Below are 144,179 nucleotides of genomic sequence, written 5' to 3'. Positions count from 1 at the left end.
GATTACAGGACATTTTGGAGAATGAAAATGTCTCGATTACTATACTGCAAAATCGTCAAGAGTATGAAATTTATCCAGATAGGATAAATCCATTTTTCATACTATTCGAGCGAATTAGCTTCTCTTATTGCATTGTCATTATAAAAAAATATGTTTAAAATAAAACAAAGAATACTTTCTATGAATCGTTAATGAAAAAAATCTTTTCTCTATGGGCAAATCCTATCCAGAGATATAATTTATTAAAGAAACTGGGGTACACAGTTTTCACTAATTGTGCATGCTCTCACTCTTGTACATGGGGGATGGGACTTAATCATCTTACTGCAAGATTTGTAAACTGTTTGATCTCACCCATATGACTATCTAGTTTTTTGATCGGAATGAAGGAATCCCATTCACTTCTGTTTTTCCCTCTTTTTATTTCTACTAATAACTAAAAAGAGGGAAAAATGAATCTCATATTCCAACGAATCACATACTCTATGAGAATGAGTAAACATAATTTGAATGCATAAGAATGAATATCTTATATATGCAGATGGAATCATGTGGAAAGCCGTATTCGATGAAAGTCGTATGTACGGTTTGGAGGGAGATCTTTGATACCTTTAGAGATCCACCCTACAATATGGAGTTAAAAAGTCGAAATAAGTAATTATTAGTCTTTATGAAATAAATTTATGAACCTTTTTCACACTCATGTCACGCCAAATTACTGTAGAAAAGAAAATTGAGAAATTTGATCCGATTTATCATAATCGATTAGTTAACATGGTCGTTAACCATATTCTTAAACACGGAAAAAAATCATTAGCTTATCGAATTTTTTATCAATCTCTAAAAAAGATTCAACAAAAAACAGAGAAAAATCCACTAATAGTTCTATGTCAAGCAATACACAAATTAACTCCCAAATTGATAGTAAAATCAAGACGTGTAAGTGGATCCACTTATCAAGTTCCCAATGAAATAAAAAACAAAGAAGGAAAAATGCTTGCTATTCGTTGGTTATTAGAATCATCCAGAAAATGTTCTGGTCGAAATATGCATTTCAAATTGAGTTACGAAATAATGGATGCTGCCAGAGAGAAAGGCAATGCGTAGGTGGACTTGCACAAGTCGGTGCTACTACCCTTTTCACAAGACTACACCACACCTTGCTTTCCCAAATGTTTAGGGCTCTCAGTCAGGAAACGAGTTCTGTGAGATTTTAAGGGCATATGGAAACCATGACACTATCCCATTTTGAATAAATATTCATTGGTTCCTCATAAAGTCTATTGTGAATTCTGTAGTACTTCATCCCATATGATAGATAAAAGCAGGGCTATCAATGCCTTGGCTTACAGATTAGATATAACTACATTTAGAGTAGCCCACAATTCACAAGCTCGAGGAGGAGGAAGTCGAAGGGGTGGTGGTGGATACCAAGGTGGTAGGGTGGGAGGAAGCGTTGGACCAGTTAGATGCTATAATTGTGATGAGGTATGACATCTTGCCTGTGATTGTCCTTTAACTAGGAGACCTTGGTGTTCATATTGCAGGGTTAATACCCATGCCAGTGAAAAGTTCCTTGACTTGATTACCAAATGGGAAGATCAAAATAGATAGAGAGAAACAAACCTAATCAATTGAGAGTCTCAACTAGATATGGGTTAAACTAACCAGACTATCACTACTATTACTAGAGGAGGAGCTTGAACTGGTGCTAATATCTTTGAGTTGGGACATCCTTACATTAAAAAAGAAGTCCCTAATGCACCATCAGGACTTTCTGTTTCAGAAAGAAATCTCTTTATAAAATATTTTATATCGACAGAGGTTGTCAAAAAGCTCTAATCTGATGGATCTCAACCAATACTATTGTTTTTATGGCTACATAGATCATTGATGATACTTCCAAAACCGCACCAATACGAACTAGTATAGGAGATTATTTAAAACCACTTAATATAGAATCCGGTAAAGTTGCTCCCGGATGGGGAACTACTGCTTTTATGGGCATTGCAATGGCCCTATTTGTAGTATTCTTATGTATTATCTTGGAGATTTATAATTCTTCCATTTTATTAGACGGAATTCCAGTTAGTTGGGTCTAGAAAAACTAGAGAATCCACCCGGATCCCAAGTTCATCCAAAAGAAAAAGAACTAAGGAAGGCAGAATTTTGAATAGATTTCATTTTTAGGTTATTACGTTCTGGTAGTTTGATTGTGTAATTACTTTTATCTAAGGATTTTTGGAATTATGGGTGTGCGACTTGTTAAAATTGATCTCTATTCTAGTACAGAAAACTGATCTGTTGTCTTTATAAAATAAAGATGGTCCTCCTATCTCGTTAGATATTGCTCTAATAGTTAATATCCAGAGCACGAGGTATATAATATATTCAAGAAAATCTTAACTATGGTTTATGCCTGTTTTTAAGACCTCGTGACCAAGCTTCTCATCAATAATTTGAAAGAACTATACTGATGCTGACTAAAGAATGAGATAGTATTCCAGTTTTTATTTTTATTAGTTAGTATATTTCATTAAGTGAGTAACAATGAAATGGGAAGGTTATAACCCATAAAACCTTCTGAGTATTCAAAAAATCATCGAGGTGAAATGAAAATCTGAGGTTTAGATTTATTCATCTATTGAGATCTCAACAAGATAATTCCTATTGATCGTCCATACTAGTTGTTCTCTAGGTGATTTATACCACGAATAGGATAAAAGATCGTTCAAAAGGCCTATAGCGATTTATTTTGCATAAGAATGAGCCAACTTGAAATTTGAGCATTATCACTATGAAGTTTTTTTCCTTCTAATTGTAGGAAAGGATGGATTATTCTCAATCCTCTTCCTTCATACAAAGAAATGAAATTTTGTTACAAACAATGTACTTTCTTCAAAAAAGTATTTGGGTGTTCTTGTTTAAGCCGTATGAAAGGAAATTTCCATATACGGTTTTCAGAGGGGGAATTTGAGTTTACCTATCTCAATAAATTATACGATTGGTTCGAAGAGCGTCTCGAGATTCAGGCGATTGCGAATGATATCACTAGTAAATATGTTCCTCCTCATGTGAATATATTTTATTGCCTAGGGGGAATCACACTGACTTCTTTTTTGGTATAAGTAGCTACCGGTTTTGCTATGACTTTTTACTATCGTCCCACCGTTCTAGAAGCTTTTGCCTCTATTCAATACATAATGACTGAAGTTAACTTCGGTTGGCTAATCCAATCGGTCCATCGATGGTCGACAAGTATGATGGTTTTAATGATGATCTTACATGTATTTCGTGTTTATTTAACAGGTGGCTTCAAAAAACCTCGCAAATTAACTTGGGTTACGGGTGTAATTCTAGCCGTATTAATCGTATCTTTTAGTGTAACCGGTTATTATTTGCCCTGGGATCAAATTGGTTATTGGGCAGTCAAAATAGTGACCGGTGTGCCTGAGGTGATTCCGTTAATAGGAACTCCTTTGGTAGAGTTATTATGCGGGAGTGCTAGTGTGGGTCAATCTACCTTGACCCGTTTTTATAGTTTACACACTTTCATATTACCCCTTCTTACTGTTGTATTTATGTTAATGCACTTTCTAATGATCTGCAAGCAAGGTATTTCAGGTCCTTTATAAAAAGGAAATATACATTTTGAATAAGTATTCAAAGCCTATTATTATTACGATATATCATTGCCACGAAAAGCATGTTTCTCGGATTTCTCCTTTCAATTATTAAGTATTCTTTATTTAATAACAAAGAATTGAAGTAGTTGAATGGTACAATTTCTCCTTGCCAAGGAAAAGATGCGGGTTCGATTCCCACTACCCGCCCATCTATAGTATAGAATAGAATTATGAATTAGTTATTCGTTTAGTCATATTTTTATCTTCTTTATACATAAGGCCAAGATAAATGGGATGAACCATCCTTTTTGGATATAAAAACTTATTGTGTCTTTGCAGAGACGGGATTTGAACCCGTGACTTCAAGGTTATGAGCCTTGCAAGCTACAAAACTACTCTACTCCGCGCTATCCCCTCATATTACCTTTTTTATAATACCTCAAAATGGGTACATCAAGCAATCCCTTGGGCATGCTATTCTCCCTCCTATATAGGGAGGGAGGATAGCATAATAATAACTTTAAGCAATTTTTTTGAACCTACCAACTCAATTTGGTTACCCCAGCCAACAAACATGCGTGAGCCATTTCACAGATTATATATCCGAATAATTCAAAGTCTCTATAATTGGCTCTGGGTCTTGCAGTCTTCAAACAACGTCGACGAAGACGTGTAGGTGCACTATTACGCGGTAGAGATTGTAATTTTCTATAAATATCCAATTTATCATCTAGTGATGAGACTTCGCTCATCTCTTTTTTCAAAGATTGGCGAAGCAAATTATATTTCCTTTCCAATCTTTGTTTCTTTTTCTCTCTTTGAATGAGACTTTTTCTTGCCATAATGATTCAGCTAGTTTATATAAATAATATAGATCAAATTTGAGATGGAGAAGTATTACGTGGATTACTCTTTCTTTTTATGCATAGAGATTAGATAGAAAATCTAAATATTAGAATAAAATGAAAAAGAATTAACCGAATTTGCCTAATGTAGAGGCGATTAAGAAAGTTGCATAGGTGAATATATAGCCTATAGAAAAGTGAGCTAATCCAACTGATCGCGCTTGAACAATGGAAAGAGCTACCGGCTTATCCCTCCATCGAACTAAATTAGCCAAAGGTGTGCGTTCATGAGCCCATGCAAGAGTTTCAATCAGTTCTTGCCAATATCCATGCCAAGAAATAAGAAACATAAATCCAGTAGCCCAAACAAGATGCCCAAATAAGAACATCCACACCCATACAGATAAACTGTTCATACCAAAAGGATTGTATCCATTAATTAGTTGTGAAGAATTTAACCAAAGATAATCTCTTAACCATCCCATTAAATAAGTGGAAGACTCATTAAATTGAGCTACATTTCCCTGCCATAAGGTAAGATGATTCCAATGCCAATAGAAAGTAACCCATCCAATGGTATTCAACATCCAGAAAACTGCTAAATAAAAAGCATCCTAGGCGGAAATATCGCAAGTATCGCCCCGTCTCGGACCATCGCAAGGAAAACTATAACCAAAATCTTTCTTATCGGGCATTAGCTTAGAACCGCGCGCATCTAAAGCACCTTTTACTAAAATCAATGAAGTTGTATGCAAACCTAGAGCAATAGCATGATGAACCAAAAAGTCTCTGGGACCAATTGTTAAGAACAGTGAATTTTTATTATCGTTAATAGCACTCAACCAACCGGGTAACCATAAGCTTTTGCCAGCATTGAATGCTAGATCATTTGCTGAAGATAAGAGTACATCAAAACCATATAAGGTCTTACCATGAGCAGATTGTATCCATTGAGAAAATATGGGTTCAATCAAGATTTGCTTTTTTGGAGTACCAAAAGCGATCATAACATCGTTATGAACATAAAGTCCCAAGGTATGAAAACCTAGGAATAAACTAACCCAACTCAAATGAGAGATTATGGCTTCCTTATGCTCCAACATTCTCGCCAATACATTATCCTTATTCTGTTTTGGATTATAATCTCTAATGAGAAATGTAGCTTCATGAGCAAATGCCCCTGTCATAATGAATCCGGCAATGTATTGATGATGAGTATACAATGCAGCTTGGGTAGTAAAATCTTATGCTATGAATGCATAGGCTATAGATGGTACAGATACCTATGCTAGAGATGGAAATAGTCAGTCTACTCCAATGCACCTAACCTATACTTCTTCAGGAGAAGCTCACCATAACTATGGAACTGAAACATCCATTCAAGATGCTATTATTATTTACGGTGACAAATCCATCTATTCCCGGTCGTTGGCTTATGCCTACTAGCAGTTTACCTTTTTAGCTCTGCTAAAAAGACTATCTCTTTTCTTGCTTAAACAATTTCCTTTATCTATTCTCCCACAAGATGATCTATTGGCTTTGCTTCGGGGTCACCTGGCATAGGTTCATCAACTGGTTCTAGTTCAACCCAGTCTACTACCAAAGCCACCTCTATCTTTGTAGGTGAATCAATGGAGTTGGCAGGAGCAGAGGCAATTAGAGAGCCTATTCTTTCTCCATATGGCTATTCCGTGGATCGATACCAAGGCCCAGACACAGATCGATAGCGAGAAAGGTAGAAGGCACTACTAGCAGGGATGAAGGTAACTAGGATAAAGGACAGAGAGCCAACAATATCACAGTAAGAATCCCCAACGGCAGTGGAGACATTTGTTATTCATATACAGATCCAAAGAAAACAGTCGCAGAGGTGGGGTAGTGGTTATACCAAAGCTACTGGAATTGGATATGAAACGGATTATTAGGACTGGTATACCCACGTCAAAACTGTATTCACTTATAATGGGGCTATATACGGCGCATTAAAGGTTAGTTGGTAGGTATTAATTCACTGGTTGATTGGTCTACTACTACTACTAGTATTGGTATCTTTTCAATCCAAGCACGCGTTCCGTCTAGACCGATAGGAAAAGGAGCTTCAATTAATTGACATTTTTCGCGTCTTATCAAAGTTGTCACTGTCCGGCTCAAAAATGGGTTAACACCACAAACATAAACTCCATCACCCAATGATGGAAGATCGGTGTATTTTTGAGCAGGTAACCAACTTGATATCTTGATGGATTGACATTTTAATTCTAGATTTAGTTGAGAAGCCACATTGGACGGCAAAGATCCAAAAAGAACTAAGGAGGGGTGATTTGCATATTCAACCAATTCCTCTTTTTTTCTAGAATGAGAAATGAAATTTTTTTGTATAGTTTCTTTTCGTTCACGAACAGAGAATTCCGGTTCTGGACAACGATGTGCCATCGTAGCTAACACAGTATCTTCTCCTTGAGTAAAAGCATAATCGAGTCCATTCGCTCTTGCCACTAGAATTGGGATTCCAATTTCCCATTCTAGCTTGTGTGTCATACCTTCCAAATCCATTTTGATTATCTCTGAATGCTGGTTCAACTTATCAAAGAGCCATGACAACAATCTTCCATGACATGATGCATACTTTCATGGAGGATTATGTGGATGATTTTCTAGCTAAATCATTCATCAGAGCAGAACACTTGGGCATCCTAGATAAAATATTTCAATGATTGGAGCAATTCAATATCAGATTAAGCCCTAAGAAGTGTGTCTTCGGGGTCACATCCGACAAACTGTTGGGCTACATTGTATCAGAAAAGGGCATCGAAGTAGATCCAACAAAGGTTCAGGCTATCATGGAGATGCCACCTCCTAAAACCATTAGCCAATTACGATCTCTATAGGATAGGCTACAATCCATCAGACGATTCATCACTCAGTTAGCAAATAAATGTCTTCCTTTCAATCATTTGCTTCATAAGAATATACCTTTCAGATGGGAAGAGAAATGTGCAAAATCATTCCACCAACTCAAACAATATCTGATGAATCCACCAATTTTGGTACCCCCAATAGCGAGCAAGCTACTCATTCTCTATATATCAACAACAAAAGTATCATTGGAGGCACTTCTAGCACAAGAAGATCCAGCAGGCAAAGAAAGGGCTATCTATTACATCAGAAGGACTTTAAACGTATATGAACTCAATTAAACATTCATTGAAAAGACTTTCTTAGTACTGGTGTTTGCTTCTCAAAAGTTCCACCACTATATGCTATCCCTCACAATCAAGCTAGTAGCTAAGATCGATCCTCTCAAGTATCTACTCAGCAAAGAGGCTCTCACAGGAAGATTAACTAAATGGGTCATGATTCTAAGTGAGTTCGACATTCAATACACAAAACGACGGGCTATCAAAGGACAGGTAATTGCAAATCAACTAGCAGAAGCACCATTACTAGACCAACACCCACTACAAGTGGTCAGACATGAATGTACTCACTATCACCCCCAAGCAATGGATCTTATACACAACATGGATCGAGTGTCAGCATCCTATTCATCACTCCAGAGGGGCACACAATTCCAAGATCTTACAGACTAATGTTTCCATGCACCAACAACATTGCTGAATATGAAGCCCTGGTAACAGGAATAAAAGTGGCTGTAGAATGGAGAATCACAGAATTAAGAGTCTATGGGGATTCTCAATTAGTTATCAACCAAACCAACGATGACTATTAGACGAAAGATGATAAGCTAATGCCTTACAAGAGAATGGTGGATGACTTCAAAAAGTACTTTGTGCACATCACCTTTGAGCAAATTCCAAGATTAGACAACAGAGTTGTCGATGCAATGGCCACTATCGCCTCACTTCTACAAATTATAGATAAAAATTAATAGTTACGAATTCCTGGTTGAGCAATTATTTTTTTTAGCCTATAACAATTCCTCATCCCAAGTCATAAATGCCTTGACCGGTTCAGATTCACCTCTATATAGGGAGATCTATGATTATCTCAAAAACAATACTCTCCATCCTGACCTATCTCGCAACCAAAAATGAAACTTCATCTGACAGGCCACCTGCTATACCTTAACCGTTGACACACTTTACCGCAGAGGTCTAGATGGTACTCTTCTTCGATGCTTTCTAGTCAATTATTCAAGGCTCCCATAAACACCGTTTTCCTGGACTGTGACAAACAAAAGAATCACTCCCAAGTGCTTTGGTTTTATAACAGATGATTATAAGATGCTACAATCTTGTCTTATGTATTTTAATAGCCACAAGTTTTAGAGTTCTGTACTTGACAGGTAATGGATAAACGGTGTTAGGAGGAGAAAATATTGAAGGCCAAGTGTAGATTGTGATAATACTAGATCAATGAATCCTGTTATTTATTGAGTATTTCTTGTTTTCCATGTTGTGTGATGTACCATAAGCAAACTAGAAGTCTAAATTCAATAAGATGCTTTGTTCAATGATGATTATTTCTATTTTCTTGCATGTGAAGAAAGACCATGTCAGACAATATCAACGAACAATTAAATAAGGAGACAATTACTAGATTGTGGTCTAACTTGAAAAGAAAAGGTGATGGAAAATGTTATTGTCCGTGCAAAATTTGTAAGGGGTTAAAGACTAGAGGACTTCTAATCAAAACAGCGAAGAAACATTGTAGGCTACATGGTCACATTGAAGGTGGACATGATTATCATCCATTGGTAAGTTTCTCATTATACCGTTTTGACAATTTATATACATAATAAATCACGTGATGATGAGATCATGATCACGGTTTATTTATGTTTATCAATTTTATATAGCTTGAGCACCCTTGAGCACATGGTATGGATCAACACAACCCTGAGAATATGGTTTTTGAAGTGGATGAACATGGAGGTGTGAATATCGAAGATAAAGATAATGATCCCATGGAAGATGACGATCATGAGCCAGAAAACACAATTGAAGATGATGGTACAAATACATTGATCCATGACTCATTTAGTACTCGTGCAGCTGATCATGATGATGAAGATGACCTTCATGTTGTTCATGATGTCCCTCTACTTGAGAAGGCATCTGAGGCCCTTTACGAAGGCTCGCATGAAACTCTTCTCTTCGTTGTATTGTTGTTGGTGAACTTGAAGGTTATGAATGGTTTATCCAACATAACAATGTCATGTTTAAGGTATGTCATATATGTCATAATAAACTATGAATCATGTTGTACCATTAATATTCTTTATTATAACAAATTATATTTTTTCGTTGTAGATTGATAGGTGAGTTTTTGTTACCACCATCGAATATTCTACCTCGCTCATACCGAGAATTATTTGCCGTTATGAAAGATATTGGAATGGAGTATCAAGCAATAGATGCTTGTCCCAATGATCATATTATATATCACAAACAACATGAATTTTGAACTGAATGCCCTGAATGTCATATTAGTAGATATCGAACAGATCAAATAACAAAAAGGGTTCCTCACAAGATTCTTCGCTATATTCTCATTATTCCGCGTATGCAACGATTATTCAAGTGCACTAGCTTGGCACAATTTATGGATTACCATGCACGCAATAGAAGTCGAGATGACATTATTCGAATGCCTGCAGATGGTTCAGCATTTATGGACATAGAGGAAAAGTGGCCACACTTTAAAGAAGAACCTCGTAATCTCAGGCTTTCATTGGCAGCGGATGGTGTCAATCCATTTGGAGAGATGAGATCTGTTTACTCAGTGTGGCATGTTTTTGTTATCACCAATAACATTCCTCTATGGATGTCAATAAAGAGGGAGCACATAATGTTGGCAATGATTGTTCCAGGTATTTTATCATTTAAATATAGTCATCTAAATTTAATTATAAATATTGCAGTAAAATGGTCATAATAATTATATAATGTTTTTGTTCATTCGATTAGGTAAGTACCAATTTAAAGATATGAATGTATATATCAAGCCTCTTATCGACGAGTTGCTAGAGTTATGGAATGGTGTCACTATGTATGACATCTCTAGACCAATAGGACAAAGACAATTTCAATTCTATACGATGCTTCTATGGACAATACACCATGCCTCGGTGCTAACACATTTTTGTGGTATGTTATAGTGTTTAAGTTGTGCATGAACATTATAATTCAAAAAATTATCATATTTAATCCAATTATACATTATCTTGTAGGTCTTCAAACAAAGGGAAAATTTGCATGTCCTGTTTGTGGTCCAAAGATGAAATCTCATCATTCAAAAAGTTTAGGAAAGCAAGTGTTTGATGAGTATAGGCACTTTCTCCACAAAAATCATAAGTATCGAAATACTAAAAAACATATTTTCAATGGGAAGGAAGAGAATACATCAAAGCCACGAAGAATGACACCTCACCTGTGGAAGTTGGAATATAATAGAATTAATCGTCAAGGTAATGGCATTCCATCTATTGGTTTGTCATAAAACATCTTTTCTATTTTGTTTTGTTTATTGATGATTTGATTGATGATCATGAAGGTCGTGAAGGCATAAATGACCACCTTCCTAAGGGAATAAAAAGTTGTCCCAACAATTTAGTAGGTTGCCCTACTACGAGAAGTTACAAATTGTTCATTTGTTTGATAGTATGCATATTGGAAAGAATATAATAGAGACAGTATGGAAACTATTGGATGGAAGGCGTGACAAAGAAAAAAATGTCAAAATATGTAGTGACATTCAGGATTCCAATCATGCAATGATAAATGTCATTCAATCAAATAGCCATGGAGACCATATTAATATAAGTGAGCTTCCTTGGTTATTAACGAACCAGCAAAGCAATGTTATAAAAGAAGTCATACGAAAAATTCAATTTCCCACAGGATTTGCTGTGAACATAAACAATCTCATATCAAAGAAAAGTGAATTTGGGCCAAGGATGAAAATGCATGATTGGCATACCTTCATTAAGGTAATTCATGTTCTTGTGTTTTTAGTATGTATTTAAGTATTGCGCGTACGTGTACTTTTCATTATGTTACAAAAAATGAAAAGATAATTTTATAATTGTTGCAGTACGTTCTACCTCTATCTCTCCCAGACGACTTCGATAATAATGTCAAGCAAGTCATATATGATCTTGGAAAATACATGAGGTAAGTAGTGATATTTGTTTAGTTCATTGTATAGATATCATATTTGCGATTTGTTTTACGTCTTATGTAATATATTTTTTTGCATCTTGAATACCTTGTAGGTGGTTGTCATGTAAATAAATCCATAAAGATGATATAATATATTGGAAGAGAAAAATTCCTCATTTAATGTGTGAAATGTAAAAGTGCCTACCTCCAACTTTTTTCAATGCACAAGAACACTACCTCATACACCAAGTTGAGGAGATTGAATTGTGTGGAGGTACCTGTACACACTAGGTCAATGTGGATGGTTGAGAGGCACTTGAAATTTTTGAAGGCTTTGGTTCGACAAAGAGCACATCCTGAGGGTTCTATGGTGTACATTTATGAATATCTTCCTAAGTTTGCGGCAAAGATCCACGTGGATCGTATTTTGGATCCCAACACCATTAAAAAATTCGAAGGGGAGTGCTTGACGGGGAAAGGTAGATTGAGGAAAGTGAGAGGTAATTATAAGATGTTATTGTAGTTAATTAATTCTTAATCTTCAAAATAAATCAATTGTAAGATGTCTATTTATTTTTTGTATAGTTGGTTGAGAGTGGGATGCACTACATTTGTATATTGCAAACAATCTTGATTGGATGATGGTATGGATTGAACATTGTCAACATTCTGGATGCACATTAACATGGGAAGGTGTGGCTTCATTGGTTAAAGAAGCACATCGTAATGGAGATTCCATTGTTACACAAAGGGAAATTGATTTAGCATATGGTTTAAGAGATAAACAAGTACGTATAAATTTATTAATCACCCATATGTTTATCAACTCACAATGCAATAAATTTTACATGTTTGACATATCGCAGGTCAAACACCACAACACTATGTGCTGCAATGGTCATAAATTTCGCATAAAAAGTTGGATGACACAAAGAAAACTTGTGATTCTGACATCACTGCAGTCTTTGAGGTGACAAATATTTCATCGAGAAATGATATTCATCCTCAACAGTCTCAAAATAGATACTATGGCATTTTGGATGATATACTTGAGTGTGACTTTAATTCCTTCAAATTAGTTTTGTTCGTCGCCAAATGGTACAGGCTACGATTGAATAAAAATGATCCTGATAGAACTGTTATTGAACATGATAATGGTTTTATAATGCTAAATACAAGGTAATTTGAACCAGTTGGGGATGAGCCCTATGTTCTTCCAAGCCAATGTGAACAAGTATTTTACTCAGAGGTTCCACATAAACCGGGTTGGTCATTTGTTGTTAGACATGATCCAAGAGGAAGGCCGATAAAGTATAATGTGATGGAAGAAGAAGATACCAAAGAAGTAGAATATGAAGTGGATGATGATCATGATCGACAGTTTCTCAATGACGATGAAGAAGAACAAGAAGAAGAAGATGATGATGATGGTGATGGTGATGGTGATGGTGATGGTGATGGTGATGGTGATGGTGATGGTGCGAAGACGTTGATGATGATGATGATGACGATGACGACGACGACAATGATGATGATGATGACGATGATGATGGTGATGATGACCTTGATGTTCATGATGATGAAGAATGAAATGTATGAGGTATGTGATTAGTATATTATCTATTTAATATTGACTTCTTGATAGAAATTTTTTTACATAATTAATTCATTATGTTTTGAATTCTAATGCCATTACATAATTAATTCATGATGCACCTTTTAATATGGAGATGGAGATAGGGAGAGTGACTATTTATGTGATAATTTTTAAACTGTGTTTATTTATGGAAATTGGATTTTTATTAGCTATGTGATGGATGTTGATTTAAAATACATATACGATGGATCACATGTTTATGATGCATGTGACATTTTTTGAACTTTGGGTTTATTTATAGAACGTGGATTGTTTATTACCTATGTGATGGATGGTGATTTATGATACATATGTGATGGATTACATGTTTATGATGACACATGATATGTGATACTAATTGTGATGCTCAATTACATATATGATGACACATCATGTGATGCTTATGATGCTTATGATATGTATGTATTTATTGTTTATCAACTTACAAATGTAGTAATGCTTATGATGCTCAATTGATGGTATTGATTTTAGGTATAGTCCCTGTGTGATGTTGTCACCCTTGGGGGGATAGGTCGTTGACTACAGACATCGTCAACCATTTAGTTGAGGATCCTACATAGTCTACATAAAGTAAAGGTAAGGAATTAAAAAATTTACAATGATTTTGATGACAACATCTTTTTATTATTTAATACTCTTTTTGTCTACAAAGTTCATGTTGTTCATGTTGTGTACTATGTAATTTTGCTAATGTTTTTAATATTTTTTCTTTGTCACAGGCCAACATGGATCCATCACATATTGCAGACAGATATGTAGCTTGCAACACCTCTACCGAGCAGGTAAACCTCATTGCAATTGTACAAATTAGATAGAAGCAAACTGTTACATTATTATGTTCTTTTTTTTACTGATTTATACTAATTTTGTAATTATTAATGATATTCTTGATACATGCGGATGTTTGGGGAAAGGGAAAGGGAGTTGCAGTACCTTAGCACCTTTCTATGGATGTGGAATCATTAGGGTTAAGCAATGATGACCCTGAAGATCCCACAGACCTTGTGAAATTCTTTAAAATGCCTCTTATAAAAATTAGAAAAGAGATTGTTTCTTTGGCAGTCATGCATCCTACCACTGATGAGATATGACAGAGGGTGGAATTATTGTTTAAGACAACAGAAAACTTGCAAGTAAACAGTAATGAAAGCTTTAATTATAACAAAAGTTCAATAATGGTTTATATTTTATTCTCTTTTATGCCATTAACTAAAATATGTACGTATTGTTTTTACAACGATTTATTCACCCTCATGAAAGTCATTCCCATGATCAGGGTGTTGCAGGATCTTCAGGTGATGATGATTTTCTTGTATTATCACTTGCTTGGCTTATCACTCCGAGTACCCAAAACACATCATACTTGATACTGTCAATTTTCAAAATAAAGGTTCATCCTTGTTTACAATTCTTGCACTTTTCATATATTTAATGTATTATTCTTTAGGTGATGTCAATGTTACTGTGCAAATATCGTCGCCGCCTCATCAGAGGTCACCCTCACCTGTATTGCCGACTGCAATGTTGGCAACACGTAGCATGAAGACATCCTCTAGTGCACGTCATATTGGCTCGCTCACTGTTGATAGATCCCTCTTTTTCTCTATCTTCTGTCATGTGTTTATTTCCCTTCAAGCGTTCTTTCTTGAATTCTAATTCCATTTCATAGTGGATTCATTTTTTGCAGGAGGAGATGCACATGAGGATGTGCCAGAGGCGACTACTGTTGATAACATACCATCATTTCCTGTATCTTCTTGTATTGCTAGTACGGGAACATTGCAGGCCACATTAGTGGTGAGCGACGAAGAAATGCTTCCCTTAAAGATACAAAAGGTTCCAGGTACTTTAAAATTATTATTATATATACTCTAATTGTAATTTACTTTATGATCACTTGTTTTGGACTAATGATCCCATGAATTTTTTGCAGGCAATGATATTTTCTATAAACATCTTAGTGACATTGCATTGAAGATATTTGGGCCCACCATACGTAAAAGGTGGTACATCATATGTGAACTAACCCTTATCCACTTTTGATTTCATATCATTGCTAGAATAGTTTTCCTTTGATCCATTTCTTGAAGTGTAATAAATGTAGCTTCAGTTCATTTCTAAATCTAACAAGTTTGTTTTTGCTTTAAAAGGTGGAATGACCAAGAAAAAAGGTTAAAAGATGAATTGACAAACCAAATGGTTAAGTGGTTTGGAAATGACACCTTTGCAAAATCAAGCTCCTTGAAAAAGATGGCACATATCTAAAGTATGTGAGGGACCAATACAGGACCCATTTGGAGAGGAACCTAAAGTACGAGCACCCCCCCATGATTCCAGAGAGGGAGTGGAAGGACCTGATTTTGGATGCCAAGGAGAGAATTGAAAGGGAAAAGGAAATACACCACTACATGCCAGAAGAAGGTACGGGATACTATTAAGAATGTAATTATGTACTAATTAATTACTCTTTATATTTATATAATCTAACATATTTCAAACTTTTTATAGACTGAGTGACACGTCAAAGGCAACCAAGGCAAGGCAAGAAAAGCATGGGCAACACAAACTCGGCTCTAGTGGTTACAAGAAACGTGTTGCATGAATTGTAAGTATCTCATGTAAATGAAATATTGCATCAAAATATTAATAAATTGCAAACAATTTTTTTTATCAAACAATGCAAGCAAAATTCATGGTACCAAGCAAAAATGCAAGGCTTTGAATTCAATAGAGCACCCACGGAAGATGACAAGAGAATTGCCTACTAGCAAGGCTTTTTAGTCGTGGTTGATCGGCTACGAGAATTGAGTGGGCATACACAACATTCGAGTGCATCCGTCACACAGGTAAATATGCTAAATGGAAGTTGTTTCAAATTGAATACTTTACCAATAATCTAATTGATGTTGAGTTCCAACATAAAGTGACTATATTTGTTTTAAAGAAGCAAGCAATGATAACAATGTGCATGTCATTGGAATGCAGCCTGCTAATTGTGAAACACCGCCTGCACATGAAGGTCCGGATGTGCATCCCAGTAGTGGAGGTATTCATTTGTTATTCAAATTTATTTATTTAGCTATTAATACAATTAAACATCTCAATTTGTAATTAGAGTAGTAATTAATGTAACCTTTTTTGTTAATATTTTAGAGCATGTAGTCGGTGGTGAGCAAGTGGAGCATGATCTAGGTACACAACCTCAAGAACATGATGTTCTCCACTCAGGTAAAGAGGACCATTGTTATTGCTTTAAACAAATATAATGGCAATTGGTGTTCAACATTAATGTAACCTTTAGTATTTCAACTCTAGATGATCTAGAGGGTGTTCGGCATGTTGAGGTTGAGGCTACACAAAATGATGTGGCCCCATCAGGTAAAGAGCACAACAATTATGTTCTCTAAATTAATGAAATACTTGTAACAATAATTTTTTATTTTTTTTGAATTTAACCCATTTCTTTGTTATTGCAGAGGACCCCCCTTCGCTTCAGTGTCCTCATCCTCAGTATAGGACTAGGCATACATTGAGATCACGAGCAGTTGGCGGAATATCTGCAGAGGGGGGAAAGGATGAATAAACCGATGTTCCACTTAGTCTTTTCATAGCTTCAAAGAAAAAACAAAGAAAGAAATGATTGTAATCTAACTTATTTGATAATGACTGATTTTTATGTCTTAGTGAATGTAATTATGTGCTAATTAATGGTTATGGATTATATGTGTTAATTAATATTGATGAATGTTGCATGTTAATTAATGTTAATCAATGTTATGTGTTAATGAACGTTATGTGATATTAATGAATGAATGCTATATTTTATTAATGGTAGAAAGAATTAATGAATGAATGTTATAAGATGTTAACGGGGAATTTAGAGTGATGTTAGGGGGGGGGGAGGGGCCAAATGAGCTTCCACCTTCATGTGGTTGGCCCCGTTAAGTAGAGAATATTAAACTATTCTCGAAACCAAGTGAAGCTCAACAAGGTAACGAACTTTTCAATATTTCATTATGTTGCACAGTTAATCTTATTGAATAATGTATATTGAATCTTAATTGTAGGGTCCAACAGAGCCAACACGAACAACAACACCCCAAGTTGCTAGGTATAATGAACTCCCATATTGTCTTGTCTGTACACAAACAATATGAGTTGCTTCTAGTGTTGATATCCAACGTAGGACTACAAAAGTTATGAATATGCCTCATCCTTGTAAGTTTTTTTATTACTTGTAAGTAATGAATATGCCTCATCCTTGTAAGTTTTTTTATTACTTGTAAGTCATGAATATTTCTCTTTAGTTGATTAAAATTAAATGAAAATCTTTAATGAATACTGTAAGTTTTTTTATTACTTCTCATGTCATTTGTTGCACTTCTTCACTATTTTGGACTGAGTTTCAACTATGAATTTGCCTTGACTTATGACTATACCTAGCTTTGTCCTATCTTTGTAAGCTTCCTCTTTGAATTGTAGTTGTAGCTTTGATAATACCTTTTTAATGTTGCACTATTTGTAAGGAGGACAATTCCTAATGCATGTTGCAAATTGTGTTCTAGTGACTAAGACTAACCTAATGCATCTCAGAATGGCATAAATTGCCAGGATGAAGATATAGCAGATGAGTTCAAGATTGTTGTTGTAGAAATTATTTGATTTTTGTGCTTGAAATTTATGTATATACACTATTTATAGTCTACTCTATATTTCCTTCTCAGCTACTCCTATTGCTTTAAAATGAAATGTGAACTGATGAATTGTATTCTATAGATGATCAGTGCCTTTCTTCGTTGTTTGGGCTACAAAGTCTTTATATTTCTTTAGAACTTATTGTGTAAACTTATGAGACAATTTTGAAACCCACAACCTCACGATGAGTCTGTCAGTTACTGTTTCTTATGAGCTCTACTTCAATTTCTATATTGTAAACCGCTTGAATGAATTTAACCCTAGCTTTTAAGAGACCTTCCAAGGAAGAAATACCAGGAACAATTACAATTCTCTAGTAAATCCTTTTGATCCAAATCTACAATATGAAACACAGAATTTCACTGGAAGAACACGAATAACCTTATCTCCTTTAGATAATATCATAAGCAACTGCCTGTAGGAAATGCAATAATCCATAACATAAACGCAAAGGAAAATGACTGATTCTATTATGTATATTTGCCAAAACAGTACAATGGTAAGCCTGAGGCTATAATCTATTCCTTCTCTAATTCTCTTTCATGTTACAAAAGCTCCCCCCTTTATATGAGAGTATACATTATTACCAAGCGTTGTGGCTTTTCGACATATAACCGGTAACCAACATTTTTTGTTTAACAAACTGGAAGATAAACAAATTGAGTATTGTCATCTCCTCACCGATACCTATCTGGTATCCATCAGTCCCTTTTTATGTCGAAAAAACCCTAGGCTTCGGTGACTTCCTTTAGTTTTCCATCAAAATGCTTTTTCCATCGATATCACTATGCTCCTTTGATGAATGGGTGTGTTGTCTCATCGAAGCCCCTTTTATCCTCTCTTTGTCATCTTCCACCAATAAAGTTGTATTGATGAAACCATGTGTATCGGAGACATGCCTTTTAGTCTCCTCGAAACTCATATTCTCATCGAAATCTTTTTGCTATCTGTCAGGTTTCATGTCGAAGAGACTTTGGACTTCGGTGACTTATTTTGTCCTCCCATCGAAACTCATATCCTTATCGATATCATTCATCGATGTAGTTTTCTTTTTTTTTTTATCGATCACTTTTTCGATGAGAATGCTTCTTTCGGTGAATCTTCTTTATCTTGCATCGATGATATTGTTTCTTCGAAAGCCTTTTCTCATCGGTGGGGGCCACCTCTGCTTTCTTTGATACCTTTTATTGGTGGGACCATCTCTTTCGATGAGTCTTTTTGTACCAATAGTGTTATATCCTCAAAGACCTTTTCTTGTCGATGAGAACCATCTCCACTTTCCTTGATATCTTTTATCATCAATTAGATGCATACTTTTGGGAATATAGAAAGACAAAAAAATATATTAGAACCTTATTTTTTGTTGAGTCGTAATATGATGTGTTAATTTAGCTAAATAAGGGAACCAATGTTGTATTAGGTTTAATTCCATGATGACAGTTGAAGCTTGTTAGAGATAGGGGATTTGTAGCAGTTGGCTTGTTAGGTTATGTCACAATCCCATGAAGGTCCTTGTAAACCATTAATGTTAGTAGACATGAGACTGTTATGTAACGAATTGGATCAGCTAAACCTAGAAGTTCTGTAACCAATGAATCAACTGACTCAAGTGTATGTTAATTATCTTATGATGGTCATTTATGATCGTTATTCATAGTAGACATTAAGCAGTTCACTAGATAGTTGGTTAGTAAACCAGTGAGTTAGTTGGCTCAAGTGTATGCTATTTATCATATGATGGTCATTAATAACCATTATTGTTAGTACACATTAAGCAGATGGCTTGTTTAGATGGTTGGTAACTAGTGAGTTTGTACAAGTCGAGCACTATTATTAGTACACATTATTGTTAGTACCTTATCTCCTTTAGATAATATCACAAGCAACTGCCTACAGAAAGATGCAGTAATCCACAACATATACACAAAGGAAAGACAACCGATTATATTATGTATGTTCGCAAAATGGTACAATAGTAAGCCTGAGGCTATATTCTACTTCTTCTCTAATGATCCTTATTGTTACAAAAGTTCCCTCATTTATATGAGGGTATACATTGTCACCAAGCATCGTGGCTTTTCAGCACATAACTATAAATTAGCACTTTTGTTAACAAATTGGAAGATAAACAAGTTCAACATTCCTATGTGTTGAATGTACTTATCATCTTTATACATTAGAACGTCATTGTTTAGTGTCCTCATGTTGCTTTCTGTCTAGAAATGATTGGATAGAATATGGTTAACACAAAGTGACAATTCTTTGTCTCGATCCAACTCTGCTACTGCTCAATTCTTCACATCAATGAACTCTTGTTTCCATTGTTCGAATGATACTAACTCACCATTACTATAAAAAGAGGGCACCCTAGGGGTATTCCCATCGTCTAGCCTCTGAAGCTCTTTCCTTAATTGATTTGCCAATTCATCATGGGACTTCAAGTAAGCCTCAACTTCAATTTTCTCACCTGAGTTAATCAGACTATTGTCATTCATCATTTCTTCCAACTGAGACCTGAGCCTTTCATGCTCTTTCAAATCTCTCATTGTTGCAGTGTATGTTTTCCAATAGATTTCTGCAACTTGCATCATACTTTTGAACCTATGTTCAATGATCTCCCTAATCAACTTATCCATCTTTTGTTGTACCTTTTCTACTTGCCGAGATGTCTTTTTGGCCCTGTTCCTCCAATACATAGCGTCTGTCAAGGCATCCATGGCATCTCTGTCAACACCGTATGTCCTCCCTATTTGACTGGTACCTGTATCAATCTGAAGCAATCTTGCTTGTAGCCTCTGTTTGTCTTCATCGGTTTTATCATATAGGCTTTTGTATGTAGAATTTTCTTGGACCAAAAACTCTATCTGATCTTGGTTCAGTTTAGCAACATCCAAATTTAGTTTGGCAGTTGTTCTAGGGTCAATCTTTCCAACCTGTTGCACCATCAAATGTCCAAAATCTTCTTCTGTATCAACCAATACAGGTCTTTTATCTTTGGGATAGATAGCCCACTATAGAAGAGCCTTCTAATCTGGATCATATCCTGATCCTCTAAAGAGTTTATCAATCTCTTTTGGCATCATTTGCTTACTTGGGTCCTATTTCTTGAGGAATCCATCATACAACAAGGCAGAGTTCATGTCCCATCCATAGTATAATAGCACACCATCTTCCTTAAGCAACTGTCTTCCCTTCTCAGGTGTCATTTCTCTTATCACAAGATCCATCTCCTCTTGTAGCTTTTGAAGCTGCTGCTCTTCTTCACTATTTCTCATGTTAATCCTAATTTGATATCCTTTATGTTGATAGAGGAATGCGGTGAACTCCTTGGAAGCAATGAAATCACTATCAGCAATGAAATCCTCATGCTCCAGGAATCTAATGTCAGCCACTTCTCGGACATTCAGTTGTCCTGTTGCCAAGTCTATTAGTGTATCCTCTGCATAACCAGGGGGTAATCCTCTCGAGGAGTGAATGGAACGATGCCAGATGTGGAAGCAGGAGACATATGAGCCAAAGGCTTTGTATTCCTAATAGTATCAATGTAATCCCTAAAAACATGAGGCAGGACCCCCTCAAGTATTTCCAATTCATGCTCCATAAGTTTGTTGGCCAACTCCAAGGGGTCTTTAATCTTTTGTAGCACATTCTCATCCATTTTCCTTCTAAAAAGATTCCATTTAAAAGCCTGCATTGCTTTCTCAAACTTTATTCGCTTCACTCTGGCCTCTTCTCTACTAATGTTCTTAATGAGGTCATCTCGTAGGTAAGATTTATGCTCTCCAGCCTTCAGCTTTTGTGATGACCGAGCTATCCTTATGTATCCTTCAGGATCGAAATTGGGCCTTGGATCCCCCATATCCATGCCATAATAATCCAATTTTGTCTGCAGCAGGCCATAACTCTTTGAACTTTTCACAATAAAATTTGAAAATACTAACAACCTAGGTACAATTGATTGTTTCCCATGGCTTGTCAGATGTTCTATACTCACTATTGACAGTTGCCTCACAATTTCTAGACAAGCCACTCTATTAGGGACTGTAAGTGGTAGTAATTATGGTCTCCCTTCGAACTCGTATACCCTGACTTGTGTGTAGTCTGAAAAACAATACCAATCTCCCCAATTGTGTTCAATTGAGGGATCTTCAGCGAAATCTTTTGGTCTTAGGAATCTTTGAACCTCTGGTGCAAGGGCATGATTGCACGAGAATCCCAACAGTCTATATAATGGCTTGACAAAGAACTCCTCAAAACGCCAATATTGATTATTCACATACCTCTGGTCCCATGAAGAAACCCATAGTTGCACTGGTTTTCTCATCCCAGCATTGTCATATGTCCTGACACATAACTCTTCTGGCCATAACCCTTCATCTTGGCCCACATACAATAGAATATGCATAAGTAAGGAATAATGCTTGAAATGAACATTGATGACATCCCCCTTTAACTTTTCTAACCCATGATTCAAAACCTCAACCAAATAAGCAGAAAAATCAAAGAAGCGAGGGTCCTTAGACTGCAAATCGGCACAAATGACCATGGCTGCAATATCCATCAAAGGATGGGCTTTTATCCCTAGCACTTGGGAAACACAGTAATAGGTATACTTGAAATATGGATGGAAAGAGTTGACATCATAGGGAGCTTTGTTATCCTAACCTAGTGGCACTAAGGACCCTACATTCCTAGGTCTATGTATAGGGAGTCTCCACGTTTTGTAAATGTGCTCTAGGTTAAAATATTCACTTGTTAACTTCTTGAGGTCAATCAATTCTTTAAATCCCCAATCCAACTCAAACACGGTGTCAATAACCTCCTTTCTAATTGCAAGAATTGGCTCACCCATGTAGTTATATATGGTCCTAGTTTTAGGATCATAATTGTTTGCCAATGCCTTCCACATTCATGAATACATTAGCCACAACTAACCTTCCTAAGTTCAATCGCCATAAATTGTTGATAGGTTGAGGGGCAACTCTTCTGTTGTACCCGTATATGAATAATTCATACCCTCTCAATTATGTCCATATGTCTCCAAGATCCTCAGATTGGTCTTCCAAGTCTTCCTCATCAGCTCTAATCTTCTTGGACCTCAAACTGGATGATGGGCACTGGTCAATCAGGTCCTGGGCCAAAGAATGCCCTTCCCTTTTCTGTCTTTTAGGTTTTTATTCTCAGCAATAGGTTCTTTTCCCTTTCTGGTCTTATTAGTTTTAGATGATGATTCCATTTGAATTTTAAAAAAGAGGTCTGTGTGCAAACAACTTACTTGGAATTACTGAGCTTTATCTGTGAATTCGCCCAATTCCTACTTTCAGTTCGTCGCCTATGAATTCCTTAATGTTGTGTCCTTTGATGTTGATCCACTACTTATGGCATATATAATCGGTTAGTAATGGCCGTTTTGGACAACAGTCACTCGGGCACACTTTCAAATTTAATGGCGATGTGACCTTTCGTGGGATTTGTTTCTGATTTTCGCAGCAATCAATAATCATTTCAATGAGGATATGTCTTTCGATCATTTGTTTCTTTAGTCCATCGATCTCTTTGTTTCTATCAACAATACTTTTGTTTCGAATATTACTTCGATCAAGTATTTTTTCCCTTCATCAAAATACTGTATTCAGTCAGTATGGTTGTCTCCTCATCGAAACATATCTGATATCCATTGGGTCTTATGTCGAAGAAACCTTGGGCTTCCATGTCCTCCTTTATTTTTCCATCGAAATACTACTTTCATCGATATCACTATGCCCCGTTGATGAATGAGTCTATTATCTCACCGAAGCTTTTCTTTATTTTCCCTTATCATTCTTCATTGATAAAGTTACATCGACAAAACCACTCATATCGAGAACATGCCTTTTAACCTCCTCGAAACCTATATCCTCATAGATATCTTTTATCGACGTAGCTTCCTTTTGTCTAATCGATATTATTCTTTCGATGAAAACACTCCTTTCGGCGGGTCCTTTTTATGTTGCATCGATAGTATTATTTCCTCAAGAACTTTTCCCGTCGATAAAGACCCTCTCTGCTTTCTTCGATATCTTTTGTTGATGAAGTTATTATCTTCAATGAGTCCTTTATGGAATTTATTGGTGTTTCCTTTCTTCAATGGCTCTTTTATATCGATGAGACATCGCTGGGTCTCATCGATACCTTTTATCGATGTAGCTTCCTTTTGTCTGATCGATATTATTCTTTCGATGAAAACGCTCCTTTCGGTGGGTCCTTTTTATGTTGCACCGATAGTATTATTTCCTCAAGAACTTTTCCTGTCGATGAAGACCCTCTCTGCTTTCTTCGATATCTTTTGTCGATGAAGTTATTATCTTCGGTGAGTCCTTTCTACAATTCATCAACGTTTCCTTCCTTCGATGGCTCTTTTATATCGATGAGACATCGCTGGGTCTCATCGATATCTTTTATCGATGTAGCTTCCTTTTGTCTTATCCATATTATTCTTTCGATGAAAACACATAATCGGTGATAATAATTTATTTTTTTTGATAAAAATTATCATCGTCAGAATTACGACAAATACCAAGCTTTCGACCAAGACTTCTTTGACCGTCGGCAGAGTCCATTGGTTGTCAAATTTCCGATGGGCATGGCATCGTTGACCAATCCGACGCCAAGTTTTCGACAGTGGATTTCGTCAACCTTCTAATGAAAATTCGTTGCAAATCCGACAAACGGCTGTCGGAAATCAGCTCCGAATGTACTAGTGGTTTGTTATCATTATTATAGTAGCCATAGTAGCCATGACTTCTATCGCCTAAGTACTTTATCTGGAGCTCGACATAATTCTTGAAGGATATGTCTCCCTCAAGGTTTGCACCCCTCCAATATTGATTCAACTATGCTTGCAACTCCTGGAAAGTGGGCTCTTGCTCCCTACGCGGTGCTTCAGTTCTCTGGGGAAAAGTTGGCATCGGCGGTCGAGAATTTGAATGTTGTGGGTTTGGCCTTCTAGTGATTGAATTATCACTCTCTCCATTTGTTTTTCCTGATGCCAATTAACACAATGTATCTTCCATGAGTTTGTGTCGTTGTTCCTCTTTGATCATTGTTTTGTTGAGTTGAGCTTGGCTTCTGCTTAGCTCCCTTAATAGTGACATAACTTCCTTGGTAGGATCCTGTGGTTCCCCCATTCTATCGGCAGAACAATACCTCCTCCTGGTGTACACCTGCATCCACTACCCGACATGTTGACAAGATCACCAGCTCTGATACCAATATAATGTACTCGAGGCAATCAACTCACAAAAACCCCTCCGACAAGGTGCTAAGACCACAGAGAAGGTGTGCGGTGGTATTTGTGCCAGTCGTATGGTGAGGTTGTGCCAAGTCATACGGTATGTACGGTCTTTGATCGTACAGTATGTGATGGACGTACTGCTAGGTGTACGATGGTGCTAGGTCGTACGGTGAGTGATTGTCTGTCGATTTCCACCCCTAGAGCCCACCAACTTCGGCAGTTTGGTATTGCATAGGGGAAGGGTAATGGGATGAATTATTAATATACCAAACACAAGAGACTTTATTTTCAAAATGGAGATTCACACATGCAAAGAGGAATTATATTGATAATGAAAGCACAGCAGATTACACACTCTGAACATAAGCAGAATAGGGTGAGGAGATACTCCCACCAAAACTGCGGATGCCAAGTAGGGAGGATCTTCCACCTCCGAAATGGCTGACAACTAAATTCCAACTGGAATTCACACATACAAGGAAAATACCAAACTCACATACCTACAACAATGACTAACTCGACCATATATATGGGCTCCAGGAAGTTTCCCGAAGGGTTACAAACAGGCTGACACCAAAAAATTTATAACTAACTAATTAATAAAAAGGGCCCGAAATATATTATTAAATACGAGGTCGTACAATAAATTATTCAAATTGACTATTCAATTATATCAAGGACATTACATTATATTCCTAGTGTTAACTATAAAATATATATTATTCTTTTCAAAACAAACCTTGTTTCGAAATGAAGGTAACCATTACATATGGAAATCTCAAATTAAATTTGTTTAATTATTGAAATATCATAAAAGATTCTCAACTTTTTTATGATGCTAAAATCTGCCATATAAACATGCTTAAACAACAAGCTTATTTGAAAATAAAATCAACATGCTTAAACACCAAGCTTATGTGAACATAAAATCAACAATCTAAATACTTTATCATCATGAGAGAGAAATAATAAAGATGCACAATTAGGGACCATAAGAAACCATAGAACAAAAGAACAAACACATAACACAACTTTTATGTGGAGAAACCCTTTTAGAAAAAGTCCACCAAAAAAAGAGATCTATTCTTGTATTATCTTCATGAAGCAAAGATTACATACAATCCTTCCTTCTCTTCAATCTTCAATCCCATATCACATGTATAAAAATGAAATCTCTCTCTCCATCTCAAACCCTTAATATATATAGACTCGTGGAGACCCAAAATGCCATCATAAAACATTATCATGTGCCAAAACAAGGTTCTAAAATGCAATAGTAAAAATCTATATGACTCAACATTGAGATACCCACTTACAAGGTCAAAATTAGCACCATTATTGCTCTTACAGATTTATGAAAACTTTCATAAGATGCTCTTAAATGTTGCCATGAATCATCACAACATGTACAATCTAATAATAGCATATACTCTTACTATTGTAAGACACCAAGAATAATAGATTCACTTACAATTATCGTACACATTAAATTCTAGGTGTCCCATATTTACCTTATGTTAATATTACTATAAATGTGAATAGCAATCACTACCCATAAATAATTAACTATCATTGCCCATATAAGTCCTATAAAATATGTTTACTGTTATTGGTGAAACTTCTACCCCATGAGTAATTAATTACATAGGATTTATAAGGTTGATGACACCTTAATCCTAACATTCTCCCACTTGACATCATACATTGTAAATGTATCAATAGGAGAAATCAACAAGTGAAACATGTAACATAGATTCTTCCACATGTTTTTATTCTTAGAAAACATAATTGTAAAAGAAAGTATGATAAACACCATCTCCAAAAAATAAATCCTCACCAATGTCCTTTACATGAAGAAATAAGGAACATGCTAAGGTGAAACATATCAACTCCTATTGTAACTTGCACATCTCATGTACACAAGCATCAAATTCAAATCGTAACAAATGACTCTAAGTGTCTTCCACACTCATACCAATTTAAATAGCAACCATAACAAGTTGATAGCTCATCCAAACTATCCATACCTCAAAAAACAAGGTAAACCAATTAAAATAGGTAGAACTTCATGCTATCAACATAACAACACAAAACTAAAAAATGTTCCATGCATATTTACTACCTTTAATCATTCATTCTATTTTCTCAATGCAACAAAACAATATATGAGTGACCACAAATAAGGCCAACTAACAAATATTGTATCAATGATGAACTAATCAAAGGATATAGAAAGTTCGCATTTGATTCTTCAATGCAAACTAAAAGGATAACATGATAATTAAGAACCAACATGTATTGTAGTAAATTGTATCCCTTTACAATTTCATGCTCACTTTGGACCCACTTCGGAAGTTGTGCCTAATGTGTATTGAATTCATGTCTAATTGTGCTCAGTTTCAAGATTGTTTTTGAAAACTTGGTGCAATCCCTAACCAACAATTTGGCCCCAAATTTTATATTGAGAATGTCAAATTTGCAAGTAGCAATAAATTGCCCTCTGATGTCAACCTTCCCCAAAAAATATATTTGAAAAGATGTAAGTTGTATATAAATACAACTTCATCTCTCATTTTCAACTCCAATCTCCTAAGTAACATGATTGAGCATTCAATCCATAGTTACTCAAATCAAACTTGGCAAGCATGACTCAAACTTGGATTCAAGACTCGACAAAAACTCGACAGGGAGAAAAAGCCCAATATATTTAGAGATTTTTAAGGATTTAAAACTTATTTCATGCACCCTTTATTAAATAAACCTTAAAGACACAATAACATCACCAAATATAAGCTAATCTGGTCGTATACACAAGTGTACAACAATCACATAAGTATAAATGCAAATTGTAGCTAAAGGATGTTGGTGTTGGAAATAAGCCACACCCGGACTGATGATGGATTGGTCCAAGAGGAGCCGATAGCTATGTGGTAGAGCACTCCAGCAGCGTATGGAAGGTCCTAGGTTCGAGTCCTACCTGGTCCATGTCTCAACATGGTATCATAGCTAGGTCTAGGCTAGGAGCCCCAAGCACAGGAGAGGTGTGGCTTAAGGAGGGGTGGTGGTGTTGGAAATAAGCCACACCCGGACCGACGATGGACTAGTCCAAGAGGGGCCAGTAGCTTAGTGGTAGAGCACTCCAGTAGCATATGGAAGGTCCTAGGTTCGAGTCCTAGCTGGTCCATGTCTCAACAAAGGAAATACTACACTTGATAAATAAATATTGTCAAATGTATACAAAAATCATGGAATATGAAATCCACGACATCAAAATTTCCAAACAAATATCAAAACAATAAGTAGAAGTCTATGGCTCAGAGGAGACTACATCCTTCTTACAAAGGCATCTAAGGTAGGTCTTGGATGATGTACCAACCATAATATTTTTTTAACTATGAATATGCAGATATTTGCAACAAGGGATACATATTATGCATATTTTTATGATCATGATTCATCATTTGCCTATTACTTGCTTAGTCTTATAGTTTGATGGGAGTTTGGTGGCAACACCAAAACGAGGTTGAGGGTAGCACCCCTCGCAAGGGTCTGAGGATGAGAGAGAGAGGTAGAGAGGGATTAGAGGAAGGGTGATAGGGAGAGAGAGATGGGTCTAGAGTTCAAGGCAAATAAAATGAGTGAGATAAAGAGTGAGAAAATGCTAATAGGAGCTTGTTGATTATTGAAATTTGACTATGTCTAAAAATTTATATGATCTTCTAAAACCTAGAATTTGCATTATAACCCCTAGAGATCTAAAACCACTCTATAACATCCTACCAATATATACATGAAATATTACTTAAAAGTATAAATCTTATGTTTCATGTATATATTATGATGAAGAGAATTAGACTAACTTGAAGACAAAGATGGGGAGCTAAATGTTATATTTCATATATATATATATATATATATTGGGGGCATGTCATAAACCAAAAAAGCATTGAAATTTTGAGACTTAAAAAAAAAGAGCCTGGCAGAGTCCAAATGACGAGACTTGCGCAAACTCGACAAGTCTATCTTAGACTCGATCGAATTTGAGTCCAAGCCCCTGGGACTCGCCAAGCTTGACTCGACTCGCAACTTTTCGAGTCTATGCGAGTCTCCTTGTGTCTCATTTCCGCGATTCGATAAGGCATAATTGAGTATAAATATGCAATTAAGGAGTCAAGCATTCAAGTCTACATCTTTGTTTCAACAATCACAATCAATCATAATGTGTTCCACCATGATGAAGGCATGCATTAACATCATTCAAGAAACATCAAGCCTTATTTGAGACTTCAAACCAAGGGTTTCATATCTAAGGTAGCATTTGTCGATTTAAGCATTTTCATTATTGTTTCAACATCTATCCTTTTTGAAGACAAGTTCTCTTTTCATCATCATTTTCTAGTGAAGGTTTGAACACCAACACATGGTTTGACTTAGGCAAGCCCCTATACATCACAACAATTTTCCCTCACTTTTGTGTGCAAGTTCAAATCTAATCGCAAAGAGCACTACAGGTATGTAGAGAACGCAATGACAGACGTTCCCAAATTTTGAACAAGCAAAAATACTTGGACTAGGGACTCTCCAACCATGTCTAACACTTTTTATCCAAATTTGGTGAGAGACAAACCTATAGGACCTCCTAAATGGAATATGCAGCTTTCTATGTACATAGGCACCCTAAGACTAGGGCACCCTCCAACCCTATCCGACATTTTCAGCTCTAGTATTGGATCCACTCCTCCATTAGAGAAAACTCATGGACAAATCTTGGCCAAAAGGTGTGGAATATGAATCAAGATGTGATCTCTCCATTCAATTTAGTTTACTTATAGCTTCATGTCCTTGCCAAGCAACTTACAAAATCAAGGGCTAATGAATTAATGACAAGTGTCAACTATTTGCACCTGAAGGATTAATTGAATGCAAAAGGATTGAATGAGCTCTAGGGATTTTGATATCAAAGGTGTGTAAGCAAGAAACACCTAACAACATCTTGCACTACCTCAAGGAACACATGGTACAATCTTGTCAATCATGGTCTCCACCAACTTAAGAAATCAAGCTCCAAGGCAAGTGGAAATGTGAACTCCAATCTAACAAAACTAAAATAATGTATGGGCAAATTAACTTCAAGTAGTACACAAACATAAGTTTCTCTCTAATATTAGAACTTCCTCCAATATAATCTTTGGGGTTACGGATAAATCTAAACTCAAGAAAAACTTCGAAAACTAAACTTGTGAGGCTCACTATACCTTCAAACTTAATCTACTAATAAAATACAATTGACTCCAAACTTAGGCAAAGACTTAACAGTTTGGTTCTTTTGTGGCCACAACACTATTAAACCCAATGTCAAGCTTAAAATGAATTAAATCTAGACTAATAACTAGAGAAATGAGACTTTTAGCAATCCAAATGTTTTAGGAATTTAATTGAAGCTTGTAATGTGATTGGTTGAAAAACCTCATTGATATGACATACACGATTTGATTCTTTAAACTAATAAAATTGCATTTCAACCCTTAGTGACTTTATGAATCCAATTGTTATCCAAACAAAGTTTGATACAAAGGTTCCAATGTCGAGCCTAGTTAATCAACAATTGGAGATTTAACAAAACTTGATTATTTTATCCTCTAACATTGTTAATAATACGATGTTCCTTGGAAAAGGGCATGTCTCAATTTTGTTATTAGGATTTTAGTTGCATGGTACAATTTCACTCTTTACCTTAACAAGAAGTCCCACCTCGACTTGACTTGGTTACGTAGAAGCTAAGTCAAAATTCTATGAGAGATTTTAACACGTCAAGATCTCACACCATCTCAACACGAGGGAAAACTTAGTGATTAGCTACCCATCCCTAACTACCAAAACATTATTAAGGCCTTCAAACCTTTCCATTCAACCAAGGATGAAAGATTGATTACTTTAAATCCAAAGAGTTTGAGAAATCTTTGAATTTTCTTTGTCATTACTTCAATAATGAAAGCAATCTACTTTGAGAACTCATTTGGCAAAACTTGATTACACCATCTAGACAACAAGGACTATATCCCCTTCGTAAACAAGCCTTCAATTGTTAGGGTGTGACTTGTTTTGCATCTCTCAGGCAAAGATTTTGTTTCAATCTAAGTCAATAATCTTTAACCAAAGCATACACATTGGGCCTTCTAGAGATCTTATTATCACCAATTATTCAAATCCAAGTTTAGTTTTAAACAACTTCCATTTTAACCAATGAAACTAAGATTAGTTAACAATGACGAATGTAACAAGGTTTTTTTTTAGATGCCCCTTAGGAAACATCTACATTTGTATAGACAAGCCACATTCAATATTAATACATGCAAGCTTGTAACACAAATTAATCTAGATAACATTAGAATGATCAACCACCAAATATTAATTAAACATAGAATTCAACAGAAATGATATCAAATTAAAGCTTTAGGACTCATTTCTTCTTTCATGAAAGATACTTCTAATTAAGAATACATTTAGAAAATTCTGGATTTCCTAATCCTCGGAGTTAGCCACAAGGTCTGCTTTGCAACTTGCGGAGTTTATTTCTCATTGGCTAGAGGCTATAGGAGCTCATCTAGTTCAATATTTGAAAAAATATTAAAAACATTCAACTATTTGAAGATCATTCACACTGCAAGAACTAGTTCTCAAGATTATCTGTTTGCTAAGTCATGCCCTTCTGCCGTTGTTGACCAACAAATTGAGATATTTCAAATTGAGAATCAATCAACATGTTTTAGGAAGAGGTTTATTTAAAATCCACTTCAAACACAATCACCATCAACCAAGAACCCAAGATAGTGCTTCCTCTCATCAGAGATAGGTTTAAACGAATGTCACTCGCGATCCTAACACTCTTGACCGCAGCTTCCTTGGCTAAATGAAGGTACTGGGCCTGTTGTTTCACCCAACCACCCTCACAACGGGTACAATGCTCCCTGGGCCGTATAGTGTATTATTTGACTATATTGTCATCCAAAATTTTGTCAACCCCGCTAACCTCCAAATACCAAAACATGACCTCTACTCCAACATCAATATCCATTGGTGGTCTCCACCCCGTCCCTTTACCCCAACCATGGGCAGCAACCCATCATCGAATAACACCCTCGAGCCCCAACCCAGTTTCAATTATCACTAACACAAACACACTCCAGAATCATAGTTCTTACACACTGACATTCATGTCACACATTGTGGAAAAAAAAATTAGGGTGCCTTGTCTACAACTGAGAATTTCTGTACATGTGTTTCAAAGCTACAACCCCAAAATAAATGGGTTAAAAAACAGGAGACCAAGATTATAAGTGGGGAACGACCTAATATCCACTGGACAACAGCCTAGAGTGGTTTCATCAATCAAACAACCAGGGTACAAAAGACAAGTAGCAACACAATGCTGAAACAATAACCCTAGTAAAATTAAGCTAAAGCATTCACATAACAAATTTCATATTTGGAAGAACATCCCATGGCACCAGTGCCTTCGGTAAGTCACCATACACATAGAAGCACAAGTCACCACTAAGATATACTGAAGGCAACCATTTCCCGGAAAATGTAACGATGGCCCAATGGCAACAATTAGAGGATTCTTCATTTTCAGAAAACACCAGTACCACAGAATTCCTCCCTTATCAAATTCCGGCACTTCATTTTCCTTTGCAAGTTAATAGACTTCAGTTAACATCTGGACCTACTTTTTAGCTAAACCCTTTTTCTTCTATTTCTCGTTCTTTTATAACAGTCTTAGTTGTCTTTCATATATGCTTAACACGGTCTCATAGCCAATCCATTAGTAAATTAATCCCCTGGTGTAATTCACTGTTGATGAAGTCCTGGTTCTGCAATCATTCCTTTTCTTGCTTTATTCAATTTTTATCAGTCTGGAATCAAATTTGTTTTTTCCAATTGCCTTCTCTTGGATATGCTATACAAATGTGTCCACCTTAGTTTCATCCAAACAATAATTTAGGCTTCCACCTAAAGTCTCACTTCCATCATTGTTCACTCATTCTTCTCGGTTAGCTTCTCTTAATTATTTGCTCATCATGGCACCTAGTACCTTTGAGGCGTTTCTTTCCCTTGGATGTTGATTTGCAAACCACATTAATGCTAGGTGCTCTATGTCAATCTCCTGAGTCTATTTTATGGATTTGGGGTCTGCAAGTCCCAATCATCAATCCAGTGCACTCTCCACCAATAATTATCTGTGTTTTTCTGCCACTTGAGCCACTCCCACTGAGTCAGATAACACTCCATGGAACGTTATACTCATTTTGGCTTCACCCTGTGACCAATGTGATTGCATCTTAAGTAACATGCTCAATCACAATACAGAGTAATATAATTTATAAACAGAGTTTGCCCAATCAAGGTCATTTATTAACCTTATTTAGAAATCCATCTGTTTGACCATAATCAGAATTTAGCAACATAATTTTGCAATTAGAATTCTCATACTCGGCAATGACAATGTAATTTCTTAACCAGAGATTCATGCATTCTTTGAGTCTGATATAATTTATAAACAAAGTTTGCCCAATCAAGGTCATTTATCAGCCTTAATTAGAAATCCATCTGTTTGACCATAATCAGAATTTAGCAACATAATTTTGCAATTAGAATTCTCATACTCGGCCATGACAATGTAATTTCTTAACCAGAGATTCATGCATTCTTTATGAGTTATATTAACCAGTCAAAATAGATAAGTCATTTATCATCTAGCCTTTACAAAAAGTGAGTAAAACATATTTTCATATTCAATTCTTTTAAAATCTTTTAATTAGATCGTTATCCTTGATATCCAATCAAATATAATTTCCCCATGGGTGACTATCATTCCCACTGCTTTCCTGAAGTGGCTAGGATACTAGCTCATTAATTGTGGGTCCACCATTTGCAGAACTATATCTTAAAAGGGAGGACTACGGCTTAGCTAATAAGTAGAGTTCATATATGTTGGCATGCCACCAAGCCACATGCTGCAATAGCAACTAGCACTTGAAAGAGGAACAGGCCTGCATGTATAAAGACACAACAACAAATACATTATCCAAATTTTGTAGGAAGGGCAGCCAATTCAGAAACCAAATTTATTGATGAGATCCTTACAAAAGTCACATCTCTCTATTAGTCTATTCATCTCTATTCATATGTTCTCACATCATTGAAGAATATGAAATTATGAGACTAATGTTTAAACTATATGAATGGTTCTCAAGAAATGGAAAACTAGAGTTCTTTTGGAATGTTCTAAGCAAAAAATGTTAGTGATATTTCCATGCAAAATCATCTAATGCTCTACAGTTGCTCCTTGTGTGGACCAACAGGTTAGGAATACAACCAAATACTTTGTCAAGCCTAGTTATCTTTTAGAATGCAGAGAATATATCAGCAGTGTTAAATGAATAAAAAAATTATTCATCCCTAAAAGCTTCATTGATCTTATCATTTACTTGAGGATTTACCTAGTAATTATATGTCAATATAAAGTATAAACAATAGCCACCACCTGGCAGTGTACAAAACATGAGCTTACTTGTGGATAATTAATTTTCGGATGTTTAATATCCCAGACATCAAAATAACTGTAAACATATTATCATTCACTAAAGGTGCTTATTATGTTCTGAATTTTGAAAAATATATATTAAATGGATTCAGCTTATTTCAACCAAAAAGTTTTCATAACCAGTGCCAATGAGTTTATTACCTTTTACTGGAATACTAATTTTACAACTGTTCATTAACATGCATAAAATTTGCTATGTCATCTAGTCTATTTCATTTAGCTTAAACTTTATATACAGGTTATTCACATAAAAAAATTAGATGCAACCTCCAATCTTCGAAAGCTTTGGAGGGTCTACTTGCTGATATGTTTATAAAACTAGCAATACCACGCACTAATATTGACAGAAGAGTTAGAATAATTACATTTCCAAAGGATCTTGGACATCCTCAAGGATTAAGCAACATTGCTTCATAAGCTTGACACGAGAGAATTAATCAAAAGAAATTGAGCATAGTAGCTGATAATACCAAATATTATTACAAAGATATAGAAAATTTGCACTTGTAGTTTGAATTTCCTCCAAAGTAAAGGACAGAGATGTCAGAGCCATGACAATCTCAATTCTGAAATCAAGGGGAAACATATTTCACCAGCTATGATTATCAGTCATCACTAATACAAGGTCAATAAACCCATTTCTATTGAGCATTGTAATATCAAATTTAATTCCACCAATTTAACTTGACAAAAAAATTGTTCCAGAACCAGATCGAGCTGCTCTGAAATCATGAAAACATTAATTGCATAAGAGTATTACTCCTTAAGTTTTTTATATTTTGAGTTTTTTTTTTTTAAATATTGAGGTATGAATGGAAACATTCTACCCTGGGGTTCCCAAAGATGTTTTGGCTGCAAGATGAATCAGCATCCTTCTATGATACAATATCCTCTGCTTTTTGTATTTCTGAATGAACTCAGTGAGATCAATATCCCCAGATAAAAGCTTTTCATGCAAAACTTCTGATTCATCATCCACTTTTGTGGCAGCTTCTGCATGTGATCAGAAGACCCTTTTATATAAGCTCTATTTAATAATCCATCATAAAATGTTCAACATGATGCAATCTTACCTTTAAATTGAAGCTCAGAAAATTTCATCACTATCATGATTTTGTAGGAAGATCCACACACAACTAAGACACAAATTCATTCAAGTACATATTCAACATCCCATTAGTTGCATGGTGTGCTTATGCTTTCATTTTCTTAAAATTTCCCCTGGTCAAGATCTTTTAAATCAAATCTGATATAGTTTTTAAACATGTACTATTAAAACAGTTTACAACCCTGAAATTTCAAACTGAAACCTAATTTTACAATTTATCTAATAATCCCAAAAAGTGTCAGTACCTAAATACAGATTGCTAGCCCTTTTTAAAGATTTTACCTTGAAGTCTATCAAGAAGCGCTGATGAAGAACAAGTTGCAGTTATCTCTTTCTCCTGTTTCTGAACCTCCTCAAACCTCTCTCTAGCTGCTGCAAGCTCTGTTGTTCTTATAATAGTACACTGCATTCAAATATAATATCATTAATATAGCATTCGTCAATATGCAAAAGATACAAAGACTTGAATATCATATAGATATATTATAAAATGCATGTATAACTGAAACATGTACATGCAATTAAAGGTACAAGTCAGGGAAAATGGTAGACTAGAAGGACTTAAATAATTACCTATTATGAGTGATCCAAAGTTTGATGATCAAAATCCAACTCCAAATGAAATGGAAAGACAGATAAAGATCCTTATGCTGATAGTTATTCTCAAATAACCAACTAACTTACATTTTTGTAAAAGTTGTAGGTATAAGAGAATGAGATGTTCTTGACATGCCAGAGAAAATCATAGTTAAGTTCATTATAATTCAATTATACTCTCTCTCATTATAACACTATGCTGTGGCTCATTCCAATAATTTGAGTGCCCTCTGACACAAACTCCTATGAATTCGGAATGATATCCATTGGCTCCTTGCTGATTTCTGCTAGACAAGAGAATATTAGAGGAAGCTGGTTTTGATATCCTTTGAGTTACATTTCTTATTTTTCTCATTTAAAATAAGTAAATTCTGTGCCACAGATAGTTGAAACTTTGACAAAAAAAAAATTCCTATTACTTGTCAAAGCATAAATAGTAATACAGACTTTACGCAACAAATGAAATCACAGTTAGAGAAAAAACTAGAAAAGAATTAAATGCTTTGTAAAATATTAAAGACTCAAAAAAAGAGAACAATCTTCTTGAAATCATGCTGAATATTGTTATGTTCCATGATGGCACTTCCCCAATCCTCATTCCCCCATCCTCATCCCAAAGCTGTTGTCCTATTCAAATTTCATTAATTGGGTTTTAGGAATACTTCTGGCTGTTCCTTTTGCATCCCAGCACTTTCCTGACCCCCACAAAGAGGATACAGTAAAACATAGGAAGAAGGAAGAACTGTACCCTTGACCATGTTCTATTTGTGATGTGTGCAGAAGACATAAATCTCTGCTTGAGATCTACCAGTTTAGGTCATACTATCAAAATCTATATTTCCACAATAATTCAGGATTGATGAGGAATTAACTTGCCAAAAATATTACACTTTTTCTCAAAATGGCATAAAAAATTATGAAGAATCGGGTTGTTAAATAAGACATTCAATGGGTTGGTTTGAATAAGATTGGCTGGGAAAAATCTCTGGCTACATTTAGGAGTTGGACAATGAATCTCATAACGAGATGATGGACAGTGGTTGGTAGTAGATTGGTCTGGACTATATCGTCTGCTACATTGCATTTCCTTCCTCATTCTTTCTTATGGAATATGGGGAACTATTTTTTATGGGATAAGTGAAGGAAAACTCAATACATAGTATAATAACTACTTCTTCTACCACATTTACTGTATGTCTTGATTGGGCAAAGTTTCCTACAACTTAGGTTAAACTTTATCCAATGCCTCCTATAGACTTCTTTCTCTGACATTTTGATCTTGTGATCTAAATAGAATTTAAACTAAGAATAAATATGAGCCCTCCTTCAGAAGTGTTGTTCTGCTAATTAGTCATCCTCTCTTGACCCTAAAGAAGCTGTTTTTCTTTTAGATGTACCTTTCCTCAGCAGAAACCACCTCTTGCCGCACTTCTTGCAAAACATAGCATGCAAATCGCCTTTCAAATTGATGATTATGAAACTGTGAAGCGCATCATTTATAATGAAGGTTTGCTTTTCAATTATGCAGGTATGCATTATCTGCTTTTGAAAAATAAATTAAGAGATCTCTTTTGGGTGGATATTCAGACTGCCACTTTACACGATGTTGAATCTGAATTATTGTCAGAAGAATTGTTTCTTTTGGAAAATAAATTTAGTGAAGATGATTTTGCAAGACGTGGAAAAGCACCTTAGTGGCTTCCTATTTCCTACACAAAACCGCACATCAAGTGTCATGTCCCCTTTTATAATTAAATTAATCAGGAACCTAAATCTTCATTTCCCATAGGCTAAGGGATAAGTTAGAAAAATGATTAATAATATTTTAAGCTGGGCCCAATTAATTTATTTTATAAATCAACTTGAATATTAATGTTTTAATAAAGAAGCCATCTAAATGGAACATCATAAGGCTTCATGTAATATTTAACTTTATAAATGTTTTTTAACACTTTGGAAGGAAATTCTAGGAGAGAACGAAATTCAAATTAAGAGGCCCAAAATTGTTGGTCATTTCAATTTCAATTTGATAGAAAAGTATTTTAAGAGGATTATCAAAAAAGTGTGAATTTTAATGAGTTCGATGTAATTTTTGCAAAAGTCTTCGTAGTTGTTGCTGCAAAGCAGTCATTTATTGCTGCTGAGACCTGCTTCTAGAGTCACACCACTCTGCAGGCCACCATACCCTTTGGCCAATTCCAGGTCAAACCTCCTTTCCTGCCACTACTAGTCACAACCATACAGTTGCTGTAACACCTGTACCTAGCCATGCTACAATCAACTCCAAGGCCCAGCATTATTTGTAAGCGGATCGTTGTGGTTTGGTGAATAATAAATGCTCTTTTTGCTGTTCCATCCTAATTTTTGCATTAATTTGCATTAGTATTTGACAATATTCAGATCACTGTCATAATATAAATATTCAAGCGGTTCAATGAAATATATTGGTCTTTCACTATTGTTAGTCAAGATTTGAAAAAATTGCTTGTAATTGTTTTTTCTTTCCAGCAACTATAATCAGATGTGAGGGTTTCATAATTCAAATTAATATTATTGATATTCATTATTCTTGTTTATGCCCTATTGTTGCATGGAAAGGAGTCAACAAAATTACCTGTTTGATTTAAATTTTGAAAGGGAATATTACATTAAATCTCTACATTTATCCTATAGATCTCCATTCCAGTTGAGTTCAATGTTTATCCAATAGACTATGTTTCACATGGATGCACTTCCATCCCTCAATCACCCATCCCCATCCATGTCCATGTCCATGTCCCTGTTCTATTTTACCATTTGAATATCATTCTACGTTTTTGGGGACAACTCTATGTGTCCGTTCTACCTTTTGTCTACCATGTGCGAAAAATCTATAAATTGGAAATTGCCTACTTTGCAATTTCTACACTATACTATAGACTCATTTTAGTATCCTTTCCCATAGCATATTTTAGTGTATATTTGAGACAAAGCCCTAATGTTAAAACCAATGATCAAAATACCAAGTAACCCCAACATTACTAACTTTTGCATCTAAACATTCCATAAATTTCATAAAAACCTATGTCGTCTTGGACTCTAGCATAGTTGTGGTGGTGGCCAAGCCTTATCATCTCGAACGATAAAGCAATCCCAATAGTGACCTGGTCACCACCACAATCATGGTAGCATCCACACATAATGCAACATTTTAAATGATCAAAAATCAAATTTAGTATTTTTGCTTTTAAAATGGCTATCATTCATGCCAGCTTCTTACATAAGCCATTCCAACCCTTATTCATCTTGGGAATTCTAAAAGTATTTGATGTGTATTCATATGGCTTCATGCCCTATGTATATTTATGTATACTAATCCATGCCTTATGTGGATGATTTATAGCTTGCATATTGCTTCATGCCTTATATGTATTTATGCTTCATGACTTGCATGTACTTATTTATATTGCTACATGTTTTACATGTATGCTTCAATTATGTATATTGCTTCATGCTTCATGTGTATACTTCATGCTTTATGCACTACATGTATTCACGTGTATGTTCCATGCCTTAAGTGTATTCATGTGTATACTTCATACTTTATGTGCTACATGAATTCGCATGTATGCTTCATGCCTTAAGTGCATTCATGTGTATACTTCATGCTTTATGTGCTATGTGTATTCACGTGTATGCTTCATGTCTTAAGTGTATTCATGTGTATACTTCATTAAGCGTATGATTTATGCCTTACCTATATTCATGTGTATACGTCATGCTTTACGCCTTATGTGTATGATCTGTGCCTTATTTGTATTCATGAGTATACTTCATGCTTTACACCCTATGTGTATTCATGCCTTAAGTGTATTCATGTGTTTTCGTAAGAATAATTTATGCCTTACATAAATTTGTGTGTATACTTCACGCTCTACACCTTACCTATATTCATGTGTATGATTCATGCCTTACATGTATTCATGTGTATACTTCATATTTTATGCCTTGTGATTCATACCTTATGTGTATGCACTTCATGTTGTACGTATTTGCTTCATACCGAATGAGTTTCAGCATGTTTACACCATGTGTGCTTTTACTTTATGCTCAATGCCATTCAGACATATATAATTGAATGATTGAACTCAATATGATAAAATTGACATATGGCCAAACAAGTAACTCTCTCTTTTGAGGTATTGATGAAAAATCATACCATAAATCTATCATATGTTTTGACTGCTATAGTCGATTAAGTTTGATAATAATCTGTCATACACTCTTTCATGTTTGAGACCAAACTGTCGCACTCAGTCCGCTGATACTATGAACAATGGTAATTGACTGTCATCTCATTAATAGTATGTCAAAACTGGCAAATCAAAACATAGTCCTTAGAAGTTTACAAGATACGCTCCGTGTGTAGACACGTCCTTCACATCTCCAAGGGTCAATTTCATTACAACAAGTCCTATGGTGCACCAAATGACATCCATCTGAAGTATAACATTCATACACCATACCATATATAAAACATTGGTCCTAAGCATTTTAAAATTGTATGGGCTTTTACATGGAAGAAATTGATTGAAGCTACATCCTTTGATTAGTTAGTCTGAATAAAGAACTTGTTATCACAAAAGTTTGCACCCTTGCTGAGCTATCAACTCAGCAACCTTGTGAAACATGGAAACAACCCCGAAGTGTGGGGCCTTGCGCAAGGGGGTTGAATCTCCGGAGAAGGCCGGCTTCCTTCTCTATCTAGGTGCAGGTGTTGAACCAACTCAACACTTCAAAGCTAATTCCTAAGCCTACCCTAACAACTTGCAGAGGAAAAGAAAAGAGAGAAATTGCTTGAAAACAAAGGGAGGTGATGCACCAAGAAGAGATAGTTCCTCTCCCTACCGAAATGACACAAGTAATTAACTGAAACAACCTGAAGATGCACAGCTTTCAGTTGTATGAGTAACCCCAATGCATAGATGAAGGTTAGAATCCACTGAATGCCAAGAGGGGAGAAGAATTCCCACAAGTCACACTCAGAAAACCAGTTAATACAGCATATATGAAGAGAAAGAGCCACAACATACACCTATGATGAAGGTAAGAAAGCATACACAACATATATAGGTTGAAAGGAGGCAAGAATAGTGTTCTCCAATTAATCATAAGGCCAAACGCCAATCTTACAGTTGCAAAAATGCAAAGATTACAAGTCTTCAAGAGAGCATAAGAAAACTCCAGGCAACAAGGAAAGAACCCTTTACAATGAGGCTTAACAACCTTATATAGAAAAATGGGTTACAATGGTGATCATGACCTCCTGCATGTCAGTCTGGAAGTGCAGGGAAGTGCATGCACCTGACTTGTACATGCAAGCAACCTAGCCATACCTCCAAAGGCAATTCACAGGAGGATAGTTGACTGACCTTCCAAAGTCAGGCATGACATAAGTCACCAAGCATGGCCCCGTACCTCCCTTGATGGAAATCCTGCCAAAAACATTAAATGCACCCCTGTGGCTCCACAGAAAAAGTGCATAAGTCACCAAACTGTCGGAGCATTTAAAGCCTTGAGTGTTGATCACGCCATCTGAAAGTGTTGCAAGTCGGAAGTAGTTTGGAAAACTTCAGAGACTGGGGTCTCCGTAGTTGGACAAGGAACTTTGGAACCTGGGGGTTTCGGAGTTCCAGGGTTGAAGACTAAGGAACTTCGGAACCTGGGGATTCTGGAGTTTCGGAGTAGAAGACTTAGGAACTTCGAAAACTTTGGAGACTGGGGTCTCCGTAGTTGGACAAGGAACTTCAAAACCTGGGGGTTCCGGAGTTCCGGGGTAGAAGACTTAGGAACTTGGGGAGCTTCAGAGACCAAGGTCTCCATAGTTGGGGAACTTCGAAGACCCGGGTCTTCGTAGTTGGACAAGGAACTTCAGAACCTAGGGTTCCGAAGTTTCGGGGTTGAAGACTAAGGAACTTCGGAACCTGGGGGTTCCGGAGTTCCGGGGTAGAAGACTTAGGAACTTTGGAACCTCGGGGGCCCAAAGTTCCGAGCTAGAGAATGTAATGTCCCCACTTTAGCAATTGACCAAGTGTATGTGCATTAGCCTAGCTCTACATGGTCCCGAGGGCTAACGAAGGGTTTAAGGGGATCCTGGAGTGTTTTGGCCTAGTCATTTCCAGTTTGGACCAAAACAAAGTTGATTTACTTAGTTTCAGGCATACTTCCTATTTTTAGTAAGTCAACAGGACACAACGAAGGCTAGTTATGGTGATTGGATTCGATACTCCTCGGCAAGAGCTTTTCGACGAGCTATCACTCACACTATTCGAAGTCCGATTGCTAATATATTTTAATCCCTGAAGTGTTATTAAATTAACATTTAATTTAATTGTAAAATATTGAAGTGTTACTTTAATATTTATTTTATGGGGATGTGTGCAAATCAAAGGGGCACCCAAGGGAGACATAAGTGAATATTTTAATATGTTTTATATTGCACATCTTTTATCCCACATTGCTCAAGTGAGTTGGGTCGACCCTTGGAGAAAGAATAAAAGGAAGCTTTTGTGGCTTCATTCAGCATGTTGAATATGAGAAGAAATTGATGTGTGAGTTGCAGATCCATTCTTGGCATTAGAGGACGTCTATCCTCTCTTGTGACATTCTAGACGTCATTCCCTTGGGGTTTGGCCTTTGGAATCCATTGCTATCAGCTTCATTAACAGGCAGATTGGGTGCATCTCCAGCTACAAGCAGATTTGGTGATTTTATGAAGATATTGGACTGATTGAAGACTAATTAATATTGTGCATTGTAGTGCAACACTATTCACGTACTGTAGCATGGCACTATTCACGCTACTGTAGCGTGACACTATTCACGTTACTGTAGCACGACACTATTCATGTTACTGTAGCAGCAAGATGGGAAGTCATTGTTGGAACATTATGTCAAAAATGCTGGAGTATTTAGTGAGTTGAAAAATCTGCTATGTATTTGACTTTATTAATTCTGGAAATAATATCATATCAGCAGTAGTTCAATCTTCATGTTGCATATTATTGTAATTTCCTTCTAGTTCATGTTATGTGATTTTAAACCTATGCAAAGACTTAAAAACAAACAAACATTTCATTTCCGAAGCCATAAGAGGTTTAAACATTAAATGGAGAAATAAGGAGTTGGATGCAAACTGTTTGACTAAATTCCTATCAGCAATTGGTTTAGTTTTTGGGCATTCTAGGGTGACCATTACAGAGAAAGAGAGGGCCAAGGAACTTCCGACAAGACAACACTTCAAACCATGATTTCACTGCTTTTCTCCTTGATCAATTGGGTAGCGCTGGTCCATGGAACATATCTCTGATCGGTTCTCACCGATGGACCAAGGGTGTCATAAAATGACAACAAAATTCACTGTAACAACCTCCACAAATCAGATTCTCAAAAACAAGTGAACACAAATATGGTAACCCTCACTACTAAAAGTTTGGATCAACAAAGAATCTAATCCCTAAAATCATATTACAACAATTATTAACAAACTTTATCAATCCCAATGCTAAATGCTAAAAGTCAATAATGATGGCGCAAGAGGATAATCTAGTCATGTCCCAGATATCGACGTGGAATTTAAATATCCCAATGTAGCTAAAGCACTAGAGAAGCTAGATACATCTCCCCAATTATGCAAGTGTATCAAAAACCACCCTATCTTTGAAAGGTTAGATACACGTGATAGATGACACTACTAGGTGATGCATACCCCTTACATGGGCTGAGCCACTCGAGTTGTATGCATTAATAAGCCAAGTAGTTCTTATACAAGAGATAGACAATCCATAAACATTCAAGGAATGACTATTATAAAGTAGATAGGTCTTGACCTTGGCGAGTTGGGAATAATTAATCAAAGCCTCTTCATAAAACCTCTTGAAAGAGAAAAATTGAATCTAAAATACAAAGGCCAAATCAAAGACCCAGACTTATCCCATGTGTAAATGTATAACTAGGTGATAAACTTTGGGATTTTCAACCCACTAAAATGAGTGTACAAGCAAACAAATCAGAACTCGACATAGTCCCTACTCCCTACTACAAGGCAAGGTAGTGAAACAAAGAACACAATACCTTAAACCCTCTCTAAAATTTTCTAGCCAAGAACATCTAAGACCATAGATGTGTATCATGCTTCTAATCCTTATCTTAATATAAACTCTTGTTCACATAGTTAAGAACTATTGGGACACCCCGCCCAGGAATAAAGACAAAAACATATCTTGGTTTAAATTTGCAAGTTGGGTTAATATCAGAGTTGTGCAGCAGAAGATAATTATATCCATGGAGGATCTAAGGATGACAAATCTCCAAGGGTTATTTTAGGGACCTGTTGTGACATTCTCACACATCGCCCCATTGCAAATGGGGACCCCCTACTTCTTAGGTCCTCTTGGTCTTTTGGCTTTGGTTTGTCGGTGTTTTTTGCATCAGTCTCCCCATTTTGCAAGCGTTTGGGGGCCAATGTGATCAAATCTGCAACTTGTTTTGAGTAAATTTGGCCAAGTTTGGAGCCTGTTTTGTCTATTTTAGGATTTTGCCCTTCAGACTTGGATTTGAGGCCTTTCCTTTAGAGTTTTGGAAAAACTGAGCATTGCATTAGAATCAAGACCCTTCAAGAAGGACCAGTGAAATTTGAGCGAATTCTGAGCAACTTTCTATTTTTAGAAAGTTCCTATTTTTTAGAGATTTCACTACCTCCCAGATTGGTCTAATTTCGCAAAAAATCAGGCTTACTATTTTTAGTAAGTGTCGTCTTGCCCCAATTTGCTCTAATTTTGATGTTTTGAAATACTTACTATTTATAGCACGTCTATTTGTGGCAGGTTCTCAACAAGCAAGGATCCCGACACTGAAGATTGAGCATTCCTAAACACTTCTAAATCCGAAAAATTTGAAAAAGCAAGCTTCTAAGCGAAAAATGGTTGTGGGGGAATCATTCCAGAAGTGGAAGGCATCAAAAATCTTCATAAGGCAAGAAAATCTCTTCAATTCCAGATATGGCATCCTAATCCGTAAACGATTGAAAAATGGCTCTCAGGTTGAAAATTTCGTAAGGCATTGAAATGCATGACAAAAGAGGTGGGCGCCAGATCATGGTCATGGAGGAATTTCCTCCATGACGAGTTTTCCTCCACCTTGTGGCAATAGCGCCCAAGCATGCAAGTGGGCATCAAAATGGGGGTAGTGGAGGAATTTTCTTCCACCCCCAATTTTCCTTGACAAGGGTGTTTTAGCGCCCAAGAGTTAGTGTGAGCGCTCAAGTTGTGGTGTGGAGAAATTTTCCTCGACACTAAATTTTCTTGCACCATGCCTTTCCAACGCCCAAACCCAATCCAAGGCACCAAACAAAGAAGGTGATGGAATTTCCTCCTAGGCACAATTTCCTCCATGCTATGAAAATTTCGCCCAAGTCAAGTGTTGGGCGCCAAAACCAAGGAGGCAAGGAAAGGTTGACAAAGGGAAAAGTTCCTCAAGCAAGAAATTTCGCCCAAGGTCGGGATGGGCACTGGAGAGGCAGTGTCATGGAAAAAGTGTTCAAGAGAAGAATTCCTCCATTGAAGTGTCCCAGCACCCAAGGTCAGGAATGGGCGCCAATTTCAAGGGATCAAGGAAAGTTCGCAAGTGAAAATTCCTTCATAGGTTGAATTCCATGCCCAAGGATGAAGGATGAATTCCAAGGCATAAAAATTTGAAGTCAAGGAATTTTCCTTCCAAAGAAAATTCCTCCACATGGTCATTCCAGTGCCCAAGATTGAAGGTTGAATTCCAAGGCATGGAAATTTGAAGTCATGGGTAGGAATAAGAAAGGAAAATCCCCTCGGGAAAAATTTCAAAAAATTCCCTTTCAAGCATGAAAATTTGTCCAACTTTCGAGGCGATGACAAAATTGGCCAAGGGGGAGAATTTTCTCTCTCCTGGACTCTGGAACTCAAAATTGAAAAAATAAATTCCTTCCTTCTGGATAGAAGAAAAAAAATTGACTTTCCTTCCTTCCGGATAGAAGAAAAAAAAATGACTAAGTGTTGGAAATTCCTTCCTTCGGGACATAATTCCAGGAAAGTGAAAAATTGACTAAGTGTTGGAATTTCCTTCCTTCAGAACAAAATTCTTGGAAAATGTGGAATTTGGCTAAAAATTGAAGAAATATGCCCAACATGAAGAATTTTCTCTCTCCTGGACTCTGGAACTCAAAATTGAAAAAATAAATTCCTTCCTTCCGGATAGAAGAAAAAAAATTGACGAAAAAAAATTGACTAAGTGTTGGAAATTCCTTCCTTCAGGACATAATTCCAGGAAAGTGAAAAATTGACTAACTGTTGGAATTTCCTTCCTTTAGGACAAAATTCTTGGAAAATGTGGAATTTGGCTAAAAATTGAAGAAATATGCCCAATGTGAAGAATTTCAAGGCACAAGAAAAATTGGCTAAGTAAGAAGATTTTCTCTCTCCAAAGCTCAGAACAAGACAAAATTCCATAGGCATGCAAAATGGTCAGTGGTCAGGAAAATCTTCCTTCACGACGAAGTGTGCACAAAAATTTTCCTTAAGGACAAAATTCTCTCTTCAAGAATTTTCTCTCCAAGAATTCCAGATGTGCACGATTCCTGCAGGAGCAGATAAATTTGTTAAAATTCTTCAAGGTAGGAAAATCTCCCAAAATGTCTTTTGTGGGCCCGGAATGGAAAGATTCTTGTAAAGGATGAGTTGGCGACATGCAAGGAGAATATTTCGTACTAATGAAGCACAACCAAGAAAATTATAAATGACGATGAGGTCCACTTGCATGGCGAAAATCAATAAAACGCATGGTGGCACATTCATTGCTGGAATATTTGACCAAATGGTGGCTGAGTCAATGCATGGCAAGATAATGGGGCATTTACTTGCATGTAGCTGTCACATTTAGGAGATGATGGGGCATTTATGGCACCATGGGCAATTTTGCATGGATGCAAAATTTATTGCATTTATGATTTATTGGACGAGCTTGATGGATGATGGTGCATTTAATGCACAAGTGGACGCCATTTTTGGCAAAATGTAATTAATAGATAATGGGCATTATGGGTTATTAATGTTTATTCCCACCTTGTCGCATCATGTGTGTGGAATTTTTTGGGAGAAACCCTAATTAGGGTTTTGCATGTAGCCAAGGCTTGAAGCCTATATAAAGGCTCATTTGTGAGAGGGAGATTTGTATGAAATTGTTGTGATAAGTTTTTGAGATAATAACAGTGACGCATTGTTCTCTGATGGTGTTCACTTAAGTTATATTCCATAACTTGCATGGTTTCAATGGAGAATGTGACGGTCACCTTCCTCACTTAGAGCAAAAGTAGAGTAGTGCTTTGATTTCAATGGAGAATGTGATGGTGTTTGATGAATTTTCATGGTTCATACTTTTTGCCTCTTGTTGATTATAAGTTGCAACGTAAAGTTAGTCTGAACCACCAAATTCATGCTAAGCTCGATTGTGAATAGTCATTTGGATTCACCGTGTTGGGTATTCAAATGCACTCTCTCAATCTGAATATCCTTTGACATCCTCAGAAGATTGCACCAGTTCTTGCGGAGTTGTAGTTAAACTTGGCGAAGCAGAGCTTGGTTTATTTGGGATTTGTCCACTAAAGCATTATCTATTGATATCGCTGCCCTTAGGAGTAGATTTAGATCCTTCTAACCATTTCCCCTTTTAATTTCAATCTATTCCAGTTCAGTTCATTTGAAGCAAAAGCATCACATAATTGTTATATCCGATGATGAAGTTCCAGCCACAACAAAGAAGTGAAAGAACGATCCAAATGTAAAGTCCCCTTGGATCACCAGCAACTAAGTCGCGTCCATTGCGAATAGGAACCTTGGAGTCGATTGTTTGAACTTATTGCAATCTTAGCATACAATCATACTTTGATCAAGAGAGAGTGAAGTGACCGTTAGGCAACTTTATTCTGTGTTAGACGCTGTCATAAAAAACACGTCAACAGGACCCTCATAAATAAAATTGACATTGTTTGATTACAAGTAATTTTGGGAAGGGCGGATTGTCATGCCCCCAACCCTAAGCACCAAATAACAAATTCCAAAGACCAGCAAAACTATTTTCATAACACTCCCAATACAATCAGTGAGGTACCAATAATCAAGAAAATCTTCTTAGTTTAAGACTTCACAATTTTCTAGGAAACAGTATGTTAAGCCAATGGAGAAGGCAGTGACTATCATTAATATATACAGCAGCAATTGAAGAAAACAAAAGGCAGTGATCACGCTAATAACAAATTCCATAAAGGATTAATATATAAATCGCAGGAGTAAAGAGATTGACTAGTGTTATTAGTTTGAAATTAAATAAAGATTAATATTGAAAGGCAGCAACTTATAAGAAATTTTGTGTCCATTCCTAAAAGAGCAGCGACTTCCCAAGAGTCGCCCCTCTTCATGAAGGCATTAAGATAATAAATTGGAAAGACCACCATGTGAAGAAGGCATCAAGGAAAAATAAATAAAAAGCAACCATCATAAATTATTGGAAAGTAGATCAACTCAATACACCAGCGATCAGGCTTATCGAATCAGAGAGAAATCAGCCGATCGAGGAAGGAATAATCAGTTTGAGAATTAAGAAGAGTAGTCAGCAGATTTAGCTATTTAAAATCACTCGGTATGATGTAATATATATAATACTTGTCTTGCTGATCCACTTAGCATGTCTGCAATTTACAGATATTTGGGAATAATAAGTAATTAATATAATGCCTCTAATATATATTGTCATTCTTGCTATTATTCTTAATATATGCATAATTAATTACATTAATTTAGATCCCTTTAATACTTTGATCCAACCAACCATAAACATACAAAATCACAATGACGAAGATTTCGATGTCACAAAGATTGGAAATCTTGGTGCAATACTGGTTTACATATAAACATCAGCCAAATGTTTTTATGCCACCAAGGGAATTCATACCACGACTTGAGAGAAGGATAAAATATTATTAAGACAAAGATAATCTACACATAGCATTACCTCTTCACTTTTAGTAATGAGACTAGGTAAAAAATCGAAACTATAGCATTGTCATATTCATCAAGCAAAGCAATGATATGACAAAGCCTAAATTAGCATTAAATTCAAGACATTTAACTTTGAATTCAAGTCATTTAGCTAGGAATATGGATTATTTATTTCCAAAGAACCAATTTGCAAGGCCACTATTAATGTGTTTTTTATGACACCGTGCAACACAGAATAAAATACTAAGTATTCTATCCTCTCTTGAACAAAGACCTCTCGGATGCTAAACTATGTGATCAAACAAGACGACTCCAAAGTTCCGATAGTCGGGCCTTGACTTTATATTGTGGATAGACTCAATGATTGTGATGTGAACTTGTCCGAATCACAAAGGGACTTACATTTTTACTTGAACTTTGTTGGAACTTGGATTCTAATTGACTTGAAAAAAGATAAAAAGGATAAGTGTTTAGAAAGACTATGCTACTCCTAAGATCAATGACGATGAGGATATTACTTGAATAGACAAAATTGACAAATTCCCTCAAATCAAGCCTTGCTTCATCATGATGACAACAACTACACAAAACCAATGCAATCTTCTAAGTAAGTGGAAGATTTTCACATTGCAAATACATCACTCAAATACCCAAAGTTGGCGCAACTTGAACAAGTATCCACGATCGAACTTTACACAATAGCTTACAATCAGCAAACTACAAAAAGTATGAACCAAGGAATTCATCACAAAATCTTCATAAGCATCCACCATGATCAATGAACTTCATCTAACATGAGGATATAACAAGAAACCATACAATATGCAAAAGAAACACCACCATTCACCATAAATTCAATTAAACATATGTTTATTTACATGCCTTGGCAACAATTTCTGCCTTCTCCTACTCTACTCTACTCCTAATTATTTGGCTGCTAATCATTACCTGTTAACCCTTACAAATGAGGAGAGCAAGCCTTATATAGTCCCCCCCTTTCAGAAATGAATGGCAAAGATCAAATCCAAATCGATGGCCAAGATTAAAAGATAAAAACCCTAATTTGGGTTTGTTACACCCATAACATAACATTTAATGCTTGACCAATGATAAAATTACATTTTTGGACACATGTCGTTGATTGAATTCTAACCAATGAGTGATGGATGGAGATGAGTCAGTGCAACCTCGGCTTGCATATCCATGATTAAGTTGAGCTTTTCCAATTTGGGATTTTAATTGATTGCATCATTTTGTTCATCCATTCTCATTGCATCCTTCGAGTTTTTTATGCTTAGTCCATTGAATCTACACTTGTCATTGTGAATGCCTTGATGTGCTTGAGCAATTCTTATCATTTCTCTATCTTGTTGTTGATCTTCATCTTGTGATGATGATTCTTTATCCTTCCTTTGCAATGTTGATGAATGTTGGAGTGTTCTTCATGTTGCGCACTCACCCGATTCCTTCTATGTTGATCTCCACCTTTACATTGTTGTTAATGAATCATCCATTTACTCTCCTTGGATAGCTTGAAGAGCTTGATGCTGTAATGCTCTTCATCATGAATGCGCAACCTGAACCTTGATTTGCCTCCTTTATGCGATTGAATACTGATGACAGTGATGACGTTGATTCGCTCCCTCTATCATGTCGATGATCTTGACTCTTTCATGTATTGATTCTCTTGATGCTGCGATGACCTTATCTTACGTATGAGCATCTTGAACTCCTCATGATGTTGAGCCTTCAAGTTGTTGAGATGTCTTTGATCTTGCTAACATTGTGAAGCTCTCCCTTTCTCCATCATTTGCCACTATAATCATTCCTCGAATCAAAACCTAAAAAAAGAAAGAACACTTTAGATTATGAGAGAAAGATGAAACCATATGATCATTATCATCAGCGATTACCAAAATATGCTCCACAAAACCAACTTTAGAATTTCAAAATGCCTTGTCACTGTAAATTCTCAGGTTTTAAGGTCTGAAATGCACAAAGATTCTAATGTGAATGATTGGTTTTCTGTGTTGAAATTCACATCCTATTCACCATCATTTTAAAAATCTGTAATGATCGGACTGATGAAGAAACTACTCAGATCCAAGGGTGAATTATTAGCTTTTTCCCTTTCACAAATGTCCTCGTGTTTTAGTCTGATTTTCTTGTCTTGGAATGCACTTATTTCCGTTCAGCTGTTTACAACTCACTGCTCTGCTTATCTTTATCATCATCTGCCTTTAAATCTGATCCTCCAATGTTAGCTCCATCAATACTTGTTTTGAAGCCTTAGTCCTTTCTCCCATTCGCTTCCTTAGGTTTTAAACCTGATTTTTTAGTGAAAATTTGCCTTTACTTCTGCTGGTATTTACTTGATTCTAATCTGAATTACCTTGATTCGCATTAAAGTCTGCTACCATTCACCCTATCTGTAATGTCCCTACTAGTTAGGGATCACTATCTTGCAAAAACAGATTGTTAGAATACAACAGACATATAAATATATATATATATGTAATCTAAATTGCCACCAAATTTTAAAATACTTAATTAACATAGTCATTATTTTTATCTAAAAAAAGGATACGAATGCCATACAAAGTATGTCCTTAGGCGGCCGTGAAGCTCGCCTTCTTGGAACCCATCTTGGTTCCAAGCCCTCCACGAAGTCGAAGGTGAATTCGACTCCTGTCTTGAATGTAATTTCTTACATCCAAGCCCTCCAGGAAATCGAAGGTTATTTCGATTCCTGTCTTGGGTGCAACCTATTACACCCAAGCCCTCCAAGGAAGACCATGTGGCATTCCTTGCCTTGGGTGATGCATCCCATCACCCAAGTACTCGGAGTGGACCGGCCAGATCCATCTCCTCTTGGTTGAACTTAATCAACCAAGCCCTACATATGCATATCAATAATCAGTATATATACTGCCCTAGGGATTTCATAATCCCTTCCTTAGACTAAGGGAGTTTCCTCCCTATAGCCTCCAACATGTGTTTACATTTGTATTTATAATGCACTTTGATGATTTAGTACTATTTTATTTCCTAATCTACATTTTATGTTAACATGTATTCCTATTGTATTCTTTAACATATATTCATATTAAATATACCCTATCATTGTTGACCTATGCATTACCCCTTCCTTGATAACATCTATATTCCTTAATCATTCCCTATGAGCAGATTAGTATATTAATTAATTGTATTCCTTAATGCACACATGTTTTAGCCTTAATATATTCTTACTACTGCTCAATGAAATGTACTTTAATTAATATTAACATATTAATTATCATTCTTAATTAATGCGCAATGAAACATATATTAATTAACATTAACATCTAATAATTATCATACTTAATTAATACTCGATGAGATATACATTAGTTACTATTACCATATATTAATTCACACTAATATATTAATTTATAATATATTATACCTTGCCTCTTACCTGCTGGTCACGAAGTCTGCTCCTGACTGCTCTCCCGTGTTTTCTCCTCCGCTTCCCTTGCAGTGGCTGCTTCCCTTTATAGCCTTGTGAAGGGCTGTGACCCTCCACGATCCCCTTCTGCACCAAGGGGTGCGGTGGTAATCACAGCCCATGCTGCGATTACCATCGCACCTCTTGGTGCGATGGAATTGGGAGGGCTTTAATTTAAATATATAATGATACTAAGGTTTGCCCTTTTAATATTAAATGTAAGACTTTTTTTTCATTTGTTATATATTAAAATAATAATATAACACTTCTTTCATTATATTAAATATATGATATTTTAAATAATTCTTTCCTTATTATATAAATGTATTTCCTCTATTTAATATAATACTTATATTAAATGTATTTCCTCTATTTAATATAATACTTATTTTAAATATATTTCCTCTATTTAATATAATACTTATTTTATCGTATTAGTCATGTATTTACAATTATCTTATTTACTCGATCCATATCCTTTAATATTATTTACATAACTTTATATCAGGTGCTAATGCGGGTTTATCACAGTCCCTCTGTCTCAATTTTGCTTGTCCCCAAGCATCTTTAGGTCTTCCTCCTTTTCCCAAGTAGCATCCTCGTTTGGGAGATTCTTCCATTTAATCAAATGTTCGGTAACGATTATGTTCCTGAGCTCTTTCTGCCGTGTATCTAGAATGATCTCGAGGTACAAGGTGAGTTTCCCTTCGTCATCTAGGGGTGGTAGTTCCTTGCAAGGAGCCAAGTGTTGCCCGAGAACCTTTTTGAGTCGGGAGACGTGGAACACATTATGTATTTTACTGTCTTTGGGAAGTTCTATTTCATAAGCTACTTCTCCAACCCTTCGAATTACCTTATAGGGTCCGTAGAACCGTGGTTTCAATTTTTCAGCCCCATTCTTCTAGAGGGAGGATTGCTTATATGGTTGTAGCCTTAAAAACACGAAGTCTCCGGCCTCCAAAGTCCTTTCGGAACGCTTCTTATCTGCATGGATCTTTTGTTGATTTTGGGCTTGCTGTAAATTCTCTTTCAAGGTCTTCATGATATCCCTACTTTGTTGAACGAAATCTTTTGCTTTTGGTACTTTGCTTTCTTGGTTTATTAGTTCACCAAAACTTGTGGCCTCATAGCCGTACAAGGCTTGGAAAGGGCTCATCCCGATTGACATGTGGTGCGTCGTGTTGTAGCAATATTCTCCTAGGTGTAACCACTGGATCCAGGCGGTCTGTTGCCCTGTAACATAATTCCTTAGGTAGCCCTCTATCCATTTGTTCACTATTTCAGTTTGCCCATCAGTTTGAGGGTGGTAACTGGTACTAGGGGTCAAAATCGTTCCTGCCATTTTGAAGAGTTCCTGCCAGAATTGACTAATAAACTTGCTATCTCTGTCACTGACAATATTTAGGGGGAGTGCATGGAGTCTGAAAATCTCCTTGAAGAATAAATCGGCTATTTGGTGGGCTTTGTATTCGGTGGAGACCGCAAAGAAATGGGCATATTTTGTGAGTCTATCTACTACCACAAAGATGCTATCTTTACCTTGTGTCCTTGGCAATCCTGTTATGAAGTCCATCGAGATGCTCTCCCACTTTTGTTTGGGAATAGGTAATGGTTGAAGTAATCCGGCTGGGTGAGTGAGTTCTGTTTTATTGCGTTGACATGTTAGGCACTCTTGTACATATTTTTGGATGTCTCTCTTCTGGTCTTTCCATGCATATTTTTCCCTGATGTGTTTATAAGTTTTATAATATCCTTGGTGTCCCGCCAAGGGGTTATCATGGAATTCTTTTAGGAGCTTGTTTTTGAACTCGGTTTGAGGGGTCAAGTATATCCTTCCCTTATACAATATGAGGTCTCCTTTAACTTGAAAGTCTTCATTGGGAAGGTTTCCCTCTAAGATTCCCTTTGTTTGTGGATCTTGGTTGTATTCATTAAGGATTTCTTCCTTCCAATCCCTTGAGATGCTGGTAAGGGCATTGAGGTGGGCTCTGCGGGACAATGCATCTGCTGCCATGTTATTCACCCCTTTCACATATTCTATATCGAAGTCATAGGCTTGTATTTTGCTCACCCATTTTTGTTGCCTATCATTGAGGTCTTTTTGGCTCAAGAAGAAGTGTAGACTGTTATGATCGGTTTTCACACCGAATTTCCCACAAACGAGGTATTGGTGAAATTTGGCTAAGGCGTGCATTATGGCTAGCATCTCTTTGTCATAGATAGAATAGTGTCTCTCTGCTTCGGTGAGTTTACGGCTCTCAAAAGCTAGGGGGTGTTTCTTTTGCATGAGGACTGCCCCAATTCCCTCCCCAGATGCATCACATTGTAGTTCAAAAGGTATAGAGAAGTCTGGCCAATACGGGACATGAGCTCATGGCTATCTTAAGTTGTTCGAAGGCATGTTGGGCTTGGTCATTCCATGTGAAGGCTCCTTTCTTCGTTAGGTCGGTGAGGGGTGCTGCTATTTTGGAGAAACCTTTTACAAAACGTCTATAGTAGTTGCATAGTCCCACAAACCCTCTTAATTGTGTTAAGGTTCTAGGGATGGGCCATTCCTTGATGGCTTTGATTTTTTCCTCATCCACACTTACTCCTACTTCACTAATTTTGTGTCCTAGATATATGATTTCTTTCATCCCAAATTCACACTTGGAGGCTTTAGCATATAAGGATTCAGTTTCAAGAATATTTAATACCTCTTCGATGTGCAGGAGATGTTCTTCCCATGTCTTGTTGTAAATGAGTATATCATCGAAAGAAATTTCCTCAACTGTTGCCTGAATGTATGATTCATGCATGACTGAAAGGTGGCCGGTGCGTTAGTGAGGCCAAACAGTAGAACCAAAAATTCGAAATGTCCATAGTGACATCTGAATGTGGTCTTGGGGATATCTTCCTTCCTCATTCTGATCTGATGGTACCCTGTCCTTAGATCGATTTTAGAGAAATATTTTGCCCCGTGAAGTTCATCCATTAGTTCATCAATTCTTGGGATAGGGTATATGTTCTTTATAGTCTTTTTATTCAGGGCTCGGTAATCTATGCACATCCTCATCGTCCCGTCTTTTTTCTTGACCAATACTACTAAAGAAGCAAAAGGGCTGCTGCTTGGTTGGATGTGTCCCATTTCTAATAATTCTTTTATGGTTTTTTCGATCTCTTCTTTGAATTTGTGTGGGTGGTGGTGAGGAGTGGTAATTACCGGTTTTACTCCTTCTTCTAATTCAATGGAATGCTCAAATCCCCTTTTTGGTGGTAAGCCTGGAGGGATGTCTTCGAAGACCTTTTTGTGTCTTCTAAGGATGGGTTGTATATCACTCTGAATGTTTTAACCTTCGGATTGAGATTTACCCAAGATCATACATTGAGCGATCCACTCTCCTTGATCATGTCGAAGAATTTTCTCCATTTTATTGCAAGATACTATTTTTGGAGAACCGTCGGGAATTCCTTTTAATGTTATCTCCCTCCCTTCATGTTGGAAACATATCTCTCGATTTGGACTATCCATGGTGAATCGCCCCAATGAATTTATCCATGGCATTCCCAAAATGATGTCATTCTCTAGGTTCACCACGAAGAAGTTCCTCATAATTGTATGTCCCCCTAGGGTGACTTCCAATTGAGGGATAACTTTAGTGCATTTGTCTATGACTCCATTGCCCATAATCACTTCAAATCCTTCAAATTCTTGAGTTTTTAACCTTCTCTTTGCTGCCAAGTGTTTGCTAATGAAGTCATGTGATGCTCTTGTGTCCACTAACGCAATTACTTTCTGTCCTTTGATAGTCCCTTTGAGCTTGAAGCACCTATTTTCACTCCCTTGAGTGATGACTGCCAAGGTACTTGGTTCGTTGTTTTCAAATCTGGCTCTTTTGTTTGGTCTTTCCTCACCCTGTATTTCTTTTGTGTTATTTAGCTGTCCTCTTTTACATTCATCGCCTCTCCCCCATGGGGCCTTGCATTTGAAACATAACCCCTTCTCCACCAAGTTGTCTCTCTCCTTACATTGGTGATTGTAACTCCAAGGTTTTTTGCACAAGCGGTAGGGTTTTTCTCTGCGGTCATTCTGGTGTCCAATCCTATATGGTGTTTTGGTTGAGGTATTCTTGGGAGCACTAAATTCAACCATTCTAGTTTTCTTGATGGCTTCTCCTAAGTTCTGTGGTTCTAGGGATTTCACAAAATTCTTAATAGAGTCTTTTAGACCTTCTAAGAACATGTAGGTGAGCCTCTTCTGGGATAGGTCGGGAACCATTACTGACAAGTTTTGGAATTGGTCTATATAGTCTTCAATGGTTCCTACTTGTTTAAGGTGTGTTAACTCCTGGAAGTACCATTCGGAGTCCTTCTGGTCGAATCGGCTAATGAGCCTTTGGGTGAACTCATTGTAGGTGGCGACATTTTTGTGTCCTAGGGTAATGAGACTGTTATGCCACCAATTATGGGCGGTTCCGGTTAAATGTAGTATGGAAAATTTAATAGCATCTCCTTCAGCCATGGGGCTGTATGAAAGATAGGTGTCTAGTTTTTGTACCCAAGCTTGGGCGACATCCTTCCCTGTCCCATCAAAGCATGGTAGGGACATTTTGTTGACTTTAGCTTTAAGGTCATTACCCATAGGTTTTCTCCTTCTACCTTCACTAGTTTTGGATTCACAGAAGTCCCTGAAGGACACTACCCTCTGAACTTCTGGCTCTAATCTAGCATAAATTTGGGCAATTTCTTCCACCCCAAGTGTGGTTGGTTCCTCTTCTTCCCTTACATGTTCCTCTCTAGGTAGAAATTCGGGAATTGTTTGTCTAGAACTCTGAGGAGATCGTTCATTATCAACGTGATTAGAGTGTACCTCTCTCCTATGGTTTTGCATATCTCTATTGTTGTTGTTTGTACTTTGGAGGATTAATTGGCTCATTCTTTCGAATTTCTCATTGGTCTGTTCCATGAAAGTCTGAAGTTGTTTGGCCAATTGATCGGCCATTGCCTTTGCTCCTTTCTTTCTCTGATACGTGATCATAAACTAAGAACCCTTCCCACAGGTTGGCAGGATTATGCTCTGATACCACTGTAATGTCCCTACTAGTTAGGGATCACTATCCTGCAAAAACAAATTGTTAGAATACAACAGACATATAAATATATATATATATATGTAATCTAAATTGCCACTGAATTTTAAAATACTTAATTAACATAGTCATAATTTTAATCTAAAAAAAGGATATGAATGCCATACAAAGTATGTCCTTAGGCGGCCGTGAAGCTCGCCTTCTTGGAACCCATCTTGGTTCCAATCCCTCCACGAAGTCGAAGGTGAATTCGACTCTTGTCTTGAATGTAATTTCTTATATCCAAGCCCTCCAGAAAATCGAAGGTTATTTCGATTCCTGTCTTGGGTGCAACCTCTTACACCCAAGCCCTCCAAGGAGGACCATGTGTCATTCCTTGCCTTGGGTGATGCATCCCATCACCCAAGTCCTCGGAGTGGACCGACCAGATCCATCTCCTCTTGGTTGAACTTAATCAACCAAGCCCTACATATGCATATCAATAATCAGTATATATACTGCCCTAGGGATTTCATAATCCCTCCCTTAGACTAAGAGAGTTTCCTCCCTATAGCCTCCAACATGTGTTTACATTTGTATTTATAATGCACTTTGATGATTTAGTACTATTTTATTTCCTAATCTACATTTTATGTTAACATGTATTCCTAATGTATTCTTTAACATATATTCATATTAAATATACCCTATCATTGTTGACCTATGCATTACACCTTCCTTGATAACATCTATATTCCTTAATCATTCCCTATGAGCAGATTAGTATATTAATTAATTGTATTCCTTAATGCACACATGTTTTAGCCTTAATATATTCTTACTACTGCTCAATGAAATGTACTTTAATTAATATTAACATATTAATTATCATCCTTAATTAATGCGCAATGAAACATATATTAATTAACATTAACATCTAATAATTATCATAATTAATACTCAATGAAATATACATTAGTTACTATTACCATATATTAATTCACACTAACATATTAATTTATAATATATTATACCTTACCTCTTACCTGCTGGTCACGAAGTCTGCTCCTGACTGCTCTCCCATGTTTTCTCCTCCCCTTCCCTTGTGGTGGCTGCTTCCCTTTATAGCCTTGTGAAGGGCTGTGACCCTCCACGCTCCCCTTCCGCACCAAGGGGTGCGGTGGTAATCACAGCCCATGCTGCGATTACCATCGCACCTCTAGGTGCGGGGGAATTGGGAGGGCTTTAATTTAAATATATAATGATACTAAGGTTTGCCCTTTTAATATTAAATGTAAGACTTTTTTTTCATTTGTTATATATTAAAATAATAATATAACACTTCTTTCATTATATTAAATATATGATATTTTAAATAATTCTTTCCTTGTTATATAAATGTATTTCCTCTATTTAATATAATACTTATATTAAATGTATTTCCTCTATTTAATATAATACTTATTTTAAATATATTTCCTCTATTTAATATAATACTTATTTTATCGTATTAGTCATGTATTTACAATAATCTTATTTACTCGATCCATATCCTTTAATATTATTTACATAACTTTATATCAGGTGCTAATGCGGGTTTATCACACTATCTGCTATGCTCTTGCTTCAGGTCTGCCCCTAGGGTTTACTGCGAATGTAACTGCATTTGATGTTTTGGAAATGAGTCCTTTGATGTCTTACTTATAGCAGTCAACAGATTTAAACCTATCATCCCTCCAACTAGGCCAACTTAGGCAAAAGAATATTTCATTTAAATTAACTTTACCACCTGAAAACAGACCGACATAAGCATAAATCATTAATTTTATGTTTTTTAAAGTTTTAAATTCTCTTGAGGGCTGACCTAGGGTTTTTACCCCTGCTAGGCAGGTTTTGGAGTGAAATAAGGAATCAAGTCAGCTAGATATCATTGTGGCTTTGACACATATAAAACAAAGATCAAGTTGCCATCCAATCACAATATCCCACCGAAATACACACTTGCTCTGCTCTGCACATGTGAATTGGGACTGTCTTTAGGTTTGCACTTTTAGGATTAGGTTTGTGATCTTAGGTCTGTAGCTCAGGGTTTAGGTCTGAGTTTAGGCAAATTAGGGCTTTAGGTGCGAATTTCCTTATCCTTTCCAGCAGACCTATCACATTAATGCTTTAATTTCTCATCACAATTTTGTGGATTTTTCGTGGATTTTGCTAGGTCATGGATTCTTGCAACTCATGGACAAATTTGCTCGCTTACCCTCTTAGGTCGTGGACTCTTGCAACTCATGGACGAATTCACTCACTTACCCTCTTAGGTCATGGATTTTAGTAACTCAAGGACAATCTTGCTCACTTACCCCCTTAGGTCGTGGATTTCTACAAGTCAAGGATAAATTTGATCTTTTCACCTCTCATCATCTTGAGCACTAAGGACACTAGATCATGGATTTTAGCAAGTGATGGACGAATTTCTTCACTTCACCTCAAAATCGTGGATTTCATGAGGTCGTGGATTTTGGAGGATCGTGGATTTTGCCAACTCAAGGATGATTTTACTCACATCCACCTTAAAGTCGTGGATTCTGGCAACTCAGGGATAGTCATCATCACTATTCAATTTCACCAACTCCAACACTTAGTCTATTTCTCCCAAAATATGGTGTTGATCTTCATTCTCCAAGCAAGGGTTGAGTTACTTCATCATTTCTTCTTCACTTCATAGATCAACCTTGCTATCTTCATGCTTGAGATGTAGATTCTAGCAAGTCATGGATAAAAGTCATGAGTTGATGGCTATCATTCACCTTCACCATCAAGATATCTTCATCCAATTCAATTCAAGACAAGCTTACTTCACTCACCCTCATCATCAAGGTATTGGGATAGCATCACTTCTTCATTCATTACTACCTTCAAAGTTCTTCAACTCATGGTCCTATTGTGACCATTTCACACATCGCCCCATTGCAAATGGGAACCCCTGCTTTTTGCTTTTTAGGGTTTGTCTTTTTAGGTCTTTTAGGGTTTTGTCTGTTAGCCTTCGCATTTTGAGTGTCGCCAAGGGGATCACCCGGATGGCAGGTTCTGCTTGAGTGAGGTCAAGTTGGTGAGTGCTAAGTCTAGAAAGTCCTGATCCTGAAATTTAGCTAAGTCTGGAATATCCTAATCCTGAAATTTGGCTAAGTCTGGAAACTGAAAAACCTCCAAAAACTAGATTTTGCAATATAACTCCTGGAGGTCTGAAACCACTCTCAAACATCCTGAAAGTATATATGGAATACTTATACTTAAATGTTATATTCCATAAAATTATCCTGACGGAGAGTTCAAAAGGTCGAAAAATCGCTCCTGATCCTCAGTGAAGGCCCACAGCGAAAAATCGCTCTAGACCCTCAGAGAGGGCCCACAGCGAGAAACCTAAAATGGGAAGTTTTCATCCAAGTTTGAGGAAAGCTAAGGTTAGGCATGGGTTAGAAACGATGTTTGAAAAGCCTTGAAGTGAAAAGAAATCATTGAGAATCAATATTTTGAAGGCAATTTCAAAAATCGCTCCGGACCCTCAGAGAGGGCCCATAGCGATTTTCCAGTTTTCTCTCCTTTGATTGAAGAATTGAGATAAAAACTTGCTTGGACAGGAGGAGAACGTGATGTGTTATGCCTTGGAGGTGATTTGAAGATTAAAAGATAAAGGAATTTGCCTAAAACCAAAAAATCGCTCTGGACCCTCACTGAAGGCCCACAGCGAGATTTCAAAAAACGCATGTTTTCTTCAAAATGGTGCTAAGGCAAGGTTAGGACAAGGAGAAGAGACCTCCAACAACATGATGAATATTATTTTACCTTTGAAACTTGATGATTTTGGTCAGAAAATGAAAAATCGCTCCTGACCCTCAGTGAAGGCCCACAGCGAAAAATTGCTCCGGACCCTCAGAGAGGGCCCATAGCGATATTGTTGAAAATCCTCATTTTACCTTGCAACACCAAAGCGAATTTAGTTGGAGTGGATTAAGGAAGGACATTGCCAAATGACGAATGAAGTTCCAATGAAAAATGATGAAGAATCAAGCCTAAAATCAAAAAGTCGCTCCGGACCCTCAGAGAGGGCCCATAGCAATTTTTCAATTTTCTCTCCTTTGTTTGAGGAATTGAGACCAGATCTTGTGTGGATAGGAAGAAGAGATGATATTTTATGTCTTGGAAGCAATTTGGAATCCAAAAGATGAAGGATTAAGAGCAAGATTGAAAAATCACTCCTGACCTTCATTGAAGGTCCAGGGCGAAATTGATGATATCCTTCATTTTTACATTATCGAGCGTTGATATTCCTTAAAATTCACCAAGTTGCTAACTTTGAGGCCTCTGGAAGGGTTAAATCAAATTCGCATTAAATTAAAGGCATTTTAATTTAATAAATTAATTTTTAGGCCTTGAAATAATCAAAAATCCACTTTGGAGGCATTAAAATTAATTTTCAAATTTTAAATGAAGGTGAGCACTCAAATACATTTATTTGCTTTTACAAGCAAGTCGGCCTTCTTTTGAGGGGGATTTTATTTCATTTTCATTTCCGTTTTGGCAAGTCAGCCTTGGAGGGAATCAAGGTGAGCGCTCTATATATGGGAGATGCTTTGTTCAAGTTTTAATCATTCATTCATTCTTTTTCAAGTGCAAGGTTGAAGTGCAATTTGGAGGAGCGAAATCTAGCTAGAGTGGAGCGAATTTCTACTAAGTGTTGAAGATCAAAGAGGGTGGAGTCTATTCTTTTTGAAGCTAGAGGAGGCGCAATTCATCCAAGGGAGAATTTTGATTTAAATTCTGCCTAGCAAAATCCATTTTTTGCATCATTTATTAGAGTTTAATACTCAAGAGGAGGTATGGCAAAATCATCTTGACACCCTTGTTTAAGGTTTGATATTTGGACATTTGTTTTGGAAAGTCTAAGTATTGCATGGTTAATTAGGAAATGATAACTCTAGATTTATCATGAAGTTTCCTAATTAAAATCTTAAATCTTCCTTTTAAGTTTAATTTCTAGACTTCAAGATATATTACTAATTTTGAAATGTTGTGTAGGTATCAAGATGGCGACTCCAAAGTCCGGAGGATCTACAAGTCGGCAGGTTCTCATCAAAGAAGATCAAGCAAGGACAAGAGCGACCTTCTCCAATCTAGCATCGACAAGGACGGCCTTCTTTGGACAAACATCATCAGGAATAACTTCTTCCAATCCAGCATTCCAAGGCGAGGTACATCAATCATCCTGCACATCAAAGACAAAAGAAGTTAGAGCAAGGGTTCATTGAAGAAGCAGATAGTTTCAGAAGAGTTAATTAAAGATAGCTTCTTAGCATCATCAAATTGAATATCTACCAAGCTACAAGTGTCAGACAAGGTGGCATTCCAATCATCACTTCTCCAGTTGGTCCACCTCAACATATCCAGATTCAATGTACCTAACTCATGGGAGGTGGCACAAACTTCTATGTACCTACCCCAGCTATCTATTGGTCGAATTTTCCGGAGAAGACATGTGTCCTAAGGATATGATTTTATCATTGGTCAAGCATTAAATGTTATGTAATGGTTGTAACAAACCCTAATTAGGGTTTTTATTGTTGAATCTTGGCCATTGATCTCAAATGGATCTAAGCCATCGAATTGTATTATGGGCACTATATAAGCCCCAACTCTTCATTTTGTAAAGGGAATTAGAAAGGAGTTAGTGAATAGAGAGTAGTTAGAAGGTGATTAGTCAGTTGATAGAATAGCAATTAGAGTAGAATAGGAGGACAAGGCAAGAAATTGTTGCCATTGATTGTAAACAAACTCCATTTTCATTGAAGTAATGGTGAAGTGTGTCGTTTCTTGCAATATGCATGGTTTCTTGTTGAATCTTCAATTCTAGATGGTAGATGATTAGATCGAATGAAGGAAATTGTTGAATGCACCTGTGTGGAATCCATTTAATCCATACCACTAGCCTTTTGCTGATGGTAAGTGCGCCTTGCGTGGTCAACTGGAACAAATGAGCTTCATCATAAGTCGTTACACGTCTATTGTTTCATGCATTTTCTCGAATGGTGATCATTGTCAGATGGTGTACGATTTAAACATATTGGAAGCATCCCTTAGAAGATCGCACTGAGTTGGTGTTGAATTGTTCAACCTGATGGTGAGACCCAGCCCAGTAGGAATCCACCTAGTCATTCATCCATCTTCTCGCATTCTAGGTAGTAGAGTAGACTTCCTGAACCTTGTATCTTTTGCCTTTTGTTTGTCTTCCAGTTAGTTAGTAGGACTTGTGATTCCAGCAAATCAGACGTTCAGGTCATTGAAGTGTAAGTCCCCTTGTGATTCCAGCAAATCGCATCATACCACAGAGAGCTTATCCACACGTAGAGACCCTACATGCAAGAACCTTGAAGTCTCTCCGATTGATCCTTTTCGCGATATCTTCAGCATTCGGAAACTTTACTCAAGAGAGGATAAGGTACCTTTAGGTATTTTATTCTGTGTTCGCATGTGCGTAAAAAACACATCAACAGGTCCTCCACAAGTCGTGGATGTTGGCAACTCAAGGATAAACATTTTCACTCACCATCCGAGGTTGTGGATTTGAGCAACTCAAGGATAAAAGTCTCCTAGGTTGTGGATTTGACCAACTCAAGGATAAAAGTCATCTAGGTCATGGATTTGAGCAACTCAAGGATAGAAGTCGATGACTTGCGCTTCAAGTTGATTGCTTCATTGCTTGTCTAAGTTGATCATTTCAATGCCTTTGCTTGCAAACTTGGAGGATTTGAGGGGTAAACTCACTCATTGCCACTTCCATTTAAAATCATCATCAAGACCTTCAAGGTTGTGGATTTTGGTGAGCCAAGGATAACTCACTTCGACCTCCTCACTTATTGATTTCACCAAGTGTCAAGTAACTTCTTCATAGGGTTGACTTGGTGTTTTATTTCCTTTCATCGTTACTTAGAACTTGAATCATCTTCATCAAGCACTTCATTTGAGTTGATTGATCGTCACTTCTTGATTCATCCTCGATTCTACGCTCTAACCTAAGGGCATCCACTCACTTGACCACTCATCACCTCTAAGACTCACCTTGACTTGACCTAGAGGTTGCATTGTGTAGCATCACCCAATGACTATCCTAACTCTCACCTATCACTTAAGCTTTGAGAGTTATGATGACTCCATTCTAACCTAAAGAGAGACTTGACTGCTGCTAGATTGCCTGACTTGATCATATCTTGATGACAAAGGCATTGCATCCCCTCACAAGCAAGAGGTTAAAGGTGCGAACTATTGCCAAGCTAGACGACTAAGCTACCAAGCAAAAAGTGGGGGGGCCCATTTGCAATGGGGCAATGTGTGAAAACCTCACAATAGCTACCACTATAGAAAAAGACACATCACCAAATGTTGTTTGGACCAAATAACCAACTAATCTTCACAATAACAATTTAGTCATGCAGAAAATCAAGAATGACAAGGGAATTTGATGCAGATAAGAAATAGACACAAAATTAAACCACGTGTGACAAGGTATTGACATAAATCCTAGCATCCGAATATAGATAAAATTAGATCATGATAAAATAGACACTAAATATGAAGTATGAACAACGAGCTAAAATATAACCTCAAAATATAAACCATTCACCTATCATAATAGTAATATTAATATCTATTTGGAGACAAGCCCCACCAAAAAAAAATACACGTAATGTGTAAGTAGACCATTCACCTATCATAATAGTAAAATAATGTCTCTTTAAACAACGTAATTCTTGGATTTGATTCCTGCAATCAATAACATAGGAAACACACACACACACACACACACACACACATACACACACACACATATATATATATATATAATCATTAGGGTTAGATAGGATCACATTGAATTCACATAATATTAATAATATTACTGTACATGCATATTAGGTTTTGGAGGAAGAGACGTGATAGATTCGCCCAAAGCCATTTCTACACTAAGCCCAAGAGTGGATGTCTGCCAGAGCCCTCTTTGCTTGCTAAGCGGCTTGTACCTACTTCCCCCATCAATGTCTCATCTTCCTAAAGACAAGTGCCATCTTGCAAAGTTGTGCAGAGGTTGTAAGGGGGTTCCTTGGCTCTTCTATGTAAGTGCCCTCTTGTCCTAGGAGCCATTACGATCAACTCTAGGATGGCCTACTTACGTGGCCCTCTTATCACCCACCTCTTACACCTCAGGCCCTTCCTACAAAATGGAGTTTCACACAAGTTGATTTACAGACATAAATATTCAGTAACCATTAATATGACCGATATATATATATCATGATTAACAAAGGATATAAATGCAATAGTTATACACAAAGTACTAGTTTTAATAATAATAATCTAAAATACTGGAATATGTCTCCTTCTTGATCGCTGCTTTTATCTTATAGATCTGATCTCTTATTGTTGTTCGATCTAATGGTGTTTGTATGATTCGCTGATGTTTCATGATTGTAATTTATGTGATATTCGATGATGCTTATTTCTTGGAGGTCAATCTTCAATTATATCCCCTCATCGAGTGAAGAGGCACGAATCTTCTTGTGTCCTTTGATCCTTCATCCATCGCACCTCTTAGAATTATCTTGCCTTATTTAATCTCCTGTCGAACTTCTTAATCCTTCACTCATTTGCTATGCGATAGACTGTGGTGGATCTCTAGTATAGACCTCTGATTGGGAAAATCACGAAGTCTTGCATCAGGGCAATTTTCCTTATGCTGCATCTGCTCCTCTTATGGTAGGGTCGACATTAATATGTATTTTTCCTTCATAGCACTATATTTCCATTGATTACTGCTTAGTCTGATACAAAATAGCCTCCCTTGACAATATTAACTACTCTCTTAAATCACTTCATGTATTAATGAAATTGTCATGAATAAATCGCTGCTCCTTAATAATAATTAACTTCGCTCCTTGACATGTATTAAATCACTGCTATATGAATAATCCACCCTTCCCAAAATTTGCTTGTCCTCAAGCAAAGTGACTGTTAGTTGAATCCAAATCCCCACTCTAATCATCACAAATTGTTAATTTAAATAACCAAGGTGTTGAAAATTTGTAACATTTGTAATTTTAAGACACGTCTTCTCTTATCTTTCTTTTTTCATCCTTGAGAACTTAACTTATATTAAGATGAAGATTAGAAGCATGACCCACATCTGAAGTCTTAAGTTTTAACTGCAATGTTCTTTTCAAACGAATGAATTTCTACCTCTTTTTGGTCTCTTTTTATTGTCCTCATATTCCGTAATCCGTAATTAGTTCGATAATAAAGTTTCCAGAATTCTTCTCTTTTATATGTAGAGTATTAGATTTTGGTCTTAAAAGTAAAGATTGTTTGCTTTATGTTGCATGTGTTCTTATTGTGAGCAAAGGTCTCCAAGTCCTAAACTTTCAGAGTATAATTTCTTCTTACTATTTTTGACATCTATGGTGTATTAGGAGTTTTTTTCTAATCAAGAATCATTTTCATTCTCGAATGGCCATATGGATATTACAAATAATCTTAGTTGACTATCAAAAGTATAACTAACAATTGTTATAATTGAAAGCATAGTTTGCTATACCCAAGTGTCACTTAGAATTGTTAAAAGAGGATCCTTGCCTTATTGAGATTGTTAGATAGAGCTATATACAGCCTTAACAGAGATCTTCCCTAATTAAGTAATGATAATGTAGCGTTGTAAATTTTCATTGAACCAATTTACACCTCATGTATGTGCCCCTACCAGCGTGTCTCCCCCTCATCTCCTATCTGGGTCCGTCCAGTGCATTAACTCCAGCTTTTATGCCTCATACACCTACCAAACAATCCTTTGGGGCTATGTCCTCCTCCCTAGACCCTAATTTTCATCCCTGATTGAGGAGGACCAAGGCAGTGGCGCCCTAGTCCTGGACCAGAGCGCCTAACACCCTAGCCCCCCTCAATGAGACCCATTTTTCAAGGGAGAGGTGTGACCTATCCCTCCGGCGGGAAATGAATTTGGTGGCTCTATATGACCGTTGGAGGTCAGCCTAATTGGTAAGTTGACCTAGATCCTCATATATAAAGGCATTTGATCCTAAGCACTCTAAGTCTTCACATTCAAGCAATCAAGCATTCAAATGTTCATCATCAAGCATTTTTAGAGGTCTTCAAGGCTACATATTCTTCATTCAACCATTGTGGAGCAAATTACAACATTCATATGCAAGCATGTGTGTGTGATTAGAGTTTTGTCATGTTCATGCCATTTCATACAACATATGTGATTACATTCAAAAAGCAAAGCATCATTATCAATCATTGCAGATCTGAGGTATACCTTTCCATTATTTCATTTCAACTATTTGCAATATTTCATTCAAGATTGTCCAAGGGGTTGTGTTCTATTGGTTAAAGCATCGAGTTCTCATCATGGAGATCAAAGTTCAAATCCAAAAGGGACATCTAATATGGAATTCAAAGTTGTGACTCTTAGTCTTCCACAATTGGCTTCTAGGTGGTTTCTAATAAGTGGATTCTAATTTGTGACTCTTGGTCTTCCATAGGTTGATTCTAGTGTGGTTGCTCGAAATGAGTTAATGGTGGTTTCTAATAAGTGGATTCTAATTTGTGACTCTTGGTCTTCCATGGGTTGATTCTAGTATGGTTGCTTGAAATGAGCTAGTATTAGTGTCATGGTTGTGGTTGCTCGATATGAGCAGATATTAGTGTCAAGTAATGGTCTCAAGTTGATGCTCGTATGAGCAAATAATTTGTAAACGGTCTAGAATATAAAATATTTCATTCAAGGTTAATTCATAAACCGAGGTTTGACTTATTAGGCAAACCCCTATTCCCAACCTATTTTCCTTCTCTAGTGCGTGCAGGAACAAGTACGGAGCTGCGATCTTCAAAATTGGCTTTATTTGCAATGACAAATCAATCCCTCGTTAAAGTGCGAAAAGTGCGGAGGACCAAAGTGACCACCATCTTGGTCCCGACAAATCAAGAGCTCCTTCTGGGAACAGATCCAAACCCTCTTACAATCTTTAGATCCAGGTTTGTGGCTCGATCCGACGACTGTAGCTCACTATTTGCACATAATTACATGAATTCCAGCACATTTACCCTAATTTCAGAATCTTCAACAAATCAATTCAACTCAAGGGGAAAGAAGAGGCTTACATACACCCCTAAAATCTAATCAACATCTAGATCTATTTGGTTTAGATCTATCAAACTATCTTTCCCTAATGTAATTGGTCCCTGTTAGTAAACAGATTTGTCACTTCAAAATATTCTACTATGTGCCCAATGGAAGAGTGACAAAAAGTTCCCAACAGTTGGATAGATCGTTCGTGGAAGCACGATCTTCCTCTGCGTTTGAGAGGGGCAGCTCCCTCGTATGATAGGGGTATTTGTATTTTCACGTATATTTAACTTTGAAAAGAAAATGAACAATAACTATGAATGGAGTTTTAAGAAAATCTACGCAACAAACATATGATTGCCATTTAGATTACACTAGCTTTTAAACATATCACTATTAACTCTAGACTACGCATGAGATGAGAGTGAAACAAAACATTAAGTTTGCATAACGCCTACATATTTCAGAGATACCAATGAAATCTATAAGGTTACATGACTATTGTCTTCATGAAACTGGGAAAGTAATTTGCAAGCTTGTTATTTCAATATCACACGATAATCACATAACATCAAGCAAATGAACACTTAACAATTATAGGAGCACTCCCAATCTGCCTTGTATTCAAAAATGATGAAATAATACAATTCAAAATTTTAGCTGTCCCAAACTCATAAAATCCAAAAAGTCATTCCATATATCTTTCTAATATTTATAGCCTCTCAAAATAACTACCTCATAACCAACTTTGATCCTGAGTTAAAAACTAACTCATTTCTGTGCGAATTACAATGAGTTAATAACTAGCATATTTATGCGCAGAAAAAGTCAACTTATTAACCTTGACTCTATGAGATAGAAAATTACAACTTATACAATGAAACCAAAAATAAACTAAAGACCAACCAAGCAACACATAACAAAATAAAATATACAAAGATGTGAACATGGCGTTACTTTTTGATATCCCGAAAAGCATGCTAGCTGATTATTTGTTTCTATTGAATTGGTGTTTTGGCCTTGAATGACTTGTATGCTTTGAACGCGTCCACCATGAACTTATACCTGGGAATGATCACATTATCCATTTTTAGTTTAGCAGTTGCTTGGTTATCCTGAATGTTAACCAAATCCTGATAATATGAAGGGATGTCACAAGCATCTAAGGCAACTGAAACAACACTGAGTCTTTTCATTCTATTTGCATCTGACACCTGTGCATCTGCTAATTCAGTATTAATTCTGTCATGAAACTTGCTTAAGAGCAGTTGACTGTCCATTTGCTAAAATTGCTCTTTTACTGATACATCACCAATGATATTCATTGTATCTTCTATTATCTTCATCTTTGTTTGTTCACAAGCTATCAAGAGTTTTTGATACTCATCCAAGCATTGCTTAATATTCTCCAATTTCCAACTTATACTTTTGCACCATGTATTGGATTGATTTTCTTCTTTATGAGAGAAGACTTTCTCAGCAATAAGTACATTCATATCTGCTTTTGCTATCTTTTGGAATTCCTCCAAAGTATCTTGCCAAGACATTTCTTGTTATTTAGCATTCTTCAATTTTGCTGCAATTTCATGTTCCTGTGCATCCAACTTTATGTGAATATCCTTGGCCTTCTCAATAAAATCTTGTGTTTCAGACTTCATTTGATTAATCCACTCTTCTAACATCCTACTCTGTTTCTTGCATTTGTGTATATCTTCCATCACCTTCTTCTCAATAATTCCTCCGGTATGCACTAATGTTGAAGCTGAGGCTGACTCCAATTGTGTATCTGAAGAACCCACAATAGATTTGATGTAGGATGAAAGAACATGAATTGTTTCTTTAGTTGATGCTTTGTTTGCTTATCCTTATTTGCTTTGTCAACAAGAATAGCTGCTGAAATTTGAAAATTATGGACAGCTCCCTCATGAGTTGTAGGACCTAGATCCACCCGTGTCATGTTAAAATCTGCCTCACTAGCTTCACTTACATCTTTTTCAACAATGGGCTTAGCTACTTCAACACCTAAATTTCCCGATGATGGATTAATTCCCAATCTAGATGCAACTTTGGTTTTCTTGGGTTTGGCTGTCCTATGAAGTACATTTGCAACTGCATCAAAACTAGGAGTTACCAGCTGAACATTCCTCTTCTTATTCTGCAAACTCTGTTGTAACTAGAATGATGAAGATGATAGCAACGATTCTTGATTGCTCACATATGCAAAGGTTAAAGATGTTAAATTATTTGGGAAAAACGGAAATTGGATTTCAGCATCATTCATTTCAGCTTCTTCATGAATAACAAAATCACCATGTTGAGGAGATGAAATAATGATAGATGGTGAGGTGGAAAGAATTTGCTGACTTTCAATATTGGGAGGGTATTGAGGTGAAACACTTTCCAACTCATCTTCAAGCTCTTGGACAAGATTCACTGTTTTTCCTTTTATCTTCGATCTCTTTTCCTTTATGGCAGTACTTACTTCACATGCCTTGGCAAGATCCTTCCCTTTTTCTGGATCTTCTCCATCATCACCTCCTTTGGAAATATTTTGGTGTGGACCCATCCCCGGGTTAGATCTTTGCGAATTAGCTGGAATGGAAGAACTTCCCTGTGCTCCATTTCTATCCTTTGAGGAATTAGCTTTATTTGAAGGTCTAGTTGCCGTAGACTCAATCCTCTTACTTTTAACCCATTCAAGGGTCCTTCGAACCACATAAGCTGATCTTTCTTGAATACTTCTTATTTCTGAAATTGACCCATTGATGGGTGGAAGTGGATGAAGTTGAATCCTTTCAAAGAAAAAAACATCGATCAAATCAGATTCATCATCCTCAATGCCATTCACATTTATTTCAATTCTATAGTCAATTATCTGTTTGATAGAAAATCTCATCCAATCCCTTTTTCACACTTGAAAATCATCTTCACAGTCTTGCCAAAAATATTCTATATCAGGAAAGTGTTCAAATCCGGCACCGAGCTCTAACTCTCCTGTAGCATATCCTTTGCTATCAAAGGGAAATCTCATTTCATAAGGATACAGGGGAATCTTTGCTATAGACCTCTCGATACTTTGAGCATCTGAATAGCTCTCACAGCTATAATAACCAAGTCCAATGGGAAAAGAAATGATACCCTTTCTTTTATTCCGGCAAATTTTGTTGACTTGTGCAATCTGTCGGCATACCTCAATGAAGATCAACTTATCTTCAACAAACCTTGGCAACATGAGAGGGCAGCCATCATAACCTCCTATCTGAATGTATGTGAACTTCGGAAACTGTATAAAGTAACTACCATATTTCTGAATCAATGCTGCTGCTTTTGAGGATATTCTGAGTCCAATATTTCCCTGCAACTCTCTTACTGTCAACATAGTGAAAGCATCATTAATCCTCCTGAAGTGATGATAACTTTCCTCCAACTGCAATTGTGGATGATAATTGTAAATCTGGGTCGCATCATCATAAATGCCTTCAACATTCAATCCTGGCCATTTCTTCATCCCAGCAATGGCATAGAAGAGGTACGATGTCATGTAGAAGTTATGATTGTCCTTTAGTTTGAGTAACTGATCGCAAAGATTATCACTAATAATCTCGGCCCAATTAATAAATTGTATGCCCTCACATATGATATTAATGAACAAGAACATCCACCCCCTCAAGTCATTTGAGTCTTCATTTCCTGTGACCCGATTCAAGAAAATAACCATATTAGCGATATCTTCCATCAGCAGAGACCTGTGAATTATTTTAGGAAGTTGTGTTTTTCCTTTCCTTGGTTTTGCTAACCACTTCCTAGCTATGTTATTCAAACACTGGGTTTCATTATTGATAAAATAATTTTCTGCATATTCCCTGTTTACCTCCGTGAACTGATCTTTGAAAGGTACCCTGAAAGTTATAGCAATGGAGACTGGATCAAGTTTAGCGACCACGTTACCTTCTGCTGTCCTAATTTATTTCGTATCTGGATTAAATGCTTTCATGCATTCCAGAACTAATTCCGGACATTGCATTGATGTGGGGTATCCCGCTGCATAAGCTAATCCACTATCCAATAACCTCTGAGCTGTCAAAGCCTTATCTTCCCTTTCCATTGATTTCCAGAAATCTGCAAGACTCACATTTCCTAACTTGGTATCCCCAATATCTGAAAGTGAACATTTGAAAATGGGAGCATAATCGGGGCTATGAAACTTGTATTTCATTATGACAAATAAAAATAATGCACGCTCAGCACTATTTTAATGAATATTAACAACTTTGTCAGAACAGTTCATGCACCAAAACGATGCTCCCATGATTTGCAATCATATATACCAAAGCAGTTGCAACTTCCTTCCTCTATTCCCTGCGGATTATCACACTAAACCAAACCACATTTCTTTAAGGCATTCGGTCAAACGATTCACATGCCATGTCAAAGCTTTCCACATTGCTTATGCATTTTAACCACGGTATATTTATTGAAACCACATTTCTTTAAGGCATTATGTCAAACATTTCATTTGTCGTGTCTAAGCTCCATGTTAAATTCACCAGTCACCACTTCCTTTATTATCTTAATCTCTGTATTTCAAAAGCCAATGGAGTTCCAAATCGACAGCATAATGTTGGACGACATAGGCCCGTGAAGGATAGTGAAGAAATTGCTTTTGAAGTCTATTTTGCATTCATTCTGCAATCCTGGCTTGTCGTGATGAGGTAACATCTCTTTAAGGCATTTTGTCAGACAATTTACATGCTATGTCTATGATTCCACGTTTTGCACGCAAGTCTACCAAAGCAGTTACAACTACAACGGATGGCAAAACTATTCTAACCTTTACGCTTTGATGAGTGCCTGAGACAATTTGGTGCATATCCTACGATCATTTCAGTTGGTGCATAACGTGCAATCATGAATTCCATGAGGTGACACTTGTCTGTCAGTATTAATTACAAATACACCTCTTCTGCGATGTATGGCTTGTTTACACTTACCATACTCTGCAATCATATGCATTAAACTTTATTAATTGCAACCTCTGATGTAATTCGATGTAGTTCATCTATCTTTTATCCAACAAGGAAAAGATGTTGTGTGAGGGATGTGAGGTTGAATTCATCAAACAAATTTCTACAAATCTTCACTGTGTGCAAACAATTCATGCACCCTAACTACACTTCTCACACTTTTGCATTCATATCCACAATTCACAGCATGTCTGTGCTTCCATCATCTACAATTATGTTTTCCAGTGCTTGCCTTGATGGATGTCCATACTGATGTTTCAAGGCTCTCATTTGTTCAAATTGGGATGATGCAGCCAAAGGTTGCAGAAGATTTCATTAACTTTACCAACTGCAATCACTTGGAAATTTCCAAAATCTAGTGAAATACATTATGTATGTATTCTGCCATTATTGCAACCGCGAGATGAAAACCTCTTTCTTTTCATTACATCTAATGAACATTCATAACTTGGAGTGTGAAGCTTCTTCTTCCTTTCTTTTCTTTTTTAAATTATTATGGAAGAGGTTAAGAATGCTCCAGAATGGAGCATTTTTAACCTTCTTAACAAAAAGTGGGCCCACAAGGTTAGGAAATGAGGTTAGAAATGCTCCGTTTTGGAGCATTCCAAACCTTTTTTTTTTTCTTTGTGAGATATTAGAAATATGGGTTAAGAATGCTCCAAAACGGAGCATTTCTAACCATTTTTGCAAAGGTTAGGATTATGGGTTAAAAATGTTCGAAAATGGAGCATCTTTAACCATTTTTTTTTTGAACTTCATGACCTTGACTCATTGACCACGAAGAAGAATAAAGGAGAGATGAAAATGACATTCTAGACAACTTTTCCCCTCAAATAGCCACAATATTAAAATAATCTAAAATATTAAATTATTTATTTGAAAAATAATTTAAATATTTTAAATTTAATGCACAAGTTTGAGAAAAATGACCATATCTTCCAAACGGTAGGGAGTTAAAGTCCTGAAATTTGAAACACTCGTTGACGATAGGGAAACGAGCTAACAACACCATTTAATCCTCATGACGAATCCTAAAATGAGAGATTTTAATCATTTCTAGGCAACAGACACCAAAAATTGAAGGTTTAAAATATGACAAAGTATGAACTAGGTTCAAGTGAAAGTTGGCCACGTGATACAAAATGACGCTTAAATCCTAACTGCCAACTGATTTCCCTCAATTTGTGGTAATTTTCAAAATTCTTCCATTTTTCATATTTTGACTAGAAATGACCTTGGACAACGTGCTCATTACTTATGCATAAACACCCATTGGACCTTTACTCGACACTAAGACTAATTTGAAGTTCAGCTTAAAGGTATGCCAAATATGGCGGCAACAGTCCCTAAGCGAAATTAGCGGTTTTCATCCTTCTTGTGGTGTAAACCCTAATGTTGACCACATTACAATTAATATCTATTGAACCATCCCTAGTGTAAGCATACTAGAGAGATTGATATTTATATAGCTCATCCTTAAGGTCCTTATTGAGTCGAGAAGTTTGTTGCCTTAAATAATAATTAGCAATTCCTTTGCATAAAACCTATCTTGCCAACCTATGTTTGGGGGTTGGTTTCTTCTTATTGTTGTGACCTTTTCACACATCATCTCGTTGCAAACGGGGGACCCCCTCTTTCCTGTTTTCAATGTTTTGTTAGTTAGGGTTTTTGGGAGTTAGATGGCAATTTTGAGCTTTCAGATGGTCGAGTCTCAGTTTTGAAATGATCATGCCCAAGGTCTTAATTAGGATTTTGAATTGTGAATTTTGAAGTCAATAGGATCATGTGTTTTAAAATGATAAAATGTTTATGTGATCCTAAGTTTTGCTAAGCCTTGAGGTTGCAACAAGTTTTAAATTTGAACGTAAAATATGTCTAAGTGTTGCAAACCGGTGTTATTTTTGTGCTAGAGCATCAAAAGTCCCTACAGGAGTCGTTTTTTTACTCCTAGGAGGTTAAGTCAATATGCACAAAATCCCGATGGATTCCTATTTTCCACCACCCAAATCTAGTTAAAATGATGAAGGCCCTGATGTGAAATGATAGAATTTGATAAGTTTTGACTTTTACAGTGTGGAAATTGCCATAGTCTCGATGGGAAACACTTCTCCCCCATGAAATTGAAGGATAAAATCAAGTTGTCCAGATGGGAGACATTTTTCCACTAGTTTTTAAGGTAAAATTGGACTCTGTCTCGATGGAGGGCATTTTTCCACTAAGTTTCATGTGTTTTTTTAGGAAAATCCCAATGCATCTGGATTCTCCATTGTAGTTGTCCCGATGGAGGTCATTTTTCCACCAGACCTTTTGAGGGAAATTGAACAAGGAAGGTGAGTCCAAATGACCCGCGTTTTTCCACCAAGGGTGAAGATGACCAAGTTAAGTGCTACAATGTGTCCTGATGAGGTTCAAATTCCACCAAGCTAGAAAATGAGTGTGACGGAGTTTAAGTGCAGACAAAATTGTGTTGCCCCGATGAGGTGCGTTTTCCACTGGGATGAATTGGTGAATTTTGATGAAATTAAGTTGTCCAGATAGGCATTGATTTTCCCCTGGAATGCAATTTATGGACAAAATGGATGAAATGATGATAAATTTGTTGTCCAGATGAGGGTCGATTTTCCCCTCAAGCCTATAATGTGAAAGTTGGGCGAATTTCAATGCAAATTATCTGTCCTGATGCAGATCAATTTTCCCCCAGGTGGAATTAAATGTGATGAAAGTTTTAAATGACAAGTGTGCCCAAAATGATATTATTTTGTCTTGCCACAATTATTAATGATCAGATGCAGATCAATTTTCCCCCAGGTGGAATTAAATGTGATGAAAGTTTTAAATGACAAGTGTGCCCAAAATGATATTATTTTGTCTTGCCACAATTATTAATGATCAAGTGTAATGCATTTAATGACAAATTGTGGAATCCCAATGCAAATCGATTTAACACCAAGCTGATATAAGGCAAGTTTTTTATCCCACATTGCTTGTATGGTGTATTCTCAAGGTGAAAACATGAATAAAAGGACCCAGCCAGATAAAAACAATATTATTTTGCCATTGATTTGACATTTTGTGGCTGATTGAAGGTGCCATTGCTGGTTGGAATGTTCGAATTTGTCCAAGTGTAGGAGTGCGCCATTTTTGGAGAGGATTTGCAATATTTTTGAGGGGCGCCATTGCTGATTGAGGCAGCTTTGTGTGTAGCACCATCACTATTGGGGGGCAGCAGCTTTGTTTGTGGCTGATTGCACCACATTTGAGGGCGATTTGGAGTGATTTCCATATGGCACCATTGTTTGGTCACCATTATTGAAGTGTTGAGGACATCAAGTGAGGACACCATTGCTGGGCCAGTCTAAAGCACCATTACCAGCAATATTCTCAGGCTGAGACATCATTCCCAACCACTTGTTTGTGCCCAGACGAGGCCCTTTTAGAGTCTAGAGAGGCAAAATAACTTAAGTGTGGAGGTGTGCCATGGCTGTGACCACTTCCAGCCATTAATGTGGAGCTTATTCTGAGTATTTTCAGACTTTTGAGAGACATTTTCAGACCTTTGGAGGGCATATTCAGACTTTCTCCTCAAAAATCAGACTTTGTTATAACGTTGACATCAAAAATCAGTCATTTTCTGAGAGAGTGTATTCAGACCTCCAAATTCAGATTTCAGACCTGGATATACCCTTTTGCGCTTCAAATACTTCATTTTTTTAGTAAACCAGGGTGTCTTCAGACTTATATTTTGTGATCAGACCTCGCATAGGTCTGGAAATCAGGTTTATAGAGGGGTTTTGTGCTCCACTTTGATTGAAATTCATGAGGTTTTCAGAGTTTATGTTATTTACCATTGAAATTTCTGATTTTGAGTCTTTAAATGTAACAAAATTATTAGAAATCAGAACTTAAGAAATTCTGAAAACGAGCTATTAGAGATATTTTGTCATGATATTACCTTCGAGCTTCATACAGGTACTATGTCTAAGGCAGGGATAGCAGCAAGGAAACATCAACTGAAGGTTGCCCAAGAGGGCTTTTATTCGGAGTCGTTGATATCATCCCGATGGAAGAAGGTCACGGACATGAACATGGAGTACCTGGACATGAAGTAGATGAGGCGAAGGATGTTTGGAGTGAAGAATCATCTTCCTTCAACCCAATCGGCTAATATCATGAAGAGTGGAATTTACAATGCAGCTGGCTTTCCACCATCCATCCAATGCAGTGAACTTATAATTGAATGTGCAAAACATTATGATCCTCAAACCAGAATAATCAGATCACCTAAGGGAGCGGTACTTTCATACCTAGTTGAAGAATCAATTGGGGAAGTATTTGCAATCCCTAGAAATGAGGACATACAAGAGATAACTAAGGATGAAGCCTTAGCAAAATTTGAAAAGAGAGCAGAAGAATGTATGACAATTGTGAACAATGAGTGGGTCCTTGAGGCAAGGCGTCACCACTCCAGATTGCCCAAAATATTTCTATGTTCGGACTTCAAGGATGAGTACAATGACTTAGTATTTTTGCTCAACCGAGTCATGGGAGCGCCTCAAGGGGCACTATTTGAGAATTGGATGTATTATTTTATTGAAGAGATATCAAAGGGAACGGTGATCAATTGGGCAAAAAAAATCAGTGATAACCTTGACGTTCAATTGAGAGGTTTGGAGAAAACGCGGACATTCAGTATGACCCCCTACCTTGTATATGTACTTACCAGATTTGTTGTGTACAAGGGATTGATATGCCAGGGCAAAGTCGGGAATGGGCCAAGACAATACAAGGTTTATGAGTGCTATCTTCAACTCCATATGCACAAGATTGAACATTACAAAAGGGTGAACAATGCTTTCACCATGTACATCACAAGACTACTACAAGGCGAGATCCACAAGTGGTTGTCCAAGGAAGCAACTAAACTTGTTGAGAAGTATGGATCGTGGTATATATAGTTTCCTACCTTAACATACCTATGGATTCAGAGATTTCAATCTGAACCATACAAGCGTCCTAGGTATCCGACAGACGGGATGATATTACTTGAGGTAGTTGTTGTGACGTATTCACACATCGCCCCATTGCAAATGGGGACCCCTACTTTTTGCTTTCTTGGGTTAGTTTTCTTTGCTTGGTTGTCTGGGTTTGTGCTATTAATCTTTGCATTAAGGGGTTGCCAGAGAGCTCATTAGGATAGGAGGGTCTGCTTGAATTGAAGTGGGTCAGTAGGTGGTCCAGGTCAGGGTCTCTATTGAAAGCTTCCTTTTGGTTAGGCCTGGGGACTTGTATCTGGGGTTAAGTCTTGATTGAGAGTAAGGGAATCTTTGTACCTTGCCATGAGTCTAAGTGAAAATCCAAGGGTGGCCTTGCCTTTAAGACCTATGTCATTTAGTCAAGGAAGTGAATGAAGATATGTGAGTAAGTGTTGTTCCTTTGAAGGTTTGAGTTGGTCAAGTCAATGGACGATGAAGTTCTTGTACTCTAGGCGTTGATTGGTATGAAATTGACCTATTTATCCTTAGAAAATGCCCAATGATCAAGTCCAGACTCAAAAGTTTGACAAGATGTGAAGAATTTGAGCTATTAAGCCAAATTCGCTCCTAACCCTTTCAAAGGTACAAGAGCGAATTTTTCAAATGAGAGAATTCTTCCTTTAATTTGGATGGATCCTTCCAATTCAAGGCCTTGTTTGATATAAATTCACTTGCCTGTCCCTTTGGAGGAGTGTAATTATGAGTTTTGGACTTGGAAACTTGTCAAAGAGTGGAGAATTTGATGCTTAAAAGCCAAATTTGCTCCTAACCCTTCCAAGGTTACGAGAGCAAAATCTTCCAAGACTCCCTTTTGACTCCTATTTTGGATGAAAATCTCACTTTGAGGCTTGGTTTAGAGGAAGATCAACTTGAGTTCACCTTTGAAAATGAATTTAATCACACTTGGACTTGAAGATTTGATAAGGAAGATGAGAATTTGAGCCCTAAAGCCAAATTCGCTCCTGACCCTTCCAAAGGTACAGGAGCGGATTCCCTAAGAGCCCTATTCTTGCTTCCCATTTGGATCAAACTTATGTCTTCGGGTTTGGATTGGTAAGAAAGCAGCTTGAGCTTGCCCTTAAGAATGAATTTGAACAAGCTTGAACTTAGGAATTTGGAGGAAAAGTTAAGAATTTGCGCCCTAAAGCTAAATTCGCTCCTGACCCTTCCAAAAGTACAGGAGCGAATTTTCTTGAAGCCTCCTTTGTGCATTTAATTTGGATCAAACCTAGGCTCCAAAGCGTTGATTAAGGTGGAAATAGCTTAGACACAACGTTGGAATGACCCTTTGACCACATGAAGTGAGGAATTTGACTCCAAAAGCCAAATTCGCTCCTGACCCTTCCAAAGGTACAGGAGCGAATTTCTCCAAGAGCACCTTCTTGCCCCTTATTTGGATCAAATTCATGATTCTATGCCTTGAGTGAAGGGGACTTGATTCATACATGCCCTTGAAGTGAATTCAAACAAAGTGAAGTGATGAAATATGGAGAATTTGTGCAAACTTGACAAATTCGTTCCTGACCCTTCCAAAGGGTCCAGAGCGAATTTCACTAAGATCCTCCCTTGCACCTAGTTTGGACCATAAATCTTGCCCCCATGACATAAATGAAAAAATGTTAATGCTTTGAAAGTGAATTGATGAAGTTAAATGCAGTTGGAACATGAAGAAATTGAGAATTTGAGGCTTGAAGGTCAAATTCGCTCCTGACCCTTCCAAGGTTACAGGAGCGAATTTTCTCAAAGGGTCATGTACCTTCCAAAGGTACCAAAGCGAAATTCTTGAGTAGACCTAATTCTTCACCTAGAACATTGAATGGATCCCGCTTGGAGCAGATTTGAGGGCAAATTAGCATGATCTTAATTGGAAAGACAAGTCTAAGGTGGAATGAAAGAAATGAGAGCTGAATTAAGAAATTCACTCCTGACCCTTCCAAGGGTACAAGAGCGGAATCCTCCAAAGGACCTAATTCCTCACTAAAGACATTGAATGGTTGTCATTTTGAGCAATAGTAAGAGCAAATTGACTTGAGCATGGCAAGAAAAGGATTCAAAAGTCAAGTCTAAGATAAAGCTAAGTGAAAAGGATGAGTGTATGAATTGAGCCTAAAGGAGCAAATTCGCTCCTGACCCTTCCAAAGGGTCCAGAGCGAACTTCTTCAAGAGACCTTGTACCTTGCCCAAACCCTTGAACCAGCCTAATCTTGAGCAATTTTAAAGGCAAATGACTTGATTTTGATGAGGAAAAGGTGAGAGATGAAGTTCTATGAAGGAAGAATTGAGCAAAATGCCAAATTTACTCCTGACCCTTCCAAAGGGCCCAGAGCAAATTTTCTTAGAGGGTCATGTACCATCCAAAGGTACCCAAGCGAAATCACTTCTAGGCCTTCCTGGGGGTCAAAATGATGATATCTTCATATGAAAGAATTGGAATCTAAGGCTAAAATGATGTAAAGAAGGCAATAAGTGAATTTAGCTAGTAAAGAAGCTAATTCGCTCAAGTACCTCTCAAAGGGTCCAGAGTGAATTCCTCTTGAGGTCTGTACCTTGCCCAAGGTCCAAAACGAAATCCTTCTTTTAGGCCTTTTTGGGGGTTGAATAAATGATGTCTTCAGGAGAGAGGGATTGAAAGGTGAAGATCAATGCAAATTGAAGTAAGATGAGTGTATGAATTGAGCCAAGAGGCTAATTCGCTCATGTACCTCTCAGAGGGACAGGAACGAATTACACTAGGGGTCATGTACCTTCCAGGGGTACACAAGCAAATTTGCCAAGAGTTGCTCCTTGACCCCAAAATTTGGACAAAGAAACCTTTAAGATGCCTTCTTAGCATGCCTCAAGGCTAGAGCAACGTAGGATAAAGTTAAAGTGAGAGCGTTTGATTCAAGTCCAAGCCTAATCCCTCTAATTCGCTCATGTCCCTTCCAAAGGTACAGTAGCGAATTGTTTACAAAAGTGTGCCCTTTCCTCCCAACTCCAAGCAAAATTGATTTAAATGATCTCTTGTTGATGGTTTGAAGTGAGAAATGTCATGTTAGAATGAATATATTATGTGCACCTAAATGCTATCTTTTGTTTGTTTGCAGTTCAACAAGATCTAGTTGGAGGGAGATTAGGCTAGGACGAGGAGGACTTCTTCAAGCTTCATCTTCATTAAGGACGCCTCGAATGCATGGAAGAAAAATCAAGATCACAAGATATCAGAGGAAGGATCTTACAAGCACTTCAAAGAGAGATAAGCTACCAGAGAAGAAGGAATGACTTGACCGTGAAGAAGCCTTCATCAAGCACAAGGGGGTCAAGAAAAGGTACACCATTCATCAAGTATACCAAGGACGAAGGAGGATCAACCAAGGTCGGTGCAAGGGTATGTTGAAGAAGCAGATAGTTTCAGAAGAGTTAATCAAAGTTAGCTTCTCGTCATCACCACATTGAGTATCAAAAGAGATACGACGTTCCTTGACCAAGCAAATGCCAAACAAGGTAGCATCCCAATCACTATCCCTCAAAGCAGAAGGGTCCACATCATCATGTCCAGATTCGATGAATCATGCTTATGCACGAAGGCACAAACTCCGAAGTACCTACCCCTATTTCCTATTGGTTCTCAAACATTGAATGTAATTTTCTCATTGGCTAAAGGAATTTGTTGTAACAAACCCTAATTAGGGTTTTCTATCTTGGAATCCCAGCCATTGATTGTAAATCAATCAGAGCCATTGAAATATAAAGAGCTCTCTATATAAAGCTTTGGCTCTTCATTTGTAAAGGTTAATAGTCTCGTCGGTCGATTGTTTCTCTAATTCCTCCCGTTGCTCTCCCAACTGGCCCCCCACCGCCCCTATCTCTACCCCCCACTATAGAGGCAAAGGTGGTTAATAGTCAATAGTGAATAGTTTGTGAATAGGATAGAAGAATAGAAGCTTAGGTAGTAATTAGAAAAGAGTAGGAGGAGAAGGCAAGAGATTGTTGCCCAAAATTGTAAATAAACCTCATTTTTCATTGAAGTTATGGTGAAATGTGTTGTTTCTTGCAATATGCATGGTTTCTTGTTGGATCTTCATATTAGATGGTAAATGATTAGATTGAATGGAGAAAGTTGTTGAATACACTCGTGTGGAATCTGCCTAGTCCATACCACTAGCCTCTTATTGATTGTAAGTGCGCCCTGCATGGTCAACTGGCATTGAATGAGCTTAACTTAAAATTGTTGTGCATCCATTGTTTATGCATTAACTTGAATGGTGATCAGTGTTTGATGGTGATGATTTGAACATCTTCAAAATTTCTTTAGAAGATTGCACTGAGCTTGTGTCAAATTGTTCTAGTTGATGGTGAGACCTAGCCCAGTAGGACTCCACCTAGTCGTTTATCTATCTTCTTACATTCTAGATCTTAGATTAGACTCTCTAAACCCTACACCTTTTGTTATTTCTTTATCTCCCAGCTAGTAGATAGGACTCAAGTTCCAGCATATCAAAGCATTCAAGCAATCGAATGTTAGTCCCCTTGCGAATCCAACAAAATCACATCACACCAACAGAGCTTATCCACACGTAGAGACCCTACATACCAGAACCTTGGAGTTATTTCGATTGATCCTTAGGCAAATCTTCAGCATTCGAGTAACTTTGTTCAAAAGAGGATAAGATAACTTGGTATTTTATTCTGTGTTCACATGTGCATAAAAAACACATCAACAATAGTGAGACAACTTTTGGAGTATGATTTCCTCCAAAAGGAAAAGCATAGAACAGGGATAACTCTTCCAATTGCACTTGGAAAGACATTGGAGGTATGCCACACCATAGTCGTAGCTAATTCAGTTATTGAAGAATTGGAGTTCTATCGTCTTTGAACCTATAAGAGTAGGGATCAATTTGATCCATTTCAAAATATTGTAACGTTCAAGGAAGATTCACACATAGAATCGACATCGAGGACTATTGGGCTAATCTCATGGATGAGCTCACAATTAGGAAGAAGATGTGGTCTCGTACGCCAGTGGTCTTCATGAGAAAGTGTAATCTCTTCTCCATTCCAAATCAGGTTCAGAATGACGGTGACCATGTCCATCCGCAATACGTAAATGAGAAAGGTATGCCTATCATGTTACCTAGTTGGACACAACCTGAATTGGTAGACTTGAATGTATTGATGAGAGAAGTGAATGATTACTTCAAGGAATGGGTGGACACATACGTCAATGAGTTAAGTAAAATGAAGATCACCTTTACCTATGATAAAATGAGAAATGAGGAGTCCTCTCTCAATGATGATGAGAGAACAGTCAGCAATGTAAGAATGCATAATGATGAGGAGAGTCGGGCTCCCAAGAGAAGAAAGGGTATGCTTGAAGAATCACAGGCAAAGGGCAAGGAGATTGTTAGCCAGAATTCAAGACAGAAGAAACATAAGTCCAACACTCCTCAGTCCACCATAAGCTCCTCATATGTGAAGGAAAATGATATGACAGAGAAGGACAATGAGTCCACATAGGATCTACCAGAGAACAATCACGAGTTACATGCTACAGCACAGTCGACACCACATGATGATGATGAAGAAGAACAACTGAGATCTACTATTCAGTTAGAGGTCAACTTGGGTGACAATGTGGTCTATTTGACTAAGGATAAGGGTACAAATGATGATGTTATTTCAGCCTTGAGAGGACTTGATCAGGATATGAACCTCGAAGATGGGATGGAAATTTCTACTATTCCTAATTGGTTGTTGCAGAGCATGGAGAAGAAAACAATGATAGAGGCATAGCCCGCAAAAGATATTGATGATTCCCTAGCCAAGGTTGGCAAAGCAGAAGAAAGCTAAGGTGTTCTTTAAGATCACTAGAGATGATATAGGTGTGCGAATTGCACAAGTGGTTGTCCCGATGGGTGATAAGGCCAGAGATGCTATCACTCCTATGGATTAGGAGGTCACCACAATTGACCTTGGACTTACTACAAAGAAGCAAGAATTCCTGGAGTTGAATAATACAGTCACGGCAATTGAGGCATGATTGAATAGAACTATTGAGAAGGAGATGCTTGAGAGAGAACAAGAGACTCAAGGAATATATTAAAGGGATGAATTCCTGAAGGCGTGAGGATCCTACTTTTATCTCACCCATTGCTATTGATCGCGGATTCCCTTTTTACTATGAGGCAGCGAGGAATACACATCAAGAGGTTGGAAGGTGGATTGAGGATATTTCAAAACAAGCGGATGATTTCCTAACTCAGTTTGTCTAGGCATTTGATAAGACATCGATGCTTATATTCAGGATGCAATATTTGGAAAGAGTTTGGGATGATTTCCAACCAATGGAGGAGAAGACTATACCTCGCCTCAAGGTGTTGAAGTGAATCCCTACGCCTACATTGATCCAGGAGGGACTTATTCAGGCAGGTGATGTTTATGACTTTCAGGGATGGTATTGTTCTTTGGCTATGCGGACGTCCACGTATGATCATGCAAGACAGGATTGCACAGCGATGGAAGGATCGATCCAAGAGTGCAATAAAAAATCCTTACATCCACTGAAGAGTTATTATGACTGGATGTCCATGCTTCCAACAGTTTGAACTTAGGAGAATTGAAAGAAAAGATGAAGTTTATCTACTTTTGTCAGTTAGAATCTTTGAAGAAGAATCAAATAGATGATTTGGTTTCTCTCGTGGTTCACATCCACAGTTTACAGAAGCTTGTGCCGGATTGGGAAAGTGTCTTTGATGCTTGCTCAGATGCTTTGTATGTGATAGATGCACAACAGGAGGCTTTACCTAGCGTTACAATGGAGGAACTCAATTTGGTCTTAGCCAGATTCGTGGAGTATGCTGCCAGAGAGAGGGATGCAGGTTTGAATCTTCTAGAACGTTCCCTACTTGATGACTAGGTGTCATCCCATTGGACCTCCTTTTTTTATTTCATTTTTGGTGCAAACCTGTTTTGACGTATTCACACATCGCCCCATTGCAAATGGGGGCCCCTACTTTTTGCTTTCTAGGGTTAGTCTTCCAGGCGTAGTCGTTTAGGTCTTGGCTATTAATCTTTGCATTGGGGATTTGCCAGAGAGCTCATTGGGATTGAATGGTCTCCTTGAGTTGAGATGAATCAGTAGGTGGTCCAGGTCAAGGCCTCTTTGAAAGCCCTCTTTAGGTCTGGCCTTGGTCTAGTTTTGGGGTTAAGTCTTGATTAGGATGATGAAGTAAAGATCAAGTGCAATCATGAAGGAGAGAATGGAGGGAGTTAAAGATTTCTTCACTTAGTTTGATGAAGTCCTTTTACAAGATGAAGAGAAAGCTAAGCCTATCTTCCAAATTCGCTCCCGACCCTTCCAAAGGTATAGGAGCGAATTCCTCCTAAACTCCCTTTGCCCTCCTAATTTGGATGAAATCCCACTCTAGAATGATTAATTGAGAGAGATTGGCATGAATTCACCCTTGGGGATGCCTTTGGACAAACTTTGACTTGGTAATTTGGAGAGAAAGTCAAGAATTTGAGCATTATTGCAAAATTCGCTCCTGACCCTTCCAAAGGGATAGGAGCGAATTTCCTTAGATTCTTCTCTTGCCCCTAGTTTGGATCATGAACCTTCTTCCCATGGTTTGAGGGAGAGAGAAAATGATCTATCCATGCCTTTGAAGGTGAGTTGACAGAAAGTTGAGCAAGGAAGTGTGAAGAATTTGAGCTCTAAAGCCAAATTCACTCAGGACCCTTCCAAAGGGTCAGGAGCGAATTTTCTTAAAAAACCTATTTGCTCCTTGTTTGGGTCAAAATCTTTGTTACTATGAAATGATCAAGGGAGGATTGATGTGTACATGCCTTAAGAATGAATTGGAAACAAGATTGAATGATAAAGGTTAAGAATTTGAGCTAAAATGCTAAATTCGCTCCTGACCCTTCCAAAGGGACAGGAGCGAATTTCCTTAGATCTCCTCTCTTGGACCTAACTTAGATAAAAAATCTTGCTCCTATGCCTTGATTGAATGAAGATTGACCTATCTATGCCTTGTGAGCGAATTCAAACAGGATTGGATGCTGAAAATTGAGCCAAAAAGTCAAATTCGCTCCTGTACCTTCCAAAGGTACCAAAACGAATTTCTCCAAGATCACGTTCTTGCCCCTTATTTGGATCAAATTCATGATTCTATGTCTTGAGTGAAGGGGACTTGATTCGTACATGCCCTTGAAGTGAATTCAAACAAGGTGAAGTGATGAAATATGGAGAATTTGAGCAAACTTGACAAATTCGCTCTTGACCCTTCCAAAGGGTCCAGAGCGAATTTCATTAGAAGGTCATGTACCTCTCTAAGGGACACAAACGAATTTGTAAAACTTGATGTTTGACCTTAGCTTTTGAGCAAGAAAACCCCTTAGAGTGATTTCCTAGCATGAGCTAAAGCTAGGGCAATGTGGATAAAGGTGAAAGAATGAATATTTGAGTGACATCCAAGCCTAATGCCTCAATTTCGCTCCTGGCCCTTCCAAGGGTACAAGAGCGAAATCCTTAAGGGGACCTCCAATCTCACCTAAAACATTGAATCGATCTCATTTTGAGCCAAATTGAGGACAAATTGACTTGGTTATGGTGAGAAAAGGATTCAAAAGTCAAGTCTAAGATGAAGCTAAGTGAAAAGGAGTGTGAATTGAGCTTAAAGGAGTAAATTCGCTCCTGACCCTCTCAAAGGGTCCAGAGCGAAATTCTTAGAGGGACATGTACCTTCCAAAGGTATCAAGGCGAAATTCTTGAAAAGGCTAATTCTTCACCTCAAACAATTGAATGAATCCCTCTTTGAGTAGATTTGAAGGCAAATTAACATGATCTTGATGTGAGAAGGATTCAAAGGTCAAATCTAAAGACAAGATCATGAGAAATGTGAGGTAAATTGAGCAAAATGCCAAATTCGGTCCTGAGCGAATTTTCATTATAGGTCCTGTCCTTCCAAAGGTTCCAGAGCGAATTTTCATTATAGGTCTTGTCCTTCCAAAGGGTCCAGAGCGAATTTTCAATAGAGGTCCTGTCCTTCCAAAGGGTCCAAAGCGAATTTTCAATATAGGTCCTGTCCTTCCAAAGGGTCCAAAACGAATTTTCATTATAGGTCATGTCCTTCCAAAGGGTCTAGAGCGAATTTTCAGTATAGGTCCTGTCCTTCCAAAGGGTCCAGAGTGAATTTCATTATAGGTCTTGTCCTTCCAAAGGGTCCAGAGCGAATTTTCATTATAGGTCCTGTCCTTCCAAAGGGTCCAAAAGCGAATTTTCATTATAGGTCTTGTCCTTCCAAAGGGTCCAGAGTGAATTTTTAGTATAGATCATGTCCTTCCAAAGGGTCCAAAGCGAATTTTCAGTATAGCTCATGTCCTTCCAAGGGGTCCAAAGCGAAATTTTCATTATAGGTCCTATCCTTCCAAAGGGTCCAGAGCGAAATTCCATTATAGGTCCTGTCCTTCCAAAGGGTCCAGAGTGAAATTGATCCTAATGCCTTCTTGTTGATGGTTTGAAGTGAGAAATACCATGTTAGGATGAATATATCATATGTGCTTGACACCATCTTTTGTTTGGTTTGCAAATCTACAAGACCAAGTTGGAAGAAGATCAAGCAAGGACAAGGACGACCTCTTCAAACCTCATCATCATCAAGGACATCTTAAGTGCATGGAAGAAGACTAAAAATGTTAAAGACTTCAAGTGTTCAAGGAATTGCAAGCAATGGAGCTAACCATCCTCAAGAACCTCATTCTATCACATGGAGAAATCAAAAGATGATAGAGAAGAAGGAATGACTTGATTCTGAAGAAGCCTCATCAAACACAAGAAAGTCAAAGAAAATATACCCCATTCATCAAGTATAAGGATGAAAGAGGATCAACCAAGGTCAATGCAAGGGTACGTTGAAGAAGCAGATAGTTCCAAAAGAGTTAATCAAAGTTAGCTTCTCATCATTATCACATTGAATATCAAGAGATACAACATTCCTTGACCAAGCACAAACGCAAGACAAGGTGGCATCCCAGTCACTGTTCCTCCAGTCAGAAAGGTCCACATCAACATGTCCAAATTCGATGAATCACGCTTATACACGAAGGCACAAACTCCGATGTACCTACCCCTGTTTCCTATTGGTTCTCATGCATTAAATGTAATTTTCTCATTGGCTAAAGGAGTTTGTTGTAACAAACCCTAATTAGGGTTTTCATCTTGAAATCCTAGCCATTGATTGTTAATCAATCAGATCCATTGAAATGTAAAGAGCTCTCTATATAAAGCTTTGGCTCTTCATTTGTAAAGGTTAATAGTGGTTAGAATAGTGAATAGTGGTTAGAATAGGATAGAAGAATAGAAGCTTAGATAGTGATTAGAGTAAAGTAGGAGGAGAAGGCAAGAAATTGTTGCCTTAATTGTAAAACATTCCATTTTCATTGAAGATATGGTGAAATATGTTATCCCTTTGCAATGTGCATGGTTTCTTGTTGAATCTTCATAATAGATGGTAAATGATTAGATTGAATGGAGGAAGTTGTTGAATGTACTCGTGTGGAATCTGCCTAGTCCATACCACTAGCCTCTTACTAATTGTAAGTGCGCCTTGCGTGGTCAACTGGCATTGAATGAGCTTAATCTCGAATTGTTATACGTACATTATTCATGCATTAACTTGAATGGTGATCAGTGTCTGATGGTGTAATGGTTTGAACATATTTGAAGCGTTACTTAGAAGATTGCACTGAGTTGGTGCCAAATTGTTCAGTTTGATGGTGAGACCTAGCCCAGTAGGACTCCACCTAGTCATTCATCTATATTCTTACATTCTAGGTCCTAGATTAGACTCTCTAAACCCTACACCTTTTGCTATTTCTTTATTCTCCCCGGTGAGTAGATAGAACTTGAGTTCCAGCAAATCAAGCTTTCAGGCATACAAACGTAAGTCCCCTTATGAATCCAGCATAATCACATCATACCACAAGAGCTTATCCACACATAGAGACCCTACATATAAGAGCCTTGGAGTTATTTCGATTGATCCTTAGGCAAATCTTCAGCATTCGAATAACTTTGTTCAAGAGAGGATAAGATACTTATGGTATTTTATTCTGTGTTCGCATGTGCATGAAAAACACATCAACAAAACCCTAATTAGGGTTATTTTAGGGTAGTGTTGGCAAGATCTTGGACCTTGATTCTAAATGAATCTTGGCCATTCATTTCATTTGAGACTCTATATAAACCCATTTGCCTCTCATTTGTAAGGGAGATATTTTTGAGAATTGTCGTCTACATGTTGCAAGTTTGAATACAAATCATTGAAGTTTGTTGGTTGTGTTTAGATTTTGTATACATTTGTGGTTCTCATTGCCTCCAAATTTAGGTTAGATTTGTTTTCAAGTATTTTAGATTGGATGAAAGAAGTGTTGAATGCATTTGAATGAAATTTGTATAATCCATACCAATAACTTCTTGTTGATTGTAAGTTCACCTTGTGTAGTCAACTGGAATTTGAATTGAGCTTAACTTCAATTATTGCACGTACATTGGTATGCATTGCCTTGATGGTATTGATGTTGATGGTGATAATTTGAACATCTATAACTTTACCTTAGATGATTGCACCAAGCATGTGTTGAATTGTTCTTTGATGGTGAAACCTTGCCTAGTTGAATTTCATTGAATCATTTACTACATCTTGCATTCTAGGTTTTAGAATAGAACTTCTAAACCCTCATCCTTTTGCATTTTATTTGAAAATCTTTGTTAGATTAGATCAAGAGCTATAATTGCAAAATATTTTGAAACCATTAGCAACCCATGTCCATTCATGAATGAGTTTGATATTGTTAAGAAAAATTGTGTAAGTCCCCAAGTGAAAACAGCAAATCACGTCGGCCATTAAGTTACCCACATGTCAAGAATTGACCATAGAAACCTTGGAATCATCTTAGTTGATCAGATATTTAGCATCTGAGGTGATTTTGTTCAAGACAGGGTAAAATACTTTGGTATTTTATTTGTGTTCAATCGTGCATAAAACACACATCAACACTTATGTACTTGACTATGTTATTATAGCTTTTGGGATTGATTATAGTTTTGTTAAGAATTGTTGTAACATGTTTTGAGGAGTTAGATCCTCTGTTGAACCAAACTTTAAGTAATGAGGACCTTCTAATTGTTTTCACTTGGTTTTGGAAATTTAATTTGTGGGAACTATTACCGTGAGTTTTCTATTTAGACTAATCAATGTCTACAACTTAAAACAATTTAGAAAGGTTTTATGTAATTGAGAACTCTTATAGGGCCTCAATCATGTAGCATTTTCATAACCATGAAGCAAACATATAAATACACGTAATGTGTAAAGCATGAAGTATACACATGAATACATATAAGGCATCAAACATACATGTGAATACACGTAGTGCATAAAGCATGAAGTATACACATGAATACACTTAAGGCATGAAGCATACATGTAGCACATTAAGCGAAGTATACACATGAAACACCTAAGGCATGAGGTAGTACATATAAACATGCATAAGGCATGAAGTATAAATACACATAGGGCATGAAGCCATATAAATACACGCCTGGCATTAAGCATACATTTGAAAGGCACACACATATAGAAGTGCAATGTTGGCCTATTTAATATTAATCTACTTAAGAATTGTTAACCCTAATTGTACGAAGATTAAGTAGGTTTGTCCCGCAAGCTAGCAGGAACGATGCTCAGATACCATTTGTAATGTCCCCTTCCTAATTTTCCCTTGAATTTGCCCTAGAATCACAAATGCAACAAATATTTCCTATTGGTTAGTATAAGTGGCACTTCCTTATGTCTTTTCTCTTTCTTATACTTCAAGTTATATTCCATATATATTGTCAAGATGTTTGAGAGTGGTTTCGGACCTCCATGAGTTATAATGCAAAATCTAGTTTTTGGAGGATCCTTCAAATTAGTCAAATTTCAGGCCATTTCAAGATCAGGATGGCATTCCATACTTCTAAGGCAAGTTCGCTCTGACCTTGATGTAAGGGACGGGAGCTAGGAGGACACTATGCATTCAACCAAGGTTTGATTTAGCAACTTGAAGCATGACCAGATAGTACACAAAAACCCTAGGAATATCTAAATAACCCCTAATCACTCAACTGACCTGACCTCCTTCACTCCACCTTGAGGAGATCCGCCTAACTTGATGACCTTTGAGAAACTCAATCCCTTCAATGCAAAGGCTAAGACACTAAAATGACCAACAACAAAACTAAAAGAGCTAACCCTAGAAAGCAAAAAGTGGGGGTCCCCATTTGCAATGGGGCAATGTGTGAGTACCTCACAACAGGGATGTTTCTTAAAATTTTGAAAAAAGGGGGTGAATTGGGGACATTTCCTACCTGTCCCTACATCCCAAAAAATCCCCCTATGGGGCACAAGGTTATTTTTGGCAAGGGACATGTCTCTGAGGAGCATATTTTCAAACCCTTTTGGCCTCACAATTCCCCCTTCCATCCAACATATATATATCCCAAAAACTAAGAGGTCCAAGAAAGACCAAGGTCAACTATAGTCCCAAGGTAAAACCTAAGTTCAACAAGCACACTATTTAATGCTAGCATACACAAGCACTCCTTAAAGTTTCCAAGTGAAGATGTTCATGATGTCTCATGTTGGTGCTCCCAGAATTTCAATTTGGCCAAAGAAAATACTAAACAAAAGCCCCAAACAAGTAGATACTCTACCAGCATGCCTTTCATGGTATAACAAGCTAGCACACATTATAATTGGGCTTTATTCAATAATGGGTGCATGAAACAAGTTTTAAATCATTAAAAATCTCTTAATTTCAAGGGTTTTTTTTATTTTGCCGAGTCATAGCCGAGTCACGAGTTGAGTCGGCCTTGCTGAGTCTGAGCCGAGTCCAAGTTTGGGAAATTAAAATCTTGTAATCAACATACAAAACATATACAATATATGTGTGTGTGTGCATATTTAATAATTAGAGTTAGACAAGATCACATTGCATTACATACTACCAATAATATTATTATACATGCATATTAGGTTTTGGAGGAAGAGACATGATAGGTCCGCATGAAGCCATTTCTACACTAAGCCCAAGAGTGGATGTCTTCTAAAGCCCTCTTTGCTTGCTTGGCGGCTTGTATCTACTTTCCCCATCAATGTCTCATCTTCCTACTGACAGGTGCCATCTTGTGGAGTTGGGCAAAGCTTGTAAGGGGGTTCCTTGGCTCTTCTATGTAAGTGCCCTCTTGTCCAGACGGCCTACTTACGTGGCCCTCTTATCTCCCACCTCTTACACCTCAGGCCCTTCCTACAAGATGGAGTTTCACACAAGTTATAGTTATACAGAGTACTGGTTTTAATAATAATAATCTAAGATACTAGAATCTATCTCCTTGATCGCTGCTTTTATCTTATGGATCTGATCTCTTATTGTTGTTCGATCTGATGGTGTTTGTGTGATTCGCTGATGTTTGATGATTGTAATTTATGTGATATTCGATGATGCTTATTCTTTGGAGGTCGATCTTCATTTATATCCCCTCATCGAGTGAAGAGGCATGACTCTTCTTATTAGCAACAGTTTAAAAGAGGGCTGTCCTTTGACTTCGTGTCCTTTGATCCTTCATCTATCACACACCTTAGAATTACCTTGCCTTAACTAATCTCCTATCGAACTTGTTAATCCTTCACTCATTTGCTATGTGATAGACTATGGTGGATCACTGGTATAGACCTCAGATTGGGAAAATCATCAAGTCTTGCATCAAAGCGATTTTCCTTTATGCTATGTCTGCTACTCTTATGGTATGGTCAGCATCAATATGTTATAGCGCTGCCTTTCCATTAATTACTACTCGGTCTTATACAAAATGACCACCCTTGGCAATATTAACTACTCTCTTAAATCGCTCCATGTATTAATGAAATTGTCATGAATAAATCGCTACTCCTTAATAATAATTAACTTTGCTCCTTGACATTTATTAAATCGCTGCTATATGATAATGGTAGCACGTATTAATTTTATTGTAAATACTTTATTCCACCATAAGCTTCATCGACTCCCAGCAAGAACACCCCTATAGTTTGTCTTAAGAAAACTGTGAAGTCTTATCAATTAAGACAATTTTATGAACCCCTTTATGAATGACTATGAGTGTTGTTATTATGACCTATTTGGGGTCATGAAAAAAAATCACCTACCTTTAACTCAAAGGCACTGCCTTTCGACTCCCTACAAGTTTGCACATAGTCCCACCTTCTATGCATGTCCCAACGAGCTCCCGTTTGCAGTCATTACCTAAGAATGTCACGCAACTGCTTTATTCATAAAACATATCACCATTTTAAGGGTTTTTGAGGGTTTCATAAGTTGGCGAGAGATTGCTTAAGGTTTCAGACACAATTGAAACGTGATTTTTATGCAAAAAAATCATTGAAAATTAATATTAATGGTTTTTTAGAAAAACAAGATCTTTGTTTTGGTGGGGGAAGAGGTGGGGAGGGGGGGGGAGGTGAGGGGGGTTGCTCATAAAACAATTCGCAAAAAATCCGGTATAATCACGATTTTTTGGATTTTTTTTGCTTCTATGATATATAGTCATCTCTACCCTTATACATTTGCTCACATTCCTTGGTTTCAAATTGCCATAACCTTGTAGATGTACTTATAGTATGAAGCTCAAAACATCAATGGTAAAATGATATACGCATTTCAATCATGAAGACTCCACAAACATGCAACACTGCGAAAGGCAGCCTCAAAATTCAAGTCCCTATACACAATCATTCACCCCTATGCTTCCCAAGTCACCATGCCATTTTATCTTTCCAAACACATGATCCTTCCTAGAATCAGGAGTTATGAAAAACTGATTAGTTTTCCAAATTTGTTGAGTTTGATCAAGTTCAAGTTAGGCATTGACTTTCTGCTGATTTTCTCAGCAAGACATTAATTCAAAAAATCATAGCAAAAAACATTCCTAGGAATAAGTTAGCAAACCAAAAAAAAAAGATTTTTTCAAAAAATGCAAAGAAAAAAAAAAAGAAAAACCTGTTGTTTTTCAAATTTAAAGGTATTTTAATTGCATAAATAAATAGAGAGAAAATAAAAATCAGATTTTACCCCATGAATTTTGGAATATAGATTACTTCATTTATGTTCAATGCCTACTGCATAGAGCAAGACTACAAACTAATAATTTCAAAAATCAAAGTCAACCTGCAAACTATATACAATGTTTCAAAAAATCAAACATAATCAATGACTTTTGCTGCTACGAACAGAGTTACACTAGAGAGCTATAGATCCTAATGATGACACATCATTTGGGGAGGGCCATTTGTGCATCTTGATGGTTGGATAGTTGTGTGCCATTTTGAAGATGATTATGTCTATCCAGCCATCAGGACACATTGATGGCTATATTTAGGGACACTAACTATCTAGCATTCAAGATGCATTGTGAACATGCCAAATAGCTAATGTATGACTCCACTCCCATCTGCCAATGTTGACCTGTCAAATAATGCTACACAACAAAAAATTGGGGGATTACCAATAATGGCAGAAAAGGCATTGTCCAAATGAAGAGTGTTACAAGCATATCCTATTTAAAAAATAGGTCAATAAATACAAAGGTACATAAAAAAACAATTAATTTGTATTTATTATTCAATATATAAGTATCATAAAATATTCATTGTTCAAACTTTATTATTAAAATAATAATGTCAATCCCAACAATCAAGTTTCAAATGGCAAATGGATCTTCCAAAATATCATCATCATAATGGACATAGGAAGATTTCAAGAACCACAAGCAGTGCCACTATTGGTCACACTAAAAATGTGTTTGCTATTTAGCTCCTCAAATGCAACAGGTTAAGAAGTGGAAGCATCCCAGTCAATATAATCTAGCATTATATCCCACAGCCTCATGTCCCCTTCTTTGCAGTCATGTTGTTTGCGTGTATGAAAGGAGGCACAAGTTGGAATGCACACACACTAAGTTCTCTACCATTGATGCTTTATGGTAATCTAAACTTAATTCTTATTTTAGGTTACAAACAAATATATATATATATATAGGATTTGGGGCGAATCACTACTTGTTGTGATGTATTCACACATCGCCCCATTGCAAATGGGGACCCCTACTTTTTGCTTTCTGGGGTTTGTTTTTCTAGGTCTTTTAGGGTTTTGTCTATTAGCCTTTGCATGTTGAGTGTTGCCAGAGGGATCACTAAGATAGCAGGCTCTGTTTTAGCTAGAGGAGGTGAGTCAGTGGATGCTCCGGGTTAGGGTCATCTTTGAAAGTCTTCCTTAGGACAAAGTTTTGCTCTTGTTGCTAATTGTGTCTTGTTTGAGTTTGAGGTCAATGAAGCTTGGTGAGTGAATATCATCTTTGAAGGTCTGAGTTAAGTCAAATTGGTGAGTGATGAAGTCTGGAATGTCATCCTAATCCTCAAATGTCCTGAAATTTGGCTAAGTCTGGAATGTCATCCTAATCCTGAAATTTGACTAAGTCTGGAAAATTGAAGAATCCTCCATAAACTAGATTTTGCATTATAACTTCTAGAGGTCCGAAACCACTCTCAAACATCCTGACAGTATATATGGAATATAACTTAAAGTATAAGTGACATTTCCTTCTTATACTTAAATGTTATATTCCATATATGAATCCTAACAGAGAGTCCAAAATGTCAAATTTCGCTCCTGACCCTTCCAAAGGGTCCAAAGCAAATTCCTCTATAGGACATTCTACTTTGATCCAAACTTAGAACTAACTCATTCCCAGGCATTATTGAGGGAAAAACACTTATTTGGAGTGAAGAAATATGAAAATGAAGTCAGGATTTGAGCATAAGGAGGAATTTCGCTCCTGACCCTTCCAAAGGGTCTAGAGCGAAATTCATACAAGACCCTTTAGTCTTCACAAAACCTTGAAGTGAATGCTAACTTGGACTAGAGGATGATCAGGAGAAGCCTAATGAGTTATATCCAAGCCAAAGAAGGGAGGAAGAAAGTGAAAATGAGCCTAGAAGGAAAAAATTTCTCCAAACCCTTCCAAAGGGTCCAGAGCGAAATTCATTTTTTCTCTATTTTGCTCTTTAACTTGACCAAGTTTGGAGCTTCTAAAGAATGATTTGGGGGACTTGAATGCATATTTGCCTCGGTGAGAAGGTTTGAAGCAATAAAATGATGGAAATCAACCTGGAAGGAGAATTTCACTCCAGACCCTTCCAAAGGGTCCAGAGCGAAATCCTCCATTTGACCTTCTTTTTTGCCTCAAGCCCTAGGTTGGCCTTGTCTGGAGCTAGTTTGATGGTGGATTGCCTTGATTAGGGTGGAAGGAAGTTGAATTGGTCACATTTGAGGAAGAATTGGATGAATGGAGTGGAAAATTAACCAAGAATGAGGATTTCGCTCCTAACCATTCCAAAGGGTCCAGAGCGAAAATCCCCATAGCTCTCATTTCCTTCCTAGTTTTGGCCAAGTGTTGGTTTCTAAGGCATGTTGGAAGGTGGATTGATATGTTCTTGCCTTGAGAAGTGGTTGAAAACATTGAAAGATGAAGATTTTGCCTAAAGGATGAATTCGCTCCTGACCCTTCCAAAGGGTCCAGAGCGAAATTCTTTATAAACCTCATTTGCTCCCTTGCTTAGGCTACAAACCTTGTTCCTTGGGTAAAGAGTGATGTATTTTTGCCTTCTAGAGAAGATTGGAGTTGAAAAGAGGAAGAGTCAAGCCTAGAGTTGGAATTTCGCTCCTGACCCTTCCAAAGGGTCCAGAGCGAAATTTCACAAAACCACTCTTTTCTCTCAGTTTTGTGCCAAGTCTAGTGTGGGTCAAGGTGAATTAGGATTGGAGATGTCCTTGGGCATAACTTTGGGTTGCTAATAATCAACAAATATGAAGGAATTAAGCAAAAACTAGGATTTCACTCCTGACCCTTCCAAAGGGTCTAGAGCGAAATTCCTAGGATCACCTATTTCCCCTTCAAAACAAATCAAACTTTTGGTTCTTATGGCCTAGATAGGAATGGAGTAACGTTTTCTTGGCCTTTGAGGTGAATTGAAATGGAAGAATGAAGGAATAAGCTCAAGAGCAAGGATTTCGCTCTTGACCCTTCCAAAGGGTCCAGAGCGAAAATCCTAAAACCTATTCTATCTTCCAAAATTTGTGCCAAGCCAAGCCTAGACCAAGGTGAGAGAAGTTGGGAGTTACCCCTAGGATTGCCCTTGGATGGATTTTGGCCACCAAAAACGAAGATTTTGAGCTAGGACAAGGATTTCGCTCCTAACCCTTCCAAAGGGTCCAAGGTGAAATCCTAAATAGGTCCTGTCCCTGGCCATGATTCTTAGCGAAATTCTCCTTTCTAGCCATTTTGAGGGTCAAGCAAGTTTTGCCATGTTGAGAGAAGGATTCAAGAATGGAAGTCCAGGTATGAAAAGTGAAAAGAGTAGACATAGGTGAAGGAAAACAAGCTAGTCAAGAATTTCGCTCCTGACACTTCCAAAGGGTCCGGAGCGAAATTCTCAATTTCACCTAATTTGCTCATGATGAAGGTCAAGAGATGGATTCCCAGGCCTTGGTGGAGAGAAGACTAGTGTATGCTTGCCTTGGAAGACATTTTGGAGTGAAGAAGTGATAGAACTTGAGCCTAAACAAGAATTCCGCTCCTGACCCTTCCAGAGGGTCTAGAGCGAAATCCTTAAAGACTCAATCTTGCTCCAATTTTATCTCAAACTTGGTATTGGTTGAGATTAAAGGGATCCTTAGGCATGCATCCAAGCAAGCATGGTCACAAAGTGAGAAGAATTTAGGCCATGAATGCAAATTTCGCTCTTGACCCTTCCAAAGGGTCCAGAGCGAAATTCTTATAGGACCCGTCCCTGGGGAGAATCTTGAGCAAACTTCATTTTAATGTCTTCTTGTTGATGATTTAAGGTAGGAAATGCTATGTTAGAATGAATTCATTATGTGTCCTTAATCACCTTTTGGTTGGTTTTGCAGATGGAAGAAGACCAGGCCAGGGCAAGGATGACCTCTTCCAGTCCATCATCATCAAGGGCGTTCCACATGCAAAAAGGGAGGACTCAAGGTGCTTTGAAGCGTTGGAAGACTAGGGGTGTTCAAGTTAGCCTCAAGACCTCATTCTGCCACAAGATGACAAAGAAAGGCTTTGCCAGCACTTCAAGGCGAGATATGCTACTGGAGAAGGAAGACTTGACAATAAGGAAGCCTGGTCAAGCAAAGGAAGTACATCATTCATCATATCAAAGATAGAGGAGGATCAACCAAATCACAAGAATTAGGCAAGGTGGCATCCCAGTCATCATTCCTCCGGTCGGATTGGTCCACCTCAACAGGACCAGATTCAATGTATCTAATCTATCGGAGGCAGCACAAACTTCGGTGTACCTACCCATGCTTCCTATTGGTCCTCACTCTTGGAATGTAATTTTCTCATTGGCTAGAGGAAGTTTGTTGTAACAAACCCTAATTAGGGTTTCTATCTTGTAATCCTAGCCATTGATTCTAAGACAATTAGAGTCGTCTGTTTGTAAAGGGTTCTCTATATAAAGTCTTGTCTCCTCATTTGTAAAGGTTAATAGTGAATAGTCAAAGAGTAGGAAATAGTTAGAATAGAGTAGAAAGAGAAGGCAAAGATTGTTGCCAAGATATTGTTGCAAAAGACTTGTAAACTTCATTGAAGAAATGGTGAATTCTATGGGTCGTTTCAACAATTTGCATGGTCTCTATACTTCTCAAATTTGATTTCATGTTATTAGGTGAATGGAAAGAATTTGTATGATCAACGGTGAAATTCGTATATCCATACTACTAGCGGTTTGTTGATTGCAGACTTGCCTTGCGTAGTCAACTGGAATCATTCAGCTTAAGCTTAACTTCAATTATCGCTTCTTCATTGATATGCATCAACCTGACGGTGTCCATGCTTGTAGCGGTGATCTAAACATCATAAAGCTTTCTTCAGAAGATCGCATTAATCTTGTGGAGATGATCCTAGGATGTCAAAGCAAGACTTAATTAGAATTTCATCAAAGGTCATTCATTGCTCTTACATTCTTAGTGTTAGAAATAGATCCTATTCCAACCCTTATCCTTTTTCCTTATTTTTTAAATCAAGGGCTAGTGAAATTCCACGTTCCAGTGATATCCAAAGCAAATCAGATGCTCAGGTCATCGAATGTAAGTCCCCTTGTGATTCCAGCAAAATCACATCATACTACGAGAAGCTTATCCACACGTAGAGACCCTACATACAAGAACCTTGGAGTTACACTGATTGATCCTTCGGCAAGATCTTCAACAGTCGGGAAACTTTGTTCAAGAGAGGATAAGATATCTTGGTATTTTATTTTGTGTTCGCATGTGCATGAAAAACACATCAACACTACTTAATGTCAATTTTGCTTGTATATTTATTAAAAAATAAATTAAAATTATATTTGCTAAGTCAAGAGGAATTATACAATGGCATCAAAGAATCTTATATCGTTACCATGTGCATGAAAACTATTTTACAATGGCATCAAGGAGTCTTATATCATTACATGTACATAAAAACCAAAACACAACCGATGTATAGCTTTTAAATAAACAAATAAAATCATAAAATTTAAAATATAGCCAACATAAAATTATTAAAAAGTTACATATAAATATGATATTTAGTACACTTTTCAAAGTAAAACAAAAAAAGAAATTATGAATGGAACTAAAATTAAAAGTTATGTGCAAAAGTAATTACCAAAAATGGCTCTTTAATAAAAATAAAGTAAACAATGAAGGTAAAATAAAAATAAAATTGATCTGGGTTGGGGGCCTAGCTCGATTGGCAAGAGCTTCCAGTAGTGAAGCAAGAGGTCACGAGGTCTAGTCTCCCCCCAACCCACGTGATACCGGAGGACGTGTCAAGCCAAAATCACCGGTCACGTTAAAAAGTTTACCCGGCGCACTGCAGTTTATAGGGGGGTGCTATACCCGATTCCTGCAGTCTAAATTAAATAAATAAAATAAAATTGGTCTCCATCTATGTAAGTAGTACAAAAAAATAGTTCTAATGTAAAATAAAATTACTCTTTGAGTAAACAAAACAGCTTGAGACTTATATCTCTTAGTCTTTTCTAAATAGATGTGTTAAAGATATTTGTGCTAATTAATACTATTAATAAATTGTTAATAATTATACGTATATAATTATAACTAATAATAATACTTCTATTATTATTATAACTAATAAAATAATAAAAAATTATTAGCAATATTATTTTTGATAGTTTCATTATTATAATATTGTTGTTGTTACTAGCATACCTATCTTAGATAAGTCTACGTAAAAGATGTCAAGAGATATCATTTGCAAGCCGGCTAATACATTTATATCACAAATCTGATAAAAAAAAGGCATCTCAAGAATGATAGATCTTGGCATCTTTTACATAGATTTATCTCAGATAAGTATGCTAGTAGCATTTGCAGATACAGCATGTAAAATATTAATTCAAATGTCAACATTTTTTTATTATTAAATGAACTAATCATTTTCATTGAACTCATAAAGAGCAGTACTTTCTATAAGATATGTATTGGTAGTTAATATGCTATAGTTTTAAAACACAAATAATTGTGGCGCCAATGATTCATATATTTAATTTAGAAGTGCTAGCCTTGAACCTTAACAAGCCTAGCAATGGCCACTACTTACAATCATGCACAATATAGGAGAAGCTCCCTATATCTTCACAAATCCCTAGACCCAGACCTATGTCTCAAGGGTTCATTCAAAATGGCTTTGCACAACTACTTGCAATCATGCACTCTATAGGAGAAGCTTCCTTATCCTAACAAATCCCTAGATCCAGACTTGTGCCTCAAGGGTTCATTTGAAATGGCTCTTCCTATGCATCTCTTTTGAGGAACTAGAGGCTCTATAGTTCACACATAGGTTTACAACACATATCACCAATGTACCATTAAACCAACATTAATGAAAGTTCAGTTGAAATGAGCTTACTTCTCCATTGAAGGATACCAAAACAAGAGTCCATGTTCTATATAATATATCATTTCCATGCCTTCATACAAAGCTAGTTGTACAATGGAAGCTTATTTCCATAATCGTAGCATTCATTTACTTATCTTCTAATAATCCCTCTCTTCCTCAGCTTTTCCATATTCATAGCATCCATTTACTTCTCTTCTAATAATCTGTCTCCCTTCCTCGGCTTTGCCATTCAATAGTTGTTTTCCTTTTTTCATTTTTTCATAGTGGCCATATGTAAATGGTGGCAATATTCTTAGTCCACACAAGGACTTTACATTAAGATATAACAATAGATGTCAACCCTATTCTTTCTTTTTGTCCTCCCTATTATTATTTTTTTATCTTATGTCAATCGTGGTTTTGGAAAGAGTCAAACCTTCTGATTTGTGTATTGTCAACGCCCAAGCAAACCATAAGGGTAATTGGTTTGTGAATTCCTTTTGTATTGGTGTAATTGGAATTGTATATGGAGTTTCATCTTCAAATGGTGTCCCTGCCTTAACTTGTATTGTTTCCTGATCTATTTTTCAGTACTTCTCCTCCCATTCTATTTAAGAAGTTATGTCTGTAAATTTTTATACTTCTCTTCATCTTATAGATCACTAAGTGTAATCCTAGACGTTGATTCAAAAATCTATATACATGACCAGAAACTCTTTCAAATATCAACATGGCATGAACCTTGTAACAAAATGATTGCAAATTGTGATGATTATCAAAGTTATAAATATGAAAAACAGACACAATGTCTAGCAAAATCAAAAAATGCAAAACATGGGTTAATATCAAAGCCCTAGATTCTGACCTGATTCCGGAGCTCTGCAATCTGTGAATCCTTGGCAAGGTTATTTCCTGCAGAAAATAAGATAAAACGCATTCAACAAAAAAAAGGAAATCACTAAAGGAAACATTTCAAATGAAGGAGATTAAAGACTGACCACAAAGCAAGCAAGGAGTAAAGCAGCACACTTACTCGCCAGGTCTGCATGCCCTTTCATAAGTTCTCCACGCAACTAAAGGCATGATGGCATGGTTAAGGTAAGAGATTCAATGCATATCCAGTAAACACTACTGAGGTAAACAGTGATTAAGAAATAAAGCTGGTCTTGCTACTTACTGAATCAAGATGTCTCACAGGTTCCAAAGAATGCAGAAACAAATTGTATGCTTTCTTGTCCATCAAAAGCTGATTAAGTTCATCCAGGCTGTTGTAACCAAAAACAATGTGATTAATGAAATCGATTAAAAATAAAAATACTTCTCAGTGCTCCTTTTCACTTGAGATGCATGTGTGAAGATCATAAACATGAAGCCTAACTAGTTTCAAGAAAAAAAAAATTCACAAGACCTTTATGAATGTAGAGAACGTTTGTAACAAATAATTTCTCAGCCAAAGATTTATGGTTTAATCATATCTTTGAGTTTAGTGTAAACTTTAAATAGCTAACATCATTCTGTTTTCCTGTTTCCACATTGTTCATGTTTTTCTGTTCCCAAGAAGACAATGGGGAAGGGGCCATTGATGGGCATGAATGGTATGCTAATGCTAAAATGAAAATCAAGGATTTCCATGCCCAAGAAAGAACTCACCATACCAAGTTGAGCAGAAAGCAATATGATGGCAGAAAAAAATTTATACAACACAAGTGCATCCCTATTTGTTTATAAATTATTTTTCATCTCTCAATTATTAAGAGCTTCCTCTACCACTTTTAAAGGGAAGTTTCAGGACTCTCATAAAAGGGAAATTTAGGGACTCTCATTCATGTATTTGTTTCTGTATCATGTAATTCCAGAGCAGACTATATGAAGTTTAATTATTTGAAGCCTTCAGATGAACTACTTTCTCAACTTACAAATGACCATCAAATGATTTAAAAGAATTGCAAAAATAAAGGTAAAGGTCAGATTTTAGGTCAATGCCAGATGAGACATCAATTTTGTGTGGAAGACACACCTTGTTGAAATCCAAAGGTTTTTTATTTTCATTTTCTTTATAAATTTTCATAGTGGCCATATATACCATACACTGCTCTAGATTCAAACCCATGTTGTCTCTATGAAGTCCACAACCTTTACTTAGGCCCACTCAAGCTGTACTAGTATCAATGCTACAAGACTCGCTAGGAATCGCATAGACTCGACAAGTCCTAAGACAAGCACGTCAAAAGAAAAACTCAGGAACTTGACAAGTCCTGGCAGGTAGACTCGATTGAGTCTATGAAAACCTAGAAAAAAAAAAGCATATAATTTTGAAAATGCTTAAACATAAAAGCATGAAAGTCAAACATTTTTGAAGGGTATGGCAGACTTTCAGGGGACGCTTAGTGATAAAATTATGAAAAATGGCATGCACCATGGCAATTTGTGTGGTGTAAAGGCTTTAATTTGGGCTTGCTGGTTGGGGCTCCTTCCCTCAACCCAACCTTGTATCATGATGAGGAGCACGCCTAGGGCATTGCACCTTGACCTCACTGGGAGCATTGCCCCTAGAACCCCACAAAGGGTGCTGCACCTTGACCCCATTGGGGCTGCTATTCCCAAATCTCTCCTCTAGTTTTAAAAAACAAAAAAATGAATCTCTTTTTGGGCCATGTTGGATGGATGACCAACATGTTTTTATTTGTTTGACTAAATTTCCAATTAAATTCCTAGTAAATCAATTACATTTATACTTCTAGTTTGCTAAGTCAAACTCTATCGCAAATAATGCTCCTCATATTATAGCAATATTTGCAAACTTGTCTAAGATAGAAAAGCACATGGCTCCACATAGAGCTAGTAATGTTTGTCTAAGGAACAAGCTCCTTCTTACCATAGTTCATGACTCCATATTGTGATTTTTGTTTTATATGCCATGGATATCATAATCCATGAGTTTTGTACCTTGAACACTTGACAATTTAATATATCTAAAAATGTTGTTTTCTTCAACTAAAATTCGCTTTTATATTCATGTGATCGATGTATACTTGTGTATGTGATCAAATTAGCTTCTATTTGATTATTTTATTTTGTCTTGAAAGTTTATTTATTGAACGGTGCATGATACAAGTTTTAAATCCTTAAAAATTTCTATATTTCATTTTTTTTTTTCAATTTGCCAAGTCTGCAAAAAGTCCAAGTCCAGGTCAAAAATCAGCTTGTCGGGTCTGCACCAAGTTCGAGTCGTGTAACTATGACTAGTATACCATGCAATATCATAGCATCAAAACCTCATACTACATGGTAAGTGGTAATACAGTTGAACAGTTGGTAGCCAAGTACATGATCTGAGTGTTGCTTTTTTGAAAAGAATTAAGAATTGTTTGGCAAATATGAGAAGGTTAAAAGTACAACACTTATAACTCAAGAACAGCAATCGTCAAAGCTAACTTATTTTCAACATTACATCAAAGTATAATTGACAAATTTCACAATCACGAATGTAATAGCAGTTTTTGATAAATAACCATATGATGAAACTAAACAGGTGTTAATTTTAGATCAGATTGATAGCAATAATCAGAAATAACACAATGAACACACAGAACACAAGCGTACCCTGGGAAAACCTCCCTCTTGGAGATGAAAAACCCAGCAATTAATCTCAGTTTATATTAGGCAATAATCAATATGTGACTTTACAAGTTTACTTCAACACTTGAAGCAATATGAACATCAGCATATACACAGCAATATGACGGACTTATCTGCAATATACTTGACTGAAGATGATTTGTTGCTGCTGATCATAGGACCATTCGCTGATCAAGGAGTCAGCTCGCTGACCATGAATGATAATCGCTGCTCCAGAATTAGTTCGCTGTTCTTGGAGAAGAATTTGCTGCCATAGGGATATGCTCGCTGATCTTTATGATGCAATTTGTTGTCCTTGGAGTTATATTCGTTGACTAGATAATTTCGTTGTTGATCAAGGATGTAATTCGATGTCTTCCATTGTGTCTAATGATGAATGAGTGAATCTTGTATATATATGTGATCTTAGCCACCTAATTCATCCTAGGTCGGCTCACAAGGATAATCAATTAATAATAATATGATGACCTAAACTTGGCGCCCCAATATAGGGTCAGCCCCATTGCATTTACAAGTTACAATGTTCAATATAGGGTTAGCCCTATCCACAAGTTACATTGCCCATTATAGGGCTAGACCAAATTACAAGTTATATTTAATTTTGCACATTTAATGTGACTAAGGCCGATAGGCCAATTAGTCACCCACAAGTTACATTATGGGTCACGCCCAATTTTCATATTTGCAAGTTACATACACATATCAACATCCTTAATGGTTACAAGTTACATAATGTGTTTGGGTCCAACCCAATACAAGTGATACTTATATTTGATCCGAACTAGCTATTATTTCAACACTCCCTCTTAGCTAGGGAGGATTCTAGCCAAATAACAAATCATCATGGACCTTTCCATGATATCCATCTTGCATTGCCCACGGGGATGGATCCAAAAACTTTATTATGCACACATGCAAGAAATGAATACACACAAATATATAAATACACATCATGAACTAGGACTGAGACTCCCTCTCAGCCAAGGCTGTGTTCTCCACAATTTCCAAGTCTCTTTCTGAAGCACACAAACTTCACTCGAACAAAAGGTTTGGCGAGAAAACAGCTGCAATCTGCTCATCGGTGTTGACATATTCAGCTGAATGGCACCTTTCTGTACCATATCATGAACATAGTGATAATGAGTTTTCACATGTTTTGGCCTGTCATAAAACACAGGATTAACAAACATCTCAATACAATTCTGATTGTTACAATTAATGACTGAGGGTTCCCAAGGTTGCCGAAACAACCTAGCAAGAAGCTTTGTGAAGCCACACTGCTTCACAACATACTCAGCTTTAGCAATGCTCAATGCAAATCAGGACTCATTCCTGCTGACCCAAGAGATTAGAGCAGAACTCAAGTTGAAGCAAATTCCTGAAGTGTTCTAACACTTCCTGACCAATCAAAATCTGAGTAGCCTTCTAGGCTGATGACAATGTTGATTGGATACTTCAGCCCGTAGCCAACTGTTTCTCGCAAATATCTCAGGATATCCTTGGTTGCAACAAGATGAACATGCTTAGGTTTGTTTATGAACTTCCTAAAGGGCACTCACTGCATAACAAATATTATGTCTAGTGTTCACTAGATGCATTGAGGATCCAATCAACTACCTGTACTCCGATGGATCTGCAAAATTAGAGTTAGCTGCAGATAAACTCAATTTCTATAGGAGTAGACATAGATTTACAATCCATCATATCAATGACATATTTTCTTGACTAAGGATAAGATCTTTGCCATACTTCTAGTCCTAGACAGTAATGCATTAGGCCTAGATCCTTCATTCCAAATTCAGTGGCTAATTCTTTCTTACATCTAATGATGAGACTATCTCCAACAGTTAGAAATAAATCATCCACATATATATAAGAAACAGAATTAGTAGTTCACCATTGAATACTTTTAAAGTAAAAGTTAGAATCGACATCATTCTTGCAAGATCCTAAACTAATCAAATACTTGTCAATCTTCTCATACCAAGCTCAAGAAGCTTGCTTGAGGCCATAAAGAGTTTTTCTTTAATGAGATTCTCTATTTTGATTCTCATAACCTTCTAGTTATTCAATATAGACAACATTAAGAAAACAATCTTTATATCCAACTTCCAACTTGCAGCATTAGCTATAATGGTTCTAATATTAGTATATCTAGCAACAAGAGCAAATGTTTCCTTCTAACTATGAGCTACACATCTAGCTTCATATTTTCTCAAAAACTTCCATATGGAACTCCCTCTTGATTCTTAATGTAAAATTGTGGTAACCAAGTCTCATGAAGATTGCATAATATAAGAATCAATCAAGGAAGGCAGCCAACATAAGTTACCATAAATCAAAGATGAGAAATGTCAATCTTTTCCTTACTTCACTTTTACGAAATGGACCCATAGCACAATCATTATGATTATGGCATACCTTCAAGTGAAGAAACTAAGCTCCCTCTTAAGCTTGAAGGCATGGTAATTCAAGAATATCTTGAAGAGAAGCATCAACATGATTAAATATCTCTTTATTAACTAGACTTCCACCATTGACAACATATGCCAAGATTGCTCAAAAGGATATTGCCAATTTATGATCAACTTCAATCATAGTGTAAAGCTACAAAACATTCTTTAAATGTAGCATTATTTTCCATAGTTGAATAACAAAGAGTTAGCAGTGCCTAATCACATCAGAAAATTAAGGCAAGTGTATGACTTCAGAAAACTTTGACAATCTAACATTTTACAAAATCCATAAGCAAGGTATATAAGCCAAATTTTCTTTCCAGCCAATGCATAAAATCAGATATGAGTATGAACCACTCAAAAAGATACACATTATAGTTGAGCACAAGCCTACGATCAAAAGACAACTTCAATAAGTTAGATACCTCATTCATCTTAGGTTTCATCATCAAGAGAATACTTACTTCAAGAATGTAATAGGTAGTATGCCCAAATTGAAGAGATAATATCACAATGAATATTATGTGAGGATAGTGAAAGCCATGACAGAAAATGCATTAGAGCTAAAGGCAATCCTCTACACAAGAAGAGCAGAGCAATGTTATAATAAATGTATAACAAAGAACATGAGAGCCTTTTATGAAGAGCTGAAGAGAACCAAGTGTTACACAGTCCCAGTCCTACATGCCAACCTTATTATAGAACAGAGACTACAGTCCGTATGATGTTAGGAGACACACCAGCAAGACTATTAAGCATTTCAAGATTTAGATAGAATATGATGCATCTGAACTATGCAACAAGTATCATTAGAAGAAGATAGAAGGGTCATCATTGAGCATAGATACTAAATAGGATGACTAAGGCATCTTACCTTTACATGCCTACCACACCAATGACTAGAGGACACTATATGTTTTCAACTAAGGTACCATGTTTCTAAATCTCCTATAATTTTATTCAGCTTTCAATCTTCCTATTTGTGCTTGCTGTTATATCCATCATAATACTCCTAGTTTTATATCTGAATACACATGCTGAAATCTTAAGTGCCAATGATGTATTTAGATCAATGCATCAATTCGGATCTTTACATATTCATAGCAAACCACATCAAATAGGTTGAGAGATAAACATACTCAAAATAGAGAGTAGGGCATAACCAAATACTAACTTCAATAATTCAAACTGGATTAGAACAAAGCTCGAACTAGGGTGATTGTTACAAACCCTAGGAAGATAGTTATGCAACCCTTAAAGGAATAAAAGGATTACTAAGATCTGAAAAACAAGTGCACAAACCGACATATGAAAGCACCCTCAGATGAAGTAGTTAACAAGCAAGAGAACCTTGTGCACTAGATAAAACACCGATAACAATAAGGCAATCAGATGCAAATCTCCAAACCAAGTGGACCCTACAATTGAGAATAGAGGAATGAGAACACCTGAAATCTTATTCTTGCTATCGTCCCATCGATGCCTTCAATTTGTCAAGCAGACATTGTTGTTGAACTTTCTAATTCACCGTAGACTTCTTCAGCCCTAATCTGCACAAGAAGTACAGGTTCTTCCTTCAAGCTGTTAGGCCTTATAGAAGGAATCTGGCTCTAATACCATGTTAATTTTAGATCAGATTGATAGCAATAATCAGAAATAACACAATGAACACACAGGAACACAAGAGTACCCTGGGAAAACCTCCCTCTTGGAGGTGAAAAACCCACCAATTCATCTCAGTTTATATTAGGCAATAATCAATATGTGACTTTACAAGTTTACTTCAACACTTCAAGCAGTATGAACATCAGCATATACACAGCAGTATGATGAACTTATCTGCAGTATACTTGACTGAAGATGATTTGCTGCTGCTGATCATAGGACCATGATTTGCTGTTGCTGATCATAGGACCATTCGCTGATCAAGGAGTCAGTTCGCTGACCATGAATGATAATGGTTGTTCTTGGAGATGAATTCGCTACCATAGGGATATGCTCGCTGATCTTTATGATGCAATTTGCTGTCCTTGTAGTTATATTCGCTGACTGGATAATTTCAATGCTGATCAAAGATGTAATTCGATGTCTTCCATTGTGTGTAATGATGAATGAGTGAATCTTGTATATATATGTGATCTTAGCCACCCAATTCATCCTATGTCGACTCACAAGGATAATCAATTAATAATAATATGATGACCTAAACTTGGCGCCCCAATATAGGGTCAGCCCCATTGCATTTACAAGTTACAATGTTCAATATAGGGTTCGCCCTATCCACAAGTTACATCGCCCATTATAGGGCCGGATCAAATTACAAGTTATATTTAATTTTGCACATTTAATGTGACTAAGGCCGATAGGCCAATTAGTCACCCACAAGTTACATTATGGGTCATGCCCAATTCTCATATTTGCAAGTTACATACACATATCAACATCCTTAATGGTTACAAGTTACATAATGCGTTTGGGTCCAGCCCAATACAAGTAATACTTATATTTGATCTGAACTAGCTATTATTTCAACAACAGGCACCAAAATGCATATCTCTGTAAAAGGGTTTTAAACTTTTGTTTTTCTACAGAATCTGACAATCTTTATCACAGCTATAGCTGACATTTAAATTTCTATGGTCTTATATGATGCCAAGAAATGAACATATATATTTACTGTGAGACAATAAAAAAATGCTAAATATTCATGAAATATTGAACAAATCAAAGACTGCCAATGAAATGAAATAAAAAACATTAGAACAAAGAAATGAATTTGTATTGAATCTATTGATTACATGTGCATTAACATGCGATGTTAAGCAGCATTTTTAATTTCTGCTGTAATTTTGTCTTGATGAGATCACAAACCTTTCCTACTTTTGCAACAGTATTTTCTACATCAAGGGCCAGGAAGAACTTTCATACATCGATTCTTACCAACATTTTCAATTACAAGATCAGAAATGCAAGTGGAAATAATTTTTTTACAAAAAGGAATGAGAAAGAAAGAAAGAAATTCTATTACTTTTCACAGACAATCAAAAATAGGTCAACAGGAATCAAAGAGTACAGTTAGACACAACATAGAGGTCAATAGATGATATTCAAATTAAAAACAGAGGAACATATTATTCGGGGGAAAAGAACACGTCAGTGCATGGAATGATTTAAGAGGACAAAAACAACAAAACAACTTCCACAAATGACAAAAAAATGCATGAAAGTCAAATTGCAGTTAACAAGATGATTTAAGTTAATGTTTCCTACCTAGATGTTGCCCTTGGCATGGGGAACTTATTTGATGTTGCATGCACAAGTGATGAAGACCATGCAAAATAAACTTCTTGATATAGCTAGAAATGAATAGCAGAAAATAACAACATATCAGTTAATAACACACATGAATAGCTACCAAAAGTAGATGTTGTACACTTGTCATAAGCATAGGTTGAATAGATTTGTAAGGATGAGGCTAAGAATTGTTTGGATAAGGCTAAGCACATGGCTGCCCAGAATTCAGCATGTGGAATCCACCTAGCATAACTCGCAATCAAAGAAGACCCAAGTGAACTGGGCCAAGTAAACATGCAGGATATTTACAATGATGGAGATTAATAGAAGATAAGAAATGATCACAATAATGGTTCTCGTCATTTTCAATTTGACTGATTTTTAATGATAGCTTTTGTTTCAATAATTTACCATAGGAAAAATCTTATGAGGGAAGAGAAACCTAACCCCATTCCCTTTGGGTAATCACGCAAATGCAATGCATGTTTGTCTAAGCATTCATGGTTGTACTAAAGACTTGTTAGACTCAAACAATAAAGACAATTCTGATAGAGAGGATAGCATAAACAACCTACATAGCGACCATAAAGTAGAAGTAACTAGCTCACAGACAATAATGACTACTCTGATAGACAGGATATCATAAGCAACCCACATAGCAACAATAAAGAAAAAGTTACTAGCTCACAACAAGGAACTCTCAATCCCTCTTACTATTACAACAAGATTACATCTGCTGGACATATCCATTCAGCAACTTAAATATTGTTGACATGAAATGACCCAACTGGCTTCAAAGAAAGATGGAGCCTCAAACAATAAAGTCAAATCTGAAAGAGAGAATATCATAAGCAACCTACATAGCAACCATTAAAAAAGTTAACTAATTCACAAAGATGAGGTTGATATAAGAGCTCTTAGTCCCTTTTGCTATTGTGCCAAAATTAGATCTGCTGGACATATCCAAGGCTTTACGGCAATCTACAAGACAAAGGACATTTTAATGGTAGAGTCTAGACCCAGACAGCAACTTTAATATTGTTCGAAAGAAATGACCCAATTGACTTTGAAGAAAGATGCAGCCCTTCTGCATGATTGTAAAATAGAGTTACACAGAAACCCTGACTGTTTTTGGCATGACAAAGTGTTACAATATCACTGGTTACGTTAGGTTATTGCTATATTTCATTCTTCCTACATTTTCAAATTGTAGTTATTAAAGTAGTTAACCTGGTTCTTACCCACAGGTACCAGGAAACACTATTAAAGGCACATGGACTGCTTCTCCTTCCCCATACTAACAATTTCTGGTGACTATATTTATATATAATATGGGCATATCCTTATACATTTACTAACATAACCTCTTTGAATAGCATCCCAGTTCCCATACTAATACTGGTACTTGTTGTGAGGCATTCACACATCACCTCATTTCAAATGGGGACCCCCACTTTTTTTCTGCTTTCTAGGGTAGTGTTAGAGTCCTTTGCTATTAGCCTTTGCATTGGAGAGGTATAGTTTCTCAAGAAGCTAGGAGTCAGGTGAATAGCCCTGTGTGAGGTGTGAAATGAAGTGTTATAAGATGAGTAAGTGGTCGTGAACTCGTAAGGTCAAGGATTGCAATGGCAAGATGGTGAAGAGGTAAAGTCAAATTGGGCATAAAGAGAAAGAGGCATTGATGGAGAAACCCTTAATCAAGTCTAATCAACAACACAGGTGTTTCCTTTATCATCTGAGTGACTTATATATGTTACAATGAGAGATGACTTCTACAGGCAAAATTTGACTAAGTATATAAAAATTTCAATTGCTCCCTAGTAGGAGCGAATTTTGCTTCTATTGCTCCTCATTAGGAGCGAAATCCTTTCCAAGCTCTCCAAGTCGCTCAAGATACCTCTAATCATTGTGTGAGCAAGGAATGCAATGCAGGATCAATAACCTTGAATTAGGTCAGATATGTAGGCAACTTTGAGTGCTCCCTAGTTGGAGCGAAATCTACTTCCATTACCCATTGTTGGGAGCGATGTTGGGAGCGATGTGGACTTCTTGAGCAACATTTGAGAGAAATGAATGAGTTTATAAGCCTTTAACAACATTTTGATCATAGAAGAAGTGAAGTTTATAATGAATTCAACCAAAGAATAAACAGAGATTGCTAGTAAGGGTCACTTCCATTGCTCCTCTCTAGGAGCGAAAAACTTCAATTGCCCCTTTCTCAGAGCAAATTTCACTTCCATTGCCTTAGGCTGAAGGCGAAGTCACATTCAAGATGAGTTTTGAGGTCTTTGGTGTATGGAAGCATAAATTAAAGCATAAAGTTAAACTCAAAGATGCATTCTCTAGTCACTTCCATTGCTCAAAGTTGAAGGCGAAAAACTTCAAGTGCTCCCTACTTGGGGCTAAATTCACTTATTTTGCCCTTAGTTGAGAGCGAAATTGTTCCTAGAATGCACATTGAGCCTAGTTTGAAAACTTGAATGAAAGGATTGAAGGAAAGTAAACAAGAAAGTGCTAAATGTCAAATTTCAATCCACTTCAAGTGCTCCCCAGTAGGAGCAAATTCTACTTCATGTGCTCAAGTCTCAGAGCGAAATTCCCCTAAAAGCCTTTCTTGAGGTTAGTTTGACATGTTTTCATAAATCAATGGTTAAAAGACTTTAGGTTTGAGCCCATTGAATGAAGGGAAGTGAGTAAAAGCGAGTTCAATTTCAAGTTTGAAGATCACTTCAAGTGCTCTAAGTTCAGAGCGAAAAACTTCAAGTGCTCCTTCTTTGGAGCGAAATCTGCTTCATTTGCTCTTCCCTTGGAGCGAATTTGTCTCTAAAGCCTTGAATAAATATGATTTAGTGTGTTTCAGTTGTCATGAATGAAAGATAGTGAGAAAGACTTTGATTTGAGGGATCATTTCAATTGCTCCTTCTTTGGAGCAATTTCAACTTTGAGTGCTCCCTAGTTGGAGCGAATTTTGCTTCATTTGCCCAAGGTAAGAAGCGAAGTTGCTTATAGAGCATTGCCTTAAGTTGATTCAATGTCTTCGTGAGAGATTTTTCGAATTTGAGTTGATGAAGGGCGAAATTTGAGAGAACTTCAATTCCTCCCCTCTAAGAGCGAAAAGTGCTTCCATTGCTCCTTCTTAGGAGCGAAATCACCTGTCGTTGCTCCTTCATGAGAGCGAATTCACTTCTAACGAACTAATTGAGGGTAATTTGATGGTTTTGCACAAGGAGACTAAAAAACTCAAGGAATGAACGAGGTACAAGAGATCAATTGATGAAGAGGTGATGAACTTGCTCCAACTCCCATTGCTCCAACTTCCATTGCCTATCCTTAGAAGTGATCTTCTCTATAGATGCACTTATTAAACCTGCAAATCATATAAAAATCAGAAATCATGTCAAATTAGGAGGTTATATATAAGGTATATATCATGTGTGTTTGATGCTCATTTGTTTGTTGTGTAGGAGGTGATGAAAGAAATCAAAAGAACCATATTGGAAGAGGAAGATTGGAACAAGCATCTCAAGGAGAAAATTTCAAGACTAAGGTCAAGATACAAGGAAGATATCCTCAGGAGGATTTCATAGGCAAGCACAAGGAGGTGACTACACAAGAAACACTCACTTATACCAGAACATGATATCCACATTCAAGGATGAAGATGAAAGAATCATAGAATCCTCACTACAACATCACATAGGAGTTTCAAAGGAGTGAAGAAGCAGCTATGACATCAAGGGTTCATTCCAAGGCAGTAACAAGATCCAAAACTAAGAAGAAGTCAACATCCACACCTTGCACATTCATGATTGATACATTCAAGAGGATAGTTTCTGAAGGGTTAATAAAAGTAAGATCATCATCACCGTTGAAGTTGGATAATGTTGAGTATCAAGACATATTGCTCAATACTCATTCATTCATGGTGAGTCAAATCTACAAGCAAGATGAAATGGCATCCTAGTGATCGTCCCAATCACCACTCACCAATCAAAGGAGCTCCACATCAACATGTCCAAATTCACTGAACCAATCTCATCATATGAAGGCACAAACTTCGAGGCACCTAACCCCATTGTCTATTGGTCAAATATTCTAGAGATAACATGTGTCAAAGCAATAACTATTTCATTGGCCAGAATAGAGTTTGTTGTAACAAACCCTAAGTAGGGTTTCATTGTAAAATCCTAGCCATTGATAGGGTTTGATCCTAGCCATTCGTTGTAATGAGCTCTCTATATAAAGCTCAAGCTCTTCATTTGTAAAGGTTGATAGACGGATAATAGTAATAGAATAGAAGGAATAGAATAGTGAATAGTACATAGCAATTAGAGTAGAAGTTAGGTTGGGAGAAGGCAAAGATTGTTGCCAAAACCTTGTTGTAAAGGACAAATGATTTCATTGAAGTTATGTTGAATTAATGTGTTGTTTCAACAAGTTGCATGGTCTCTACTTCTCAATTCATTTACTTTCATGTTGGTTAGATTGAATGGAGGAATTTGTTGAATGTATTTGTGTGGAATCTGTTTAGTCCATACCACTAGCCTTTTGCTGATTTTAAGTGTACCTTGTGTGGTCAATTGGAATGATATGAGCTTAACTTCAAATTGTTATACATCCATTGCTTATGCATTAACTTGAATGGTAATCAATGTTTGGTGTTAATGATTTGAACATCTTTGAATTATCCCTTAGAAGATTGCACTAAGCTTGTTTCAAATTGTTTTGTTTGATGGTGAGATCTCGCCTAGTAGGATTCCATCGAATCGTTCACTCTTCTCTTGCATTATTAGGATTAGAATAGACTTCCTAATCCCCATGCCTTTTGCTCTTTCTTTATTCTCCAAGTAGATAGTTAGAATCTAAGTTCGAGTTCAAGCATTCAACAATTCAACGTAAGTCACCTTGTGATTCCAGCATAATCACATCAAACCAATGAGCTTATCCACACGTCATGACCCGACATTGAAGAACCTTGGAGTTGTCTCAAGTGATCCTTAGGCGAATCTTAAGCATTCAAGTAACTTTGTTCAAGAGAGGATAAGATACTTTTGATGATAATGATTTCAAATTGTTCTGTTTGATGGTGAGACCTCGCCCAGTAGAATTCCATCGAATCATTCACTCTTCTCTTGCATTATTAGGATTAGAATAGACTTCCTAAACCCCATGCCTTCTGCTCTTTCTTTATTCTCCAAGCAGATAGTTAGAATCTAAGTTCCAGCAATTCGAGCATTCAACAATTCAAGGTAAGTCCCGTTGTGATTCCAACATAATCACATCAAACCAACGAGCTTATCCACACATTGTGACCCGACATTGAAGAACCTTAGAGTTGCCTCAAGCATAGATGACATACTCGCCGAAAACTTGGCGAGTGACAAAAACTTGCTGAGTTTTTGGACCTGGCGAGTAGTTACAACTTCTACTCGCCAGGAAAACTCACCGTGTTTTTGGCGAGTTTTTGCCAAAAACTCGGCGACGCAAAAACTCGCCCGCGTTTCCATATCAGCCTAAAACGGCAAAAACGGCATTTTTTTTTTGTTTTTCGATTGGGTTTTGGGCTGAGAAGGGGAAAGTTCACTTGGAAGGACTTGCAAGGTGTGATTTGGAGTGATTTTTGAGTGATTCCAAGTGGATTTGAAGGGGATTTGAAGGGAAAATCAGATTCCCAGGTAAGTTTTTTATTTTTTTTCTACGCTTTTTTAAAACAATTTGTTTATTTTTTGTTGCATTTAGATTGATTAGAAATGATTCCTAGGTAGTCTAAATCATTTCTAAGTTATTTGCACAAGATTTAACACTAGATTTGACAAGTTTTGTTGATTTTTCACAATTTTTTTGAAGAATCTAATTTTCAAAAAAAAATTCAAACCCTACTTTTTTTTTAAAAAAAACTTCAAATGATGTCTAAATTTATTTAAACTAATGTATTGCTTAGTGCTAAATTGTTTAACTAAAATGTTAATTTTTTTTTTCACTTTGTATGTGTAGGTTAAGTAGGCATTAATCATGGCAAGGGAGCAATGGCCACTAGATCCATGCCCATCTGGATATATAGGCACCCGTCCTAGAGGTGCTAGAGATGGGGCATGGAGGTATGCCTATGAGGGACCCGATCTTGGGTCTATATGCATAAAGTGTGAGAGAATACTTCATGGAGGCATCAACCGCCTCAAATACCACCTTGCAGGAATAGATAGGCATGATGCTAGAGCATGCCCTGGGACCAATGAAGAAATAAAAAGACAAATGAATGCCCTACTTGCAGCTGGGGAAGAGAAGAAATTGCAAAGGGAGAGGGCAAAGCTAGCCATGAGATCAGCCATAGTTGAATCTCAAGGTGTTTCTGTTGACCTTGAAGAGGAACAAGAAGCACTTGAGGGCATAGTGGGCTCTCGGCATGGCCCACATATCCACAAACCCACCATCACCTCGCCCATTGCTTCTGCTTCCTCTAGTAGAGTACCTGGCACTATTCCACTTCCATCACAACGATTAGGGTCGATAGGTGATTATTTTGTGCCCAAGAACACACCTGGAGCACAACCATCATTAGAGGCCACTAGATGGAATAAGAAGGTACATGAGAAAACTGACATTGCAGTAGCTGATTTTTGGTACTTCAACAACATTGCAATCAATGTGGCGGAGAATGCTTATTGGCTGAATTTGGTGACTGCTATGACAGTTTCAGGAAAGGGGTACAAAGCCCCTTCTCGCAGAGATTTGAGTGGGAGGTTAGTAAATTACTACATAGTCCACTTGATTTCATTTTTAATTATTTTTTAGATTTCTTGTTTATTAAATCAAAATTGTGTACTAAGACCTAATTTCACTTTGCACTTACAGGTTACTCACAAATGCAGTTGCTAGGGCAAGAGAAGTGATGGAGGATCAAAAAATTGCATGGGCAAATTATGGCTGCACCATTCTTTCTGATGGGTGGACAGATGGCAAGAAGCGCACCATCATCAATTTTTTGGTCGCTTGCAAGGACAATGTAGTGTTCTTGAAATCTGTTGATGCCTCCAACAAGGTGAAAAATGCAGAAACATTGGCTGGAATGTTGGAGCATGTCGTCATGGAGGTGGGGGTAGAGAATGTGGTGCAAATCATCATAGATAATGCAACAGCATATGTGTTAGCAGGTAGAATCCTTTTGAGTTATCATCTTTAGGCATTAGCAATATTTTCATTTGTTGTGGCTTTGTTTTACTTGGTTGCATATTTCTTAAGAATAAATTCTTCTTTTGCAGGAAGAATCCTCCAAGAGAGGCACCCCACTCTTTTTTGGACACCTTGTGCAGCACATGTTCTTGACCTTCTTTTGGAGGACATAGGAAAACTTGAGTGGGTGACTCCAATTGTGGAAGATGCAAGGAGGATCACCAAATATATTTACAATCACCCTTGGGTCCTAAATTTGATGAGATAGCACACCCAAGGGAAAGATTTGGTGAGAGCTGGTGTCACAAGGTTTGCAACGATTTTCTTGACGTTGCAAAGCCTTCTTGCTTCATTGACTTCTTTGAAACAAATGTTTGTGAGTGGAGAATGGCTTAAATCACCTTATTCAAAGAAGCCTGAAAGAGAGGTTGTCACATGCATAGTCTTCGATAGCCAATTTGCACAAAGGGCTGCAGAGATTGTGAAGGTTGTTACTTCAAAACTTTAATTTTTAAATTTTAGTTATTCTTGATTCAAGTCTCTCATTACTAATTTGTAACTTCGTTATTTAAATTTTAGTCTTTTTGTAATTTGTATTTTTCAATTGTAAGTGTCAGAGCCCTTGGTTTGAGTTCTTCGCTTGGTGGATGGGGATAAAACCCCAATGGGATATCTTTATGAGGCCATGGATAGGGCCAAGGAGTCTATCAAAAATTACTACAAGGGGGATAGGCTCAAATTTGATCCCATTTGGGAAATTGTTGATAGGAGGTGGAACAATCAGCTCCACCAACCCATTCATGCAGCAGGGTACTTCCCCAACCCTCGTTTTAGGTTCGGGGGTTCTTACTCAGATTCAAATGGAGAAGTCATGGAGGGCCTCAGTACATGCATTGAGAGGATGGTACCTAATGTTGAGGAGAGAGACCTCATTGTGAGTGAGCTCCAAAATTATGAGGGAGGAAGGGGTAAGCTATTCTCTTCAGAGCTGGCTAGGAGAGGAAGAACCACTCAAACCCCAGGTATAACATTTGCCATTTGGATTTTAGGATCTAAAGACTAAAATGATTGATAAATTATGTTTTCTCTTTTCTCTTTGCTTTCTAATTTTTCCATTTTATTTATTTTGCAGATGCTTGGTGGCAAAATTGGGGTGGAAACACCCCACATCTCAAAAAATTTGCCCTCACAGTCTTATGTCAGCCTTGCAGTTCATCCAATTGTGAGCGCAATTGGAGCTTGTTAGAAGCAATCCACACGAAGAAGAGGAACAAGTTAGCGCAAAAACGGCTCAATGACCTTGTCTACATGCAATATAATCTTCGATTGCGCGTAAGGAAGGTAGAGGAACTAGAAGGTGGTCCAATTAACTTGAATGATATAGATCCTTACAGTGATTGGACATCACAGAAGCAGCCTCCATTGTTTTCCGACACTGACATCACTTATTTGGAGAGGCAGGCTATGGAGGAGGGGGGTGGATTTGGTTTCAAGCTGGATGACATTGAGAAGGATGAGGATGAGGATGAGGATGAGGATGAAGATGAGTTGCCAGTGTCAAAAGCAGGTGGAGACATAGCTTCATCCAGGATGGAGGATGAGTCTGAATCAGCCATACCGAGCGAGGAGGCACAGTCACGCCAATCCCACAACAGACTTATACGACTAGACAGTCTAGACCCTCTAGTTCTACCTCTCCCCAAGTTTTTGCTAGAGCTGGGAAGAGGAAGTTGTAATTGTAATTTGTAATGATGTATTTACTTTTGTTTTTACAAAAACTATTTAGTAATTTACTATTTTGCTTCCAGGCTTCCAGCCATCAGCATTCCGCATGAGGATGCAATTTTGTAGACAATTTGCATTTAAATATATCTAGAATCAGCTTGTTTCTTTTGTGTTATCATTTATTGACTCATTGGATGCATCTTCTCATTAAATTTTGCAAAAAAAATGCATTTTTTTATTAAGTTTAAATGTGTTTTTAAGTTGCCGAGTTTTTCGCTGAGTTTTTCCAAGTTTTTCTCGAGTTTTCCCCAAGTTTTTTTCCCAAGGGCTTGGCGAGTCGAGCCGAGTCGCAAGTAGTTCAACTATGGTCTCAAGTGATCCTTAGGCCAATCTTCAACATTTGAGTAACTTTGTTCAAGAGAGGATAAGATACTTTTGGGTATTTTATTTTGTGTTTGCATGTGCATGAAAAACACATCAACAATACCCATACTCCCACCTCTTGAGGTCACTATGTTCTTACCATTCTTTCATTGCAACAATCAACTTGTGGCTCCAGCCTACTACAAGGTATTCAATGTCAGAGATGAATTATTTTCCCTATTAATATTATTAAAAGGCAGTTTACTTGATATCATCATGGTTATTGAAAAAAGAAATAACAATACTAGAATAGCCCTAAATGAAGAGCTGATGAGCACCTCAGTTTAAACTCTAGTCATTCCTTCATGCACAAAAAACTTTACCTGCCATTCTCGCATTGAATGTGCATGCATGAATTTTCAGGGTAAGTACTGCCTCTAAATTCTACTTTCAATGTAATGGCAGTATTAGAGTAATACTACTAATATTTCCATTGGGTGGGGCTTAGCATTACCATTATGAAAACCTGGGCTCAAATTGCTCAAGGCGTAGCTAGTCATAAACTCTCATAACCTCTGATGTTGTGGGCTAAAAAGAACATGGGCAGGGTATAAAAACCAAATTCATGCAACTGGCCCCTGTTTGTGTCCCCAAGTCTGTGGGATCCATACAAAAACCCTCATTGCTCAAACCAAAAAGAAAACATTTAATTCATAAAAACTTATTTTCTGATTTAATAGTCTCGTATTCCTTACATTTATTACAACGTGTACATTCCATTTGAGCATAACCAAAGAGAAGTTTTATATTCATTCATATAGAGTTCATAACTGAGGTAAATAAGGCCTTGAAGTTCATTGTCACTAGCACCAATTGGAATAAGTGGTAGAGTAAAAGATAGATAAGGGGAAGATGGTGACTCACATCATCTCAGTTGAAAATGCAAGTATGCTAAAGGTTGAGGCAATCAAAAAGCAGATTTCGATTCCCAATGCATTGGAGAAGTATATGGTAAAATTAGTCTTTTATCCAACACAAGGATCTATTTTTCAATACATCCAGCAAATGCAAGCCATTATACAAAAGAAAGAGGGATAAGATGAAACCCTTTAAAACGGTGTATCAAAAAGGTTCTAAAAGAACCATATATAGATAGTCCAAAATTATAATACGGAATCAAAAAAGCCTTCTCAAAAATGTATTCTTCAAAAGAGGTGAACATATTCTGGTGGAAGTTTGTGCATTTTTTGAAATCAATAAATTATTTAAATATAAATATTTAGGGGCAAAGAGGTAATAGACTATCTTAAGCCAATAATGAACCCATCTAATGGTGGACAGAGCATGGATATGGAGCTAAAGAGAATCAGTTCACTTAGAGCATTATCCATTCTATTAAGAAGAACAAACTAGCATTTGCAAGTTGAACTTGACATTCAAACATGAATATGGAATCATCAATCATAAACCAAAACTCCAATGATTTTCTCTACTACAGGAAAATCAAAATCAATTTAAAGGTTGAGGCAATCAAAAAGCAGATTTCGATTCCCAATGCATTGGAGAAATATATGGTAAAATTAGTCTTTTATCCAACACAAGGATCTATTTTTCAATACATCCAGCAAATGCAAGCCATTATACAAAAGAAAGAGGGATAAGATGAAACCCTTTAAAACGGTGTATCAAAAAGGTTCTAAAAGAACCATATATAGATAGTCCAAAATTATAATACCGAATTAAAAAAGCCTTCTCAAAAACATATTCTTCAAAAGAGGTGAACATATTCCGGTGGAAGTTTGTTTTTTGAAATCAATAAATTATTTAAATATAAATATTTAGGGGCAAAGAGGTAATAGACTATCTTAAGCCAATAATGAACCCATCTAATGGTGTACAGAGCATGGAGATGGAGCTAAAGAGAATCAGTCCACTTAGAGCATTATCCATTCTATTAAGAAGAACAAACTAGCATTTGCAAGTTGAACTTGACATTCAAACATGAATATGGAATCATCAATCATAAACCAAAACTCCAATGATTTTCTCTACTACAGGAAAATCAAAATCAATTTCATATGTACTCTATCTATATTTTTTTGACTAATATATATGTTTATGAAGCATTTTCAATTTTTTAAAAAGAAAAACGATGATTAATTCATTATGGTCCATGTTCAAGTTTGCATCCATGTTCAAGTTTGCATGTATCCTTAGCTTATTCATTGATCATACATCCATAATAGTTGAATACATATTGATTAATTGTAATGATCTACATTCTTGAAGGAGATTCTTTTCTCATTGGTGGGTGACTCTTCTCCCCATCCCCAACACCCAATCATTATAATTTTGGGCATATACTATAAGAATCCTTGAAACTTGTATTAAGATTATAAAATAGTGTTGTGATGTTTTCACACATCGCCCCATTGCAAATGGGGACCCCCCCTTTTGTCTTAGCTTAGTCTTTTGGTAGTTTTAGTCTTTTGCTATTAACCTTTTGCTTGAGGAAGTGTAGTTTCTTAGGTGGCCAGGAAGGGATCAAGTTATGTCTATCTCTTTAGGATGAATTGAGGTCAGTTAGTTCTCAAGGCTTAGGAAATGAACGATTTTATGATGATCATTCCATTTGATCATCATCATTGGCTTGCAAAATCAGAGATGAAGTGCTGAGTTTGATTAAGAAGAATTGTCAAAGGGGATTGGAATGCTTGAAAGGAAGATTGGTTAAGGCCTAAACAATCATGAATTGGCTTAAAACATGGCAACTGAAGGAGCGAAATTGAACATTTGATGTCACTTCCTTTGACCCCTTGAAAGCCTGATCAGGCTTAGGGTCATTGTCATTGCCCCCTTGAAAGTCCGACCAGCTCTCACTCACTTACATTGCCCCCTTGAAAGTCTAACCAGCTCTCACTCACTTCCTTTGACCCCTTGAAATCCCGATCAGGCTTAGGATCATTGTCATTGACCCCCTAAAAGCCCGATCAAGGTGATGAGATCTTTATATTCAGCATGATGAACTTTGAGTGAGGAGATAGTGATGATTGGGATAAGTCAAATCTTCCTGCAATTAATGGGAATGCCTTGAACCAGTTAATTGAGATAGAGAGGCTGACACCTTATAAGCATCTCGTTTTCCCTCCTAAATCCCCAACCTACCTCATGAGCACTTCCTTTGCCCTCCTAAATCCCCAACCTACCTCATGAGCATTTCCTTTGCCCTCCTAAATCCCCAACCTACCTCATGAGCACTTCCTTTGCCTAATGAAAACCCCGAACTTCTTTGGAGACTTCCAGTGAACACTTAAATGTTCTTTCATGCTGTTAGGAAATGAATGATTTCGAAGATCAAGCACATCATGCAAGTGATCAAATGTTGAAGGGAATGCAAAGGAGAAAGGAAGGAAGAGATCACTGTCAATGCCCTATGAAAACCCCAACCTGCCACTGTCAATGCACCTCTAAATCTCCGATCACTTTTGATGACTGTCATTGACCCCTCAAAAGCCCGAACTTCCTTTGCCTAGTCAAAAGCCCGACCTTCCTTTGACCCCCTAAAAGCCCGACCCTGCATAGAATCAGAAACAGTGAGAAATCAGACATAAAAGTGAGGTCTTGGACATCAATCAGGCCTGAGGCACAAAATCAGACTTTGAAATGTGAAATCAGAGGCCAAGTAAAGGGAATCCATTTCAGATTTTAAGATTGATATTGTTTTCTTCTACATTTTGATCAAGGTTTGTTTTCTTTTCAGGTTCTGGACGCAAGGAAGAATGAACTTCACCACTTGAAGAGGATGAGGACATGCAAGGAATCAGCTCCAAGATGAAGACTCATCAGCTCACAAACAACATCAAGATCATACCATTTGAGACTTCAGCATATGAAGGAGGGTCCAAGATATTGCAACACTACAAGTCTCAAAGCTCATGCAAGGCAATGGATAGGATGACTTCCATCACAAAGAAAGACTGTAAAGCAAGTATGGCATGTAGCATCAAAGGAAGTTACACATATAATTAGCTTTTTCAACACTAAACCTCAAGCTAAGGAGGTATATGCAATGTGAAGATGTCAGCTTGCTTTATGAAGAGAGAGATTTCATCACATAGAAGTGTTCCAAGTTCAAGGAATCACAAGATTTGCAAGAGCAAGCATGAGAGTGCATGTGCTAAGGGAAGAAAATTTTTAACTATTTTGAATTTCCTCCGGAAATCCAAGAATTAATGCCAGTACATCGAGAGATTTCCGATGCATGAGGAAGAAGAAAATGCAAATGTAATCAAAGCGGAAGATAGTTCCAGAAGAGTTAATCAAAGTGAGAAGATTGATCCCCAAGGATGATGCAATTTGGGAAATCTCCCACCATCATCTCATTCGTTGATTGAGCTTGGAAATGCTGAGTATCAAGGGATATGCCTCCATCACCTACCTCTGCGAGGAGTTACAAAGATCAAGCAAGCTGAGGTGGCGCCCCGTCCTCACAAATCCAATCACACCATTTCAAGGCACGACATACAAATTCAATGCACCCAACTCATCCAACAAGGCAGATAACTAACACATGAGGGAACAAACTTTGATGTACCTACCATCATCATTCATTAGTGAATAATTCAACGAAGGACATGTGTCTTATGAAATGTAATTTTGCCATTGATCAAGCATTAAATGCTTTGTAATGGGTGTAACAAACCCTACTTAGGATTTCTATCTTGTAATCTTGACCATTGATTATGAGTCAATCCAAGCCACTCAATTGTAATGAGAGCATTATATAAGGTTCCACTTCTTCATTTGTAAAGTTCAATAGTTCAGCAATAGTGAATGCTTGATAGTAGAAAAGTAGGATATAGCTAGAGTAGAGCATGAGAAAAAGAGATTGTTGTCAAGACATTGTGCAAGAAGCATGTTAATTTCATTGAAGATATGGTGAACTTCATATGTTGATTCAACAATTTGCATGGTCTCTACTTCTCATTTATTTTCATGTTGATTAGATGGATGGAAGAACTTTGTGAATGATTGATGGTGGAATTCCTATGTTCATACTACTAGTATTTCATTGATTGTGGAATATCTTGCATGGTCAACTGAACTCTTTATAAGCTTAACTTCAATTACTACTTGCCCATTGATATGTCTATGCCCATGGTAGTGATTTGAACATCATACACTTACCTTAGGAGATTGCACTAAACTTTGTGGAGTTGTTGCTTTGCATGGCAAAGCAAAGTCTAGTTGACTTTCACCAAAGATTGTCCATTGTTCTTACATTCCTAGGATTAGAGTAGCTTCCTAAACCCTATCCTTTTTTCTTTTTTTCAATTAAGTTACGTAAAATTTCTACATTCCAACGACATTCAAGCATTCAAAATTTAACATAAGTCCACCTTGTGATTCCAGCAAAATCACATCATAACACTGAATCTATCCAAGAGCACATCAAGACCTGACATTTGGAACCTTGGAGTCACCCCATTTGATCACACAGGTTTAGCACTTGGAAGGATTTTGTTCAAGAGAGGATAGAATACTTAGTATTTTATTTTGTGTTGCATAGTGCACAAAAAAGTAAAAACACATCAACAAACAGTTACTCATAATTGCCAATTAACAAAATATTTAAATAGCTCGTATCTTACAAAAAAAGAAAAGACTCAAATTCATAATTTAGTGACTTGTCAAATGTCAATACACAATGAAAATTACAAGCAATATTCAATAATCTTCATATTTCTCTTCATTAAGAGCATGAAAGTCAACATTCAGTTCAATTTAATTTTAACTACAATGAGTTACAATGCGACTTCCACTAGCCATGTCATATGTAGAAGTTGTCTCATCTAAAGAGATTTTTGGCAAGTTGTGCAACAATAATGTCTAAGTCAACCCACTCAAAAGTTAGATGCAAATTCCTTGTCAGCCCCTCATTGTAATCAAGTTTCTTATGTGACAAGAGATCCCAATAACTAGTGGGGGTCTAGGAGTGGACACCCCAATAGGGTTGAAAGACGGCACCCCTCATGACAATCTACGGGCAATGCCCCCAGCAGGATCAAGAGGCAGCATAGTAGGGGTTTGGAGGAAATGCCATCCTGGACCCAGCCTTGGACCCATATGGGTACAAAGAGGGTTCTCTCAAACCCTGCAAGTACATAAGGTAATCCTTATGAGAGGTATCATGATTCAACTCTTGTCAGCACTAGAATCAGAGTCTTTAATGGTATGCTGGATAGAATTCAAACATGTCAAAAAAATTCAAGTGGTGAAGAGTTTACTCAACGTACAGCAAAAAATTGCTTTAACTGATTGATTATCATTACACTAATTTATTACTGTGAGAAAGAACATTACTACAAAGAAAGATTGACAGAAGCTGAATTCTCTAGAATCAAATTACCCTGTGTATATGAACTTAGCTGCAATCTGTTAATATTCACCAAACACAAACAGAGATCTAAATATGATGCTTCCTTAATTATTTAGGATGGAAAATGCTAGCCTAGAATTTAATTTGGAACATAGTTTTGAGTTCCTCCTCCTCGTGTTTTTTTATTATCCATTTCAATATACAGCTTCCTTGGCAGCCTGCACTGGCAATATCCAGGACTATAAGGTGAACCTTATTTTCACAAGTCAAGTACCTACTCTCATTCTGACATTAGTTTCCATTTAGAAGCCTTGAGAACACTAGACGAGAAATTTTACCCCAGGAGAAAAGATCCTAATCATAATTCATTAAAGTAGTCCAAGTAGATTCAGTAATTTCTTTGTTCTATCAGTAATTGCTTTAAAATAATTAATCAACTCTGCTACTCTTGAAAATTGGTTATCAACTCAAACATCCATTGTAACTGCATTATTGTATGGTTATTATGCCTGGTTTAATTTCAGGATTCAGCACATTCTAGGCTAAAAGACTATAGTCTACATCAAGCAATGATTAATAAATCATTTGCATTTTCAAAAGAACTGAGCCCAAGAAAAATCAATGTTAATATGCATAACATATCAAAGTATAAGTTCTGCTAGCTTTCTACTTACAGCTTTTCGAGGAAAAAACTTATAGAATTGTTTTTAAAAAGTGAAGATAAGTGCACCTTTTCTCTTGCAGAGCAGGAAGCATATCAGAAAATTGAGCATTTGGAGCAGGAGAAAACGGCCTAGAATTGGAAATCTGATTTGCAACTGAAGTCAATCTCGAACTCATACTTAAGTCTGATGGTGGACCCATTCCTGATGAAGCTAAAGGATATGTTGAATTGATTGAAGGAGTCACTGTTGGCGGCTGATACCATGTTGGTGCTGCAAAAGGCATGGGCTGAGCCTGCTGTTGTCCACCTCTGCTATCATTTTTAAAATAACGTTGATCCCTCAGAATCCAATCTTAATGAAAAATTTAATTATGTGCATAAACATTACCAAAACTTAAAAACTCATAAACACAAGATATTCATCATCTAATGCCTTAAATGCAAACCCAACAGGTTTTTCATAGCTTAGAAAAAGTAGTTATCTGCATTTGTGTCTCCTTACTCTCATTCCATTCCAGAGGAACAGCAAAGAACTTTTACAAAATATGTCTTTTTGAAATGCAAAACGAAAATACTTTTTCATTAAGAATTGCATTCAACCATGTACAAAATCTCAATCTGATAAACTGATTTACAAATTCATCCACTCTAAAAAAGGAATCACAAATACTGGAGGCATAATGCAGGTAGCAAGCAATGCCTCTGAGATCATCCCAGAAAATTACAGAGCATGTTCAACACACAAGGAAATCTATGAAATGCAGAATGTGCTGAAGCAATTTTCCATATCATGTGAATAAACTACAAGATTTCAGGGAAGTAAGAAAAATCTTAACTGATATTCTAATTACAGAAACTCTTTGAAGAAAGAAACAAAATGAGAATTTAACTCAAAGGAACTATAATCCAGTACCCTTAATGAATAATAATCCATTCAACTAAAAATAAGCAGCTTCTTATATGACTTCCAAATCCCTGTGTGGATTTGTAGCATCTCCTAATCAATTATCACTTTAAGAGAAAAATAAATAAACTAAGGTACCAAGGGAAGAGATATATCGAGAATAAAGTAGGAGACTAATTGGCAAAAATTACCAGAGTTCATTTATATACCTAAAATTATTGGTCATGCAAGATGTGAGTTTTACTTAGGGGAACAACCCTGACACAATGTTTCCCTGAACAATTTATCTAACAATGGACATGAAAGCTTAATAGTTTGATAAAGCGTGATTCATAAGAATCTGTCACAAACACATTTATACTTAGAATAAAATATTGGTGAAATTGACATCTATGGAAAAGGTCTTTTTATTCTTCAACTCACAAATAAAATATGCTATAGTAAACATCAACCCTATGTGGATGCAAGATAAATTTATGTCAAAAGAACACACAGAAAGAAACAAGAAAAATGCAGAACAAGCATACATATAGACTATGAATAAAGACCATATCAAAATGCTATATACTTAAATTTATGGCATAAGTACTCAAGGAAAGAATCAATAAGAAGTGCAGAGCCACTGATTGACATAGGACATGAATAAAGAATTGCAAGCATAAAATAGGTTTGACTATGGTTATAAGAGATAAGAACTCAACCTTCTGAAAAAAGGGTGGCTTTTCAGGAATACCCTACAATCAAAGAAATACATATCAAACCTACCAAAACATGCATAAGATGTCCAATTTAGCAATAATTACTAAATCCTGCAGCCTTCCCATCCCATCTAAATAGATTTATCTTGAAAACTACTAATGCAATTAGCATTTCACCATCCAGGATGAGTGATTTAGACATTCATGAATAAAGACAACCTAAGAGTTTAAAGAATATCTTTCATGTAGCTTGTTGCTAGAAGTGTTTTTCTTCATATGTATCAGAGCACAAAATCACAAATCAAATATTAATCATAAACTCGCTGACAAATCCTTGCCCCCATTTCTCAAATTAATGGCTGTGAAAAGGGAAGGACGGGGAAGAAAAATCACATATAACTTGAAAACCATATATTCCATTTATATACTATGTTGCCATGCAGGATCAATGATTACAACATTCAGGATCACTTCATTGGAGGTATACTACAACAGTTTATAATATATAATTATTTTCATGTAGGTAATAACTAGAACTGTCTCTGATTTTTATTTGCATGCAACAAAGAACAAAATTACAAATCACAGATCAATGATGAACTTCCTGCACCAGTCATTCAAATGTGTGAAATTGACTGTAGAAGTACAGATAAAGAGGAAAAACATATACAGAACTTGAAAAATACAAATTCTATCATATAAACTGTTTTCCCATGCAGTCAGGGATTTCAGAAATGTGGTCATTTCAATATAGATAAAAAACAAAGTTTATTGAATATTCTTCATTGGGCAATTGCAAGAAGTACGTATGTGACATAATAAAGCCCAAAGTATAGAATTGGTGACTAAAAGAAGGAAGAAAAGGAAAAAATTATAAAAGACATACAGAACTTAAAAACTATAAAGTCCATCCAGGATCATTGATTTCGACATATGCAATCACTTCAATAGAGAAATTATACAAGAGTGTATAAAAAAAATCAATGTGGGCGATTAATATGGAAATATGATTTTCTATGCGTTTTGATTTGACAAACTTCAAAATTATTAATCACAATCTCAAAAACGAAATTCCTGCACTGGTCATGTCAAGTATGAAAGCGCGATGACAGAAAGAGGGCAGAAAAGGGAAAAGCGAAAAAAATTACAAATTCCATTAAATGTACTGTTTTGTTATGCAAGACCATAGATTTTAGCATTCATTACAATTTCAGGGGAGAAATAATACATTCATATAATATTTTTTATGTGGGTGTTCACAAGAAGTCTTTATATAATTGTCTCTGTGTGTAAGAACACTTGATACTGCTGATCACACAATAATGATTAGCTTCCTGCTCAAGTCATGTCTACGTGTATAAAATTGATGGTTGAAAGAGAGCATGGAAGGGTAAAAGAAAAAATTTAGAATTCGATATCTTAAAGTTCCAACAAACAATTTTGCCATGTAAGATGAAAGAATTCAATATTAATGCTCATACCAGGGTAGAAGAGATACAAAAGTTCATTGAATAATTTTCATGTGGGTAATTATTAGAAGTGTGTATATTATATAAAAACCCCAATCGCATATTAATGATGAACTTCCAGCATCAGTCGTGTCTATATGCAATTTATTAAAAATTGAAATAAGGCCAAGAAGGAAAAATAACACATACAGAACCTGAAAACTACAAATTACATCATATAAACTAATCTCCCTGCAGGATCAGATGTTTCAACATTCATAATAACTTCGGTGTATGCATGATGCATGTACTCATATGAAAAATTTGATGTGGGTGATTACTGGGTATATATAAGGTAGTGAAGAACAAAACTGCTAATTCCAATTTATTGATAAACATCTGCATAAAACATGTACACGTATGTAAAACTCATGAACTATATAAGGGAAAGGGAAAGATACACATACAGAATAGGTCTGTGCATCTTGGCCAAGGACTTCTGATTCTGTAGAGCAAGCTGTTGCAGAGATAACAAATATACAAATCAAAATCAAACAAGCCTTTGGATCCTTCTATGCTCAAACAAGACACATCAAACACATATAGCCATGAAATATAAAATCAACATTCTTATACCCAAATTAAATAAAAAATTGAAATACTATAAAGAGAAAAAGGTCTAAAGGTTATAAATTGTTCAGCACACACCTTAGATTTCTTCCTTAACTAAGTGGAATTACATTTTACTGGTACTTTATGGTGTATGCCACGTAGAATTTGCTTGTTCTTTGACAAACCCATATTGAATTTCGCTAGTTACGACACAATCTCACATCGTTCGAAACAATTCCATGTTAAATCTAAAGATTTCTGATACATCTGTTTCAGCCACTTTTCTTTCTGTCAAAATGATCGCTTGGTACAGACCCACATTGAATTTTTCTTCACTCTTTTGCTAAGAAAACCCCGATTCGATACTATGACAACTCGTTTGGCCTTTTGAGGGTTCTCTGACAAGGACAATCTGTCTCTAGGATAGAAAATCATATAATTTCTTGTTCCGATTGTTTCTTAAACTATTATTTGTTTTGCTTGTAATTCCGCCAAGAAGCATATATTCCTAAGAATTCGATTGAAGTTTTGATCAAGGAATATTAGGGAGTTTTTTCTGAGAAGGATGGGTGATGAGACATTGTTAATTGAGAGTTCTTGGATTATGGTCCTTGTCCTCTCTCTCTACTTTTAAAATGGATTCCCAAACGATCGGATGTTGTTTTCTAGTGAAACCGGTTGAAAGATTTTTAGCCTCTTATAAAGCTTTGATAATGCAATTTAGCCTTCATAATCTTGTAGTTTTGGAAGTAGCATTTGCCCACAATTGAAAAAAAAGTGGGCTCACTGTTATCTTGATTGAGTACACTCAATTTTTTGTTTCATTGGTCTACTTTGGTATAATTTCGATTATTCCTAGAAGCTCGTGACAACTTCCTCCCTGAAATAGTGGAAGCCTTAAAAAAAAATGGTAGGGCGAGATATTTTATTTAGATGATCTTTTCTATTAGACGAGGTCAAAGGAGTCTTCATATAAATGTGTAGATTAATAAACTTCATTTGAACATCGCACACAAAGTTCGATGTTATATTCTTATTAATTGAGAAATTTAATTTTTTTTAGTTAAAATAGTTTAGTATTTAATTTGTTTATTTTTAAGTAAGAGTTGGTATTTAATTTTCAAGTATTCATAGATTTCATCTTAAATCTTCTTATTTCTAATTCCAATTCAAGTTTGGTCGTGCAATCTTGAACTTGTTCCAAGACCTTTAATGTGACCTTCACTTCCATTTTCTAAAATCAAACTTAAATGTTTGTCCAAAGCCAACCTAATCCTAAGTTGCCTGAAGCATGAAATACTCAAATTTGAATGTTGAAGTGTTGCATTGAAAGACTAAATTATAGGTCATTTAGATTAGAGCATGGTCATGAAATAACATTATAATATTACTACAAAAGTTTCACATTGATTGCATTGGCATTTGTATACATAAGGACAGATACATGATCATCTTGTGTAGCATTCCTTCAATCTTGTTCAAATAGTATAGAATTTGTACATAGGATATAAGTGCAATCAAGACAACTCACATATTCTCCTATTTGATAGAGGTTTTGATAGTGTATTTTAGCACCTTCTAGTCTATTTTTACATAGGTGAGAAAAAATTTGAAGAAGCAACACACAAGGTTTAAGGTCATGAATATAGGGATCGGGGCCACTTATATAGGTTTGACCTTTAACATTGTACAAGTCATTTCTCAATTTGTCAAAGCTTGAATGATATAGATGTAATAATAAAATCTCAAGACATATCACAATGTACATGTTATAGTAGAATATTCCTTGTTACACGTTGAACTAAGCATCTCTTACCCTCTTTGTCAATTTTAATACATTTTCAATGTTTTATCTAGACTTGAGTATTTTATGTAGGTTAATTTTTATATTAATTATCATAATTTATTTATTAGCCTATATATATTTAGAAAGTGTATTTTCTTCGTCATTTTGAAGAACATGGCATTTCTTATATGCCCTAGTGCTTGACCTCAAGTTTTTTTTTCGTTCTACTTTGTTGTTTCATATTCATAATGTATAATTGCTTTCATCTTATATTTCAAATATTATTTATATTTGACAAGGTTGGAGTATGTCCAAGTATATAGTTTCTATGTTTTAATTATGAAGGTATTCAATGCCCTTTCAGCCACATTTATTTCTTATCTTAGTATGACTTATGTTATAGTCATATATTCATTTGATATATCTAGGGATAATGCTTCCTATGGTGACGTCATTAGTCAATTGATTACGCATGTTGTTGTTCTACCTAGTTATTATATTCTTCCTACATCTCTTAATAATTCTATATCCTTAGGTTTAGATGGTTTTAATATTTCATATTATGAGGAGCCTAGGGATATTAGTGTGTATAGTTCATTTTCTTTTATGTATAATAGTATTTTGTATTATGATGTTGTTTTTTGCATCTCACATAGATTCCTTAATATTATTGATGTCATTTTTTTTCATAGTGATGAAATTCATATTTTGTGGCTTTTAATTACTAATGGTGTGTCTTTACATGTTTGGTCATTCTTACTTGTACACTATTCTCATATAGGTGATAATATTTTTTAGTTAACTAATTTAAAAGTAATTAATCAATGAGGCATTACAATGATTTGGTTTATCTCATATTGCTTATAATTCATTCATTGCATTGACATAATGTTTTATTGAACATTTCACTTCTTACCATAGATGGGGATGTCATGAAACCATCTATTTTTTCTCATGCCAAATATTTATATCATCATCCATTTCCTCTAGCTAATGTTAATGTAGCTCATATATTTACTCGCCATTGAAACCATTTATATTCAAAGTTGCCCCACCTAAGAGAGCATTTGTTCCTTCCTTGCCACAATCCTTAAAGATCTTATAAATCATATGGAATACTTGATTCCCCCAAGAATTGACCTATTATAATTCATGCCACATTTTCTTAGTAGGATTATCGTGCATTCAAGAGAATGTTATAGGATCATAAAGATAAATAAAATTAGTCAAACTTGTAGCCTATAAATCTTAATCTACGACTTACTCCTAAGTTGATAATCAAGGCACGTAGTATAATTTAATTAATCATATTTAGAATACTTGAGCTAATATTTCTCTATGGGATTTACTGTATACATAAACTACACATAAAGATGTTTAATAAATTGGTTTAGAAAGTATTTAGTTGAATTCAAATGCTCAATCTCAAATAGTTGATTATATTTTATATCCTTTAGCAATAAAAATCATGATATTTGTTTCTTGTAGAACTCTCACATGATAGTGTTATTCAAAATAATTTACTTTGCATATCATAGTTAGTCATGGTAGTAACAAGATTAAACGTGTCTTGGTTGTTAATATATCTAGCTTGAATATACATAGTAAGGATTATTTATAAAAGGTTCGAATTGATATGTAAGAGTTGGAAAAATTAAAGGTTATAATGAAAAATAGTTGATAATACTAATCAACTAGTTATGGGCATTATAATGGTGTCTATTACTTTGGGGTTGGTCACTCTTTATACACAATTTCTTGTGACACAAGGTTCTTAACATATTTTTTTAATGGGGATGTCATGGATTCATGCAATGAACGCAATTTCATCTACTATACATTTCAAAAACTATACTTATGACAATAAAGTATTTACTACTCATGTAAATGATCAGTCATTTAGTCAATGTCAAATGATTGAGATGTCTAAAATTGTTATTACTAAACAAAAGCAACATCTAAACAAGAATAGATTAACAAAGAGTAAAATAAAGAGGATGAAGATTCCCCATAAAATGATTATGTTAATCTTGGAAATTGTTGGGTTTGTAGGATCGTTGAATATAAGTTTTATGTTAATGATATGAATATATCTACTTTATATAAGCATCTAGTATAGCTGGATATGATTGAAGATGAAATATACTAATAAGGGTTCTAAAGTAGCTTATGTATGTGATAGTGGAAAAAAGGTTCATACTTCCAATGTAAATTGTTTTATTTATTCCACATCACTTGTGAACACATATGGCCTTAGATTGAAAATAATGTATAAACTTAGATACAAATAAAAAAGGATTTAAACTTCATAATAATAGTATTCTTGAGCTGATTTAGTTAAAGAAAAATAAATTAACTCTAGGTATTAGATACTTACTACCACATATGGTAAAAGGAATGAAAAAGGAAAAAAAATAGATCTTTTAGAATCTATAATATACATGATAAATAAATATTGTGTTTCATATTCATGCTTTGGTGACATATCTCTTATATATAGTGCATCTTACCTGGTTACAACTAGTACAAAAAGCTTCTACATCTAGTTATTCATGTAATTGATTATGGGGGGTTCTTCTTATGGGATGTTTGATTGACCATGTGTGATTCTGATTTCATTTCTACCTACTATGTTTATTGGTTATTAGCATGCAAGTGTTGTTTGAATTACATGATTAAAGACTTGTCATTTACATTCACAAGTGAGAATACATTAAAAATTAAAACTTTGTTGGTTCTCTTTGATAGATATAGATATAAATGGATATACACATTCAATTTTTTCTTATCTATCTATAGCTTAATAATTCATACTATTTTGTCTCCATCATTAAGGATTGTACTCCACAAACATGTCTTAGCATGTATTATTTCTCATACATGATTCATGACCTATTCCTATACCTACATGTTTATATCTATCACATTGGCTACCATTACTTATTTTGTATCTACATGCTTACGGGCAACATTGGCGTAACTTATTTCATTTTACTGCATGTTTTGTTATGGTCTTATACTAACATGTTACATGATGATTGTACACTATTTGAGAGAAAGAAAATGGTGAAAGGAAACAACACAAAGATAAAGCAATTAAAGCACTATGAAAATGGTGAAAGGAAACAACACAAAGATAAAGCAATTAAAGCACTATCTTATAACTTTTTACTATCTCACTCCTCCAATTGAGCTTCAAGTAGAAGCACCCTTTCGTACTTCATATGCTCTTCAATTCTTGATTGATGCTATTAGGATATAATGTGGATAATTATAACATAGAACTAGTTGGTATGTTGGATGGATTTTTTAAAGGTAAATTAACAACATAAGTTTAGCTCCAATGGGTTGATGAATAATGAAGGATATGGATCCAATTCATTGTTTTTTAATGGCTAAAATGGAGGGTTGAGCTGGATTGGTGGATGAAGAATTGAGATAGATTGTAGGATGAAGGGTTGAGATTGCATGAGAGGATGGAGGATTAGCCTTGTGACAAGTGTCACAATGTGGAGGCTTGAGAAAGTTACATGTGGGACGAGGAATAGGAAATAAAGGAAAGTGGCCTATGGATGGAAGACGAATGTGTAGGCTAGCTACACATGTGTGGGAGAATCCAACTCATGTGTGGACAACTAATGGAAGGAGTGGTCAAAGGATGAGGTGGAGGGTGATAGTGCCTCATGCATGCTCACACGTGTGAGCATTAAAGAGGGTTAGTGACACTTATCACATGATAAAAAGTTTTGGGAATTAAGAGGAAATTTTAATTAAGAATTGTCACCTCACTATTTTCTAATATTAATACGCAACAAATAAATTGTAACATCCAAAGTTTAAATGAAGCAATTATAATTCCATCAAAACATATAGTGATTTATAATTTATTAAAATTTAAATGATTAGTGAATAAATTGGGAATAAGATTTAGACTATTCAACAACATATTTATATCTCCAATAAACTATATTATGTTATTTTCATTGCTACACCCTATTGTGATACTACTATTTACTGAACATTACTTGTTTTAGTTAAAATACTTTAAGCTCATGAATATGCTTTGAATATATTTATCTTGATTGGGAATCAAATGAATGATTATGCGATCAATGATATTTTGAATATGAGATATATGATGTATATATATTTTTTAAATACAATTGACTACTGTTGTGATGTGCTAAGTTGGATGCAGGAAATGAACAAGCCTCAAAATAGGAGGAAGAGTATCACTCAAGAGAGGAATTTGGTTCGGTAATCTTATATATGTGCCTTATGGAGCTATCACACACTCACAACCTTGTTGGTCAAATTGAGTTAAATTAGTTAGGTAGTGGTAAATTGCTTTATGTCGAATTGGTGATGATTCGTGATGTGTCGTAATGTTTTGGTTTGAATATCCTTGTTTGGAATGTTGGATTAAATCTCTCTCTCTCTCTCTCTCTCTCTCTCTCTCTCTCTCTCTCTCTCTATATATATATATATATATATATATATATATGATCACTATATATAGATATATATCTTAACTAATAAATATAAGTACTATTTAGATATTAAATAGAAGATTACATTCCAAACAAGGATATTCAAACCAAAACATTACGACACACACATATATACATACACACACACATATATATACACATACATACACACACACATATATATATACACATACATACACACACATATATATGTGTGTATGTACATACATACATACATATATACATGCATATACACACATGTGTATATATATATGTGTGTGTGTGTGTAAATGTATATATATACATATATATGTATATGTATATGTCTATATATGTATATATGTGTGTAAATATATATATATATATATAAAACAAATTGGGTTGTTTATACATGCATATACATATACATTTATGTGTATATATAAAAATATATTAATTAAATCTAACAATTAAACATTATAAATTTGTATGTATGTTTATATGTCTATAGATATAACGAATTGGGTTGCCTATGATAGCATACCAAATAATGGTAATTTAATTATTTTTATCGAGCTGCATTTTAATAACATGTTATCATCTTAGATATACCACGTAGGGGTGACAACCCGTACGCCATGACACCTACGTGGAAGGAGGGAGAAGGATGGGAGGGGGCGCCCACCATCAAAGGTGGCTCACCCTACTCCAAAGGGGAAGGTGATGGTGAGTTAAACTCACCACCTTTACAAATACGTGGACAGGAAAACATGAATGTCGTGGGAGAAATTTATACCACGCGCGCCCTAATGAATAAGTAGTATGATTTCAATGCCACGCCACATGTAAGGCGGACTTAGTCAATGCCTATGTGTAAACTGCAACCTTTCTAAGTACAAAGGAGAAGGGGTAAATGCCTTCTGCATATGTTTAAATGGTTGCTTGTTGTTAAGGGCGATATATTTGGTTTGGTACGTACTATCTGCATTTACCTATTCCTTAGGCAAAGCAACCATGTGTAACAAGTGCCTCCTTATCTTTAGCATTTCACATTGATAATGTAGTTAAGTGGTCATGCCAAGTATAAGGAAGACTTAGTCAATTTGTATGTGGTAATTGGATTTAGAAGCTTAATTGTTTAGGTAAGTGATTAATGATAACTAATCATTTTTTATTTTTACTAAGTAATATTAAGGACGATTCATAGTAATATTTTGTAGGATTGTTTATGTGTTGACTTTGTAACTAGAAGAGAAGCTACATGGGTGGCGATGAGTAAGAGAGATGTGGCAAATCAGAGAGATTAATTATAGCATTTAGTCTCTCGAACTTGTGTATAAATAGAGGAACATATCTCATCTTTTGGAGATCATATCATCTCACATCTCTTGCATTTCGATCTCATCACATCTCAACTTTTCGTCTTTATAATCTCTTTCCATTTTGCTTATGTTCTTTGGTACCATTATTCTTCATTGAGAGAAGAGAATAGTTCAAGAATTGTGAGGAAGTGGACTAGTTGCTATTATTGAAGGCTTGGGAATTTCTATGTTAGTGGATAAGTTGTGAAGCTAGCATAATTGAAGGAAACGGTATTGCGTGGTAGCTATATTATAGGCATGAGGATTCTTCCTTTCTTTTATATTGAGATATGTTATATATGGATTATGAAGTTGCATAAGCTTTATTAAAGAAATGATTGGAATTGAGTTACTTGTAGGATATGGATTCCTGTGTTGATAGAAACTTGATAATCTTTATGATTATATTTACGTGTGTGTATGTAATAACTAAGATGGAGCTATGCTATGATATATATCTTTAGTATATAGGAATGATTGATTTGGTTAATCTTGGGATTAGGCAATCTGTGGATGGGAATAACCTAGATAGTCATTCTATTTTTTTCCTTGTGGGAAATGTATGGGAATAAGATAATTGACCAGTTTACCAAATAAAGCAATGAAGTAGGTGGACATACAAATCTCACTCGAAGTACTGGGTGATGAATTCTTTGGCCAAAGTAGTGTAGGTTTCCACTGTCTACACTGTCGGTTCACCGTAATCTAGGTTTACATACTAGACAGGGAATGTCATACATGTAGGTTGTAGCCAATGTATGGTAGCTCTAGTTATGTAGGACACAACACTATGCTCATAAGGCTATTATTGTAAGGTCACAAAACCAAACTCTTCGTTGAAGGGTCAGGTCGCTTCAGTTAGAAGAGGCACAGGGGACTGTAAATTCTTGGTTGGGTGGGAAATCGCTTGAGTGACACTCTTCCTCATGCAATTGGTGGCCGATATTTGAGCATGTATGCCAGCAAGGAAATTTGGACCATTTGTATTACTTATGTTTTATTAAGCTGATGGAAGCTTTTTATGTATTCAAATATTCCTAAAGCAAATGGAGATTTGAAAAGGAAAATGAAAATATTTTCATATGTCTATGAATATGATATTGTATATGATTTATGATGCAATGGAAAAGTTGAAATGGGATTTATTTCAAATATGCATCTTGTATATTGATATGGAAACAAGAAAAAATTTATTACTTGTATGATGGTAATCTATTTCTTTCACATGTGGGATAAAACTTAGTAAATTGAATGTGTAGAACAATGGGCATGTTACATTCACCCTTTGGTTGGTATCTAAGAATGGTTGCATGAGGTGTGTCTTGCATGGACCTATTATAAATGTGAACCATTATGTTTTGAACTATTTTGGCTAGTACACAAAAACAAAATGTTACATTAATAGAAAAAGATTATTTGGGTAGTTATTTAGATCCCCAAATTATATTTTTTCTTCGGATTAATGAAGGAATCTAGGTGTGATCTTACATTGTGAAAATATAAAAAATTAAGAGAAGGTTTATGTTTAAATCATATATTGTCAGAAAGAATTTTGTGTAGTATTAATGAAATTATTAATGAATCTTGTACCTTGTGACTCTTAATATGTGTTTCCCTATTGGATAGTGTTTATTTTGTCTTGTAAAAAAAATTATTGTATTGCAATAGTTGTTGGGTTGGTTAGGATAGAGTCTCCAGTCATACTTTGTATTCTTATTTTGATGTTGAATTTGTCAATCCTACTAAAATTGTCAGCTATGAGAATTTTCTTGTGTAAGGCCACTTAGGCAAAGGTGCCCACCTTCGATAGACAAAATTTGCTCCAATTGAGATGAATCAAATCGTTTGTTCCTGCATGCTCCAAATCCTTGGACAAGAGAAAGTAGCCATCTTTAAAATTACACTGTCCAATATTAGATCCACCCCAAATCAAGACATCCAACCCTTGCCTGAAATTAAAGACTTTACTTTTGGGAGTGGAAGAGAGTTTCGCAACATCCCTTAGTGGAAGGTCAAGGGAGGATAAATCCTTCCATCTCCAACCAAGGGTTTTATCATCATTCATAAACGTGACACAATACCTCGCATAGTCACCCCAAAGATGTTTGAGGACCCCTTGAACCTAAGCAATGTCAACCAATCCAAACTTATATACCCTACCCACTAGTCCTCCCAAAACAAGGCCTTGATGCCCTCATGTATGTCCCAAGATAGATCGTTACTTACCACTGGTCTACAACTTTGCATGAAGTTCCAAATCCGAGAACCTCTAGGAGGGTTAGAGATGGTAAGAACATCTGATGATTTATCCCCATTGAGATATTTGTTCTGAAGAATCCTTGCCCACTTCCTATGGGGTTCTTTGTGCATTTTCCATAACAAATTGGCCCCAAGAGTTCTTTTTTGTGTGATCATATTTCTAATCCCTAGGACTCCTAAAAGGAAGCTAAGGTGTGAAAAACACTTCCTAATACTAATCTACCTGTGGAGATTACACAATTTTTCTATAAATATTTATTTATTACATAATAAGAAACACATACAGAAGGATTTATACAACATGCAAATACAATAATAATAAACACAAGATATATCGTGGGGAAAACCCTTTCAGGAGAAAAACCCACACTCCAAAAGCCGCTCGATATATTATTCATAAATCAACAACATAATACAATATACTTGTAGAGAAAGCTTCTCATAGTAGTATCACCAACCAAAGATCCAAAGGTAACTCAATAGCTATAAGATCCTTACACACAACCTCCATCTCATGCATTCAATATATAGGAGATACAATACATGAAATCATCAAACAATATTACAAAACCACGTGATTAAACCACCCAAAAAGTGACACCCAAAAAGTGACACCCAACTTACTCTAATCCAAGCTCCCTAATGATTTATCAAAACACACACCAACACATATAACCCCCTTTTACATCTCATTTGTGTCCAACATGTTTTTATTTTTTCTATTTCAGGAGTCCAACTTCAAAGGCCATAAATTTTTAGTCTGGCATCCAATTGACAAAGTGTTTGAAGCCCTAGAAAGATCATCAATAATTCTATCAAGCTATAACTATGTTTTCCAGTTACAACCACTTTCAAGCCATCACAAAGCCTCTAAGGCCTTTAAAATTGACTTCAAAACTTTCGTTCGCAACTTTCAAAAATAAAAACTTTAACATCTTCAAATGTAGACATGATCTTGCAACAAAAAAATATCAATGTAGATATTTAGATAATCTATATATTTGGAGAAAATTTTGAACCAATTCGTGTTGAAATGTAAACTTACTATAGATAGTAACCTTATGTAAATGTATGCTTGAGACACCATTTCCTAACACCTCCATCTTCTTTTGATCTACATAATGTGTCTTGAGATATCAATACACATTTGTTTTTGTCATTTGTTCCTTGCCAAAAGGATTTTCTATTTGTTGCCTCAAAACTTGACTTACACCAACAAGCAATTTTTAAGCGTGATAATAAGTAGTAAATTAGGATGGCTGATAAGACAACCTTTACCATTATAATTATCCCTACCCAAGAAAGCCATCTTCTTTTTCATGAAGTTAATTTGGCTCCCATTTTAATTTTGAGTGCATCCCATAGTTTCTCATACATTAGGCCTTTTGTCAAATGTAGACCCAAATATGTTCAAGGTAGTTGCCCTTTCTTAAAGTTCAAAATTCTAAGGATTTCTTTCTCTTTACAAATAGGGATGTGAAAGAAGAACACCTCATATTTGACCTTATTCATATTTTGGCCTAAGAATTCTAAATAAAGTTTCAAGGTTGCATTCAAATGAAAGGCACCCCTCCTCTTTATAGTTCCAAAAATCATGGGATCATTTGAAAACTGTTGATGGGAAATTGCAAGAACTATGCTAGTGACTTTGACACCTTCAATGTTCCCAATATTTGTCTCATTTTCGAATGCCCTACCTAAAGGTTCTTCCATAATGATAAATATAAAAGAGGATAAAGGATCACCCTAGTCAAGACCACAAAAAGCTTTAAAAAACCCTTCCAAGGAACTATTTAGAAGGATTGAGAATCTAGGCATTGATATGCAACTGAAAACCTAGTTCATCCATCTCTTATTGGGATAGATTGCCTCCATTACCTTGATAAGAAAATACCAATCCACAATATCATAGGTTTTTTGATATCCAAATTTATCACCATACTCTTCTTTTTAGTATTTTGGATAGAGTGGATGGCATCTTGTGTTATAATAACACCATTCAAGATCGATCTACCTTGAAAAAAACTATTCTGATAGTTTGAGATTATTGTTGGTGTAAATAATTATTCATCGGGGATATTATTACACCTTACTTAAGTTTACTTAGGTACATGCATTTCATAGTAGTTTGGGTATGAGACACTTGGGTGTTTGTGCCACATTGGGATAGTGTGTGTAGGAGAATTTCCACCTTTTGTGGACTTATCTTGTTGTTACATTCTGCATTCAGTGGGTGATCCACCTCATGTGGAATATTATATTGTTTCTCCTACCTACCCACACCTGTTTCCTACCTACCCTTGTTTCTTATTGAGTCACATGTCATGTTTGTGTGCTCACATATCCATATAGCCTTGCCTATATAAGTAGGCTCATAGTCATTGTATGTAACGATTGATGATCCAATTGATCAGTATTTTCATCTTGATAGAATACAGTATATTTTTATCATCTATTTTGTCTCTCTATTGTATTTTTCATTAAGCCCTTGATCTTGGAAAAATCTCATAATTATATTAGGCAAAATTGTCTTTA

At 36.4% G+C, this 144,179-nt stretch overlaps 1 protein-coding gene across 8 annotated transcripts; it reads right to left on the bottom strand.

Moving 5' to 3' along the window:
- Positions 1-33,969: 33,969 nt before the first annotated feature.
- LOC131045783 (vacuolar protein-sorting-associated protein 37 homolog 2) lies at positions 33,970-132,483 on the bottom strand. 8 transcript variants are annotated; one of them, XM_057979384.2, is made up of 10 exons: positions 131,866-132,483; positions 131,625-131,674; positions 128,174-128,419; positions 103,595-103,682; positions 103,451-103,490; positions 103,283-103,329; positions 36,218-36,338; positions 35,901-35,963; positions 35,655-35,820; positions 33,970-34,273 (listed from the first exon to the last, which is right to left on the bottom strand). In XM_057979384.2, the coding sequence occupies exons 2-10, from the start codon at positions 131,639-131,641 to the stop codon at positions 34,192-34,194; spliced, it is 870 nt and encodes a 289-aa protein (XP_057835367.1). In that variant the 5' UTR covers positions 131,642-131,674; positions 131,866-132,483; the 3' UTR covers positions 33,970-34,191. The 8 variants fall into 8 exon arrangements, with proteins under 8 accessions (XP_057835367.1, XP_057835368.1, XP_057835375.1 ...); XM_057979385.2 differs by having other exon boundaries at positions 33,972-34,273; positions 128,174-128,416; positions 131,866-132,478; XM_057979386.2 differs by lacking the exon at positions 33,970-34,273 and adding an exon at positions 35,135-35,549 and having other exon boundaries at positions 131,866-132,477.
- Positions 132,484-144,179: the final 11,696 nt, after the last annotated feature.

Source organism: Cryptomeria japonica, chromosome 5 (assembly GCF_030272615.1).
Source record: "Cryptomeria japonica chromosome 5, Sugi_1.0, whole genome shotgun sequence".
Taxonomy (NCBI): domain Eukaryota; kingdom Viridiplantae; phylum Streptophyta; class Pinopsida; order Cupressales; family Cupressaceae; genus Cryptomeria; species Cryptomeria japonica.
This window is presented reverse-complemented; position numbering and strand designations above follow the sequence as displayed.

Bases quoted from the DNA above. Each gene is read 5' to 3' on its own strand.
- LOC131045783 (XM_057979384.2), bottom strand. The intron at 36,339-103,282 runs GTCAGAATCTAG...ATTTGAATGCAG, and splicing joins TTGCAGAGCTCCGGAATCAG to TGTACTATTATAAGAACAAC. The intron at 35,964-36,217 runs GTAAAATCTTTA...TTTGTGTCTTAG, and splicing joins GCTTCTTGATAGACTTCAAG to TTGTGTGTGGATCTTCCTAC.